Consider the following 121,896-nt stretch of genomic DNA (forward strand, 5'->3'; position numbering starts at 1 on the left):
GCTGCCAGGGGGGAGCAGCTGTTTGTAAAATCTCCCTCCAGCTGGTCTCATGTGAATCAGATACCTTCCTTAAGACAGCACCATGACTAAAATTACGTTTATTACATTTAAATTACATTTATTACATTAAATTTCATTAATTACATTTAAAATTACAATTATTTTCATACAGTGAAAATAATGGGAGTCCAGCATCTAGGAGAGCTGGAATTACAGAAGTTATTTGGCTGTTGGGGCATACAGTTTGATTTGTTTTGCAAATATGTAAGAATCTAGTGACATTTGACATACTTTATGGTGTGCTGCTGAATTCTAACTTCTGGCCAAAGCAACATGTGCATGCTCAGCAATGTAAGGGCATCCCATGAAGAAGACAACTTTAAAATAATGTCAGTGTGTGGAGAAGGGAGAGTAGTGTTAGTTCTTATCTCATTTCTGTTAGGTTGGTGAGGATCCAATTACCATGGACCAATTTTGGGATCCCTGCAATTCAAGGAAAATGTGGATAAACTAGAGAGGTGCTTACCAAGGCCTGCTAGGATGTGAAGATATGACTCAGGGTACATGAACCATGAAAAGAGGTTACTGGGTTTGTTCAATATGGGGTTTTGGAGGCTGTGCTGTGTTCTAACAGTGACAAGCTATAAAAAGAGACAAAAACAATGATTTGCAACTCAGTAGCTGCTATTTAGGCCATTAGATGTGAGGTCAGAGCAGTGCTTAAACAGCTCCCCTGAGAGATTTTAGTAGCTCTGACACTTTCAGCTCTCAGCTAGACCAAGGCACAGCTGATGTAACAGAGACATGGGCAGAGTTATGCTGTAAAATTATAAATATATTCACATGTGGAGTACTGCACTCAGCTCTTGGCTCCCCAGTGGAAGAGTGACATGGATCATCTGCAGAGCATCCATTCCCTGGATAGGATTGAACATATTGCTCAGTGTTGAAATCTACTCAGTGGGTACCAGATCCACTTCCCTAAACATGAATTTCTGTTGCAGTTTGAGATGCCACAGACTTTTCCATTTGACATCCATACCAAAGAATCATACAAAAACTTGGGTTGGAAAGATAACATTCATTCCAGAATATTTTAACTCGCTCTGCTGTTACAAACATATTTTAGAGTGTCAGGTTTTTCAGGGACTTGTCAGGTCAAGCTCTGCAAAGCTCAAAGGAGAGAGATTTCTTGACCTTTCTGTGGTGCTTCATCACTCTATCTTATCTGAATTTAATTTGTTGGAACAAGTTCCTGTTGGTTTTGTCTTTTCAGTCATGCCCAATTAAGAATTGCCCCTATCTCCTCTGTAACTCTCTTCAGGTGGTGGCAGACTGCAGCTAAAAACCTCCTCAACATTCTTTTTCCAGACTTAAAAAACTGCTCCCATCTGTCTCTCTTTGTGTGCTGTGTGCTCCCACCCTTCTGTCATTTGGTAATTCTCTGCTGGAATGTCCATTTTGTCCTTCTTCTAGTGGGAAGTGCCAGACTGGACACAGTAATGTCGATGTAGTCCTGGGTAACAAACAGAGCCCAGGATCATTTGCCATCAGGCTGATGAAGCAAGATTTTGTGTCTGTGTGTTAAATTACCTTAAAGTTCTTCCTGGCCCTCTCCTTTGAATGTTCCTTTAGGAAAGATCTGTGTTTAGGCAACTGATTGTTCTCTTAGTGCTTATATCTCCTCATGTGATGTAGAAGGGTCACAGGAAAATAACATTTAAAAATCAGGAGGCTCATTTAGCATTTAACATGGAAATTAAACTGTGCAAACTAACTCTTTTCCCCAAAAGTAAATGTTTGGTTTCTGAATCTGAGCTACTTCCCAGAGTTATATTTCAAGTTAATGAAGAAGAAACTTCTCAGTGGTGTTTCATGGTCTCCTATCACAGCTATCTAAAATGACTGGTTTTATCTGAATTACTGAAGTTCCCATCCTCATTCCTGTGAAGAAAGTCAACATAACTATTATTTGGTGCCTCAAGTTCTTGAATCCTAGTTTCATATTAAGTTGAATCATGGTCAGAACGCAATTTTGTTCTTTGATGCATACCAAAAAAATACATTCAGAGAAGACAATTATGTTTATCGCATTTTCCACTCCTTGGGAATGAAGAGTGACGTGTTCAGTTAGAAAAACCTTTTACATTCACATAGATTCATAGATTTTAGCTGAACATGCAGATTGACTCCAATAACCAATAATTGGAGAACCCCAATAACCCTTTCTGTCAAAGTAAAAATCTTATTAAGCTTTCATAGGATTCAGACACATTCAGTTGGAAGATCATCTCCCAAGCATTCATTAGTGGTCAGAGGCAGAAACTCTGGAGAGAGCTGTCCTGCTACACAAAACCTTCAGCAAAGTGTCTTTAACCTCCTGGTTCCTCAGGCAGTAAATGCATGGGTTTAGCATTGGGGTGACAATGGTGTAAATGATGGAAACCAGCTTGTTGAGATCCCTGGAGTCTGCACTCCTGGGCCGAGCGTACATGAAGAGAGTTGCTGAGAAGAAAATGATGACCACAGCCAGGTGAGAAGCACAGGTGGAGAAGGCTTTCTTCCTGTTCTGAGCCTTGGGGATGAGCAAAACAGTTCTGATTATGCAGGTGTAAGAAATGATGATGACAGAGAAGGGGATCAACAAAGTAAACAAGGCCGAGATGAAATCCACCATCTCAGCAAGGCGCCGCTGGGTGCACGAGAGGTTGAGCAGCGGGCTGATGTCACAGAAGAAGTGGTTGATGACCCCGGGCCCACAGAAGGAGAGCTGGGAAATGAAGGAGATCTTGAGAACAGCTATGAGGAAGCCAAGCAGCCAGCAGGCCGTGGCCAGCTGCAGGCAGGCCCTGTGGCCCATGGCGAGGGCGTAGTGCAGCGGGGCGCAGATGGCCACGTAGCGGTCGTAGGCCATGGCAGCCAGCAGGACACACTCAGTGCACACCAGGGCGATGAAAAAGTACAGCTGGGCCATGCAGCTCGCGAGGGAGATGTTCTTGTTCTTCACCACCAAGGTGAGCAGCAGCTTGGGAACGGTGACTGAGATGTAGCAGGCCTCAAGGAAAGCGAGGTGGCCCAGGAAAAAGTACATGGGCTTGTGGAGCTGGGGGTGGGTGATGATCAAAGTGATGATGACCATGTTCTCGGTGACAGTCAGCAAATACACGGCCAGGAAAATGACAAACAGCACAGCCTGCAGCTCTCTGGTGGTGGGGAATCCCAGGAGGATGAACTCATGGATGTGGGTATCATTTTCTTGTGCCATGATGACCTTGAAAACCTGGAATGCTGTGGTATTTACATTTTCTGAAGAATCCCTTTGCTCAGCATTTTTCTCCTGAGAAGCTGAGAAGCCTCAGAGAAAAAGGAAAACAATTATTATTTCATTTGCTTCTCCTGTGTTTTGCTCATCTGGAATGTGTTTGGAAATTGTTTACTCACAGGTGATTGCTTCATTGGATTCTGGTGTGAGTTGTTTTCACTCATTGGCCAATCAGGGCCAAGCTGTGTCGAGACTCTAAAAAGAATGATGAGTTTTCATTATTATCTTTTTAGTATTTAGTAAGTATCCTTTCTGTATAATATAATATAATATAATATAATATAATATAATATAATATAATATAATATAATATAATATAATATAATATAATATAATATAATATAATATAATATAATATAATATAATATAATATAATATAATATAATATAATATAATATAATATAATATAATATAATATAATATAATATAATATAACAGTAAATTAGCCTTCTACAAACACGGAGTCAGATTCATCATTCCTCCCTGCCACAAAAATCCCTGCAAATACAATAGAATGTATGAGGAGCAAAAAGGAAAGAAATAAGGGAACATTTTGTATTATCTTCCCCAAGCATCCTCTTCATGCCTGACTTTCAAATACACAGTTTAATTAGAGATTCCACACCAGTTATTTAATTGACATTCCTTATTATTTAACCATTCCTTATTATTTAACTTCTGATTTTTTTTTTTGGCCTACAGCAGAATTGGGGATTTGGATCCTGCCTCCAAGAAAATATTTGGGCTTCACTGATTTCTTCACAGACCTTCTCTTCACTTAAAACACAGTCAGAGGGGAAGAGACAACATTATTAAATGTGTTTGATCTCAGTTTGAGCTACCCCCCAGACAGAAGCACAGTCCTGCACTCATGCACAGCAAACTTGAGTTCTTTTAGGTCTCCCTTACTTCTGAATATTTGCAGAAGAAAATAAGTGTTTGTTCTCTCACACAGAGCACTTTAAATAAGTTTGCTAGGGTTAAGGGATATATGCATTTGAGTTTTGCTTTCAAAATTGGAAAGGACCCGTGCAGCTGAAAATTTCTCTCATTTTCAATGGATTGACTAAAATAGGCCACTTCTCCCCCCAAATAACAGTTTTTACATGGTCTTAGACTACAATAATTACAGTAGCCATCCATCATTTTTCTTTTGCATTAATTGATAGAATTAATCTTAATTTTTCACAAAATACCTGAAGTTTGATGTTTATGCCTCTTATTTTCACTTCTTAGGGAAGATTTCAAACAACATTTTTTACATAATCCTGCACATTCCTATCCAACACTCAACTGACTCTCTAGAATGATGTACAGTATTTGTTATTCACAAAATATTTTTCATATAAAAACATTAAGAGAAAAAAATCCATTAATGTTCTGAAGAAAAATAAATATGTATTTTTATGATATCATTATTTATTTGAGTTTCAAAATATTTATTTCACATTAGATTTTTCTCTTGCATATTGATAATCTGTGTAGAATCAATCTGATTACATAACTTGTATATTTCATTACAAGTACATCACTGCTTCCAGATAATAAAGTGACAGAATACTAAATACAATTTAATTTCTAAGGATGGCTTTCACATCTCCCAGCCTTCCATGAGATTAAAGTTGTGGTAAATTCTGACAGGAAAGGCAGGTAACTCATTTTCCAGTGTAGCCAGTAGAGATTCAAGCAGTACAAGGAAAAAACCTAGTTTAAGTGATTTAGCAATCAATTATGATAAACCATAATTGAAAAGTGCCTGAATCAAAAGGATCTCAAAAAGAGAAAAGAAAAATTACAGTTTCCCATTCTATTATAGGCTTTAAAAATTCCAGATCTCCTTTAAAGTACCTTAGAATATTGACTGGCACTACTTTAATTTTAAATTAAAAGAATTTAGAGTGTCAGAATTGACTGACACTACTTTTAGTTTTAAAAGGGTGATTAATTGGAGCATTTCAGGTACCTTCCTCAACTACCAGATCACTCTCGGGTGGCAGAGAAAGAGAATTTCCATGTTTCAAGAATTAAACTTTTCAGTGCTTATGTAAAAATAATGGTGAAATTTTTTTACATTCTAGTCCACTGAAAGTAGAATAAAAATGCCTTTTTTACCACATAAACATGCTCAGAAGCACTGCTATTGCATAGAAAACACAGAGACAGAGTGAGGGAAAAGTTATATTTAACTTACACTCTCAACAGAGGTCATAAGATTTTTAAAAGCACATAAAGTACAATAAGAAATTTCCATATTTGTAGTCTTTTAATCTGTTAAATCCAGCTCTGCTTTCCTTTCCAAGCAATCCCCTCTCTCTTATCTCTCACATTTTGAGAAAAATGTCCATGTTTCTCTTGAAAAATGCTCCACAGAATCACAAAATCCCAGAATCACAGAATCACAAAATCCCAAAATCCCAGAATCCCAGAATCCCAGACTGGTTTGGGTTGGAAGAATTTTAAAGCCCGCCCAGTGCCACCCCTGCCATGGCAGGGACACCTTCCCCTGCCCCAGGCTGATCCAAGCCCCGTCCAACCTGGCCTTGGGCACTTCCAGGGATCCAGGAGCAGCCAAAGCTGCTCTGGGCACCCTGTGCCAGGGCCTGCCCACCCCTCCAGGGATGAATTTATTTCCAATATCTAATCTAAACTCATTCCTTTTCAGTTTGAAGCCATTCCCCCTTGTCCTGCTCCAATTCCTGGTAAAACCTGGGAATGCCATTTCCAAGACACTCACAACTTATGTTGGAATTCTCAGAGCTCAGGTGAGATCAGATGAGAAGAAACACCTCTAACAAACCTAAAGAAAAATAAATTAAAGGCTTTTTGTCTAACAGGAGATCATATCTGTGCTTTTCTCTCTTCCATTTAGCTAAACCTTACCCCTGTGCTGTTCTGTTTCTGTCCAGTGGCTGGAAGCTGCTTTGTTGGTGGCTGCTTTGTTAAAAGCTGTGAGCACAAACAGTTCCTGCAGGCTTTTGTCACTTCAGCTGAGCAGGAGATTTCCCAGGATGCTGAAATATCTCCCAGTACATTATCCTTCAAAGCCCAAGAGACCTGGGAACAGAATTAGAGGGAATAATTTCCCCTCTTTTTTCTAAACCTCATGGAAAGTGTTGCTCTGATGGTGGTTTGTTGTTTGCTTGTTAATTTTTTTATGTGCTAACTAGTGTAGCACTATTCATTCTTTTTTTTCCTTCTCCCAAGTCACTGCTGTCAGGCATCAGAGCAGAGCTCAGGACATTTGTACCTTGCTGGTGGCTTATGATGGGGAGCTCTGACCAGTAAAATTATTTCACTTATCAGTGCCTTGGTTTCTCCATACATTAAATTGTGGAAGAGGTTTTACAGCAATTTCTGTGAGCCAGAGAGGAGTTTGATCAGAGGATCCATGTTTACCCCGGAAAGAATTTCCTACCAAGGTCATTGACAGAGACACCAAGAAAGAAAGAAGGATAAATAAGAGAAACCGGCAACTGCCTATTCCAATGAGCTCTTTGTTTGTCTCTGGTGACCAATGAGTAAAGTGCAAACTTATGAGCTTTTTAAGAATGTATAAAAAGCATGCATACTATAACAAAAAGGGCTGAAGCCTTCTGAAAATGGAATGTGTTGCTTTGTATTGTCTCCATCTCAACTATGACATAAAATAATTATTGTACTGGCCTTGAATATTACTTGAGGTTCCACAGAGACAGTAGTACCCAAGAATTAAGTAGCAATAATATTTTTAGGTGAGAAAGACACCATTCAGAGGGGAAATCCAACTCCTTGAACATGCCTCCAGCTTAGAGTGAGATACAGCCCACAGAGAAGACACCTAAACATTCAATACACACCCATATTCAACCAATAAAACCGCTTTTCATCCTCTTAATTTTGTCTGGCCTCTGCTTTTGGGTAACTCACAAAGCCTGCAGTGTTAGGGAATAACTGGCTGCTGCAGGTTTCTTGTTGTTTCCCCATTGCTCAGGTGACAGCACTCCCACAAAAGGTGAGGATTTGGGTGGAGGTTCCTGCTGGCCCCAAGCCCAGGGCTGACACACACAGAAGCATCTGGGAGCTGGTACTGGTTCAGCAGGGCTGGGAGCAGCAGAGAACAGCAGCTGCTGGGGTGTGAGCATTGGCAGAACCACAGGTGAGTGCTGGAACCCTGGAAACCCTGGAGAATTTCTGTGCTGCCAGGCTCTGACCCCCAGGAGAACACTGCATTTGACCTGAGGCCATGGAGAAGCTTCCAAAATGGAATGACAGAGCTGGGATTGTGGGTGTGGAGTTTGAATAGAAGTGTGTGATATCACAAAATGGGAAACTTAGAGTTTAAGGGTTTAGAATATGGTAATATATTCTAAAGGGTTTAGAATATAGTAATATATATATTACTAATATATAGTAATATATTTAAAGCAAGATGGAGGTTTTAGAGTGGAGGTTGGTCCTCCTTCTTTCTTCTCCTCCTTCTTTCTTCTCCTCCTTTCTTCTTCTCCTCCTTCTTTCTCCTCCTTTCTTCTTCTCTTTCTTCTTCTCCCCCTTCTCCTCCTCCCCCTTCTCCTTCACCTTCTTCTCCTTCACCTTCTCTTCCTTCCCTTTTCCTCCTCCTTTCTTCTTCTTCTCCTTCTTTCTCCTCCTTTCTTCCTCTCTTTCTTCTTCTCCTCCTTCTCCTTCACCTTCTTCTCCTCCTCCTTCACCTTCTCCCCCTTCTCTTTCTTCACCTTCTTCTCCTTCTTCTTCTCCTCCTTCCCTTTTCCTCCTTCTCCTTCTCCTCCATGGGTTTGGGTGGTTTTGTGTAATTGGATAAAAAAATCCACATTGTGCTCCACGGGTGGTTGGTTATTGGGTTAAAAGTAAAAATAATTGAGGTGTCATTTCTTCATTGGATAAGTTTTTTTCCCTAAAAGACCTTATAGAGAGAGAGATGGGGCCATTTTGTATCTCGTTGGTGAAATGCTGTAGAATTAATGGCTTGTAAGGCTGTAATAAATTAAGAAATTAGGCTGAGAAAGGGGTGACAGCAGGAGGCGATGCTGAAAGCTGGGGATGATCAATACTGACAGAATGGCCCAGAGACTTTTCAGAAGGCTGGCACAAAGGAAGATGTGGCTGAACCCCAGCTGTGAACAGCCCCAGAATGGATGGAGAAGCTGACCCAGAGAAAAGGAGTGTGACCTTCAACTCAGAAAGAAAGAGAACTGCAGCAGTGAGGGGCAGAGCAGGAAACCCGAGGAAGCAAGGTCGAAAAGGAGAGCTAGAAAAAAAAAAAAAAAAAAGAGAGAGAGGAAGAAAGAGAGAAAGACAACAGAGAAGGGGGGAGAGGAGGAAAGAAAGGAAGGAAAAGAAAAGAAAGACAAAGAGCAGAAGAGCAGGGAGGGTGCTGTCTGGGAAAAAAATAAAACCTGATTCAGAGAAAATCTGAAATGAGAATTATTGGTTTGAACAAGTAAACATGGTTTACTATACTGTTGTAAAATGAGAGCTCAGTGTGTAAAGATGTAGTATGTGTTATAAATACGTAGATGTAAAACTTTCTATCTAGCAAAACTCATTTTTCTCTGTATTATGTCCAAACATGCAGTGCAAAACAAAAGACTTACCCAGTATTTAATAACTACACTATTTTCTGCCTTTTTGTTTTTGTGTTTGGTTTTTTTTTTCCACTTTGCTGTCAATCCAGAGTACACAATCTTTTTTTTGCAGCACTAAGGAGATGGGAATGACAAAATTAAATGGCCTGGCTATTCTGGTGACAGCAGGAATCACTGGTGCAATCTGGTGGGTGTTTAACCTTGGATAATTATTCTCAACAAGCATTTCTTTCTATTGCCCAGACTGAGACAGGTTTCTTCTAACTAATGCAGATACAATGTAAGCTTTGAATTTTCACAAATTCAAAATCCCCTTTTACATTCAAGAGATGAAAATAAGCAAGGTGTGGACACTTTTAACTTTTTCTGTGAAATTCTAAAAGTCTGATTAATTACCTCTGTATATTCCTGTGAGCCCAAGTGTGTGCTTTCGTGTTTGCATCCCTCACCTCTGTGCTCCAGACCAGCACAAGGATGCTGGAACTCTGTGGAGTGGATTTAGCTGTGTTTGATTTAGCTGAATTTATTTATCATGGTTGGTTTGAGTCTCACTTGGTTGTTTAGTTTGCTGGAAGGATTTTTTAGTTGTTTCACTAGACCATTCATTCTGAAAGTAGTTTTTCTTCTTCTGAAATAAGGAACAGAAAGTATGCATGAACAACCTCTCACCTGTATTTCAAGTATTATCAAGAATAATATCAAGAAAATATAGATATATAAAATATATATTATATATATATATGTGTATATATATAATATCAAGAATATTTCAAGTATTCTTCAATCTAAAAAGTTGTTTCTTGGTGGTTGGTTTCATGCCAATATTTAAATCTCAGCACTGATTGGTGTGACTATAAACTCCCAAAAACTCACTTCATTTCAAACCAGGACAGGTGTGTATTGGTGTGTATTCAGTGCTCTGGAGCCTGAAATCAGAGCAGGTGGGGTTAATTCAGACTTGGCTGGAACAATATTGCTGAGATTTGCAAATCCTCATCCCCATACTGACCCCACAAATGTGTGCTCTGTTAGATTTGTTTTATAGTTTCAGCCACAAAGGAAGTGGAGGAGAGGTTGATTTTTGTTTTTATCATTGACTCATTGTTTTCTTATCCTGTCCAAGGTACCACTACCCTTTCTCCCCAGCCAGAACTCAGGAACACAAAGCCTCCCCTGGAGAGGATTCAGTCCTGTAAGTTCATTCTGCAAAATAAAAAAGTAATAAAAGCGGTATGGACATGCTAGAGAGTGTCACAGACATATTTTATGAAAAATCCTTTTGCTAGGATCTTTTCTCCTGAGAAGCTGAGAGGCCTCAGAAACGACATATAAAAAATAATTATCTGCTGCTGTGGAATGCAACAGGTGCATCTTTGACTGGTGTCATGTGGTTGTTTTTAATTAATGACCAATCACAGTCCAGCTGTCTCAGACTCTCTGGTCAGTCACAAGATTTTATTATCATTCCATTCCTATTTCTTTCAAGCCTTCTCATGAAATCCTTTCTTCTATTCTTTTAGTATAGTTTTAATATATCATTTTCTTTTAATATAATATATATCATAAAATAATAAATCAGCCTTCTGAAACATGGAGTCAAGATTCTCATCTCTTACCTCATCCTGGGACTTCTGCAAACACCACCACAGGAGAGAGCTTACCAAAGGATCATTCCAGGCCATGAGGACAGCACTCACCTGAAAAGACTCATTTTTAGGCACCAGATCCATGCCCTGGAAGTGCTGATTTCCACTTTGATATGAGCCATCCTGCAGGGCCCTGCAGGCTCAGAGTCCTGAGATTTCATTTGGGAAATGGGAACCCATTGATGCACCTCCCCCAAAACCATGCAGTGAAAAGGGAGTTTAATCCCATCTGATCTGGACACCTGGGAGCTGCTGGTTTTTTACCAGGACCTCATCCAGGATTCTCTGTATTCATTAAAACAATTTGGGCCCTTTGGCAGATTGTCTGCTCCCTCTGGTTTAGTGTTGTCCACAAACCTGATGAGAAGGAAGAGATTCCAGACTTGGAATCAAGAAAGAGTTTAACCTGATAGTTTACCAGACTGAAACTTTCTGGGTTTTTAATGCTTAGTTTCATTTAACTGAACCATATTTTACTATTTTACTTTTTTTTTTTGAAATTATGAATTGCACTTATGAATTACACTTATGAATTACAGTTTTTATAAATTCCACTTTTCTTATCCCCACTGCTTTTTTTACTTTGGTTTCCCCTCTTCATCACTTCTTTTAGAACACACACAGTTGTGTAGTTCTCTAGAAATGCTGCCCTAAGGAGTCCAGTATATATGACATAGAGAGAAATAAACTTTAATGCAAATAAGGCAAAACAATGCATTCTTTTTGTAATTAATTTGAAACTTAAAAGATTGCAGTATGAGACAACATTTTCATACCACCGCCCTAAAAAAAAGAAGTTTATATGGCTGGATGTCTTTCTACATGTGATTCTTTTAATTTCCCTCTACTAGCCTGTTTAATCTGTTACTTTTAGTGAGTGTTTCCACCTTACAGAACCTGTTTTTCCTGGTGGAAAATCTGGGAATCAAGACTGGTGGGTTCCCACTCAGTGACCCATCCACAGGAACCTGCACAAGCAATGAGAATGGAGAGCAGTGACCTCTGCTCTGTATTCTATGGACATAAACCTGTCAGAAAAATACAAACTTGGTGCAAAAATATAAACTTGGCCTTACTGGACCAGGATCTCACTGTGTAGAAGTAAAACTGGATTTTCCAAAGATGCACCAAAGAAAGAGACACGTTGAAAATAATTTTAAAGCTGATTAATTTGCATTCAGCTCTACTTACACCAACCTGTTAAATGTAGTTCACATTGTATATGGGCTCATATAAACAATAAAATAGTGTTTGTGGTGGAGTCTGGATGCTCACTGACATTGAACCACACAAAGATCTCTTGTGGGGCTCATCTCTCAGAAAAAGAAAATCTGAAACTTCTGTGCCACGATGCATTAATGTCTCTTTTATTTCTCCCTATACAATATCTCTAATGTTTTTTTTATTTTCATTTGCAGAAAAATAGACTTAGATGAAACATTTCTGATGCTTCCATGGTAAGTGCACTGGCTCTGGTACAATGGAATATCATTGCCATGAAATCCCATTGATCTCAGAAACACAGACTGCCACTGACAGGTCAGGACAGCTGAGAGCAGGACTGAGTGAACAGGAGAGGATGCCTGGCTAGAAAAGCAACTCTTCCAGAAATGCACAGATGAAGAACCTTTAGTTTGTTGCTTTAATTTGTTACTTTCAGAAAGGAAACCGAGAAATTATGGTGAATGTTGAAAATATTTTGGTTTAATTTTATCTTCTTCAGATTTTTGCATCCTCTATCACCACTCAGAAGCTAAAAACCAAAAAGTGTTGCCTGACACTATTTTTTGTGGTGGCAGTCACCATCATACCTGATATGTAAACGCCTGTGGAATTAACATTTTAGGTCACTGCCTATTCAGAAACCTGTGCTGCAATTGGAAACCTGTGCTGTGATTTCAAAGAGACTGGAATGATTAATTCAGTCTTACATCTGTGTTTGTTTTGATGAATTTCCTGGGCCATCTCAACCCTTGCCTTCATTCCCAACCCCTTGCAGGAGAAGGGATGTGCTGGTGCTGACACCATGGCTGGCTCCAATTGTCTGGGAAGGCACGTTCAGCAGAGACATCCTGGATGCTCAATATCTGCAGAAGAACCTGATCACTGGAGTGGTCACTTTTGCTGTTGAAAAGTACTGGTTTGTCATTTATTTCTTGTCAAATAGTTAAACCTCTCTGCCAGTACTATTGCATCTGCAAGGGATGAAGGCAGGAATGATGAATCTGACTCCATCTTCTCAGAAGGCTAATTTATTACTTTATAATGCTATATTATATATTATTATTATAATATATATTTTATTATATATGTAGTTAATATAATATATAATTATATATATAATTATTATATATTATATTAAAAATACTGTAGTATACTAAAGGATACAGAAAGGATACTCACTGAATGCTAAAAAGATAATAATGAAAACTGGTGGCTCTTTCCAGAGTCCTGACACAGTTGGGCCCCAATTGGCCAAAAAGTCAAAACAAATCACAGCAGAGTAATAGTTGCCTCCTCAAGCCAGGTCTCAGAAGCTCTTGGAGGTCTATTTCACACCCAAGATAGCTCAGCTACCTTAGAAGGCATAAAATCAGCAGGATGGCTTCTGTTGCAGTGTTAGAAACAAAAAGGTTTAATAAAAGGCAAAATAACAAAACTCTTTACAGAGAAAAACCCAGCGAGGTGCAAGAGGTTCTTGCTCCTGGTAAAACACCTCACAAAAGAGATTAATTCATTTGTTCTCTCTTTTTCTAGTAAATTGCTTGGATGAGACTTTTTGGCTCCTGTCCAATTGGCTATCCTTAAGTTTGACCTCCATCCTGAGGTGAAGTCCCCCAGGCCTATGAGATGCCTTTTCACCCAATTGAGAAGAGAAACTTCTGGGCTTATTTCCTTTTTAAGGGGACAAAAATTAGTTTTGTCACTCCATCAACAAGGAGCACATTCCTATACACCAGAATCCAATGACACAATCACCTATGGGTAAACAATCTCCAAACACATTCCAGATGAGGCACAACACAGGAGAAGCAAATGAGATAAGAGTTGTTTTCCTTTTCTCTGAGGCCTCTCAGCTTCCCAGGAGAAAAACCCTGGGCGAAGGGATTTTTTCAGAGAATGTGAATGCCACAGAGCATAAGTGAGAAACATTCCAAAGAGTGAATGTGAGCAGCTGTAAACTGGGAGAAATGTGACATGTCAGTGTCACCTTCCAAAGTAAGGCAGCTGGCTGGGACATTGCTTTGAATAGGACAAAAAAATGTATTTTTTATATATATATATTATATATATCTATATAAATATATTATATAGATTATATATAATATATAATATGTATATTTTATATTTTTATATTTTATATAATATATATAATATATATATCCTTGGAAATATAACTAGCATTTTAGCCCATTGAGATAAAAATTCGAGCTGCTGCTACATTTCTAACAACAAGCTTTCCCTCTATCCTGTACTAAAAAATAGAAAAATTCTGTGAAGTTGAGATTTTATTGGGTTTCTGTAAGAGTTTAAAGGTGAAATATTAGCTCTAGTAAAAACATTAATCATGCTGTTACATGGGGAGGTTCCTTTTTGAGTTTCTGAGCTATACTCTATCTCTATACCCTCTATTGCCACTGGCATCTTAGAGTAACACAGCAACTTCAGGTAATCAAAATTATTTAATTGATAATTTTGACCCTCTCCTATGAAAACAGGCTGAGAGGGTCGGGGTTGTTGAGCCTGGAGAAGACAAAGCTCCAGGCAGAGCTTAGAGCCCCTCCTGTACCCAAAGAGGCCCCACAGGAAAGGGGAAAGGGATTTTTTACAAGGCTGGGTAGTGACAGAATGGGGGAGAATGGCTTTAAACTGAAATAGGGCAGCTTTAGATCAGATGTTTGGAAGAAATTTCTCACTGTGAGGGTGGCGAGGCCCTGGCAAAGGGTGCCCAGAGAAGCTTTGTCTGCCCTGTTCCTGGAAGTGCCCAAATCCAGGTTGGACAGGGCTTGGAGGAGCCTGGCATAGTGGAAGGTGCCCCTGGCCATGGCAGGGGGTGGAATAAAATGGTCTTTAAGGTCCCTCCCAACACAAACCATTCCATGTTTTCCTCTTGATTCTATGATCCTCTCTAGGAATTTAAAATATCCCACTGCAGAAAGAGTGCCAGGGAGGGATGAGGGGAAGTATTTCCATTATGAGTGATATTAGAGAGCAGCACTGGGTGGAAGGCACCTGTTCTGTGAAAAGCTAAAATGTGAATTTAGTGAAAGCTAAAATGTGAATGTGCAGCAGCATGGGGAAGGTCTGAAGGGCAGCAGCTGTGTTAAATAAAGAGCACTAACATCATAAAAAGGAGCAATAGACAGAAAAAGACAAAGAAAATGCATTTGAAAAGCTGTCATTCCTCAGCAGGAGGAGCCTCTCCATTCTTTTCCTTTCCATGTCTCTTAGCTATGTCCAGTTCATAGAAGGGTTCATGAGCTCTGCCAACAAATACTTCCTTGCTGGGCACCCCGTGAACTTCTACCTGTTCACAGACTGTCCCGAGAAGATCTCCCACCTTCAGATGGCCCCTGAGAACCACCTGTTTGTCATCCCTGTCCAGGACGACCCCAGGTGGCAGGACATCTCCAGGAGCCGCATGGACATCCTCAGCTCCTACATCCAGAGCCAGTTCCAGCACGAGGTGGATTATCTGTACTCCGTGGATATCAACGTCCAGCTCCTGGCACACATCGGCGTGGAGATCATCGACGCCCTGGTGGCCACCATCAGCTCCTGGCAGGTCATCCCACAGCAGGAGGACAAAGCCTCTGAGACACACCCTGAGTCACAATCTGCCATCCCTGAGGGACAAGGGGACTTCCACTACACAGCCAGCTTCTATGGGGGCAGCGTGGCCGAGGTGTACAAGCTGACCAGAGCCTGCTCTGCAGGGCTGGTGCAGGACAGAGAAAATGGAATTGAGGGTCCCTGGCACCACGAGAGGCACCTCAACAGGTACCTCCTGCAGCACAAACCCACTCGGCTGCTGTCCCCAGAGTACTACTGGGACACAGAGCTGAGCTCCAGCAGCATCCAGGTGAAGAGGATGTGCCCTGTGCACCAGCACAGCCAGAGGCAAGCTCCTCGAATGAAGAGTGTGAGGCCTTTCTTCTTCACAGTGTAAGTCTCTGTCTGAAGTTTCCCTCATCTGCTGTTGGGAAGGATGAAAGGTTGACAAGAAAGTCTCACAGATATGTGTGCTTAGCAGAAAGATTTTGGAATGTGGGGTCTGATGAAGGAATAGGGATGGAAGCAAGTTTTGATAGAGAAGAAAAGAATTGCTGAGCCAGTCTTACTGGATAACTAAGGAGACAAAGGGTGTGTTAGTTAGAAGGGGTTTTTATGACTTAGAGCAAAGGATAAACCCACCCCAAACCAGAAGATGTTTTTACCAAGCAGAAAGAGAGCACAGGCAAACAAGTCAGCAAATGTTGCAAGTAGAAAAAAGGTCTCAGAATTTTCCACTGCAAAAAAACTGAAAAACAACTCCTAGCTTAAACTGTAATGTACTGACTTTTAGTGATTGGAGAACAGTAACATGAATATGGTAATTACAGTAGTTATGATAGGCTATAGATAAAAGTTAAGGTATAGATTGGTTCTACTGTATGGAGATGCTCAGCAAAGAAAAGTATATAATGCATTGTAACCAAAAGAAAAGTCTATAATGCATTGTAACCTAAACTAAAGGGTCTGCAGGCCTGCCTGCAGCTGGAGCTGACAGCTGTAGGCACAGCTCTGTCACCCACGACCCTGGACTGCTGTAACCTCTTGGATGGAATAAACTGCATTTTGTGTACAATAAACTGCATTTTGTGTACAATAAACTGCATTTTGTATACAATAAACTGCATTTTGTACACAATAAACTGCATTTTGGAGAGCTGCCTGGAGTCCCACATCTCTCATTTTGGCTCTTACAATCTGCTTCACGATCGTCATGAAAGGGACACAGATTGGGGACCACCAAAGAAAAAGGACCCTCGTGTGAAGTTCTGGCCTTGTTGGAGAAAGTTGCTTGCCAAGGACTTAACTAGTTACTTAGGCAGAAGTAATAAAATAATTTTAGATTAATGGAACAGGACACTGAGATGTAGGACTCAGAGAAAGTCAATTCTGGTATGAGCAAGCCCTTTTGAATCACTTCAGAAAGCACAGATGATGATGGTCCCGTGCAATCAGAGTGCTGAATTAGGTGAGGGGGTAAATTAATCTTCATTTTTGCAGCATTTCCCCTCTGTGAGGCTTAATCCTCTGCTGCTATCTGATTCCTCAGTCACTCTCTGCCACTGCTGAACAGGTTTGACCTGTGAAATCTGACCCCTTGGGAGACAGGACAGTGCAGGGCTCCCACTGCCACTTCCCAGTGCAGAACAAAGACCTGCACAGGTTCTGCAGCCCCTGGAACATCCTGGGCGCTGGAAGATCTCTCTTCTCCATGGAGCTTCCCTTCCCAATGCCTCTGGAAACTGGGGTCAGCTTTCCCAGCACCTTCACAGACAGGATGAGCTCACAATGCACAGAGAGGAGCTGAGTTGCTAACTCTGAATAAGGATTACCAAATTCTCTGCTTTAGTAGCCCTCATCTTACCAAGGTAAGAAAATTTGTCTGATCCTTGCACTGTGTAAATTCCTGCCTTGTGCTGGGGGCAAACCTAGCCAGGAAAGAGGGTTAATGGGGGTGGGTGATGGCAAAATGTACTGAAACAGCATGAATGGAGCAGACTTAGCAGAGTTCTGTACCTGGGCCAGAGCAACACTATGCAGCAGGACAGATTAGGCCAGAGGAAATGTAATTTTCTGTTATTTCCACTCATTCAAACACCTGGCTGCAAGGGATGGTATAATAGAGTCTGTGCTGAGTTGCAATTTAACTTTTAAGAGAGTATAAAGATTTGTTGTGAGATTTAGCATTACCAGCTTCCAAAATCTAGTCCCACTGGTGATAAGAAATCAGTGTGTGAAGGGTAACAAAGGGTTTAGGCTCCTGGACAAGCTGACACACATCACCATTCCTGTTGCAATGCCAAGGCCTTCAATTATCAGAGCTGCAATGGGTTCTGGATGGTTGGATTAATCCCTTTTCTGCCTCAGAGTTGGGGCAGCTGAGAGGTGTTTTAAAAACTTTTATTCCATTTTCAGTCTGGTGTGAAGGGTAAGACAATACAGATGTTATAATTCACACCATCACAATCAGAAGCCAATATTTCCTAATTACAATATATTATGTGTTTCTTGGCCTATCAGCTTTTGCCATACCATGCTGTAAATACCTTGAAGTTAATAATCTAAAATTACCCCTTGTGGGTCCTACTACAGTGCATCTTTCATAGTTCTATTTCTCCAAAGTATCTAATCTTATCTTATTTATAAAACCATCCTTTGAAACTTGTTTCTATTTCTACTTCTCTCTCAGCAATGTCTGTCCTGTTCCATGGCATTTCCAAGTCAGCATTTCTCATCTCCAGGTTTGCACACAGATGCACACTGAGCCTTCTGCCAGGCTTGGAGAATCCCTACAAATCCATTTCCCACTGTGGATGCTGTCACTCACTGCTGTGCTATTTCCTACCCCTTGTACAGGAAGAGCCACAAGGACCAGGAATGAGGATGTGTCCAGGTGACACTCAGTGGTTCTTCTTGAGAGGAAGGAACAAAGAACTGGCACAGTCTGCCAGGCCAGGCAGTGAGCTGGGATGTCCCTTGAGGTGTTATGAGATCCTCAGGATGAGGTGAGAGATGGGAATTTGACAACATGTTCTCAGAAGGCTGATCGTTATATTATATTATAGTATATTACATTACATTACATTACATTGCATTGCATTGCATTGCATTACATTATATGAAATTACATTATATTAAATTATATTGTATTATATTATATTACATTACATTACATTGCATTGCATTACATTATATGAAATTACATTATATGAAATTATATTATATGAAATTATATATTAAAACTATACTAAAGAAAGAGAAAGGATACATCAGAAGACTAAACAAGAATGATAATAAAAGCTCATGACTGACTCAGAGAGTCCGACACAGCTGGCTGTGATTGGTCATTAATTAAAAACAATTCACATGTTTGGATAAACAATCTCCAGACCACAATCCAGAGGAGCAAAACATGGAGAAGCTGAGGCTTCTCATCTTCCCAGGAGAAGAAATCCTGGCGAAGGAATTTTTCAGAAAATATCATGGTGACAGTCCCTGAGTTGCACTGAGATAATGGGGGAGAAAGAACCCCCAGAACAGAAAGTTACAACAGTGCACAAAGTCTCCATGGCTCCTTGTGGGAATCAGAAAAGCAGAAACCTCCGCAGACACTGAAGGATTTGATCTGCAGCCTTGGAAGAAGCTTAGATTGATGTAAAAATACAATACACAGACATTAAGCAGAAAAATCATGAACTTATATTTCTATAATATAAGAATGGTGAGACTATAATAAGGTGAGAATATGCCTTAAGTAAGTGAGCAACTGGATTGAGAAGATGGTGAAGGGTTATACAAAATAAAAAGGGTGTGGTTGTAAAAACCACCATTAAAAACTTCTTTATACTTGCAGAAATGTGAACTAGAAGTGGGTTTGTGGACAGGGAACAGAAAACAAGAATCATGGCCTGTTGCCTTCAGAAGTCAGGTTCACTCAAATTGGTGCATTAAATTGGTGCTGTTTCATACATAAGGTTGTAAACTGTACTTAGAGCCTTTACAAATCTGTACAAATCCATTAAAAACTTCCTTATACTTGCAGGAATGTGAACTAGAAGTGGATTTGTGGACAGGGAACAGAAAACAAGAATCATGGCCTGTTGCCTTCAGAAGTCAGGTTCACAAATCTATACAAATCCATTAAAAACTTCTTTATACTTGCAGGAATGTGAAATAGAGGTGGATTTGTAGTCAGGAACACAAGATAGGAATCATGGCCTGTTGCCTTCAGAAGTCAGGTTCATTCAAATTGGTGCATTAAATTGGTGCTGTTTCATACATAAGGTTGTACATCCTACTTAGAGCCTTTAAAAATCTGTACAAATCCATTAAAAACTTCTTTATACTTGCAGGAATGTGAAATAGAGGAGGATTTGTAGTCAGGGGACACGAGACAGGAATCAAGGCCTGTTGCCTTCAGAAGTCAGGTGCACTCCTTGGCAGACTCTGTTATGCAAGTGTCTGAAGGAAATTCAGAGTGATGCATCCACAAGAATTCCCAAGAATGAGTTTTCTCACTGAGGGAACAGGGGGCTGTGCATTTTAATTGGCACCTGGAGGAGGAGAAGGCACGTGGCTGAACCTGTCCAGGGCAGTGGAACCCTGACAGAGCAGAGCAGAGCAGCTGTGAATGCAGAAGGACTGGCTGTGGGTGGGACAAGTGCCAAGCTGATAAGGTGGAGCAGGCCAGGAAGTCAGAGATGAATCAGGATTAAATCTGAGATTACCTAAATTCTAGGATGGCAAATCACTGGCTCAGCATGGAAGTTATGGCCTCTAAATATTTATGGTCTCTAAATAGAGATTCATGCTGTGGGTCAGGTTTGACAGGAGCAGGGCGCAGCAAATCCACACTTCTAAAAAAATTGTTATGGACGTGGGTGAATAATGGGTGGAAATGGATGTACCAGAATAGGGGAGCAGTCTTTAGATTGGGCTAGTGGGGAAAATATGAGGCCAGAGCAGGTTGTGATGCAGAAGTGATTATAAATAAGGAGACAGAGCTCAGCCTTACCACACTGTTCTCCACTGCCAGTGAATTTTGCAGCTCCATCTCCAGAAATGCCTCCAGCAGTGCTTGTGACACAGTTCTGCAGCTCTGCTGAGCCGCCCCCACACAGCCTCCCCCAGCTCCTCCTCACACAGCAGCAGCTCCGGCAGCTGGCATTTCTCACCACATTCCTCCTCACAGAGAAAAGCAAGGCACAATTCTTCCCAAAAATATTATTCTGGGTTTCACATTCTCTGAACGTCAGAAAGAGGAAAAACAATTCTTATCTCATTTGCTGTGCCTGTGTTTGTGCCAAAGTAGAATGCAATATGGAGATTGTTTACCCACAGTGATGGTGTTTTGTTTCCTTGGCCTGTCAGGGCCAGGTGTGTGTGTGTGTGTGTGTCAGGACTGTCACTGACAGCCACGAGATTCTGTGCAGTGCGTGCAGAGCTGAGTGCTTGGCAGATTCAGTTTAGATGTAATGTAATATAGTGTCATATAGTATGAAATAATATAGTATTTAAAGTAATTAATATTAATTCATATTAAAGTAATTGATAGTAATATTTATTTAAAATATTAAATTTAAATATTTTTAAAATAAAAAATTAAAGCAATTTATATTAAAGTAATATAGTATTTTAAAGTAATTAATTAGCCTTCTGATAAGATGGAGTCAGATGCATCATTCCCTCCCCTCGTCGGGGGGAGGGAATATAATGTAATATAGCAATAATATAGTGCAATATAGTAATATTATGGTGTAATATAGTGTAATATAGTATAATATTGTGTAATATTGTGTAATATTGTGTAATATTGTGTAATACTGTGTAATATAGTAATAATATAGTATAATATAGTGTAATATAGTAATAATATAGTTTAATATTGTGTAATATAGTAATAGTGTAATATACTGTAATATTGTGTAATAAAGTATAGTAATATAATATAATAAATAATTAATTAGCCTTCTGATAAGATGGAGTCAGATGCATCATTCTCTCCCCTCATCGGGGGGAGGGAATATAGTGTAATATATATATAATAATTATAGTAATTATAACAGTAATAATATAGCAATAATATAATATAGAGATAATATAATATAGCTATAATATAATTAATATAATATAATATAATATAATATAATATAATATAATATAATATAATATAATATAATATAATATAATATAATATAATATAATATAATATAATATTATAGTGTAATATAATGTAATATGATAATAATATAGTGTAATATAGTAATAATGTACATTATAGTGTAATATAGTAATAGTGTAATATAGCATAGTAATATAGTATAAAATAATATATTGTAATAAAGTAATTCGTTATCCTTCTGATAAGATAGAGCCAGATGCATCATTTCTCTCCCCTCCTCAGGGGTTCCCTGCAAATTCCGTAGGCATTCCTCTCTCCAGGTGGTGCCTGCAGCACAAATCGAGCAAATCCAGGCTGCTGCTCCCATCTGCTGCCCGTAGTGTTCATTGCAAGCCTCTCTCTCCCTGCCTGGGAGCCAGCAGCAACAGCAGCAGCTTGAAACAATCTTCAGGGGTGCTCTGCACAAAGGAGAACTTAAACAGAAGTTACACTATGGATGTGATGCCTCAGGTTTCATCTTTTCTATTTTTCAGGTTCTGTGATGCCTTGGGAACAGCTGAGAATTAAATCAAGATTGCAAGAAGACCAAATCAGACAGATTTACCAGAAAAAGAAAATTAAATCAGACTTTTGCAAGCAAGAGATGTTAAAAATGCATAAGTTTATGTGATCTTTAACTCAATCACTGTAGCAAAACATTACTAGCCTCCCTAAATAGTATATAAGTGTTTGTATCCCACAATAAAATTTGATTCTGGTCACCAAATCAGTCTTCCCCATCTCTCCTCATCCCTGACAGTTTCCTTCCCCCTTCCTGGCCGGCAGGGCACTGTGAGGAGCAGGAAAGGCCTTGGCTCTGTGCAAGCACAGCCCAGCAATGAAAACCCCTAATGTTCACATGGAATTCTGGGGAGAAAATGGGAATCAGTGTATTGTTAGGAGAGGAAATATTTTCATCTACTTCTGTATGTACTGGTGATGGTGAGAAAGAGGAGGTTTGGTCTGAGTGTTTGCAGGATGTTTTGCTATCACTGTGCTGGCCATCAAGGTGAGAATATAGAGTGATAATAAAACTACAAAGAGCAAAGGGTGCAAATGAGAGATTCCAGAAAAATCCAGGAGTCTGAATTCACTCCATTTTACACTGTGAGACACAGGAGGACGTCCTGCCGTGCTTGTTCTATTACAGATACTTTTGTTTTACACCAGAGCATGTGGTTTTGAACTTCTGAGCAATAGCTTTGGTTAAAGGAACTCAGACCAGGCAGGAGTAGTACCCATGACCTGTCTCTTGCTGGGAAGGGAGTCTTGCTTCCCTTTGGCCCTTGCTCCCGGGATTTGTTCATCTCTGGGCAGAGGTAAACCAGGCCTCTGAGAAGGCAGGTGCATGTTGGCCTCATGAACACAATGCAATGTCCTGACAGCCCCTGGAGCTGTTCTGAAGTTTTTAAAAACTCCTCACTCTCTCCAGCTCTGATGTGACAAGGGTGTAGCACCAAAGGAGAGGAGTATTCCCAGTCTCATCTAGATTTGTGTTGGTGTGACCCTGCCATTCCTTCAGAAAAGGAAACATTTCTGTTTGGTAAAAAGCTAGGAGCAATTAGCTGGTGCTAACAAGGACTTCTGCAATTAGACTGACTCCTGAGATTCAGAACTTTCCTAGCTGGTGATTTGCCCTCTCCTCAATTCTCTACAGCCCAGTATCTCCCCTGGGAGGGACCCAGCTAAACACAAAGGCCTAGTTAAAACTTGGTGAAACTCTGATGCCTTGGGACGTCTGCACTCAGAGTCTTGGAGAGAAACTTCATGGAGAAGAGGGAATAGGCAGCCAGGGATGTGAGCAAGGGCACAGGGGAAGAGCTGGAGAAACTAAAAGCCAATAAACTCAAGATACTTGTAATATCAATGATGCAGACATGCTGCAGTTAGCTCCTGATGTGTTCCAATTTAAAGGCAAAATAATCTGCTCATTAACACAAGAGTAATAATTGTCCAGTTTCAGAGCAGGTTTGCTGTGAGAGCTGAGGCCTCACAGGCATTCTGAGCAGAGCTGGTGACAGAGAGCAGCTCTGGGGGGACAAATGGGCTCTCAGCAAGGTCACAGAACCACAGGAGCTCCTGAGCTGGAAGGGACCAGCCAGGACCATCCATCCCAGCTCCTGGCCCTGCACAGGACACCCCAAGGGTCACCACAGGTGTCTGACAGCATTGTCCAGGCACCTCAGGAGCTCAGGTGGACTTGGTGCTGAGCCCACTCCCCTGGGGAGGCTCTGCCCGTGCCCAGCCACCCTCTGGGTGAAAACATTTGTCTTGATATCCAACCTAAACCTGCCCTCAGCCAGCTCCAGCTGCTTCCTCAAGTCCTGTCGCTGCCATGAGGGTGAAGAGATGGACAGATGGACACCTGCCCCTCACTGCCCCTCAGGAGGATGGAGCAGACCACAACAAGGTCTGATCCCAGGGTCCTCTCCTCCAGGCCTACAGAACTCTACAATTTCAAGAATCTTTTCCACAGGAGAAGCTCACATGGCACACATGATCACAAATTCTGTCATTGTCCAGTGGAGGGTCTCAAAGATGATGAGAATCCCTCTTGTGAGGCCAGGCTGAGGTAGCTAGGGCTGGTCAGTCGCCAGAAGACTGAGAGGGGACCTTATCCCCATGTTAAATATCTGCAGGGAGGTTGTCAGTGATGAGGAGAGACAGGGAAGATTGATTTGGTGATCGGAATCTGGTTTATTGTGGGATACAAATGCTGAATCTGATTTATTGTGGGATACAAATCCTTATATGTTGCAGGGTTGTGAAGGTCCCCAGGATGAGGTGAGAGATGAGAATTGACTCCAAGTTCTCAGAAGGCTGATATATTATTATATGATATATATTATATTATAGATCATAACATATTGTCATATCATATGAAAATGACATACTAAAACTATACTAAAGAAAGAGAAAGGAGACATCAGAAGGCTAGAAAGGAATGACAATAAAATCTTGTGACTGACGAGAGAGTCCAACACAGCTGGACTGGGATTGGTCATTAATTAAAAACAAATCACATGGAACCAATCAAAGAAGCAACCTCCCAACCACATTCCAAGCCATCAGATAATTATTGTTTACATTTCTTTTCTGAGGCTTCTCAGCTTCTCAGGAGAAAAATCCTGGTGAAGGGATGTTTCAGAAAATATCACAGTGACACATATATTATTTAGGGAGGCAATAATGTTTTACTACAGCAATTGGGTTAATAATCACATAAACAAACATACATTTTAAACATCTCTTGCTTGCAGAAGTCTGATGTAATTTTCTTTTCCTGGTAAATCCACCTGATTTGATCTTCTTGCAATCTTGATTTCATTCTCAAAGTTCTGTTTGCTGTTCCCAAGGCCTCCTGCTATCAAATCCCTTGTGCTAAGCAGGTCCAAAGTCCATCATCTGTTCTGTGTCCCCCAAGATCCCAACAGGAGGTTGTGTAGCAAGGCATTCCCCCCACAAGAGCTTTTCTGTTGTTTGTCAGATAAATCAAACAAATTGTCCTGTAGAGAGGTTCTTTGGGCCCATGGTTATTGCTTGTTTTGGGGTTAATACTGGTCTGGCATCTCCCGACTGCCCAAAACCACCTTGCTGTTGGAATTCATGTTCTTAACTTTCCAATATAATTTCAGTTTTAAAGATTTAATATAAAGAATTTTATTAACAGTTACAGAGCTTTACAGTGGTTAGGTTCTTCAAATGCCTAGACTTGGTCTAAAATGTTTAAAACAATTTCTCTAAAATTAAAGAAATACCTTTGAGGCAGTGGGGCAGGAATGCAATTTTGCACACCTCTTTTTTATTTTTTCCCAATAACAATCTCAGAATTAATAACCAGTACTCATTAATTTCCTGGGCTCCATATTATAGCCTGAATTATGTCCTCTCCCAGAGAAATTTATTAAACATTTTCAGGAAATAAATGCAAACAGATGAAAACTTATTCTTCTCAGTTCTTTCAGTAAAATCAGGCTCCTGAATATTACACTTCTGTTCAAAATGTCAGATGTAAAACACAGTTTTAAAGTTTCTGAAAAATAGCAAGGAAAAGAAAGAGAAAGAAAAAGAAAAAGAAAAAGAAAAAGAAAAAGAAAAAGAAAAAGAAAAAGAAAAAGAAAAAGAAAAAGAAAAAGAAAAAAAAAAAGAAAAAGTTTATTTAGTTAAGAATTTCTTAAGTGTGTGGAAGAAGTTTCCTTCCACAATGTTAACATAGCTTCTAACACTCCCTCTTACAGCTGAAAATCTCCACTCTTCTCCCTCTTTCCTTCCAAAAGCTGAAGTGAATCTGGAAATTCATGTCACTGAACAAGAATTTAGAGTGAAAAATACCAATACAAACACCTGAAACACCCCAAATATTCAGTTTCATTTCCACACTAAATTAGTTTTTCTCCATTTTTTCTTCAGGGCTCTTTTCACCTCCTTATTCCTCAAGCTATAAATGATGGGATTCAACAAAGGAGTCAGCACAGAATAAGAGAGTGAGAGGAATTTATCCACTGCTGCACAGTAGGTGGATTTTGGCCTCAGATATGTAGAGCCTGCAGTGCCATAAAACAGAGTCACAACCAAGAGGTGTGAGGAGCAAGTGGAAAAGGCTTTCTGCCGGCTCTCAGCTGATGCCATGTGAAGAATGGTGGAAATGATATGAATGTAAGAATAAATGATCAGTAAGAAAGGGCTGAGAATAGCAAAGACAGCCACCAGAATGACCTGGAGCTCTCTTGGGAAGGTGTTGCCACAGAGCAGGTCCAGCAGGGGCTGAATCTCACAGAAGAAGTGGTCGATGGCAGAGCCACACAAGGGTGAGCTGAAGGTTATCAGGGTGTGAATTAAGCCCACAGCAGCCCCACAAATGTAACTGCCAGCAACCAGGCTCCTGCAGACCCTGCTGCTCATGATAATTGTGTAATGCAAGGGGTGGCAAACTGCAAAATAACGATCGAGGGACATGGCAGCCAAGAGGAAACATTCAGCAACCCCGAAGAAAAGGAAGGAAAACATTTGCATGGCACATCTTGTCTTGGAAATACTTACTGTTCCTACCATCAGGTTCTCCAGAATGGTTGGGATCATGACTGATAAATAGCAGATATCCAGACAGGACAGCTGAGTGAGGAAGAAATACATGGGGGTGCGAAGGGTGCTGTCAGTGTTTATTGTGAAAGCTATAGCTGTGTTAGCCACCAGGGTGAGAATATAAAGAGATAATAAAATTACAAAGAACAAAGGGTGCAAATGAGAGTTTCCAGAAAAACCCAGGAGTCTGAATTCACTCAGTCCACTGAGGTTCCCAAGGATCATCCTTCTTGGTTTTAGATGAAGCTGCAAACAGCCAGGTAAATCTGCAATCAAAATACAACTGCCTGCTTGAACAGACAAAAGGATGGCTGGAATTTATGTGAAAAGATCTTCTGAACAGATTATAAAAGTTTCTAAAGAAAATAAGGCAGCTTTATGTCTTTATTTTTATCTCTATTTTTGACAGATTCTTCTTTCCATAGCATTGCCTTCATCGCATATTCACTACTGTCTTCAAACGCTCAGCTAGCATTTTTACCCTGTTGAAAAAGAAAAAAAAATTATGGCAGATATCTTTTTATGGACTAATCAATTCAAGTCTCAAAATCATCAGTAGCAACACTTGAATATAACAAAGGTAATTTCTCTGTTACCTGTTGTGGAGTGTGGTGGAAGAAGAGAAAGGGGAAAAAAACCCCTAAATTATGAGGTCTCCAGAAAAGCTTTCAACTCTGAGCACTCTGCAGTGAAGCAGAAGAGAGGCTTTTCCACAGCTCTTTATACTGTATTTATATGTATTTATGAAGTCCACAGAGACTGGCTAGTGCTGATTGGAGCAACAAGGAATAGTTATTAGTGATTGGATAAACGTGATGCGTTTGTTTGAGTTGACTCACAGCCACTTCTAGTTTTACATAGCTTGGAAAGCATTTCTATTTAAACCCAGATATGTACAGAAATATCAAAATCTGGTTTTTCTTTGCAGTAATCACTGTTATTTTAATGAGCCAAATTAATGACAGAGTTGCCACACAGGCTTACAATACTTCTGCTTTCTCATTAAAATTTGGAGATGAAGCAAAGATGCAGTCCACATTCATCTGGGGATAAGGGACAAAATATTCACTCATTAACAATCTTAATTTTTATTGTATCCTATTAAAAGATCTTTTTTATTTAGCTGTTGTTTGGTTTATTGTGTGGTTTCTTATGCAGATCCATCAGCAACCCCACATTGTCCCTCTCACCACAATGTCCCTTTCAATACCAAAGAAATTGATTAAATGTTGAATTACTGGCTAACACTCACATTTCCAGTGTTAAGACATCTCATTCAGTCTGATCCTTTTTCCCCTGACTGTAGGACTGTCTTTGCCCACTTTTATCCTTACTCACTGACTGCAGAGTGGCATCACAGCCCTATCCTGTGAACAGCAGAAAGGGATTTTCTAGGGAAGAACCACCTCATGTGATGTGACTTCTGTATGGTGACAGCTTGAAAGTCTTGGTTTAATTAAACAGAAACATAATAAAGACAGAAATTATTATCCACAGAGGAAAATCTGTGAGAAGTCTGAAGGGCCTATCTGCAATGGTATGATGTGTTCTCCCATGGCAGGCCTTTCCTGCACCATTAATTAGAAAAGACTAAATCCAAAGTTAGACATGAGTTATGCACATGTTCTTTCGTCCTGCAAAACCTTTAAAGCCATTTTCCTGTTTCTCTTGGTAGTTTGTCTCCACATCAAATTTTCATCCCCTAATTCAGGCAAGATCAGGCCCAAGATCACGAAAGGTCAAAACATAACAGATTAAAATAGATGTGCAAGTGCTCTGTAGGTCTTTCTTTACAGTTTGTTCTGACAGGAGAACCAGAGAAAGATTGTGTTGTACCTAAACAATGAGAAGAAAATTCCTGACTCCCACAACTGCCACAGTCAATACCCACCAGACTCTTTTCCTCTGGGAACACAGATAGAAATACTTCAGATTTGTAATGTGGCTTTTCCAAAAAACATTAACCACATATTTCTCCTATTGGCAGCTGAGCTACTTTATTTTATTTCATTCTTCTGTCTCTTCTTCCAGATGTTGTTGGCACCTACACAGGTAGGACTTCTCTTTCAGGGAGACTTACAGCCTATGAAGTAAAAATGGATTATTGGAATAGAAGATCATTTCAATAGAAGATCAATTCAAGATATTTTTGTATTCTTGAATAAAAAAATTGCTACATCTGAAACATGCCTGGGACAAATGTTATTTCCTTTGGTGCAATCTACATTATTTAGCATTTTTTGCATGTTACTGTGGAGATTATGTGGGATTATCTGTGTTCACTAGGTAATTCTTCCCTGGAGTGGATACCCCACCCAGAGAATGATAGCCTGAACTCAGATATTAAACTGTGGTGTAGGGTTATTCATCAAATCTATTCTCCACGTGTGTTGGGTGTGTAGACAACTTTGTCCCATGGGACTAAAGATGGCAAAGCAAATATATTTATAGAAATAAAATGAAGTATTTATTTGAATTTATTGCAATGATTAAGCAAAATAACTTGATCAGAATTATTTGTTACATGGCATAGGTAGCCATAACTACCAGTATAGTATAGTGCATTAGTTTTGAGGGAATAGAGAAACAATTATATTAAATTTAGCAAAACAATTATTAAGTAGAGATTGATGTTACCCATGCAACAAACATGAGCAAATCTGGTTTTCTCAGCCTTGAGAAGTGACCTTAAGGGGCTTCCCTACTCAAGGGAGGGATCTTCACCCACCTTCGGGTGGTATGCTAAAAGTTCTCACCATGCAAAAGTGGGACTGCCCTTCTACAGCATAACAGGATTGGCTGCCAGTCTGGTACATTTTTAGATTTTGTTTTGTCAGGTTTAATCAGTAAAAGATGCTTTGCTGCTGAAAAAGGTGTTAAAAGTGGGACTCTTGTGACTCTCACTTCCCTGTGAAGGCCTGGACATCCCTGCTGCTCCTGCCCTCAGATCAGGGAGTATCTGTTTGGAAATGATAGGATTTTAAAAATACCTTTTCAAATTAATTGTTTTAATTAAATTTTCTAATTCCTTGTTTTAATTAACCATAACCAGTGTAATTTTCCACTCTGTCATAGCCAACATCCAGCAAGGTTTGTCATAAGCTGCTACAGTGGGAACACAGCTTGGGAAAATTCCTGAAGCTTTAAGTTTTGCTAAAACAACTGTAATCAACCTTGATATGCTTCAGTGGTCTCAGAGCTGGAAGAGGGATTTATTGCTGAAAGCTGGACACAAGGAATGCAGCATTTACGAGCCATGAGGCCATTGTGCAGAACCCCGAGATAAAGAGGGAACTAACAAAGACAATTCACTGTAATCCCATTGTCCTGCTTTCAGCTAGGGCAGAGTTCATTTCTTCTTTAATTTCTTTAGCTGTTGCAGTGCTGTGGTTTGGATTTGGAATGAGAATGGTGTTGATAACACACTGAATTTTTTGGTTTTGCTAAGTCATGTTTGTCCTGAGTCGAGGACTTCTTGTTTCATTGTGTTCTGCTCTGCCAGTGAGGAGGTTCCCAAAAGGAAACTGGGAGAGAACACAGCTGGGACAGGTGACCTGAACTGCCCAAAGGGACATCCACACCCTAGAGCATCATGCCTGGTATATAATAAACTGGGAGGAATTGCCAAGAAAGGCAGCTGATCTTGGTTTGGGAAGGGGTTTTGATTGCTCTGGCATCAGCCAGCAGTGTGTAACTGCATTGTGCATCACTTGTTTGGTCCCTTTTCATTATCATTATTAATTACTATTATTGTTGTACTTGACTTTATTTTCAAATATTAAACGGTTCTTAATTCAACACACAAGTTTTACTTCAAATCTCCTCCCCATTCCACCGTGTGGTGGGGAAGAAGAGGTGGTTGAGCAAGCAGCTGCATGGTGCTTAATTTCCATCTGGGTTTAAAACACGATACCTCTCTCTATCTGGGAAAAAGACAATAAAAAGACTGAAAATATGGACTGATTAGCATGAAAAGCATGAAGTCAATAATTAATAGAAGACAGAAAACTAATTAATGAAGAACATTATGCAATTTATAGCAAATGAACATTAATTGCTAACATGTATGAATAGTGCAAAATTTTGAAAGAGCATGTGCATGTTCAGAGGAGCACTTTAATAAGGTAATATGTGTTTTCTGATACTAAAAGTAGCATTAGAGAGCTTAATTTATCCTGATGTTTTCAGTGACAGTGTGATAGTTTGGTCAAGCTGCTCTCAGTGTTCTTCAACACTAAAAACAGGAGACACTCCTTGCTCAGTTCCTGGTGAGGTGTAAACAGCTGGAGCTGCTGTGTCCCTGCTCAGGCAGTGTCCTGCTCCCTGACAGCCCATCTCTCCAGACTGTAAAAGCCCTGTCCCACTCTTTAACAGGACACATTTTAACACTCCCCTTCTCAGAGTGTGGAGATTCCTCCCTGAGTGGGGACACCCAGCAAGGTTTCACTTTGAGACTGAGAAAAAGGGATTTGTTCAGGGCTGTTGGCAAGCGTGAGCAATGTCAACCTCTACTTAACATTTATTTTTCTACCATTAACATAATTGCTTCAATATTGCTTCCAAATACTGAGCTATATTACTAGCAAAAACTACACTGTGGATAGTTATTGCTACTAATATAGCAATTATAAAGAATTATATAAAGAATAATAAAAAATTAATTATATTAAAGAATTCTAATTAAACCCTTTTAGTCTAGCCACTAGCATCATCATCCATGTAAATAAACCATTCTCTCATGTGTGAGAAGGTGCGTAGAAAACAAGGACACCTCTGCTAAAAAACACAGTGCTAATCTTCCATTCTGCTTCAGCTACACTTTAACACCCTTCCCTTCTCAGAGTGTGGAGATTTCTCCCTTGAGTGTGGAGAGCCAGCAAGGTTTCACTTGGAGGCTGAGAGAAAGAGACTTGTTCAGGGCCTTCCCTTCATTGGGAAGGGTGAGTAATGTCAGTCTCTACTTAACATTTATTTTTCTACCTTTAATATAATTGCTTCCAACTACTGAGCTATATTAGTAGCAATAACTATCCACACAGTGGAATCAAGAATGCTAATTAAACCCTTTTAGTCTAGCCTCTAGCATCATCATCCATGTAAATAAATCATTCCCTCATGTGTGAGAAGGCGTGTAGAAAACAAGGACACCTTTGCTAAAAACCGCAGCGCTAATCTTCCATTCTGCTTCAGCCAGGGCCATAATCTGACTGCAGGACTCCCAGGGTGCTCTGAGGGCTTGTCTGACACACATCTCTGGGCCATGGAAACCCTCCTCTTCCTCGCTGGAGGCTGGTGGGTGCAGAGCACAAAGCGGCTGCGGAGATCGTAGCCCGGCTGCGGGGATCTTCTCTGCTCTCTCAGCCTGGCTCTGGATGGCTCCTGAGCAGCCCTGAGCATGGCAGCTTTCTTCAAGCCGCTGTTGTTATCCACTGGGGCTTTGTCACAACGTGGAGGACTCGTTCTGCCCCTGTTCCTCCTGCCCAGAGAGGGGTGGTGGTGTGTGCGCTGCACCGAGCGGCCGCGGCGCTCCCAGCCCCATCTCCTCTGCTCCCTCCACCTCGGTGGGGTTTGCTCTCTGAGTGTGGCAGCCTGCTTCAAGCTGGTGCTGGAGGGCTCTGGAGCTGCTCTGTGGACATGGTCATGACATGGAGGATCTGTTGTCTGCCTCCTCCTCCTCCTCCTCCTCGGTGAGGGCTCTGCGTGCAGCACAAAGCGGCTGCGGAGGTTGTAGCCGCCCCGCACGGATCTTCTCATCTCTCTGTGCCTCAGCAGGGTTTGCTCCTGAGCAGCCCTGGGGGCACCAGCCCACTGCAGGCTCCTCTTGGAAGGCCCTGAAGCTGCGCCATCCCTGGGAGAATGGCCATTGCTGGGAGGGTTTGTTCTCCTTCCCCTGCTGAGGGGTCACAGTCCGTGGTGTCCACAAAGCAGCTGCGGCCATCCCTGTCCCACAGCTGGGACCTGCTCCAGGCCTGCTCCCTGCCAGCATCCTCCTCCTCCAGCACTGTGTCCTGCAAAGAGAGCTGTGGAGAGTTCCTGCCCTCCTCTCCTGAAAGGGCCAGAGTCAGTGGGGAGCCCCCAGAAGTTCTGGAGGGGACGTTTCAAATCCTCCCAAAGGCTCTTCTGAGGGGCTGCCAAGGCCAAAGGTGCACAAATAGGATGGATCCAGGTGGGATGTTTGAGAGGAAGCAGCACTGCGGCTGTGAAGAAAGCTGCAGGGTGGGAGGAGAAAAAGCAGAAATGCTGAGATCTGTCGGAACCCAGGAAATTCCTCTGGCTGCCCTGGAGAGCTCGAGGCCCTGCCTGGGGGCTCAGAGACCTTGGCACAGAACCCAAGACGCCTGTGCCTTTGATTTAGCCCTTGGAAAAACAATTACCAACCTTTATATGAAGAATTACAAGTCAAGAAAGTTAAGTAGAATAATAGTTAGTTTGTCACGGGGTGAAAAAATTGATTTTTGAAGTCTTTAGAATGGGGGCTTGGGGTCCCAAGATGGAGGAATCTGGGCGTGCCTTGTCCTTTTTCCTTCTTCTTCCTGGCCTCCATCTTCTGCTGTGATGTTGGCATTTTTGGATTGGTTTAGAGTAGAAGCTCACTGTCTAACATAGGTGATGGGTATTGGGAAGTTATTGTAAATAATGTACAGGTAGTTTTTAGTATAAAAAGATAACACCAGAGTGCCTCTGACTGTCTTGTTGAGCAGACCTCAGCAGGTTAGGAGAAAATTTTATAGCTAAGAAACAATAAACAACCTTGAGAACGAGAATAGAAGAGTTCTGACTCCTGCTTTGACTGCCAGGCTGGGAAAAGAGATTTTCTAACACATCTCTGACCAGCAGAGATTCTGAGAGAGATCCTAGAGAAAATCCACTACTCCTCTGGTGCCCTGACCTCCACCCCAGAGTTACCTTCCTCCTGCCAGGCAAGCCCTGTGGGCCAATGGAAGCCACCTTCTTGCTGCTGCCTGCCCAGTGACTGAGGAAGGAAGGGGCATGTGGTGGTGTCAGAGAGGAAGAAGTAGCCCTTTCTCCAATCTTCAGATCAGAGCATCTGGAGAAAAAAAAAGATTGATCTCAGTTTAGGGCTGTTTTTGCAACTTCCTCTGGGGTTCAGTGATTTTCTTGGAGAGGTTTCTATGGCAGAAAGAAGACTTAACCAAGGCCACTAATGGAAATTTCAGCTAGAGTCTTCCCACCTAGTCTGCTCCTGTCCAAGCAAAACCTCTTTTTTGTACCTTCTACAGCCTCAATTTCATCAGTTCACAGACTTGTTTGGGTTGGAAGGGACCTTAAAGCTCATTTTGTTCTGTTCCATCCCCCTGTCATATAAACAATAGACCAGTTTTTTTCCAAGCCCTGTCCAACCTGGCCTTGAAACACTTCCAGGGATGAGGCACCCACAGCTGCTTTGGGCAGCCTGTTCCATTGTCTCACCACCCTTACCCTGAAGCATTTCTCCCTAATATTTAATATAAACCTGCCCTGGGTTAGCTGAAAACTGATAGCCTTCATCCTGTCCAACCCTCCCTGATAAAAGAGTCCCTCCCATCTTTCCTGGCAGGCCCCTTTAAGTTCTCTTTCTCTTCTTTACATAAATCGAGCATCAGAGAACAGACAAATATCAGGTTGACAGACATGGAGTAGCACTTTCCCAATAGCAGGTTACAACTCAAGCAAACTACAGAAGATCCTATGAATCCTGGTTATTACCTGGCATAAAAGAGCAGGTAGGCTTGTTGCCTGAGAGCTGTGTCAATGCAACGGAGCTCCACAGACTCATCATCCATCTCGTACCACAGCCCATTGCTGGCCTGGGAGAAAAAGGAAAAAAGCAAAGTGTGGTTTTGAGAGGTCCCCAGGATGAGGTGAGATGTGAGAATTTGGCTCAGTGTTCTCAGAAGGCTGATATATTATATTATATTATATTATATTATATCATATTATATTATATTATATCATATCATATCATATTATATTATATTATATTATATCATATCATATTATAATATCATATTATCATATTATATTAACTATATATATATACACTAAAACTATACTAAAGAAAGAGAAAGGAAACATCAGAAGGCTAAAACAAGAATGAATAATAAAAACTCATGACTGACTCCTCAGAGTCCAACACAGCTGGCTGTGATTGGTCATTAATTCAAATCAATTCACATAGAACCAAACATGCACCTGTTGGTAAACAATCTCCAGACCATATTCCACAGCAATCAGATAATTATTGTTTTCATTCTTTTCTGAGGCCTCTCAGCTTCCTAGGAGTAGAAATCCTGGCAAAGGGATTTTTCAGAAAATATCATGGTGAGAGGCAAGGACCTCTGCATGGTTTCTCTCCAAAAACACAGGCATAAAACTACCAAACAAAGAGTATGTCAAAACAAATCCTGTCTGTGGCATTCACGTTCTCTGGAAAAATCCCTTCACCCAGGATTTTTCTCCTGGGAAGCTGAGAAGCCTCAGAGAAAAAGGAAAACAATAATTTTCTCATTTGCTTCTCCAGTGTTTTGCTCATGTGGAATGTGTTTGGAGATTGTTTACCAACAGGTGATTGTTTCATTGGATTCTGGTGTGAGTTGTTTTGACTCAATGGCCAACTGGGGCCAAGCTGTGTCGGGACTCTGGAAAGAGTCACAAGTTTTCATTATTATCTTTTTAGCCTTCTCTAAGTATCCTTTCTGTATTCTTTAGTATAGTATATTTTTGTATTCTTTAATATAATATAGTATCTTAAAATAATAAATTAGCCTTCTGAGAACATGGAGTCAGAGTCATCATTCCTTCCTTAGTCTGGGGCAACACAAATACAATACCAGCCCAGCCCCTAAGGAGAACTTCTGCCCCAAAACCTTCGAAAATTTATCTCCCCCAGCACACATTTTCCCCACTGGGAAGGAAGGAAGTTGCTGCTCACCTTTGTGTAGCAGAAATAGTGTCCTCCATGGCAGCTGACCCCACTGTGCACCAGGACAGCATACAAGGAGTACTGGAGGGGTTCTCCATCTGCCTGGGACATGTAGGGGCGAAGGTCCAGGTACTCGGGGTACTCCACAACCTACAGGGACACCAGCAGGGCTCAGAAGTGCCCCTGACCTGTGACACAGCATAGCCTGCTACATCCAGGGGCCACAGGTGTGTAAATACATCTTTGGAGCTCATGAACAGCTGGTTTTCCGTAAAGCAACATGTAATGGTTTGGGTGGAAAGTGTTCCTGGCCAAAGCAGCTCTTGGAGAAGAGAGCTTGCCTGTCTTCCCAAGGGAATTCTTCTCTCCTATGGAGGGGGCCAGAGGTGTGTGAATTCATCTTTGGGGTTCATGAACAACTGGTTTTCCATAAAGCAACATGGTTTGGGTGGCAGGAAATTGTTGTTGGCCAAAGCAGCTCTTGGAGAAGAGCACTTGCCTGTCTTCTCTCCTATGGAGGGGTTTGACAGCTGGCTTGCAAGCAAAGCTGAATTAATAGAAAAAATAACAACTGATGATTTTTGCTTGCATTTATAGCAAGGAAGAAGACAAGGTTGTTAGCATGGAAACAGATTTAAAAAGATATATGAAAATCTTTGTAAGTTAGACTGTGCATATAAGTAGATGTGTATACGTGTTTTATTAAATTTCTGTAAAACTTTTGCCAATTATATTGATGCTCATTGCTTTGCACCAATGAATATAATAAGTTATTGTGGTATAATTAAATCTTAATTTAAGATTAACATAAATTCACACTCTATTAAGAGTATATAAGCTGGAAAGCTGCAAAATAAAAAAGTTTTTTCTGCTTAAACCCTGATCACATGTGTGTATGTCACGTCCAACCTAATGGTGACACTGTCCTCAGAAGGGAACAGGACTAACCCGACAGGAGTGGCTTGAGACAAGCTCTAGGAAATCTGCTCCAGGAAGAGAAAGCTGCCCCCCAGCTGTGCACACACCTTGCTGATCTTCCCACCGGTGAAGCAGTCAAACCTCTTCAGGCACACCGTGAGAATCTTGGGCGCACGATGGACTGTGAACCTCTTGGAGGCAGCAACATTCTTCTTACACCTTGAAACCAAGCACAGAGCCCAGTGCTGAAATGCACCCAAATCCTCCCCCAAGGTGGCCATGCCACCATGATATTTTCTGAAAAATCCTCTTTGCCCAGGATTTCTTCTCCTGGGAAGCTGAGAAGCCTCAGAGAGAAATGTAAACAATAATTATCTGACTGCTGTGGAATGTGGTCTGGAGATTGTTTACCAACAGGCAAATCTTTGATTGGTTCTATGTGAATTGTTTTTAATTAATGACCAATCACCATCAGCTGTGTTGGACTCTGAGGAGTAAGTCACGGGTTTTTATTATTTATTCTTGTTAAGCCTTCTGGTGTATCCTTTCTATTTCTTTAGTATAGTTTTAGCATAATATAATTATGATATAATATAATGTAATTACGATATAATATAATATAATATAATATAATATAATATAATAAAATAATATAATATAATATAATATAATATAATATAATATAATATAATATAATATAATATAATATAATATAATATAATATAATATAATATAATATGATATAATATAATATAATATATACAATATAATAGAATATTCAGCCTTCTAAGAACATGGAGTCAGATTCCTTATCTCTTCCCTCACCCTGGGGACCTCACAAACACCACAATGGCCAGGCAACCTCTCCTGTCTCACACAGCTTTTGCTATTCTAAGGCTATGCTCTGCCATGTTTTTAAAAAGCTGCATCTCATCTGCGAGCAGTAATGCTCCACAAGAAGATGACTTCTTCTGCTCAATGACATGCAGTGCCCTCAGACAGGATTTTGTGTTAATATGTTCTCAGTAATCATCTTACTTGTCACATTTAAAGCAGTTATCACCATCCAGGTGCTCGGGTGTCACAAATTCCTCCAGAGCTGCAGTGAGGGACGAGGCTGCCTGGAGGAATGAGAAACGAAGCATGCTGAGCCGCAGGAAATGCCCTCACCCCAAACATTTCCCAAGAAAAGCCCTGTGGCCAATGCTGGAGAGACCCACCATGAACCTGTGCAGAAGGAGGCAGGAACAGAGTGTGATGCTGAACATTTCCCCGTGTCCCAGCAGCTCCTGGAGCCATCAGGAGCTCCCTCCCTGTACCCCTGCTCAGTTTAACTAATGCCACTGTGCAGGGGCACCAGTGGTGCAAACAATGCAACCCATCAGCCTGAGAGGCAGACAGGTTGGTGGGAGGGCAAAGGGAACAAGGATGAGGATGTATCAAGGGTGCAGAGAGGATAATCCTGCTTGTCCAGCTTAAAAACAGCACCTGCTGAGTGCCACAGCCTCTCCATTCCCCTTCCCACCCAACCACCAAGATCTCCTGTCTACATTTTTAAGACAAATGTGTTGACTCTGGAAAGCTGCAGGGGCCTGGGGATGTCTTGAAGCACAGCTGCAAAGCCTCTTACTTTGATATCCAAAGGAACATCCAGGAAGGCCTCGTAGGAGTCAGAAATGGCTTCACAGCTGAAGCAGGTGACTGGAAGGAAAAATTCAAATGTTGAGCAATGTTGAGCTGAGTGACACTGCCACATTGCACCTGCCCCACCAGTCCCAGGACCCGGTGTCAGGCACAGGCAAACCAGAAGGGGCACAGGCAATGCCAAAGAGAGTAATAGTTGTGGAAACATACCTCTGGATCTCAGAAAGCCCCCAAATATTTGATAGACAATGGTAGTGGACTGAGAAGAGAGGTCCAAGCTGGAAACAAGTGTTAAGACAAAGCATTATCTCCTCCATGAGTTTTGCTTGGCCTGAAAGCCCAGGGTTCAGGTTTTCCTTTTTTGGGAGCACATCAAGCAGCCCAAAGGGCTCAGACTGTTGTGAGGGTGATTTGCTTGTGCTTACTCATTGCTTGCACTCAGACAAGCTCTCTGCATGGCATTGACAGTACAGCACAGGAAATCATGGGCATCTTCCTCCCTGCCAGGCTGAAAATGCTCTCCTATGCCTAAGAAAGAAGAAGTTTGTGGTTCTCCCATACAAGGAGGGAAGGAATCCTGCCAAAGCACCTGGCATGACTTACGTCTGAAAACCTTGAGCACAGCCAAGGGCAGGATGGCACTGACAGGGGAGTGCAGGACCTTGTTCACGTGAGCTTCCATGATGCACATCATGCAGAAACCTTGCTGGTGACCTGAAGAGGGACACAGGGAAGGTCCCGAGGTTAGCAAAATATCCACAGCAGTGGGGTACTCCCCCTCTTCCACTCCAGCGCAATGCTCCACTCCTCCCAATGTCCCAGTGATCCCAGGGCGTCACCATGATATTTTATGGAAAATCCCTTCACCAGGATTTTTTCTCCTGAGAAGCTGGGAAGCTTCAGCTTCTCCTTGTTTTGCTGCTTTGGAATGTGATTTGGAGAATTGTTTACCCAGCATGTGAATTGTTTTAATTTAATGACCAGTCATGGTCCAGCTGTGTCAGGACTCTGGTCAGTCACAGGTTTTTATTATTCATTCCTTTCTAGCTTTCTGATGTATCCTTTCTCTTTGTATGGTATAGTTTTAGAATATGATACTATAATATAATATTATCATATTATATCATAATATAATATTATACTAATATAATATTAATAATATCATATCATATCATATCATATCATATATCAGCCTTCTGAGAAATATGGAGTCAAATTCTCATCTTTCACCTCGTCCTGGGGACCACACAAACACCACACTAGGGCATTTTACAAAGAGGGATTTTATCCCAGTGATCCCAGGGCATTTTAGGAAATGTTCTTAAGAGGGCTGCTAAACTGATAGTTTTCTATGCAATAAGCCAAGAGGGTTTAACTTGCAGGAATAAAGACTTGGAGCTACAAAGAGGTGTCTTCATGAAGGGTAAGACAGCTGGGTAGGAGAAGTGGCTTCTAGGCTTGAGTGCTCAAAGAACATAAACTCATGGGGTTGACAAAGGGCTGCTGTTCTCCTGTGGAAACCCAGGGCACAGGGAATATTTCTCTGTCTGCTCTGTGGTGCCCTGACCCCCAGGGGAGCTCTGACTTTGATCCTCATTCATGGAGAAAGTTTCCCAGACTTCAAGATAGACTGGAATCCACAAAAATGTGAAAATAGATTATAGAGAGCAGTGTAGGTGTATCACTGGGTGAGAAACTGAGGTTTTGGGATTTTTAGTGTGCTGTGGATGGAAGCAAGATGGAGGGCACAGGGTGTTGTCCTGGGTTTCTTCTTCATGCTTCTTCTTCCTTCTTCTCCATGGGTTTGGCTGGCATTTTGTAATTGGGCAGAAAAGTCCACACCGGGATCAGTTATTGGGTTAAAAGGGAAAATAATCTAGGTGTCAGTTCTTAATTGGATAGTTTAGCTTTAAAAGACCTTGTAACCAGACATTGTTGGCCATTTTGTGCATTGCTGATGAAAAGCTGCCCAACTCACAGCAGTGAGACTGTTTTACTGATAAGAGATAACAAACACTTGAATGTGAACATGAACTACTGTCTCAAGTGACTTCAATCCAGAGCCAGAGAAACCCAGAGCTGGTACCGCCGCATTCTCCCTAAATATAACTCCAGGTTCTGGGGATCTTTGGGGTTTGACTGACAGATTTTCAGGGAGATGTCCCCCAAGCACTCACAGGCCCGGCTGTGCTCTCGGGACAGCAGGTAGTTGGCCAGTGGAGGGGTGTAGGTCAAGCACTGCAGCACAGAGTTGAGGAAGCAGGTGTTGCCCACGTTGAAGAGCCCAGCCCCAGCACGCTGCCTCTGCTGCCAGACCATGCAGATCTTTTCTGGTGGAAAGAGGATCCTTTTTGGAGGAGCTATTCCCTCAGCAATGACTGCGGAGAAATTCCATTTTGGAAAGAGGTGAGATGAGGAACAAAAGCATATTTAAACATTGAGCTCTCCACACAAGCAGTCAGGACAACCAGCTTGAAGCTTCAACTCAATATCAGGGGAAGCCTAGCACGGCCTTTGCAATTTACTGCTTTGGAAAATTCTGCTCCTCTGCTTACTTGCCAAGAGTCCAACGAACCCCAACTCTGATTTCTGGGCCCCAGGATACCTTCCTTTCTCATCAGAGTTGTAGATTGGATTATCAGATCAAGCTTTCCCTGATTATAACTTATTGTAACTTATTGAAAACAAGAAACTGAACACAAAAGGTAACTCAAGGATGAGATGAGGAACAAAAGCATATTTAAACATTGAGCTCTCCACAGAAGCAGTCAGGACAACCAGCTCGAATCTTCAACTCAGTATCAGTATCAGCCTAGCACTGCCTTTGAAATTTACTGCTTTGGAAAACTCTGTTCCCTTGTGTCACAGACATATTTTATGAAAAATCCTTTTGTTAGGATCTTTTCTCCTGAGAAGCTGGGAAGCTTCAGCTTCCCATGTTTTGCTGCTTTGGAATGTGATTTGGAGAATTGTTTACCCAGCATGTGAATTGTTTTTACTTGATGACCAATGACAGCCACCTGTGTCGAGGCTGCAAGCAGTCACAAGATTTTATCATTCTTTTCTATTCCTTGCAAGCCTTCTGATTAAATCCTTTCTTCTATTCTTTAGTATAGTTTTAGTATATCATTTTCTTTTAATATAATATATATCATAAAATAATAAATCAGCCTTCTGAAACACGGAGTCAAGATTCTCATCTCTTCCCTCATCCCTGGGACCCCTGTGAACACCATCACATTTGGTGGCCCTGAGTGAGGAACATTGCCACACTCCTGCTCACTTTACCAAGAGTCCAATAAACCCCAACTTCAATTTCTGGGCCCCAAGATACCTTCCCTTCTCACCCGAGTTGTAGATTGGATTATCAGGTCAAGCTTTCCCTGATTGTAACTTATAGAAAACAAGAAACTGAACACAAAAGGTAACTCAAGGATGTCAGACCTCCCTATGAGCAATGATGTTTCAAAGTCTCATAAACAGTGAAAAAGGAGAGACAAAAGGTGTTTTGTGACTAATCATAAACACCTGGGTCAGTCTGGCTGCTCTCAGGAAACATCCCAGAGCTCACTCTGGGTTGTGAGCACATCATTCTGGGATCTGACCATCAGTGACATCCATTATCTGTGGGGATTCACCAAGTTGAATACTGCCAGTGAAGCTGTTACTCACAGAAATCATTCCCTGTTGTGGCCATTGCCTCTCTCAGGAGCAGAGGGCAAAGCTCTGGATGACCAAGGACATCAGGACATGCTCCAGAATAGAGAGATCTGTATCAATCCCATCACCTGATTGCAAAGAAATTACTGTAGCTCACTAAATGTATAAAAATGTACATGTATAAATGTATAAAAACTCCAAATAAATGCAACCCATAGAAGAGCATTTGCTATCCAGAATTTCAGCGGTGCCTGTACCAGCTGCTGAACTGCGGGCTCACACCTTTGGGATCAGTGGCAGAGCCCCAGTCCACAGGAGGTTCAGAGGTCCCTCTGAGCGCTCCAGGGCATGTTCCCTTCTCTGCCACAGCATCAACAGCAGAGCTCTCTGGCTTTCCCACCTCCTCTGCAGGTGTGACCAGCTTTCAGCCACTAATTTAACTACTGCCTTTGCTGCTCTCCTTTTTCTGTCTCACTCCCTCTGCAGCAGCCAGGGTGGGCTTTGTGCCACTCTGGGCTGAGCCCAGCCCCTCAGACTGTAATCACCCACTACTTACCTATCCTAGGCTAAAGAGAATCAGCAAATAAGAGCTCTAGCCTGGCCTGTATCTGGGCAGCCTGCAAGGTATAAACCAGCCTAGACTTTTATGCCATATCTCCTTCCCCTGTGATCTATCTCAAGAGTCAAATCATAATTACCTTAGAGAGGATGAAAGTTGAGGAGGACAGTAAACAATAAATTTGTTTAAAAGGCAGGCACATGAGTAGTAGAGGAAGAAGCTGAGTTATCCTGCAGGCCAGCTCTTTCATTAGCCTGCCTTCAGGACACCCAGCATTGGGCAGGTGAGGTCACAATCACTGCAGGGGTGCCACATCTCTGCCCCTCTGTGACACAGGGATGTGTCCCCTTGAGGCCACATGGGCACAGGGACCCACCTGGCTCCTCTCAAGGTGGAAGTCACTGGGATTCCCCCGTGCTGCTGATGAAGAGGGGTTCACTGGCTGGCAGAGCTGCCGCTCTGTCGCAGACATCTTTTTATTAAAATCCTTTCCTTAGGATTTTTTCCTCCTGAAAAGCTGAGAGGCCTCAGGAACGAAATGTAAACAATGGTTATCTGCTGCTGTGGAATGCAACAGGTGCATCTGTGATTGGTCTCATGTGGTTGTTTCTAATTAATGGCCAATCACAGTCAGCTGGCTTGGACAGAGAGTCTGGAACAGCTGCCTTTGTTATTAATTCTTTTCTATTCTTAGCTAACCTTCTGATGAAATCCTTTCTTCTATTCTTTTAGTATAGTTTTAATGTAATATATATCATAAAATAATAAATCAAGCCTTCTGAAATATGGAGTCAACATTCTTGTCTCTTCCCTCATTCGAAAACCCCTGTGAACACGGTCACACCACTCCTTCCCCAAACCACAGAGCTGAATGAGCACAGGTCTGCCAGAGCTGGCACAAGCCTGGTCACAGTTCTGCCTGGCACACAGGTCACTGGGAATTTCTGTTCCACTGGGAAATCACCCAAGGCCCTCACAAGGTCATTTCCAGTTGTGGTAAATAGGTATGATTCGTGCTGACAAAATTGAAGCAGTAATCAATATGGATACAGTAATTAATATTTGGAAATAATAAAACAGTTACAAGGCGTCATGCCAAGAAAGAAAGGGAGAGGAGGGGTTCCACCCCCCCCACCCCCCCCCCTTTCCTGCAGATGTTCAAGGCAGGAAAAAGCAAGAGATAACAGTTACTAAAAATTAACAGAAAGAAGGGAAAATCTGCTTGGGTCCCAGGAAAATGCCAGTTATAAGAGATTTATTGCTTTGATGCTTAAATATAGCAATATGTTAGTTTTGGCTTACATTATACTGGCTTGCTGTGCATTGTAACCCAAGGGTGAGTTGAAGGACATAACACAGTGAATTTTATCTGCCCTCAAGGTACCCCCAGGCTGACCTGGGCCAGCACCACCAAAGGGACCCAGCAGAGCCTGAGCTGGGTGAACTTGGCTGCCAGGCCCCCAGCCAGCTGCTGCCTCCCCTGGGCAGCTTTTTACAGCTTCACATTGACTCCTTCCTCCAGGCTTGGTTAGGCTGGGTTTGAGCAGACACAGCTTTAGCCACATTCCCACTCAGGACAGCTGGAGGCAGTTTTGTTCCTGCTGCACTTGATCCACGTGGTTTTGGGCCAGGCTCTGGAGTTCTGAGCAGCAGTTGGTGTTCCTCATGCTTCAAGGTGGCTGCTATTCACCCCTGATGCCTTCAGATTTTAGCTTTTTGTATTTTTCCTCTATTTGTAGTCCTGCAGTTCTTTCCTGTATAACTCTAAACTCCACACACAGTGTGAGCTGCTGCTTTCCCATTCTGGTCAGACACAACAATTCCTCTCCAAGGACACCTCACTGCCTCAGGCCCCAAGAGATGTGAACAAAAGTGAGTTGGGGGGAGCAAACTTGGGGTAAATGACTTCATTACCTGCGGCTGTAATTGGAAGATTAACCCCCAATATGCAAATGGACCAAACTTATAAAAATATAAAAATCCATGACCCATTGTCCATTTTTGGGTGTAGAACCTGGGGGAACTTCATCTGCCCAAAATGTACCTGAAGGCTCTTCAATAAATAGAACCATTTTTTATTCCCCTAATTTTGTCTGGCCTCTGTGTTTATGTAGTCCCAAAAGGCATCACCTCCACTTGAACTGGGGTTCAAGTTGTGTCACACAAGGCTGTGAAAGTTAAGGATAGATTTTTGGAGATCAGGGCCCACCAAACACCCTCCTGCTGGGGACAGCCTGAGGCACAGGCAGGAGGGGCCAGAACCACCACAGCACCACCACAAACTCCATTTATATTTGTGTTAATTTAGCAATTAGGCTTTTCTTCTCACTTCCAACTAGGCAATAATTGTCCTTTTTCCCTGCAAGCCCCACAGCAGCCTCAGATCAGGATCCAAGATTGGCTCTCACAATTAAAAGAGAACTATTGTGTAAATATTAAAAAAGCTTTAGTGATGTATAGTTATGTTATTGTACTTTAGATGTCCTCTGTTCTCCCAAGTTTGTCATATGCTGCTATGCCTAAAAAAGAAGAAATGTGTCATTCTCTCATTAATAATGGCACTTGTGACCACTGCCTGTCCCCTGCTCATAGGGGAGCATGAAAGCTTTTAATTTAAAAACTTAAAACTAACTTTTAATTAACTTTTAACTTCGGGAACAAAGTTTGGAAAAATTACTGGAAAAATTACCGGAAAAATTACCGACAGTCTAAAGTTTTATTAAACTAAACCTTGGCATGCCTCAATGAACAAAGTCTGAAGAGAGACAGATATATTGCTGAAATGGGACACGAGGAATGCAGAATTTAAAGGTCTCAAGGACATTTTGAAGAAACCAGAAGAAAAAGAAGTACATGACAGAAAACTCAGTTGATACATTGTGATTGTGGTATCCATATGGCCAAGGATTGGGATTTTCTCCAGAGGATCCAGGTGATGGGGCATTGTGACAAAACTGCTCCCAGCCAAGGTTTATTCTGCTCCCTCTGAGCTGGGGGGAAGCTGCAGCTTTAGGGAAGGAAGATCTGCTTTCTGCCCTTCATTTCGATGCCTCATCAAAACCACTGCGGATTTAGATAAAAATCAAAGGGTAAGCACCCAGGGATGCTCCTGACAGCCTTAAAAAAAAACCAGAATTTTGATCCTGATTGCTCCCTAAAAGAGGGAGAACCTGGGTGCCCCTTTGCTCCTGTTGGGGAACCTGTGTGTCTCTCTGCTCCCTTTGGGGAACCTGGGTGTCCCTTTGCTCCTTTTGGGGAACCTGGATGTCTCCCTGCTCCCTTTGAGGAACCTGGGTGTCCCTCTGCTCCCTTTGGGGAACCTGGGTGTCCCTTTGCTCCTTTTGGGGAACCTGGATGTCTCCCTGCTCCCTTTGAGGAACCTGGGTGTCTCTCTGCTCCCTTTGAGGAACCTGGGTGTCCCTCTGCTCCCTTTGGGGAACCTGGGTGTCCCTCTGCTCCCTGGGGTGAACCCAGGTGTCCCTCTGCTCCTTTTTGGGTACCTGGGTGTCCCTCTGCTCCACTGGGGAGAGCCTTTGGAGTGACTTTCCCTTTGTGCCAGATTTTTCTCCCCATGGTGTCATTTTGCAGGCATGGGACCCCTTTTTCCTTTCATGGCCTTCAAGGTCCCTCCCAGCCCAAACCATCCTGTGGCTCTCTGAGGCTGTGGCCTTTCCCTGCCCTGTGAGGCCACCATGCCCAGAACCTGGAACCACCCAGTCTGTGACATCAGCCCCAGGGCTGCAGGTGCCAGGGGCAATGCAGCTGCTGCAGGCACTCGGCTCAGAGGCTGCCCTGGAAGAGACAAGCTTTTGTTTCTTTCAGCTGGCAGTGATGAGCCTGCTGTACCTCCTCATCCTCCTGGCTGTGTACACACCTGCACATGGCACCTGGGACAACTGCAGGTATGGCCCCAGGCTATGGGAGGGGGCTTGTCCCCCATTGTCACACCCCAAACCCCATGTGGGAGGGGGCAGAAGGAGCCAGCAGGAGGAGCAGCAGCTGCTGGGCAGGGCAGTAATCACAGAATTCACAGAATTATCAGAATCACTGGGTTGGAAGAGACCTTAAAGATCATTGAGTCCATTCCCTGACACCTCAACCAAACCCTGGCACCCAGAGCCAATCCAGCCTTGTTTAAACACCACCAGGGATGGTGCCCACCTCCCTGGCAGCACATTCCAATGCCCACTCCCTCCTCCTGTGAAGGATTTTTTCCTGATGTTCAGCCTAAACTGCCCCTGGCACAGCTGGAGGCTGTGTCCTCTTGTCCTGGTGTCACTGGTGAGCACTGCAGGGGAAATGACCTTGTGGGAATGGTGTGAGCACAGAGAACAGAACAGAATGACCAGGTTGGAAGAGACCTCCAAGATCATCGAGTCCAACCCAGCCCCAACACCTCAACCCAACCCTGGCACCCAGTGCCACATCCAGGCTTTGTTAAACACCCCCAGGGATGGTGACTCCACCACCTCCCCAGTCCCAAAATTCCCAGAATTCACAGAATGACCAGGTTGGAAGAGACCTTCAATCATCGACTCCAACCCAGCCCCAACATCTTCTCCGCTAAACCCTGGCACCCAGAGCCACATCCAGGCTTTGTTAAACACATCCAGGGATGGCACCCAGCAGAGTGTTTCCCCAGATGTGTTTCCCCAGCAGAGCTGGGGGAAATCACAGAATCACTGAGCTGGAAGAGACCTTCAAGACCATCGAGTCCAACCCATTTCCTGACACCTCAACTAAACCCTGGTACCCAGTGACACATCCAGGCTTGTTTTAAACACCTCCAGGGATGGTGATTCCACCACCTCCCTGGGCAGAACATTCCAGAAGTTGATCACTCTAATGACTTTGTGTTTCCAGAGGGACCTGTGGGCAGCGGCCCATGGCTTCTGACTTCAGCTCCATAACTGCTGACTACAGAATCATGGCTGGCACAGGTGCCCTGCCAGGGGCCTGGCCCTGGATTGTCAGCATCCAGGACCCCAGGAAAGATGGCAGCGGCCACACGTGTGGCGGGTCCCTCATCAGCCCACAGTGGGTCCTCACAGCAGCCCACTGCTTCCTCCAGGCCAGGTAAGGAGGAGCTATTGGAATAATTACCAATGTAGCTGGATGGGATGTGCCTGAGCTTGTCTGGGCCTTGCTGCTGAACCAAAGAGTGACAACTATGGTGTTTCACCCCACAGACACTTTTGGCTGGCTGGTGTGTGGTGTTTCACCCCACAGACACTTTTGGCTGGCTGGGTGTGTGGTGTTTCACCCCACAGACACTTTGGGCTGGCTGGTGTGTGGTGTTTCACCCCACAGACACTTTGGGCTGGCTGGGTGCTGCAGCTGGGCCCGTGGGGACAAGTCCAGGCCTGCAGGAGCTCTGGTGGTGCTGGGATAGAGCTTCCCCCCATAACAGGGGCTGCTCCTCAGGTTTCCCTCTGCCAGAGAAGCTTTAGGGCGATGGTGAGGGAAAGGAGTCGGTTCTGATGGAGGGTTTGGATCCAGAGCTTTATTCTGGCCCACAGGCCTCTGAATGCAGCACCAGCTCCAGCAGAACTCCCTGAGCCCGTGGCTGCTGCTCCTTTGAACCCCGGGGAGAGGGGCAGGGAAGGGGTAGGGAGCCACCAACCAGGGACAGGAGAGGTCTCAAGGGACAAAGGACACCTGGATGGCCCAATGTCCCTCCAGGGGTAGAGGGCATCCTTTGAATCTGCCAATCACTCGACGCCCTTCTGGAATGCCTTCTGCATTTCCCTGGATTATATATTTATTTATATATAATCCAGGGAAATGCAGCCAGGAAATTGGGATGAAAAGGAGGCTGAGTCCTCCAAAAATTTGAGAGATCCCAGGGGAATGCCACATGGCCTCCCCCTTTATTCGAATAAAGCCAGAAAGGACTTCTCTGTCTCCTTTTTGGACATAAACCTCCGGTGTTTGTGGATTAATTTTCCTAACACCAGAACTACCCTTTGTTATGCCAGGATTTTCATCAGGTGAGATTCCTGTGGCCTCAGCACAAATTTATTCATTCTGTTAAATGCAGGATTACAAATAGATGAATGTCACAGACATCTTTTATGAAAAATCCTTTCCTTAGGATTTTTCCTCCTGAGAAGCTGAGAGGCCTCAGGAACAAAATGTAAACAATGGTTATCTGCTGCTGTGGAATGCAACAGGTGGATCTTTGATTGGCCCATGTTGGTTGTTTCTAATTAATGGCCAATCACAGTCAGCTGGCTTGGACTGAGAGTTGGAGCCACAAACCTTTGTTATCATTCCTACGAAATGCAAGTAATTATTGACACGATTATGAAGGTTTCTTTTTGGGTAAACAGAGAGGGGGAATTGTGGAAATCCACAAAATAAGAGGGTTTTGGGAAAGCTGCAAGATGCAAGCCTCAGATACAACAGAACTGTGAGTAGAGCTAAAGCAGCAGCCATGAGATAGGTCAGCAGAAAAAATATTTAAACTGTAGAAAAGCAAGAGCAAATAGAACAATGGTCTGTGTATTAACGCTTGTCTGAATAGCTCTCTAAGCTACAGAAAGTTTATCTAGCAAGATATTAAGAAAGTTAAAGCTTAATAATGGAGCTCTGTGTGTTGTGTTTTAAAGCTTACAAGTAGGTATTGTATTCAAAATAAGCAAGCATTGTTTTAACCAAAAGTACGTGTGCTTATGGTGATTAGATAGAACTACTGTTAATATGCTTTTGCTTTGTGTGATTGGCCAAGAAGCTTATAAAGTAAATTGTAACATTAAGTTTTTGATCTGCTTTAGCTCTGCTCACAGTTCTGCTGTATCTGAAGCTTGCATCTTGCAGCTTTCCCCAAACCCTCTAATTTTGTAGATTCCCACAAAATCCTTTCTTCTATTCTTTTAGTATAGTTTTAATATAATATATATCATAAAATAATACATCAAGCCTTCTGAAAGATGGAGTCAGATCCTCATCTCTTCCCTTATCCTAAGACCCCTGCGAACACGGTCCCAGCTGAAAAACACAGAAGCTCAAACCCTAAGGCATCACCAGCACCCGGCTCTGCTCCCTCTCAGCCCTGTCTCTGCCCTGCAGGAACATCACCAAGTGGCGCGTGCTGATCGGGGCCACCCAGCTGAGCCACCTGGGCCCCGAGGCTCAGGTGCGCCACGTCAAGAGGCTGCTGGCCCACCAGGAGTACACGGCTGACTCCCAGCAGAATGACATTGCCCTGCTGGAGCTGGACGAGCCCGTGGAGTGTAGTGACTACGTGCAGCTCGCCTGCGTGCCCAACGCCTCGCTCACGGTGTCGGAGCTGAAAACCTGCTACATTGCTGGCTGGAGTCCTGACAGTGCTGAAGGTGAGTTCCCAAAAAGGGACCTGAGGGTGAGCTGGGCTGTCTTGGTTTGGGAAGACAGGAGTCTGCTAAGGAAGGCAGGAGCCTCCCCTGAAATGGAGAGTGTAAACTCTCCCCACCCCTCCAAATTGCTATAAATTTTAAATTAAGGGGCTCTCAGGCAAAAAATATGGGAGCAGGAAATAACAGTTCTTTAATAGGGAAGGAAAAAAAAAAGGATAAAATAAACAATGCAGTACACTAGAACAACACTGACAGAGTCAGAACACAACCTGACACCCTGTGGGTCAGGGTGTTGGCAGCAGTCCCATTGGAATTGTAGCTGCAGTCCTCCTGCAGTGTCAGGGGTGGTTCTGCTGGAGCAGGGGGGTCCTGTAGAGAAGGATGTATTCTTCCTCTGAAGATCCAGTGGAAGAAGAGACAGCTGCTTAATAATGGAGCTCTGTCATTGTGTTTTAAAGCTTACAAGTAAGTATTGTATTCGAAATAAGCAAGCATTGTTTTAACCAAAGGTACGTGTGCTTATAGTAATTGGATGGAACTACTGTCAATATGCTTTTGCTTTGTGTGATTGGTCAAAAACTTATAAAGTAAGTTGTAACATTAAGTTCTTGGTCTGCTGCCTGAGATGTGAGCTGCTGGCATCTTCCCATTATCATAATCATGTAATGAGACTGATGCGGAAAAACAAACCAGCTCAAGGCACGCTCCACAGCAGCCCCATCCCATTCGTGATTTGTACACAGACCCCGGCCAGCGTCAAAGGGGAATGACTTCACCCCCAGATAGGGGAGTGGAGGTGGCAGGGAGCTGCTGGGTGCTCATTCCTTGCTGTGCTCCCAGCTCAGGGTGCGAGTGATGTCCTGCAGGAAGCCAAGGTCCGGCTCCTGGATATCCGGCTGGTCAACAGCAGCCACTGGTACGCTGGGGCCATCCACACCCACAACCTGTGTGCTGGCTACCCACGGGGGGCCATGGACACCTGCCAGGTAGGACTTCACTTTTTTGATTGTGGAAAATGCGTATTTTATGATTTTCACAAATATTAAAATGAATATTGTATGTGTTATGTTAGAAAGTGATGCTGTATTAATTTTCTCAAGTAGTGTGTTAAATAGAGTTTTAGGTTATGACATAATGTTAAAATAGAAACTATGTATGTGGGATATTTTTTTAAAGAAAGGAATGAGGTACTCACACCAGATAGCAGCCACAGGACACCTGAATCTTTCAAAGAAAGAGAATTTATTGCTCCATTATCAGAAGAAACAAACTTCTTCCTGCCTTGCTCAGCCCTGAAGATGCTGTTAGGATTCAGAGGAAGAAGCTGACATTGACCAGACAGAATCCTGTGTTTGAATGGAATTTATGCATCATGTATGAGGTGTATGAATATGCAACAGGTTATTGTTTTTAAGGGTTAATCCTCTGTTAACGTGGGTCCTTTTTTGGGCTTATTTTGCCCAGAAAGGGGTACTCAGACTCTTGTTCTTATTGTCTCAATATTGTCCTAATCTCAATCATTCAAATTTTTTTACTCTAATTATATTACTATTTTTAATAACCATTTTACTACTATTAAACTTTTAAAATCTTAAAACCAAGTAATTGGCATTTTTTACCATGAGAGTAAAAGATTTTAAAATCATAGAAAATTCAGGGAGTTAGAAAGAAAGTTAGGCTTAGTAGGCCCTGGGAAAATGTTAAAGGTAGGCCCTGGGAAATGTTAGGCCTTGTGTTTGCCAGATCATGTGAAATTGCACCTGTGTAAACAGTATGTGATAAATTATATAATTGTTAGATGTGATGATTGCTTAGTAATTAGATATAATTATAATTTAATAATGAGAAACTAAATTCAAGGGTTTGAGGGGGATCACAAGAAACCCATGCTTGGATGGAATCAATGTATAGAACAATGTAATAGAACATTGTATTGTGATATTGTAACATCAATAGAACAATGTAATTTTAATAATGAATATGTAAGTTACATAAGGATAGAATATAAAACATGTTCATCCCAAACCCATGGCAGAGTCAGATTTGGGTCTGTACCCCTGACACCCAGAGCTCTCCAATAAAAGCACCTGCATAGAATCATTCTGTGATTGTGTTTCTGAACACCAACACTGGCTGCCAGCCCCTAGCAGTAAAGGTACCTGTCACCATGGGCTTTCCTGGCAAATCACTTTTCCTCTTCTGCTGGAGTTTCCTTGCCAAGTTCCCCAGGCCTGCCCCTCTGCCCAGAGAGCCCACCCAGTGTTCTCAGCAGCCCAGAGGTGCAGATTCTGGATCATCCATGCTCTGCCCATCCAGGATCACTGTGCAGATACAAGAGGGTGCCCTCACAGACACCCAGCTAAGGTTCTGGAGACTCCTGGAGTTCTGGAGACTCCAGCACCTGAGCAGAGCCTTTTTGTGCCGTGAACACAGCTGGGCAGGGGCTGCAAGAGAAAAGCAAGCCTCTAGTGCTGAGAGCATGTTGGGAAGGATGAAAGTTTGACAAGGAAAGTCTCACAGATATGGATGCTTAGCAGAAAGATTTTGGAATGTAGAGTCTGATGAGGGAACAGAGATGGAAGCAAGTTTTGATAGAGAAGAAAAGAATTGCTGAGCCAGTCTTGCTGGCTAACCAAGGACACAAAGGGTGTGTCAGTTAGAAGGGGTTTTTATGGCTTAGAGCAAAGGATAAACCCACCCCAAACAAGAAGATGTTTTTACCAAGCAAACAAGCCTGCTGATGTTGCAAGTAGAAAAAAGGTCTCAGAATTTTCCACTGCAGGAAAACTGAAAAACAACTCCTAGCTTAAACTGTAATGTACTAACTTTTAGTGATTGGAGAACAGTAACATGAATATGGTAATTACAGTAGTTATGATGGGCTATAGATAAAAGTTAAGGTATAGATTGGTTCTACTGTATGAAGATGCTCAGCAAAGAAAAGTATATAATGCATTGTAACCAAAAGAAAAGTCTATAATGCATTGTAACCTAAACTAAAGGGTCTGCAGGCCTGCCTGCAGCTGGAGCTGACAGCTGTAGGCACAGCTCTGTCACCCACGACCCTGGACTGCTGGAACCTCTTGGATGGAATAAACTGCATTTGAAGAGCCACCTCAAGTCCTGCATCTCTCATTCAGGCTCTTACAAGAGCAGCCACCCAACAGCACCTTAATCCTCTTTCCTGTGTTGCAGGGTGACAGTGGAGGGCCTCTGGTGTGCAAAGATAACCGTGCCAGCTACTTCTGGCTGGTTGGAGTGACCAGCTGGGGAAAAGGCTGTGCCAAAGCAAAACAGCCGGGAGTCTACACCTCCACTCAGTACTTCTACAACTGGATCCTGATCCAGATGGGCGTGTGCCCACCTGCAACAGACACTTCAGCACCAGAGTCACCCTGCATCTCAATGCCTCTTGAGCTGCCACAGCCAACACCAACAGAATCAGGCTGCACCACTCCCACTCCATGTCCACAGCCAACAGAATCAGGCTGCTCCACTCCCACTCCATGTCCACAGCCAGCTGAAACAGAGGCTCCAACGCCAGAGCCAACCTTCAGCTCAACCCCCTCTGAGGAGCCAGAGCAAACACCAACAGAGGCAGACTGCTCTACTACAGCCAGTACTCATCAGCCAACTGCAGCAGCCATGCCAGAGCTAGCCTTGACCTCAAATTCCTCTGAGGAGCCAATGCCAACAGAACCTCTCTTTCCCACTCCACATCCGTACGAGATACTGCAGCAATTCTTAACTCAGGTGCACCAGATGCTGCAGAGCCTCATGGGGAACAGGACAGAAGCAGCAGGATGAACAAGATCCAGTGCAGGCTGCAGTGGACCATGACCACTTCACACTGGGGCAGTGCCTGCTGATCCAAAGGCAGCCTCAGGGTCAAAGGTGTCCTCTCTCCTGCCCATCTTCCTCCTCTGCATGCACACAAATGCTGAAATTGATTTAGTTGTGGAAATAAAGTTGCCTAATAGCCACTGTTAGCACATGTTTGCAGTCCAGTCCAGTTTCCTGTGCAAGACAAGGAGTCCCAAGCCAGGCACCAGCAAAACAGAGTTGTGGTGGGAGAAGGGAACACAGGTCACAGGGGCTACAGCTCTTGAGGACAGCAGCTGGGAACACTGTTTTGTGCTGCCCATCAGGGGGATCCGTGGGTGTGGGACTTGAAACTGAGCTCTCTCATGACTCAGGAGATGTGGCATTCACATTCTCTGAAAAATCCCTTCACCCTGGATCTTTCTCCTGGGTAGCTGAGAAGCCTCAGAGAAAAGGAAAACAATTCTTATCTCATTTGCTTCTCCTCTGTTTTGCTCATGGGGAATGTGTTTGGAGATTGTTTACCCACAGGTGATTGTTTCATTGGTTTCATGTGAATTGTTTTGACTCATTGGCCAATCAGGGCCAAGCTGTGTCAAGACTCTGGAAAGAGTCAGTTTTCATTATTATCTTTTTAGCATTCAGTAAGTATCCTTTCTGTATTCTTTAGTATAGTATAGTATTTTTTAAATATAATATAGTATTATAAAGTAATAAATTAGCCTTCTGAGAACATGCAGTCAGATTAATCATTCCCACCTTCATCGGGGCATTCCCTGCAAATACAATAATTGTTTATGTTAATTAGCCTATCAGGTCCAAGCTGTGTCCTGTCAGGAGACAGTCACGAGTTTTCTTTAGGATTCTTTGTAGTATAGATGTAGTACAGTATAACATAATATAATTTAGTTTTAATAAAAAGAGCATTCAGCGTTCCAAAGCCTTGGAGTCAGATGCCAATCATTCCCAGAGTTGGGGTTGCCTGATTCATCATTCCTGCCTTCATCAGGACATGCCCAGCAAATACAACACGGAGACACTGTTGTAGAAAGACTCAAGGCTGAAGATTGGCCAGACACAGGCTGAGGAGGAGCTCCTCAGGCAGGAGCACGGATTTCTGAGCAGTGGGCAGGCAGAATTGCATTGTGCCGCCCCTCATTGTGATACATGAACTGCCCACAGCTCCCCTGCAGACACTGCTGGCACTCAGATTGACTCCACATCTGTCAAACACACAAGGAATATTTTGGCAAGGTGCCTCATGTTCCCCTGCACTGAGCATCTTTACCACTCTTTTCTCTAACCTAACCCTAATCCTTTTTTCTTAGTGCTTTTTATCACCAGGTGTCAGCAGTGGGTGTGTCATGTCAGTGTGCCTGTGTGGTTTTCTGTTTGGTTTGGGGTTTTGTGGGTTTTTTTAAATTTTTGCTGCAGAACTGCTTTTTGTCATTCTGTGGTAGTAGAGAGAGGGTTGTAATGAGCATTTCACTGCAAAGAGCAACTGCCTACAATGTGTTAATTCAACATTTTAGGTTATGTTTATTTATTCTGTATCAATCTATCCTCACCCATTCTCCTGTTGTGAAGTGCTCTGAGGTCCAATTAGTTTTTCTGTAAGTTAATTTTGCATGACAGTGTGTATAGAAATGAGGAGGTTTAGTTATTTCATAAGTGGCAGTGTAAAAAACATTGCCCCCTAAGCTGGGTAACTCATTGATAATTAGCATTGTTGCTCATTAACAATTAATTTATACTATTACTCTGCCCCACAGCAGAGGGGGAGTGTGCCCAAGGATGGGGCCTCATCTCCTGGAGCTGCTCTGCTGCCAACACACACATGCACATTCGAGTAAAGAACACTTGAGACCTGAGGTGGATGTAATTTTATTTTATACTAATTTTGGCAGTTCTGGAGAGTAGGGAGAGTCATCATCATTTAAGACTTCATGCTGTCATCTAAGTACTCCACACAAATACAGTTGATAAATGAAAACACAGATCTTAGCACATATATATTGTTGAAATTCATGTTGAGAACAGATCAACAACAACAAGCAGCACATCTTATCCCTGCATAAAACAGCATTTTCCAGTCTCACACTGTAGACAGATAAAAAGCAAGAAATACTGAGTTCTGCAAGCCAAGCTACTCCTAGCTTGGAGACATAATTTTACCATCTGAGTTTTGTCCATGTAACAAGATTAGAATTGATCCTTCTATTGGAGAGTGCTCTGGTGATGAACACCCTGGATGCTGAGCCCCTGAACACTGTTTACGAACAGCAGGGTGTGTTTATAATTACTACCAACCAGGAAAGAAAAAGCCTCTCTCACAGACAAAGGTGGATTGAGCTGAATAGCAATAAATATCAAATCTACAAAATTACTGAGAATCATATATAAATGGAGAAGGCAAATGTAACAAAATGACAATTAGCAACATCAAAGACTACCATTCATTAGTAAAACTCTGAGATGTGTAATAACTGAGCATTATTTAGCACTTTGCTTTTATTTATTTACTTACAATGTCTCCAAACTGAAATGTCATTTAGTTGCAGTATAAAACATGCCAAGAAGCTGCGCTACTGATCTCAAGTTTCCTTCACAGTGAGTGGTGATATGGCCATTAAAATTCAGCACATGATCCACCAAATCAAATGCTGAGGTCTAATTTTGGACAGGGTAAAATCCTCATGTTTAGGAGAGCTCATGTGGGCCAAATGACAGTGGTTATTGCACACTGCCTCCTCACCTGACTGACCATGGATGAGACACTGGGAGCACAGAGGGAGAGTGCCACAGTCACTGGGAAAGAAGGATGGAACAGGAAAGTCTCTTTCCAAAGAAACAGCTGGACTAGCACTGAGCAGTGTCACACATTCCTCTTGTGCTCTGCTGTTCTGCCCATCAGGAACAGTCCAGGACCTGAGCTGCACAAAACCAGGTTCCAGCTGCTCTTACACCCTTCTTGCTTCCATCTGTGACTGAGGATCTGATCCTTGCTTTGTGAAAAAGCATCTGCATACATGGAAGACAGGGTGGATTTGCAATGAGCATGCTGATAAGCATTATCAGGGCAGGAATCTCTTTGGCATGACAGGGTAACCTTACTGCCCCTCAAAGTCCTGTTATGCTACCTAGATTGGACCTGTACAGAACAATTATACAAAAAGGATCATTCATCCTGAAAGCAGCAGAGACAAGTTGTGACTTTACTGTGAAACAACTCTTCCAGGGCAGCAGTCTCAAATGCAGTTTATCAGCAACAACTTCTGTTTCTTCAGCTCTTAAAAGAAGCAATCAGAGTTCATTTTTCAAAGTTTGGCAGGGAAATTATCTTCCAATTTCACCCCTAGAGCACCCATACCTGGAAAATCCTTCTGTAACTCGAGCTTGCTGGTGGACTGAGTCAGAGCCTTGGCATTTATTTTTAAGGCTTTCAGCTGCATCCTGTGATCACCGTCTTCACCATCAGACATGGGACTTATTTCTTGAATTTCCAAGAGATCTCCAGTACTGAAATTCTTCTCTGCATTACAGGAACTCATTCTCAGGGCTCTTGGTGGAAGGCCCTCCTTCCTCGAGCTGATCTTCTGGAGTTTAGCAGGGAGCTTGTTCTTCTCTCCTGTGACATCAGCACAGTCAAGAGGACAAACCTGTTCTCTTCTGCTTTTCTTCTCAACAGGACTACTCAAGAGAGATGACTGGGACAGGTTTTCTTCTTGCTCTTTGACACTGTAAGGAGGAGTGGGGACTTCAAAGGTGGCATGAAACTGAGAATAATCGACACGGAAAAAGCCATCTTCCAGAGACATGACTGGCAGGAACCTGTGACCCCACAGCACTTCATCTTCTGTGTAGGAGGTCCTGGCTTGGCACGTCATTCCTGTGCAAATGGACAAGAGCATTCAATGTGAGCAAGCAGACTGACACATGGAACCAAAAATACATGAGGCTGACAGATAAAAGTGAATTTCAGCCAGCAAGCCAATGATTTTATAGGTTATAAAATGGGGCAGTTGATCCTAGACAATCTTCTGACAGTCATTGACTGACTAAATTTTTATGCAGACTTGCAACCAAGCCATGGCAAAATGTAAAATTAAAACAGTATTAGCTTGTGTGCTGGTTTCAGTTGGGAGAGAATTAATTTTCTTCACCATGTCGAGTATTGGAAGCAATTAGGCCATCCCAAAGATTCCCTTTTCCAGGCTGAACAATCCCAATTGAGTCCTCAAAAGGCCACAAAATCAGCTGTCATCTAGACAATACCATACCCAAATTTAAAAAAGAAACAAAACTCTTCTCATATTTGTCAATAATCACATATGCCTACAATCTCTGTGACTATCAGGTCTGTATTTGTGCTGTAAAAGTGGATTTCTTAGTCTGAATTCAAGTCAGTGCAAGCTAGGCTGTCACTGTCATATTTTCTGGAAAAATCCCTTCGCCAGGATTTCTTCTCCTGGGAAGCTGAGAAGCCTCAGAGAAGAATGAAAACAATATTATGTGATTGCTTCTCCCTGTTTTGCTGCTTTGGAATGTGGTCTGGAGATTGTTGATCCAACATGTGAATTGTTTTTTATAAATGACCAATCAAGGTCCAGCTGTGTCAGACTCTGAGGAGTCAGTCATGAGTTTTCATTATCATTCTTTGTAACCTTCTGTCTGTTTCCTTTCTCTATTCTTTAGTATAGTTTTAGTATAATATAGTATAATATAGTATAGTGTAATATAGTATAGTGTAATATAGTATAGTGTAATATAATATAATATCATATCATATAATACAATATAATATAGTATAATATAGTATAGTATAATATAATATAATATAATATAATATAATATAATATATATTATATTTTATTAATTATATATAGTATAGTATAATATCATATCATATCATATATTCTTGTAATGGATGTTCAACATGAATATCGTGTGGCAAAAGTTCCTGTTAATGAGACCAAAATCTGCAATGATATGATATGATATGATATGATATGATATTATAATTAGCCTTCTAAAAACATGGAGTCAGATTCTCAATTCCTCCTTCATCCTGGGGACCCAGAAAATACCACACTAGGCTGAAAGGAATTTTGCAGCACTGGCAACTTTTAAAGTTCAGCTTTCTTTCAGAGTGATGATCCTTAAAACAGAAGCCTCATAAGAGCATTGAGCTGTTGCACACAGAGTGGCAGGCTGTGTCCCTTGCTGGCCACTTTGGGGATTGGCAGTGCCAAGCCCTGTGGGGAAAGGGAGGTCTCTATTCCTGGTGAGAGCCACTGCAGCTCTGCAGCATATGGCAGGATATGCTGGAGCATGCAGCACTAACAGCTGCCTTGCTAAAAATATCAGCGCTGAAAACAAAGATTAAAAATCAGAGTATGCAGATTATTCCAAGTCTTACCAGTGGTCTCAACGATTCCTTCGAGGATGACAACGATTTCAAATTGCTCACTCCTCAGGGATCTTTGTGAGAGACAGAAAAAGGGGCTCTCTGAGTTAATTTCATGGCAGATGGTTAAAGGGGAAACCAAAAACAGCTGGTCAGCTCCAGTTCCAAATCCAACATCCAGCTCACACTGGTCCAGTGGCAGAAATTCCCCCTCCGGTGTCTGTCTGGACTAAAGAGAAAAAGATGATTTAGTAATCAATGTGTGAGGCAAAACATAAAATCAATGCAATAAAGTTTAAACCTGCCTCTTGCATGACATTATCAGCTACATGTGGTAGGTCTGGGGGCTTCATCATGGAGATGAAATAATTCTAAATACTGTGAGGCTGCTATGCAAGACCAAGGTTGACTTTTCTTATTATGCCAGTGAATCTCACCACCTACAAACTTTACTGTGACATATATATATGTATATATATATTTATATTTTATGTTAAAATATTATTAATATTAATAGTAATATAATTATATTATAATACATTATTAATAATATCTTGATATAATTTATATTCATTTATAATAAAATTTATTATTTTGTTATATGTTATATATTTTATATATATAATATATATTTATTTTTATATATATTTTTAAATATATATTTGTTTTTGACCAAAATGTCATGTATCACACACTACATGCCTTGTAATGGATGTTCAACATGAATACTCTGTGGTAAAAGTTCTTGTTAATGAGACTAAAATCTGAAGCTGGGCACATTTTATTCTGTTGTTTGAATTAATGTTCTCTTATTTTTGTATGTTACTAACTTTTGGTTGACACTGTGATGTATGAACTCAAAGGTAAACACCACAGTAACTGTGCAGTGCATCTGGTAAATGGCATTTTCACAAATCCCCTGAATTGATACTGATGATGCTCTCGCCCCTTGCTTGTACCACCTACTCCATATTAACATTAAGAAAGAACTTATTATCAAACAAAGTGCTCATTCTTCTTCCCATCATTTCGTGGGTCCAATAAAAATACTGATATAGTAGTTTCCCTCTACTCCACAAGGTTGCCTCCAAATTTTCCTGGTATTCAAAGTCTAACTAAAAATTACATCACTTGGCCAGGCAGCTCCTCATGTGATTGATTTGAAGGTGTCTGGTGGAAATTGCCCACCAAAATTAGCAGCTTTGCACAGCTGATAAATAAATCCTATTTCAAATTTTCCTGTTTATTTCTGATTAAAAAGCACTTAACTCTTCAAGAAGACGACTACTGATTATAAATAAATAAATATTATTGCATTTCTACTATCTATATTTATATATCTATACATATATTTCTATTATCTATATGTATCTATATTTCTATATATTTATCTAAACTATCTATATCTCTACTAATATTATTATCTAAACTATCTATATTTCTATTAATATTATTATAAGTTCTACTATCATAAATGAATAAATAGTTTTGTGTTGCATTTTGGAAACATTTTTCACTGAGAGCAAGCCAAAGGCAGCAGTTTTCCATAACTCATATCTGACTAGTGTTCTTTTAAGAAAGTTTCTGTCTTTAAAGAAAATCCCCAAGCAAACAGTTGATCTTCATATTGTCTCTCTTCTTCACATGGACCTTAAAAATGCTGATTTTATAACTGCCTGGTATTTACTGGAGATTACATACCCAGCTAGGCAGCAGCTGGAGCACAGCTCATTATTAAATACAATCCATGATTTCATCTATGTGCTACCTGCTTGTTTTGCTGCTGAGGAAGAAATATTCTTCCTGTCTAAGTAACAACGTTCTCCCCTGCACAGGAGTGATACAGGGGTCTCTTTGAGCCAGATCCTATGAGCTCTTGGAGATCTGTATCATGCCTGAGATAGCTCAGCCACCTCAAATGGCATAAAATCAGCAGGATGGCTTCTGAGGTAGTGTTGGAAACAAAAAAGTTTTAATAAAAGGCAAAATAACAAACTCCTTACAGAGAAAAACTGATCCAAGTGCAAGAGGTTCTTGCTCCTGGTAAAACACCCCACAAAAGCCATTAGTTCCTTTGTTCTCTTTCTAATGGATTGCTTAGGCAGGACCTTTTGGCCTCTGTCCAACTGGATATCCTTGAGGTGAAGTTCCCAAGGTCCTATGAAGTGTCTTTTTACCTCATTGAGGAGAGAAACTTCCAAGCTTTTACCCTTTTTTAAGGAGACAGAAGATAATTTAGTCACTCCATCAACAAAGGGCACATTCCTACACAGGAGGACAAGATTCAGTTTTTCCTTTGCTGATGAAGGCAAAGAAAGTATCAGCTGATTGCATGTGAAAGCATTTTCACAAATTATTTATGATCTGAAAGGTAAAGAGATAAAAATCTCTTTGTGAGATTTACTGTGAGATGAAAGTGATCTCACTGTGAGATAAAAGTGATCAACACTTCCATAGCAGTCATGACAGTGTGTTATATGCAAAGGTGGAATCAGCCTAGTGCAAAATCATCTTTTTCCTTGCAGAGCTAGGCTGCAGTCCAACATGGCTTTTGCTGCCTGGCTGCTGTTCTTGCAGTGGGTGCACAAATTGATTGCCCAGGTATGATCTTTGCTCCAAGGTAAAAAACCAGTATGAGCCAACATCTAAATCTCAAATTGTCCCAAATATTCATCAAATACATCTACCTAGACAAAAATGTGCCATTTTGCACAAACTGTTGCCTGACTTGAGAACTGTTTGATCTACACACCATTTTTCTTTGTGCAAGAGTCTTCAATCAATTCCATTCAATAGTAAACAAATCCAGCCAGGATGATTAGAGGTAACAGATCAGGGAGAAAGCAGAAGGTTGTGTTTGAGGTATTCAGGATCTTACATGCAGGATTGATTTATGCAGGGCATGGAGGATTTTTAAACTTGATTGTTGAATAAAAATAGGTTAACCTGAATGAAGAGAGCTTAATAGCCCCAACAGGTTCAATCTCATAGCCAGTGACCTTTGTTTTACATTTACATTTACAGCTTTACTCAAAGGATCACAAAACAAGAAGACAGAGGGCTATAAAATGTCAGGAATAAGTCAAGAAGGAACACTTGTGACTCTTTATTTTGACCATCCACATAACACAAAGACAAGGAAATTTTGCAGATTAATACATGCTGAACAAGGGAACAATTAATTAGAAATGCCCTAGCTTGCAATTTAAATGTGGTCAGAGACGGATAATCCGAAAGTTTCAAAGAATTCTTCTACAGGTTAATTGCTTCACAGCTAAGGAAAAAAATTTTAAAAAGAAAAAAAGACTCTTGTGTCTAACTTTCTGCCACTGCATCTTTGTTTCAGTTTTTATTACAAGGCAGACTTCTACTGCATCACCACTTAGTCTTAGTGTCTGAACAAATACATCAATGCTCTTTAAATCTTCACCCAATCCTTTATTAATTCTCTTTGCTTTTCTAAACCCTGTTTATGCATAAACATGCATATCTCCCTGTAGAGATTATGCAGCTTTATTTTTATTATTATTATTATTATTATTATTATTATTATTATTATTATTATTATTATTATTATTATTATCCCTATGTCAGTTCACTCATTAGAGAACTCACATAATTATGTTTTGATATCCAGGTGGACTAATTAAGTACTGGAGCAGAAAAAGTGGGACTCAAAAGATGCAGCACCATCAAGCTTAATATTGTAGAGAAACATATTTAGAAAAAATCTAGAAAATGCTGAATTGGTACATGCTCATTGCTCCTCCCCCACACTCAGACTATCAGCTTGCAAGAAGTGTTATTGTGTTTTATATTACTGGAATATAAAGTTTATGGAATAATGGAATAATATGATCTTGTTACTTGGATACCATTGTTGAAGATTTGTGTGGAGTTTTTCAGTTGTGACACTACACCTGGAGCTCCACTGGAGAGAATTCCCAGGATCACTGCTACTTTTTATTTTAGTTTAGTTGTAAATATGACCTGTGTGAGCTGAACTTGTTCAGACCAAAGCAGAGAAGGTGTGGAGGAGGGGATCTAACAAACATCCCAAAAGGGATGAGGAACATGACCAAGAAGACAGAGCCAGGCTTTTCACAGAGGCACCCGGCAGGAATGACAACAGGTATAAACTGAAATAAGGGAAGTTTGGACTGGATTGGATTGAAGGAAAACATTTTCATCATGAGGACAGTTAAGCTGTGGAAAAGCTTGCCCAGCAAGACTGTGCAGGTTTTTTTTCCAGAGGTTTCCAAACCTATATTGGAAAAAGCCCAGAGTAACCTGGTCTGATCTCCTAGCTCACCATGCTTTCAGCAGAAGGTTGGACCACAAACTTCCTGAAGTTCCTTCCAATCTAAACAATTCTGTAATATTAAGAATAGTATTTTTTTGCACTTTATGACCCACTTATCAGCTTATTGAAATCACAATATAATGGGTCTTCTTACTTATTTCCAATGCCTGTCACCTGCCATCTGCAAACTTTCTGGTACAATTCTGTTTACTTTCAGCTAATTAAAGCTTAAAGAACAGGTGCCTGCTGGTTCTAACCCAAAGCTCACAGCCTCTGTGGCTATCATGCTTCACAACTGTATTTTTAAAACTATTCTTAGCACATGTTGAAACAATTGTTATTAATGTTACTAATGAAACTAATGGTAAAACTATTGTTGAAAACAGGCTATGATGATTTTACATTCCTTCTGAATCAAAATGTCCTAGTGAAATACTGCATAGATGACCATACTATCATGTTGATCAATGACATCTGTAGTCACATCAAGAGGATGTACAAATGTGCACTGTGATGGAGTTTTATAAAATCAAAACCGATTGCCATACTCATGGCTGCTGCCTTAGGCACACTAGAAAGGTCCAGGAATCAAGGCAGAAAAATACAATTCACTGTGACATTAAAAAGTCCAGGACCTGAAACTGCACATTTTTCAGCAGCTAGCTCCAAATAGCTTTTTTCTTTTTTTCTATTTCTTGCCCCAGGATTTTGCTTTTCCCAGCTTCTGTAGCACTCTATGTAAACTAGAAAAGACTTGGATTTCTGGAAAAGTCTTTGCTGAAAAACACACAATTAGTCTTGAAACCGTTTCCCAAACTCTCCACAACTCAGTTCAAATAGAGGCACAGACTTTTGCACTATATCCCTTTGCCATGCTGCTGCAGAGCCCCTGGACCTAAAGAAAAGCCAGCCCAGTGTGGCAGCACCATTTCATTCCACTGAATGGATCAGGGCATTACCACACTGTCAGGAAATGCTGTTCAGACAAGCATAGGTTAGTGTACAAATTTAAATCCTCAGAGCTCCACTGATCTCAGCAAAACACCACATTCACTGCTGAATATATCTCCCAGCTCAAGTACAAAAATGTGATGTGGTTCTTCACATCCCTTCACTGTGGCACCAGTACAAAAGAAAATTCTGGCTACCTGATCAGGTGCAGAAGTATAGCAAGATCAGCTGCTGGCAGCACTGCAGGGAAGTACAGAGGGCAGAGCTCAAACCACAAAAAAGATTAGCTGAAGACAGCAAGCAAATTCTGGCACGTTCACCCTAATTTACACGACGCACAAAGCTCCCTGAAAGCAGCTGATGGAAATTCAAGGGTGACCTGAAGAGCCGCCAGTGGCTCCCAGAATGGTGTGTCCAGTTCAGTGACAAGGATTTACAGAAATACCACACCTTGCAATGAGGACTGAGGGGGCAGCTACTGCACATTCAACTTTAAATCTTCTCCTGTTCATAGCTGGTGTTTGTCAAAGGTTACCAAGCAACTTGAAGACAACATGATGCTCATACCAAAAAAAATAAAACGAAGAATTGCTCACTGATTCATTGTCTGGCCTACAAAACAGCTATCCTAAGACACAATGGTCATGCAGGTCTATCAAATGTCCTTCAGTTTTCTGGCCCAGTCACCTGCACACCAGCATTGTGTAGCAACAGAACTGTCAGCAGAAAGGACATCAGGCTGTATATCTGGTGTCTTATTTCAAAAGAAAATGAGTTGCCCTCTCTGTAAAAACACAATGTGACCCCACTTTTATTCCATTTGGACCTGCATTCCATTTTGAATGATAGAATTAAATACTTTCAAGGAGATTTCTGGATGATAAAGCAACAAAAACCATGGTTCAGCTGGCTTCCCAATTTCTACAAAAATTGCTCCAGTGTAACTCCTGACAGCTTGTTCCCATATATATATATATATATATATATAACACAATTTCCTTTTAAACCTTAGCAGATTCTCCATTTTAAGTGGTATTATGTAGCAAGAAAAAGTCACAGTTCAGGACAGCATTCAGCATAGAACAGATTTACCACTCATATTTACCATTCATATTTACCACAGCCCCAACACCTACTGCCTCATGCTTATTCATGAAGATTATTAAATAGGCCAGAGAGAATTACCAGATAGAACATTTATAACATTCAAATACGATATCTTGAAATTAATCTCATCACTGGGATCCAGCTTCTGACAGCTTAGGAGCTTCAGACAGAGCTCCTCACCAAGGATGAGGAGCTGACAAGTCATAGCTGCTGTGAGATGCTACATTGCTTACAATTTCAGTGCTTTTCTTCCATTCTACTCCAGTCCAATTTATCTTCTGGACCTTCGTGACTGCCAAACTCTTCTGGGTGTTTTTTTGTTTGTTTGCTTGTTTTGGGTTGTTTTTTGGTTTTCTGTGGTTTGGTTTTGGTTTGTTTTTTATAATCTCTTTTGAATCCCAGGTTTTTTTCCATTCTGAATTCTACTGGCCATTGTCAGTGATTAATAAACAGATACTGGTGACAATCAAAGGAGCATCTATACAATCCCTCTGAAATGCTGTCAGCTGGAACACTGGGATAAGGGACTGCAAGTTAAAGCTCACCAAGTTCCCCCAAGAGGAAGAGGAGGTCAAAGTTGATCTTTATCCTAGTTTAATATCACCACAAATCAATTCCTTATTCCCAGCCACCATCTGCTAAGCAGCATGCCTTAGTATCCATCCTTGGAGCTGTCCTGCATCCTGACACATCCATCCTGACTTTCTGCCAGCCTCACAATCCACTGAGAGCTCTCTGATCAGTTTTCCCCTACTCCTGCTTGGCTCTTTCACGGCTCCTGCTGGGAACAGGAAAAATCTTGCACAGTCCTTCCCACCGCCCCAGCCAAGGGACAGCACGGGGCAGGGCAGAGCTGCCAGCTGGCATCACCAGCAGCGGCTACACAGGAGAATCCCCGCGGTCCTGCCCTCTGTGCCCACCTCTGCCCGCGCCCACCGCCAGCCAGGTGCCACCCTGTGCCACCGCCTCACCTTGATGAGCTTGCAGCGGATCTGGGCAGACACCATGTGGCTGTTGCGGAGGTTGCCCACACGGAACATGAGGCAGAGCTTGGCATCGCGCTGCGAGATGACGGCGGCGCGGCTGAACATGAGGGTCTCGGCTCGCTTCTTGGGCTGCGACATCTTGATGAACATGCAGCCGATGAGGAACGCGTCCACCACGGAGCCCAGCAGCGACTGGAAGAGGAACAGCACGATGCCCTCGGGGCAGCGCTCCGTGATGTAGCGGTGCCCGTAGCCGATGGTGGCCTCGGTCTCTACGAAGAAGAGGAAGGCGGAGGGGAAGTTGTACACGTTGGCCACACACGGGCTGTACGAGTCACCGTGCGCCTGCTGCAGGTCCCCGCGCAGGTAGGCGATGCCCCACCACATCGAGGCCATCACCAGCCAGGCCACCGTGTAGGTCAGCAGGAAGATGAGCAGGTTCCAGCGCCACTTGAGGTCCACCAGCGTGGTGAAGAAGTCGGAGAGGTAGCGGCTGCTCTCGCCGCCCAGGTTGCCGTGCTGCACGTTGCAGCGCCCGTTCTTGTCCACGAAGCGCTGCCGCTCCCTGCGGGCGCTGCAGCGGGCGAGGCCCACGGCCTGGTACTCGTCCCCAAACTTCCTGCGCACGGCTGCCATGCCCTCGGCTGCCCAGGGGCTCGGCGGGCACGCCGGGGATGCGGCGGGGCGGGAGGCTGAGCGCGCCGCGCTGCCCGCGCGCTGCGGCCGCCGGCCCCCGGGGCTCGGGGAGCTCCGGGATACCCGCGGAGCCGGAGCGGGAGAGGCGCTGCCAGCGCTGCCCGATCGCCAGCGGGGCAGGGAAAGCGCCGGAGCAGCCGCGGCCGGAGAAGGGAGACAGCAACAGGACCGCGCAGCCGGCGGAGAGAGCCGGGCTGGGCTGGGGCGGGGAGAAGCGGGATGGGGCGGGGAGAGAGGGGTTGGGCTGGGCTGTGGAGAGAGGGGCTGGGCCCGGAGAGAGGGCTGGGGCTGGGGCTGGGAGAGCCGGGATGGGGAGGGGGGACTGGGCCGGGGCGGGGTGAACCGGGCCGGGCTGGGCTGGGCTGGGCTGGGGAGAGAGGGGCTGGGGCGGGGCGAACCGGGCCGGGGCGAACCGGGTCGGGCTGGGCCGTGGAGACAGTGGCTGGGAGAGCCGGGGCTCGGGGTGGGTCCCGCGCTGGAGGTGTCTGGCCGAGCCCACGTACCCAAGGTAAAAACACCCAAGTGATGCACAATACAATGACACCACCTGCCAGCTGATAGCAGACTCTGTCCCTGAACTCCTGTCAGTGCTCCTTTCAATAACTCCCACAATTTATATGTAGAGTGTGAGGTTCTGGGGTGTGGAACATCCTCTGGCAAGTCCATAACCTGCTCTGGCTATTCTCCCACTCAGCTTTTGTGTGCATCTCCTCACTGGCACAGAATGAGACACAAAAAAGTCCTTGGCTTAGGATAAGCACTGCTTAGTGACAACCAAAACCATCAGTGTGTTATCAACATTATTCTCATACTGATTCCAAAACACAGTCCTCTGCCAACTTCTAAATTAACTACTGATGTTTTCACAAATAATTTAATGGATGAAGGTATGATTGTTAACATCTTTGAAATGGGTCTTAATGTCTCTACTGACTTTGGGCAGCAGGTTTGTTACCGGCCTGGAAAGCTTGGCTCCTGAGATAGGCACGGGTCTGCACAAGACTGAACTTCGGGGTAAAATGCCAGGTTCAAGGGGGGATATGGAGTGGCTGCACCCTCCTAGTACTTCAGCAATGGGGAAAGGAACAGGGCACCGTGCTGCCAGGAGTTGGGATAAAAGGGAGGCTGAGTCCTCTGAAACCCCGAGAGAGAAAATCCCGCGGGCGTGTGCCCCAGTGAATTCTCTCCCTTTATTCGAATAAATTTAAGGACTCCTCTGTCTCCTTTTTGGACATAAACTTCCGGCGTTTTGGACACTTTCCTGACAGTCCCCAAGGGTGACTTCAACAGGAGAACTCCGGAGGCCGGCCGAGGCAGCGCTCAGGTCCGCCCGGCTCCCGGAGCTCCCCCGGGACAGCGGCCTCCGGAGCCGCCAGCTCTGGGGCGAACCCCCGGAGCGGAGCTGGCAGCCGCTAACCCTGACGGTGCTGAGCCCCCAGTTTCGCCGCGAGCCGCCGCTCCGGGGCGATCCAGGCTCCCCTCAGGCCGTGCCAGCTCGGGGGAGAGAGGGAGGCAGGGAAGGGAAGGAGGGAGGCGTGCGTAGAACGGCTCTGAGGGCGCATGAGCGAGGTGCGCAGCAGGCTGCGGGCAGCTCCGCGGCCGGCCGGGGCAGCCTCCAGCGCCGCAGGAGCCCAGCCCGGGCTGCTCCCGCAGGTAACGGCGGCACGGGGCAGCGCCGGGGCCGGGGCGCGGCGCGGGGGCCGCTGAGGCGGCGGGGGCGGCGCCATTTTGCGGCGCTTCGGGCCGGGCTCCGGTGCTGCCTTCGAGGCGCGGCCCGGTGTGAGGGAGCCCGCGGGTGTGTGCTGGGTGTGCCTGGGGGCTCGGTCCGGGTTAGGGCTCCGTGGTGGATGTGACCCCGGAGCGTGTTCGCCTCGCGGCTCGGGAAGCAGCTCAGGCAGGGTCATCTCCGGTCCGGTGCGGAGCGCAGCCTCGCTCCGTACGCGGTGGGGCTGTGAGGAGGTCTGGGCCCGCAAGTATCACCTCCGGCTCGGTGGAGCTCACATAAAGCTCTCCGGGGCGGGACAGCCCTTGCTGGCGTTGCCGGTGGGGTGTCACCGGGTCCCCACACCGCCCGGGGTTGCCTGGCTGAGCCCGGGGCGCCCAGCGCGGCTGGGCCGGGGCTGCCCCTGACCGGGGGGCTCGGAGGAAGAGTCCAGCCCGGTGGTGCCCGGCAGGGTTGTGCGGTTTTGTCTGTGCTTTGGCCAGCACCAGAGTGGTGTTTGTGTTAGAGGAGATACCCGTGAAGAGCTTCACTCAGGTTTGACAGGAGGAGAAATCCTGTGTGGCCCTCAGCTATCACGGCTTAGCATAGTGATGTGTCCTCTGACCTAATGTAAAATGTTAGACTGCAGATGCTTTCTGAAAGCAGCTGCTGCTTTGAATGATACAATCTGGGTTACAGAAGCTTTATGTTGTGTTAGGCTGTGAACCACAATAGGTTTATTCTATAAGTTAATGGGGATATGCCAGGTCATATTACGTTTCTGTGTTATCTCCTGATTTGACCCCATGGCGAGCATCAGTTGAGTTTATTTAGCCCTTCCCAAATATTAACAGCCCTTTTTCTAGGTAAGAAAGGTACTTCAGGCATTCAGTCTTGGGAGCAGCTGGGCAAGAAAAATGAATTAAGGTTTAGGTAGGTATTTTTAAAGAGGAAAAGTGCATTTGAGTCTATTGATGCTACAATGATGAGAGGACAGATTTATGGTTTTGAGACTCATCTTGCAAAATATCACATGCTGGGGCAGATTTTAATACCTCCGAGAGCCAGCCCTGGCTATGGAATTCTTTTCATTCTTTGGAGTGTTCATTCCAGGCAGTTCTGTGTAACGGGATTTTTACAGAGCATGGAAGATGCCTCTAGGGGAAGCCTCCATTTTGATTGCTATGCCTAACTCGACTAATTCTGATGCTCCTGAGTTTGCTGTCAGGTTTTTAAGATGCTGAAATGTATTTTCAGGTTCCTGTGTGGGCTTTTTTTTCACTAAGAATTTGGAAAATAACTTGGCTTTTCGTGGGGTTTGGTGCTAAATAGGTTTGACTGTAGGAAGCACACATTGTTGCAAAGATGAAGGATGCAATTACAGTTCTTTCTTAATAATTTGAGAAGATTTAAATATGTGTCAAATGAAATGCCACAGTCAAGGAACCAAAGCAGCCCATAAATTTCTTTGGCATGAAGTGTATGAGTGAAATGCTTATTTCCTCTAAGCAATAGGTAATAAGAGAGTTTAAATAAAGATGTAGTATATAAAATGCACTGGAGCACAATCCATGGATTAGAGTGAAATTTCAACACTCAGTTAATTTATTTAGAGAATTTCAGCTATGTTTTGATGCCCGGATGGATTAATTAATTGTAGTGGTAGAAAATACAGGGTGTAAAACACAGGTGACTTGAGTTCAGTATTTCACTATGCTGTAGAGAAAGTCAGGAATCCAGAAAATTCTAAATAAGGAAATGCTAATTTGCCATGCAGTACTATGGTATTTTCAGGCAGCTAGTCAAGAAAATTTGAATTGGAAGCATCAAACTTGTTTCATGCAGCCAAAATATCAGAGACTTATCTACAAATAGAAACACGAGGAGCATCCTTTTTTGTATTCAGCAAAGAGTTGGAGTATGTGTGCTGTTATGGAAGTTTATTTTAATGAAAATACTACTCCACCAATGAATTTTATAAGCATGAACAAGATTGTGAGTGCCCTGAAACACAATGTTTCATCTTGGACTGGCAATTATATGCATAGATTCAGTTTTGGGGTTTTTTTAAATTATAAAAAAAAAAAAAAAAATTGCTCTGGAGTAATTTGCTCTGAGTGACAAGTGAAATCTTCAAGAGAAATATCTAAAGCCATCTCTGAGCAGTGGAAGTAGCTTTATTTTTTATAACATCCGTAGTACCTGTGACCAAGGTTGGCAGAGTGCCAGTCCTGCCAGCTTTAGGGAGCTGTAACTGTAGCATGGTTTCCATCAGAATTCAGGGATGTGCACATCTCTTTGAGATGAGCTTTTAGGAAGTCCCAGAACATCTTGTGATGTGGCATCTTCCTGCATGCTCTGTTTCTGCATGTGATATTTCCCAGTGGTTTTAACCCTTCTTTTCTGTTTTTTCAGTTATTTAGACCTGTTAAAATTACCTATCTTGAGAGATACTCTCTTCAGCCTCAGCTTTATCCCAGATACAATACTATTATTATGTAACCTTTTTCATTTTACTTACATTTCATTACATAACCTAGTATTTTGCATTGTTACTTGCATAGCAGAATAGCTGCAGAACTCTGATCCAGGTTAAACTGAAAACTAGAAAAATTGCTATTTTTACATGCCTGACATTTTTCTTGCATGCTTGAGCTCAGGTATTATGTTTGCTCATTTCAGGACTGCCTCTGAACCACAGCCCAGAAAGAAGAAACAATCCTCTTGGTTGAAGATTTGTGTCTAAGAAAAAGAAACAATCCTCTTGGTTGAAGTTGAATATTTGTCTCTAAGAGTAACAGAACCATGCCAGTGCTTTCAGAAGACTCAGGTAACTCAACTGCATGTTTTCAGCAGAACAGGGACTGAAATCTTATCATAGGTGTGTCACACATAAAATTAATTCAAATTGGAGTAAAATGTAACAGATTTAAGAGAATTCAACTGGAGTTTTTGAACAATTACCTACAAGCAGGAAGGTGGAATGTAAAAGGTGAAAATTAATAAAGTTTGTCAGGAAACAGTTTCCTAATAACCCTAGAGCACCTGAATATATTCTGATAGACCTGAATATATATCTGATAAACCTGGATGTATATCTAATAGACCTGAATATATTCTGACAGACCTGAATATGTATTCTGATAAATCTGAATACATTCTGATAGACCTGAATATATTCTGATGTATCTGAATATATTCTGATAGACCTGAATATATTCTGACAGACTTGAATATATTCTGATAGGCTCCTGTAGGCAAAGTTGGACCTCTCAGTGTAACAGTGCCTTCTACACCTGCTAAATAAACATCAGGCCATATATATCTGCTGTTTGCTGGGTCATTTCTTAATATTTTCTGAACAGGGGTTGGTAAACTTTGTTAATATTCTTCCTTTTAACTTAAAATAAGTGACTTTGTTCAAAGCTGCTTTACTGCCTTCTCCAGTATGCTGCCCAGGGGAAAGTCACAGATATTAAATGATGCTTGGGGTTAAAGCAGGAGTGAGTTTGAGTCTCCTGGATCAAAATCCACTCTAAGGTTCATGGAGAGAATAGCCACAGGAATAGATTTGATCCCCCTCCACCTTTTTTTATTTCCTGTTTTATTTTGGTCTTGTCTTCCCAGACATGGTTCACCAGGAAAAATCTAGTGTTTATCTGGCCCTCTGTACTGCAAAATTGGGATATTGGTGATTTAAATGCTTTTTAGAGAACTAACCACAAGCTTTGATTCCACCACAATGAAATCTATACCTGTCCTTTCTTCCTCTGGTCAGGCCTGGCTTTTTATAGGTGCCTCAGAGGTAGAAGGGGCAGGAGAACACTTGTGAGCAAAGCTGCTGGGGAAGTAGAGCTGCTGAAGGAGGTCATTCAGTCATTTTGAGAGTCTGCTGTGGTACTAAAAATTCAACATTTGTGAGAGGGAAACGAAGGGCTCTAAAACAAAGCATAATAAACATGAAGTGGGAAATGTGAAAAATAATTTTTGAAATATATATCTATTGCTTTGTTAGCTTTTGCCTTAATGTGATGCTGTGTTTGCCACTTGAGAAGGGAGTGTTGCAAAATGAGTGGTGGATAAACAAAAGATAAACACGAGTCTCTCTGCAAATTTGATGATCACCAATGTGGTACCCAAATAATTGTAGTGACTGTTAAGTCTGCAGTAGAAGGTCCAGTGAAAAATCCTGTGTACAATATTTTTGTTCTGTCCTGAATCTAAATTTAGGATTGCACGAAACTTTGGCCCTTTTGACATCTCAGCTAAGACCTGATTCAAATCATAAAGAGGAAATGGGATTCCTTAGGGATGTCTTCAGTGAAAGGAGTCTCAGCTACCTGATGAAGGTAAAAGTTTATATTTATTTATGGACATTCTCCTTACAGTTTACTTTTTCTCTGTTCCCTGGATTTATCAACTGTTGATTTTACCAAACTTTTTTTTTTAAAAATTCTGTACTGACCATAGCATATGTGTGTTTAAGAACAAACATCAATAATGCTTCACAATTAGCAGATTTTGTTCAGAAATAAATTTTTCTGCTCTTCTTGCTAAAATGAAGATACAGTGCCCCATAGCTAAAAAGTAATGTGAAATGGCTTCATTTTTTTCCTTATGCTCCTAAAGTCTTTACAGATTTTATGACTGTCTGAAACTACCATGAGCAAAAAAGAAAACAAAGAGTCCCAAACAAAACAAAAATAACCCTAAGAGAGATTATTTTTCTGACACATCTCTGATAAATTATATTCCTTAAATAGAAAAACATTCCAGTGTAGGTATATTTAGAAATCTTTGTATCTCTCTGTAGAAATATCCCTGAATAATCTTTTTTCAGATTCATGAAAAGCTCCGTCATTATGAAAGACAGAGTCCAACTCCTGTTTTACACAGTGCAGCAGGATTAGTTGAAGATGTGAGTAAAAATTCTTGTCTCCTAATCTTCCTTTTATTTACACCTGCTTTTCTAACAAATCAAAGCTTTGCAATTGTGCTATATGTGAACATATTTCTCACCTTCCCCAGCTGTCTTTGTAATCTGTTGGCCATGATTAATCAAGGAAATGAGAGCTCAAAAACACCAAGTCATTAAATGTCTAGCGAAGATGGACACATTCAGGTAGAAGGAAAGGATATTATGGATGACCTTCCTAAGGGAGAGGCTGCAAAAAGCACTCAGTCCTGTGTTGGAATAGGCTATTCCAGCTGAACATTCAATCTTATATTCAGCCTTAGAACCATTACAGCCCAGGCAGCACTGCTGTTGGTTTGGGTTGGAGGGACCTTCAAAGGTGATTTCATCTAAGCACCACAGGCAGGCTCACCTTTCCCTGCTCACAGCCCTGTTCATCCTGATTTTGAACATTTCCAGTGCTGGAGCATCCCAGACTTCTCTTGGCAGCCTTGTTTCCAGCATCTCACCATGCAGATGTTCTAGCATCTCACCACCTTCCTCATAAAAAAATTCTTCCTTATATCCAATCTAAATATGGATAATCTTATTCTTCCTTATATCCTGCCTGCTGTCTTTCAATTTAAAACTGCTGCTCCATATCCTGTTCCTACAGGCCTTGGTAAAGAGCTTTTCTCTCTCTTGTAAGCCTCCTTTGTGTGCTAAATTGTCATAGTTGAGACAGAGACAACACAAAGCGACACACTACATTTTCAGAAGGCTTCAAACTGTTTTTATTATAGCATTTGCTGGCTCTTTACATGCACCTGTTTCCTACCATAGCATAGGAAGGAGCAGTGGAAGGTTTGGGAGCTGGAATATTTCCCTTTTCAAAGTCAAGAGACCCCAGTGCCCCCCTTAACATGCAGCACACCCCCTCTCCCTGTTCCCACACACAGTGTACCACCTCCACAAAAGTTTCAGCACTGCTACCTGTCAAGTCACACAAAATTTCCATTTTCAGAATAGCAGAGATGTTTTTAATAGAACTATATGACTTCTCTGCTTAGAACCCTTAACAGGGTGAGGAAATCTCTTTTGTCTCAACCCATTTTCCCTTCCTCCCCCCTCCCCTGCCTTCTCTGTCCTCCCACCCACTCAGCCCAGTGCAGAATTGCCTCCATTATTTCTCTCATCTTTCATTTAAAGTGCCTGAGAGTCCAGGGCATATTTTGGTGTCCAGTTTTTGCAGGGGAACAAGGGAAATTATGTTTCATGTTCCACACAGGTAATACTAGATGGTTGCAGAAGGTTTAAATTCTTTTATCAAATAATACAAGAATGTTGTTTCATTTATGTATTCCATATAGAATTTAAAATTTCAGAACTCACTTCTGAAATTCTGTTGATGGAATAACTCTTAAAATGTATGTTTAGGGATTATTATTCTGATTCCTAATGCTGTCTTCTGTACTGTCTAATAAAAATAGCTGAAGAAACTTTGGTTTCTTTCAGGTTTCATGCACTATGGACTGGGATCAGTTTTGATCTGTGCACACTACTTTGATGGATGATAGATGTTAGCAAACACCCAACAGAAATGTAAATACTTTGTCTTTTCTGGTGGACTCCTTTAATTTTGATGTTGTAAATTTTTATTTTAAAGGTAATAGAAGAGTTGCAGACAGCACCAGTGAATAATGAAGAAAAGGAGCTGCTTCAGCTGTTGTCAACACCACATCTCAGGGTAAAAACCACATTGGGGACCTTAAAGAAATGCCTTTGCAGAATTGTGATAAAACATTTTGTAACAGAAAAGTTATATAGAAGCCTCCTCCAAACTTCTTTTCCACTGGGATTTCCTGCACAGACTTTAGGATGTGAAGGAAATTGAAAAGAGACAGCTTTCCTGCATAATGCACCATGCTGTCTTCCATTCTTCCCTTCCTTACTGTTTTCTGAGGGACCAGAAAAGAAAAGGAGAAGAAAAGGATACCTTCTTGCTTTTCATTGTCCACTTTATTTTTTGTTGTTGCCTGGATTTATTTTAAATATTGACATACAGCAGTGTGTAGTTTACATGATGGGTAAGGTAATTGCTAAATCTTCTTTGGAGGATTTGTGGTGAGGGTAGAAAGGGGGAGGTTTAATTTTGCTGTAATACTGGAAACATGAGAATGGGAATTTTAGTATTACTCCATTACATTACTGTTTTTTATTTCCTTTATGCAGGCAATGCTTGTAGTACATGACACTGTAGCACAGAAGAACTTTGACCCAGCTCTTCCACCTCTGCCTGATAATTTTGATGATGATTTTGATGAGGAATCAGTGAAAATTGTTCGGCTAGTGAAAAATAAAGAACCCTTGGTACATATTAGATCACCCATCTCTAGTCATAAAACTTTATAGTGCAAGAGTATTATTGTGAGTAGGGAGGAGATACTTGAAGATGTCATCAAATAGCCTTCAGAAACTTGGAGTGTTCTGAAGCTTATAAAGTAACATAAAAATAATTTGGTAAATGATAAATGCACTTTCACAATTTTGCATTTAGCTTCTTTATGGGCATAGTTTATAATGCCAGGAAACACAGTGAAGAAATTGTATATGTTGAAGCAATTATGCTGATTATTTCTATTAATTTTTTTGATACTGTAGCTAGCATTCAGTGACTTCATGTGTTCACTTGCATGAAAGTCAGTGAGAGTATGTTTGATACCTGTATATAAGCATTATATTGTCAAGGTCCTAATTTTATACAAATGGAAATGGAAGAATTGATTCCCTAAGCAAAAATGGTTGTATTGGGAAAGAAATCTGCTTTCTGTGTATCACAGAAGGAAGCAGTGACTGAATTTCTGATTAAAGCTTTGTATTGCCAGCAGAGGTAGGAGGAGGAAAAACAAATCCAATTACTTGGTTTTTGTTGTTTTTACATATAAAAGTGCTGACTGTATTGTATAAAGAGTCAGAAGAGGAGGAGAAAGATTATTTGTTACAATAAGGTGTTTTGCACACTTGAATGACTTTGATGACCACAATAATCAAAGTCAGCAGAAAGGAAGGTGGGTGCACCTTCCCATAATCACTGGCATGGGCAAAACTTGATTAATGGTGGAAATCATCAAGGAGAAAGAGGAAATCCATAGAATAAATTAATTCCAGTTTAAAAGACATAATAGCATACACATTATTTCACCGGTTGCTGAATTCAGGGCAAACTTCTTACCTTTTTTTGGGTGGGGGGTATGTTTTATTTCAGGGAGCTACCATCAGAAGAGATGAACACACAGGAGCTGTGATTGTAGCAAGGATCATGAGGGGTGGTGCAGCTGATCGCAGTGGTATGATTGCAGTAGTTCATTTCTGAATTGCATTTGGAAACCTCTGAAGTTTCCTGAGCATGCTGTTGGCATTTCTGTGTTTCATCAGTAATCTGTTAATCTAATTACATATGCTTTTTATTGGGAAAAATGAAAACAGAAATGGAAGAAGTATGTTTGAGCTTTAGAAAAATGCAAAGAATGAATTTTAACTTTTAATCTAGTAGCTTGGTTTATTCAGAGTATCATGTGTTGTTTTCTGTTTGCTTTACTGAGAAATTCCTTTATGTCAATTAACAGTAGCTATATATAAGTACAACATTTCTTATTGAACTGGATAAACAAACCTAAATCTTGTAAAGCCTCTTCATGGCTTGTTAAAAAAAAAAATTAGTGTAGAATTTTTTCTTAGAGTGTGAAGTGTTGATCTGTCAGGTGACAGACATGTCATTCCTGTCTTTATATTCTGTGTGTCCCCTGACTTCATGAGATTTGGGCACACTCATGAAACTATTCCAGTTTTCTATACTTAATACTGATCCAAAGAGTGACTTTCCAGAGTACCTTGCCACAAGTTGCCTGTCTGCATGCTGCTCTCCTTTGAGACTGTGCTGCATGGAAAGAAAAGTGCCATTAGGAATAAAGGCAGGAGACTGAGGCACATTTCCATCAAAGGCTTTGGTACTAAATCCATCAGTCTGGATGAGGGAGCCAAGGAAGTACATGCTAATGATTTAGGCTGGACATCAGAGGAGTAGTGCTTTCCAGTCTCTAGACCTATTTTAATTTCCTTACCATTTTTCCAGGTCTTGTCCATGTTGGAGATGAACTAAGAGAAGTCAATGGTATTACTGTGCTTCACAAACGACCAGAAGAAATAAGTCAGATTTTGGTCTGCACTGATTTTCATTTCAAGATCTTTTCTGTTTGGTGATCTAGTAATTACAGTAGATGATGAAATTTAACCATGAGTTTAAAATATAGAGTTAAAAGATGCAATCCCTGCTTGTCTTTGCATTAAGAGTTTTTCTTCTCCCAGTGGATTAGTCTTCTCCTTTTGACTTCAGAAACTTCTGCGAACTGGATTGGTACAAGTAAGATACAAATACAAAGTTAACATGTTGCTCTGTCAAGAACTTCCCTTTAATGCTTTGTTTATGGCAAGCAAGCTGCAAATTGTAAATACACTCCTAGAAGATGATTCATAATGTGGTGTGTTGGGAAGCTGAAGAGAGTCTTGTCTGTGTGTTCAGTAGAGCTGTCAGTCTGTTCTTTAGCAGCAGATTCCTGGTGACATGAGCAATTTCTTGTTTCAAGCTTCTCTAACATGAATACCCACAAATCTTGGTAGAAAGTGGTGTAGCTCTTATGCTTCTTTATCTTTGACTTCCCTCTTGTGCTGTGGTTCCCCCTTGTCTTGGTGTGGAGTGGAGTTAGGGACACAGTAAGGAGACTGCTGTCAGTTCCATCACCTAATTTCAATTTAGTTCAAATAATCCCAAATAATGCCAATGACTGCTTTTAACCTGGGGGGCAGGGGGTGTCAAACCCACTTTGAAATAGTGTATAAAGTTTAATTTATGGGGATCTTGGGATGCTATTTATCTGTCCTGTGTCATTTCTAATTACATATGTCCCATGTGAGTTAATGCCTGAAATGTAACACTTCCTTTTTCATGGTTTATTTTTTGAAGAAAATGTACAAATGTTTGTGTTTGCTTTTTAATTTGTGCAGAACTGCAGGCTTCCCTACAACACAGTTCATCTCATGCAAACTAAGGCATCTAAGACAGATGAGATAAACCCATTCTAGATTTCTGAAGGACCCAGAAGTGCTTTTTAGTTTACTCTAAGTAATAATTGTAATTTCCTAGCAAAGATTTTTAAAGTGAAAGTAGGTGCTTATTTTGTAGATGCTTATATTTCACTCTTAACAAGTTAGCCACTATATGGAGAAAACACATCAGTATTTTTCAAAGCAGCACTTTAAAATTATTAGTCTGCAAAAATTTAAGTCAGTGTTGTACTAAAAGCCACAGAACTATGTAATGTACTCTGAACTGTAGCCCAGATATTAATTCAATTGCTAAAAGCAAACAAAGGAATTTTAATGCAGGTCTTAATATGTTTTAGCCAAGTAGTTACTGTGGATGTCTCCACTGTTGTGGAGTCTGGAACATCCTGATATTCTCTGTAATGCGGTTAAATAGTGGATTAGCTTGGCCTGTTAGAGTTTTGAGGAGACAGCTGCTAGCTCCTTAACCGGAGCTTGAATAGTCTGCACTGTATCCTTGTCCTGCTTTCAAAGTAAAAAACCATTTCTGTTTTTCTCAGGCTCAGTCTCAAGGGTCAATAACATTGAAGATAATTCCAGCCATCAAAGAAGAAGATCGTCTCAAAGACAGCAAGGTATGCAGCTGAACCACTGAGGCACATCTTTACCCCTCTGTAAATGCAGCATTCCTGCTCCAATGGGAAGTGCCACAGACTCATCATTGAGCTGCAAAGATAGCACAGTGCTTTTTTGTGCAGTACCCTTCTGTTCATGACTCTTCTCCTCTCCATCTTGGCACATGTTCTTTTATAGCATTTCTGAAATCCCGCCTGTTCTTTTTGGTACGTGTAATTAAATTGAGTGTTCTGCTGTCTCCTCTCACCGTGGCAGCTGCAGTCTGTCCATTATCTCTGGACATTTTGCCACTCACTTGAGTGAAAATGGACCTCTCTGCAAGCAGAGCTGCATTCACCATGTGACCCCATCAGCCCATTTCATCTGCCCTACCTGATCAGCAATAAGTGATTGCTCCACTGGTCCCTCACAAGGTTCCTCTGTCAGTCTCTCTGCCTCCCTGCTCTTGCTTGCTGGTCCTTGAAGCCCACAAATCCCTTTCTGAAGTGGTTCTGCTGTTGTGTTAAATTGTGTTAAGATACAAATCCAAAGTTGAACAGTAGATTTTGATGCATTAAAGGAACATTTTAAGGACAGTCTTTACAACTGGGCAACTTCTCCAAAAATCCATTTTTACTGTTTTCTCCCTCCCCTTATTTTCTTTTCAACCATTCCTTTATTGCATTTCATACTTAGTGTAGATCGTGATCACCGTTTCTTGGAACTTTGGTCTTTTGGGTCTCATGTTCCACAATTCTGGGTATATCTTGGAAAGTTAATTTATTTTTCTGCATAAGCTGCCAGGTGCCTGTATTTTTGAGTGCTTGCAAGAGAGATAAAGTGTATATATATAGCAATGTTAGCATTGGGGAAAGCCTTTTAAAGGCAGACATTTAAAATTCCAGCTAGGACAAGAAGAAATGACACGTTACCTTTCTTTTGCAGGTGTATATGAGGGCACTTTTCTGCTATAACCCCAAAGAGGACAGAGCCATTCCTTGCCAGGAGGCCGGGCTGCCCTTCAAACGCCGCCACGTGCTGGAGGTTGTGAGCCAGGATGATCCCACGTGGTGGCAAGCCAAGCGTGTTGGGGACACCAACCTCAGAGCAGGCTTGATCCCCTCAAAACAGTTCCAAGAAAGGTTTGTCAGCAAAGATTACAGGTTTTATTTTTCTTTCACATGAATACAGTTGTCACTATATTGATAAATTGATTTTATGCCTGTGGTGTTCGCAGGGGTCCCAGGATGAGGGAAGAGATGAGAATCTTGACTCCATGTTTCAGAAAGCTGATTTATTATTTTATGATCTATATAATATTAAAAGAAAATTATATACTAAAACTATACTAAAAGAATAGAAGAAAGGATTTCATCAGAAGGCTTGAAAGGAAAGGAATGGAATGATAATAAAATCTTGTGACTGACCAGAGAGTCTGAGACAGTTGGACTGTGATTGGCCATTTATTAGAAACAACCACATGAGACCAATCAAAGATGCACCTGTTGCATTCCCCAACAGCAGATAATTATTGTTTACATTTTGTTTCTAAGGTCTCTCAGCTTCTTAGGAGAAAAATCCTGTCAAAAGGATTTTTCATAAAATATGTCCATGACCATGCCAGGTTTTTTTCACAGAAAATGAAAGGCATGGTCATGCCAGGGTAAATACAGCCAAGAGGAAAGTGCTAAAAAGCTCCATCTTCTCCGATTATATCATAAACTTCCTACTTGATTTTAACACTTCAGGAAGATTTTACTTGAAACTCTGTTCTTACATTTTCACACAAGCTGGGTAACTTGGTTTCTTTACTAGTAAATAACAGAAAACTTCAAAGTGATCTGGAAAAAGGTGGATAATTTCTACTTATGCACAGCTCAATGACTGCTTTGGACGAAGGTTATCTACTTTTCTTAATGTTGCAAAAAAATATCACGTGGGCAAAAGGGAAATAGGAAAAAAGAAGATTGATAAACTATTGATTTCTATGCTCTGATATATGAAAGCATAAAATGTTTTAAAATTTTCTTTCCATTCCCTTACCAGTAACAATTTGAGACTGTCATAGTTTTAAATAAAGCCTTTTAAATAGTCGAATCAGAGACATTTTAATTTTTTTTAAGAAAAGCACTATGTCATTCTTTATTTTCCATGCTATAAATTCTCTATAATTCTGAGTTTACATATCTAAAATAGAATTATTTCCTATTCAGACGACTGACTTACAGGAGAACAACAGGCACCCTGCAGAATACCAGAACTCTGAAGAAACCTTTATGTAAGTCTGTTCTGTTCTTCCAGTGATGCTTTAATTGATACTAAGTTCTCAGTATTTTTCTGTTATTTCAATAAATAATGTGTTTGAGTGTATTTTGCCACTGATTGATATTTTAATACCATCTGCCATTGGTTGATATGCATGGACACAAGGGAGGAGAAGGATTTGGGTTTGAGCTTTATCCAGTGTTGCTAGTGCTTATTGTTTTCAAAAATAGCTGTCCCTCTCTCCCTGCTCTCAAGAACATCTGGCCTTACATATTTAGATGCCTTAAAATTTGCTCACACTTTTTCTGTGATTTGAAACTTGAAAGCTGCAAAAATAACCTAATGCGTCTTCTGGAAATTCATATATGAGTGCATGAAACGACTCTAGATTCATATGAAAATAAAGGCATGTAATGAGGAGTGCTGCTTAAGCTTTATCTCAGATGTTTTCAAGACAATTAAGCTGATAACTGGTTATAATAACTCCATTTCAGCCCAAAATTCTTTAGATAAGGGTATTGTATTGCAGTACTTTTTTTAAGATAGAAAAGCCTGCTAAGCAAATTAAACCAGAACCTTCCTTTCCATTTTCTCTAATTTTGCTCAATTATTTGTCCATCTTTTAATATCATCCCAACTCTGCCTTTCATGCTAACTTATAGATGATCAGTCTTCTGACAAAGGTAGGTGCTCTCCTAACTCACTTTCTGTCTGAATATAAACAACCAAAGTATTTTCTAAAATAAAAATAATAACATTTTCTAAAATTCCAAAGGGAACAGTAGATATATTGTTCCTAGGACATTTTCTTTGTGAATTATTATTTAAACTAATCTAATTCAGGTTGATGACTTAAGTAATGGTGACTTCCAAGTTTGCTTTTCTGATTCAAGAGAAAAGATTTGTGTTCTGAGATGTATTTGCATGTTCTGGAGGTTTCTGAGTGAGGTTCAAAGACTTGCAAGTTAAATGCAGTCTTTGGTATGTTTAAAAAATAAAGAAATATTGGGGTTTAACATTTTAGGGCACCCATGTTAATTCTAAGTGATTTGTCTTCATTGTTTTCTGTGTTATTTTCATTATGAGCAACTCTGTTGGGCTTATGCAGTTTATATGTCATGTACCAGCTGCCTTTCCAAATATCAGATATTTCCTGTTGAATTCCATAAACTCTGGGAACTGTAAATACCAAGATATAAAATTCTCTAGTTCAGTATCAAAGTCAAGGATTTTTTCAAACACAAACCACTAGTCAAGGCAAGTATTTTTTAGTATTAGCAATGATTATGTTAAAAAAGTACCTGCAAACAATGCAGGATATAAAATTTCTTTCCTTACCAATGAGCCAGACTTGTATCACACACATTATCTAAGATATTTCCTTCCTCCCTCTCACTCTTTCCCCTGTGCCCTACCCCACTTCCTTGCTTTTGAATTTACAGAAGACTGTGACTGTGAAGGATATTTCAATGGACACTACATAGGTGAGTAACCAAAACCCTTTACCTGTTCCCTAGCACCCCCACCCAAAAAAAAAAATCCAGAACCAAAATGAAAACAAAACACCCCCACCCAATAAACCCCCCAAAAAACCCAACTCCACATTAAAGAATTCAAACTGAACTATTAAATTAATTTCCCATACATTCATGAACTAAATTATCTCTGTGAAGAGGCATAATGTGACTTTGGCATAACCAATACTTGGCAGCTAAATTTTTATGAGGGGGATTTTATTATAGGTTGGGTGTTAGGTTTTGTATCCTATAGGCAATGGGATGTTAGGTTTTCTATCCCATATGCAATGGGATGTTAGGTTTCTATCCCATATGCAATGGGATGTGAGGTTTTCTATCCTATGTGTGAGGTTTTCTATCCCATAGTCAATGGGATGTGAGGTTTTCTATCCCATGTGTGAGGTTTTCTATCCCATATCCAATGAGATGTTGGATTTTCTATCCCATATCCATATTTTCCCCCTTCCCTTTATCCCTTTGCATTTTTTGGGACAGTTGCCAGTAACATTCTGCTCCTTGATCTCAGCTTTAATATCTTCAACACCTTTTCCTAATGGTAGCAGCTTTTGTTACAGATTTCTCCTAGATCTGATCATATCTGCACTGATTTGATTATAAACAAAAATTTATGGGAATAACTTCCATTTGAAGACAATAACTTGAGGCTGAACAAGTTTAAAAATCTGGGTTTTATCTTTATCTTGTGTTTTCTGCCCAGCTGGTTTACGCAGGAGCTTTAGGTTGAGTCGAAAAGAGAAGGAAAACAATGGCAATGAAGGCAAGCAGGCAGAGCAGGCAGATGGAGCAGAGTTCCTCACATATGAAGAAGTCACAAAATATCAGCAACAGCCTGGTGAACAGCAGAGGCTGGTGGTTTTGATTGGTAAGGTACCCAGTGTGTTGAAAGTTTTTCACATTTCTCCCTCTTCCCTTATCCTGCACTTCCAGAGGCTTTTCTTACATGTTTCATTTTGGGCTTTTTGTGCTTCTGATGGGTTTTTTAAAACATTTTTCTGGATTTTGTCAGAACTCTCTCTTTTATTTTCAATTACATTAAAAAAAACAAGGAAACAGAACAAGGAATCAAACTCACCAAATCCTTCTAAAAATAATGATGCAGGACTATTTTTCATTTTTCTGATTCACTTTCTGGTTTTTACTCCAGTGTCTAGGCTGTCAGAACTATTGATGAAAAGGCAGATGTTAGAATTCTCTAACAAGATTTTGCATGTAGTTTCAATTCAGCTTATCAGCCTTGTGCTAAGCCAGTTTCTCAGGATGCCCTAAAATTCAAGGGTATCTCATAGAACTGACTGCTAAGATCAGATTTCCTGATTTAGTGCCTGCCAGGTGATTGTCCAACAGTTGCTCAAAGAATTAAATTTGTTCCTGATGATCTTCAAAGCAGAATATTGCAGAGCAGGTCATGAGTTCTCTCATGAAGAGGTTTCTTCAAGCACACTCCCAAATCATATTCTTTGTGTGAAACTGAAATATTTATTTTCTGCATTATTTAATTTCACACAGAAACCTATCAGACAATTTTATTTTATTTGATTTTATTTTATTAGGTTGTTTGGGGGCCAAGTTAAGTGAGCTCAAGCAAAAAGTTGTGTCAGAGAACCCCCAGGAGTATGGGGTTGCAGTTCCACGTGAGTAAAATTTACTGATTTGTGTTTGTTACATCTGTATTCCATAAATGCTGTCTAATTAATGACTTGCCATCTGCACTAATGATCATTTCTGTTCTGACTACTGATTATATGAATATTTCTGAAGTACTTCAGTTTTTTTTTCTCATTTTAAATTCTCATGCTTCCTAATTTTTTTGTTAGTTACAGCACTCCTGGGAGCAAAGCAACTTCATTTTTGGTCATACAATATTTGAGATTGAGTCTAAAACAAAATTATAGGGTCTGATTTATATTTTGTTCATTTAAATTTGCCACTGTGCAACTTTCTTGTTTGAAGTTGGGCAAATGTGACTGGAACTAAGTAGAGAAAACATTTGCAAAGGCTGATGTGTCTCCCATGTCTTGCTTCCCTTCTCTTCTAGATACAACAAGATCAAGGAAAAGTCATGAGAGGGAGGGAGTAGAATACAATTTTGTTTCTAAGCAATCGTTTGAGACAGATGTGCAACAAAACAAGTGAGTTAATTTTTAAATACTGGTATAATTGACTATTTAAAAATATTGCTTGCTCAGTTTTACATCACATGAATACCAAAATCAGGTGACAAGTTGGACAAACTGTATTAAAAGGATTCAGCTTTTAAGTAAAAAGCTCTTTACAGAGTCTGGACTGTTAGAGCAAACTCCAGCATTTAGCTGGAAGCAATTTAAGAATAACATCAGTGGGAGGATCCTGAGTTAGAATTTAAATAGTCTGCATAATGATTGGTCAGAATTGAATCTAGTGAAAGTAACAGATTCACTTAGTTGAGCTGCTCACTGTCTGTTTAATAAGATGGGTAAAAAGTTTTATTCACAAGTCTCCTTGAAAGTAAAAAATTTTATTCACAAGTCTCCTTGAAAGTGTGTGCTAGATGGAACCTGTGGTTATACCTGACATTGTGAGCCTGAACATGTTTTCTCCAAGTTCAGATCTTTACTAGGCTCCCAAAAGATGGGAGAATTGCAGTCCATAGCCTTGCCAGCTTTGTTCTGTTTTCTGTGGAAAATATCCATTCTTCTTCCCCTGTTTGTCAGTAGTGCTGATTAACTGTTGGCGATTTCTGAAGAATTGCTACAAAGCAAGGAAGGAAACAAAAAAGTAAAAAAAATAAAATCCCTCCCCACCCACCCCTGGTTTTCTGCCTCTCTCCTCCCTCTTTGACTGTTTTGACTTCAGGAAACAGCTATCAAATGTTCTAAGTTAAATACTGTTAGTATTTTTTGTAGATGATATTTAAATGTGTATTGACTTTTTAGATTTGTGGAACACGGAGAGTACAAAGAAAATTTGTATGGCACAAGCCTGGAGGCAATCCGGTCTGTGATGGCCAAAAAGAAAGTTTGTTTGGTGGATGTGGTACCTGAAGTAAGTTCTGCAACTTCTTTTAAATAATGCAAATATCATTTCCTGCTGCCTGAGCAGAATGGGACTCTTGGGAATGCAGTGCAGTGGTTGCAGTTCGTACAGTCCAGCTGGGACATGCCTTGCAAATGAGATTAGATATTTTAAAGAAATAGAACTGTGAAAGATGATTTACATTTACAGCATGGGGTGGCAAAAGCTAGCAGGTCAAGGAACACTTACAATTTATTGTAATTAGGAAATAATTGGCTTCTGATTGTGATGGTGTGAATTGTAGCATCTGTATTGTCTCACTCTTCACATGAGACTGAAAATGGAATAAAAGCTTTCAAAACACCTCTCAGTTGCCCCATCTCTGGGTCAGAAAAGGGCTTAATCCAGCACAGCCTGGATGTCTCTTTAGTAATCCTCACTGTGAGACTTTTCCCTTGCTGTAGGACCAATGTGCATCCCTGTCCCAGCCTGCTCAGGTCCTAGAGAGAATCCTTAGAACAAAGCTGTTGTTTCCATTCTAGTTCTGATTTTAAAAATGCTGGCCATAGCACACCCACACCCCCAAGGCTCTCATTTGTAGGATCTCAAGGATGCAGTACCCATTTTTGGGTGCAGATACAGAATGCAATAACACCATGAATCACCCCAGGACAGGAGCAGTGTAAGCAGTGCCAGCTCTTAGTACCCCCATGCTGTGAGTTAATACTTGAAAATTTGATCCAGATTTTGTTACTGGGCTAGGAAAAGGCTTGTGGTACTATCTCAGATGAATTCCAAGTTTAAAATTTGCAGTGTTATGCTAAGCCAGTTTCTCAGGATGCCCTAAAATTCAAGGGTATCTCATAGAACTGACTGCTAAGATCAGATTTCCTGATTTAGTGTCTGCCAAGTGCTTGTCCAGCAGTTGTTCAAAGAATTAAATTTGTTTAATTAAATTTGCTGCTTAGGTGAAGCAAACCATAACTTGCCCATGAAGTCAGGGGTTTTTATATTTTCCTCAGTATTTTTTGCCATGTCCTTGCCCCTTGGAATCCCAGTGCTATTCAGGTCATGCTCCATGAAGTCTTGTATGGAAGGACACTGGCATGAGCCTTTGTTTGAAGAGCAAAAGTTTGCTGTGGTCAGATGTGTAGGAAACAAGACTTCACACCACAGTACCAGTGAAACCACTGAAACCAGTTTGAGTTTCATGGACATGTAGCTAAAAGAAGTCTGATAACAAAAAATCATTTGTTCACAGGCAGTAAAGCACTTGAGGACTCCTGAGTTTAAGCCTTATGTTATCTTTGTGAAGCCTCTCATTTCAGAAAAGAAAAAACATGTCTTAAAATCTCACATGTCAGAAGAAATCTCATCCCCTCTTGTGAGTATTCCAGCTTCTCATCTCTTGAAAGAAGTATTTGGGGCTAGCACTTCTGTTACTTGAAAGAACTCCTCTTCCATAACAGGAGTTAAAGTGGGGCACTAAGTAGGTCCTGCAGCCTTTCAGGTGGAACTTCAGAATGGAATTTTTGATTCTGTATCTCCTCAAGTTTTAAAGTAACACAAAGCCAAGTGCCAGTCTTCCATATGGATCTGGGTACTTCATCAAGGCTGCAGCAGGGGAAGTTGTGGTTATTAATTGTTGTGGTTTTGTTGTGGGTTTCAGGACGAGGTGAGAGATGAGAATTGACTCTAAGTTCTTAGAAGGCTGATTTATTATATTATTATATTAAAAGAAAATGCTATACTAAAACTACACTAAAGAAAGAGAAAGGAGACATCAGAAGGCTGGAAAAGAATGAATAATAAAATCTCATGACAGACTCAGAGAGTCCAACACAGCTGGCTGTGCTTGGCCATTAATTAAAAACAATTCACATGCTGGGTAAACAATTCTCTAAATCACATTCCAAAGCAGCAAAACAAGGAAAAGCTGAAGCTTCCCAGCTTCTCAGGAGAAAAGATCCTGGCAAAGGGATTTTTCATAAAATATCACAGTAACAGAAAGTTGTTGCTGAACTCAGATAAACCAGCAATCATTTTACATTTCCTATGAGCAGCCCATCAAAAGGTAATTTTTTATATCCCCAAAGTGACACCCACACCAGTGTCAGCCAGTGTTTAATGGTGTACACACAAAACACAGTGTGTGGAGGTCTTGAGAATCAAACCTGGATCAGCTGCAGCTTGGTGATGTGTAAACCAGAACAGAGTGCATAATGGCATTATTTATGGTAACCTAAACTTAAATTTATATGTTACAGAACTTAGTTCACTTGGTTTGTTTTTGTGTAAGCCCTCAAAAATATAGAACTTGGGACAATGTGTGCAGCATTTCTTTTCAGTTTTTGAGGAGTGGGTTAGGCAGCAACCCTAACTACATAAAATGAAGTATCACCATTTTCTGTCCCTCCTGCACCATATTTTCCCCCTTCCCTGAGGCCCTTTGCATTTTTTGGAACAGCTGCCTGTAGCATTCTGCTCCTTGATCTCAGTTTTAATGTCTTCAATGCCTTTTCCTAATGGTAGCAGCTTTTGTTACATGTTCTCAGAGTAATGACTCATTGTGCTTTAAAATACTATATACTTATATATTTTTAAATTATATCTATTAATATATAATAATATAATATTATATATTATATATAATACATATAATATTCTTATATGTATATTTTAATATATATATTAATATATACATACTTTGAAATACTAGAAGGACATGCTGTAAATTTCATACCAACATCTTGTTTTGATCAGCAGGATGAAGAACAGCAGGAAATTCTAAATTCAGCAGCATTTATTGAAGAGCAGTATGGCCATTTAATTGACACTGTACTGGTGAAAGAAGATCTCCAGAGTGCATGTAATGAGCTGAAAACTGTGTTAGATAAACTAAACAAGGATTCATTTTGGGTGCCAGTCAGCTGGGTTAGGTCATAGCTTGTTACCATGTTTAAAGGAAAGACTGTATAAAAATGTTCTGTAAATACATGAATTAGAAAAGGGGAGTACATTGAATTTCCTTCAAAACTGCTGGTCTTACCTAGAAGGCAATAAAGACTGTATGAGGAAATACTAAACAAAGTCACAAGCTGACACTGCCTTTCTGAGTCAAATTTTTGAATAGCAGCTGTCATTTAGAAGTTGATTCTCAGACCAAATAAGCCAGTCCAGTCTTTTACTGATCTTTAGACTGGAAATTGTGCATTTTGTTACAGTGGTGTTTCACAGAGGCTCCCACACTTCCAAAGCATTTTGTGCTGAGACACTGACAAGATGGAAGGTTTGTCCTTTGGCCACAAATTTTGTGGCTAGATTTAAAACCTCAAAATAAAGTCCCCCTTGGGAAAAAGCTCCTTCACCTGGGTGGGAAGTGTTCTTTGGAGAGAGGTTCAACAAGTTCAGCTGGGCAGCAAAACATCCTTCCCTTCCCACAGAAGCATTAATTGCAAATCCTTTAGTTAGGCACTAAACACTAGGCCAGCTGTAGGAGGGGTTTTTATGTCCATCACATTTCCCAGTATTCCAAATTGTCTTGCACAGCTCACAGGTATTGTCTGCTCATCCACAACTTATTCCCACTTTCCCTGTCACAAATGCTGAACAACCTCTGAGTGTACCTGTGTGACTGGCCAGCTCCTAAAACACAGATTTTTATAGTGTACATGAAAACAACTGCATATGGTTCTAAAACAGGACAGTTAAGAAGCTTTATTTCTGCAAAACATCTTTGCCTGTGCTACATGGTGGGACACAGCCTTGACACCAATGGAACAGCTCCAAAAAGGGCACTCAAAGGAGGAGCCACAGGTCAAAATCTTCATCCTTCCAGCATTTATGCACTAAAAGAAGGAGCTACAAGTCAAAATCATCATCCTTCCAACATTTGTGCACTAAAAGGAGGGAGCTACAAGTCAAAATCTTCATCCTTCCAACATTTGTGCACTAAAAGGAGGGAACTACAAGTCAAAATCTTCATCCCTCCAGCATTTATGATTACTTCTGTTCCAAATCTGGTAAAGGTTTCCAGAGCATCTAATTGGCCTGAAGAAGAAAACTCTTAGAGGACCTTGTATATATTTGAGACTTGAATATATTTTTGAGTGGGTCTTAGGAAGATGCAGAGATGATTCTGGAAGTAGCTGTGCTTTATCCTTGGGGGATTTAAGGGGAGAGCATTGTACAGGTGCATGGTAGCTGTAACTAGTTCCTGTTCTCACTTGCCTGCTGAGGTCTAATATTTCCTGTGTATTGTGCCCTTTAAACAAGACCTTTTGGTGTTCCTTATATCTTAACAGATAATGTTCTTCTTGTTCCATGACATTTAGCAGAACTAAAAGTTGCATATTAAAAGCACATTTCTTACATACCAGTGTCACTGAATCTACATTGTGTCAAGCCCAGAAAGTTGTGTAGAAGAATCACCCCCATCCATCCTCTCCAAATGAAAACTTTCATATATGGTCCTGCCCATGGGCATTGAGGTTCTGTTCCCACTGCTACAAAAACAAGAATTTTTCTCTGGTGACCTCAAAAAATGCTGAGGATTCTTCCACATGAGTGGCCTGTCAGCTCTGCACCCATGTGCTACCAAAAAGGATTCTTAGAGAGGCAATTCATGACAGATGTACCTTGATCCTATGAAAAACTGAGTGAAATAGTTTTTAAAATATTTCAGTAACAGCATTTCAAACGAAATCATTTTATGAAAACAATAAATGGCCAGATTGATCTCACCCTAGCTCTGTATTTCAGGTTACACACAGATTTTTAGAGTCTGCAAGACATGAACATATTTAGAAGATTCAGATTTAAGTTAAAAAGCTAAGGGTCAGAATTTATTTAAAGTAAGGTTGCTATCATAACATCTTAAAATATTTTGCATGAGTAGCAGTAAATAAAGCTGTATGTTTGCTTTATGATCTGACATAATCTAAGAGTAGGAATATGTATTAACACAAGCAAGGCACAAGTTACATCTGAAATTTTCAGTTATTTTAATGTAAGTTAGCAAAAATACAATATTGCCATTAAAAGTGTAAAAGACAAAATGGTAACTTCATATTGGGGTTGGTAACAGACTCACCCAAGTGCAAAGTCTCCCATAGGCAGCACATTTTCTGTGAAATTGAGTTTTATCAATTTCTGGTAACATTTTTATCAATTCTGATAAAAAATTCAATTTTATCTGTGGTTTCTGGAAGAGGACAAGGGTTTGCAGAGACTCAGTGACTGCAAAACCACAGCCCAAAATGATGAGTGCATCTCATCCCTGATCCTCAGTGCAAGGAGAACAGCAATCACCACATTGTCCTGCACTTTTCCTGATAATGTTAAAATACACATCCTCTTCATCACAGCCTTAAAATTAACCAGGAACTCAGCTTACTGTCTGGGGACAATGTAGCAATTTTTACTTTTTAAAACCATCCAAAATCAGGAAACTCTGTCCACTGATGAAACTCCTGCTGAGTAACTACATGAAGGTAACTTGGGTGCCTCAAAGCTTCCCATGCCATCCAAGGGAAGAGAAACTTCTCAATAATATTCCAGAATTGAATACCAATTAATTTATGCTGAGGCAGGAATTTCAGCAAAAGTCCATGCTGAATGTCATACAGCAAAAGCACAATTCTCTAAGCAGCACTATGATTTAATAGTGAAAAATCTGAGAGCTACCAAAAAACTACCTGCAGGCAGCAGTTGTGCAAAAGGGAAGGAGAAACTGTATTTTGTTAATGAAAAAAATGTATTTTGTTAATGAGTTTGTGGTTTGGATCTGCACAACTGAGGGCACAGATTGGTGCTTGGAATCCCATCCCTGCCCCTTTTTTTTTTCCTCCAGTCAGGCAGAACAGCCAGCTGTACATTTAAATAAGTGCACAGTAGGCCCCACATAACCCTTTATGCTGCTGTGCTGATGATTCCATGAGCTGGATTCCCTTTTTCCCTGTGCCCTTATCCCAAAGATCTGGAGTCTGCAGGATCTTTATGACCAGCTCCTCAAAGGCATGGTGCACTCCATCCTGTGTCTTGGCACTCGTCTCTGGAGGAAGGGGGAAAAAATATTTTATCTTATTTGCAGGGAGTATATTGCACTCAGGAAAATGTATTTTGGGACCAGAGAGAAGATGGGAGTGTTTTAATGAGTGAATCTCCTCGCCTTTCTCTTAAAGGTACACTTAAGTTGAATAGGATAAACAGAAATACATCCCAGTCTGAAGTATCACATTTTTCCACCAAAAAGAATCCCACAGTTGCCCATTTTCTCCACAATGGAGAAAAAGAAATTGTTCTCAGGTTGTGACAGCAAATCTAGAAGATAATTAGTCCATAACAAAGCTGAAAAACAAAGAATACAGAGGGAATTGCATGTCCCCTATGTGATTCAATTTCTCCTAGAAATCTTTTCAATTAACTTTCTCTTTAGAAACTCCCACCTTTGTATCTTCACATTGTACATTTTATTGTTGCTCTAAGAATATTGTCTTTTACGTAGCTGCAACAGAAACTTGGAAATGAAAGATCAGCCAAGGTCCTTGCAGACATCAGTAAGGAGGAAAATTTCAGTCTTCTGGGCTCTGAATTAAAAAATCCTGCTAGTTTCAAGAGAATATAAAATTCATGCCTGTACAGTATACGCAGTAAATCTGTTTCAGAGAAAAGTTCTTCTGGTTGAAGTCAATACAGAAGCTGAAACCTACATCCCTGCACATGAATTCCAGCAAAAGGAACCCATATTAATTAGGTATTTTAAAAAAAGGTTTAACAACCCATCAACCTGAAATACAATTGTACATTCATGCTTGGCAAAACCCAAATAAACATCTGAATGTTTAAGTTTTTGTCCCAGAGGTTCATACCTATAAAAAGCAGTGAGTGTTTCCTGGCAAGCTGGAGCCCTTCTTTTCTCTCCACTTCACGGTCAGGCTGCAGAGACAGATGAAGAACACAACTGAAATAAGCTACACTTGCCACTTTCAAAAAGTACCCAGCAAAGCAGCACTGAAATGAGAACAAAACCTCAAAAATGAGGTTTTGTTGAAAGGAAAAAATGTCTGTGATATGTATTAATCAACTGGATTTTCCCACTCTGTAGCTCACTGCCAGGCTGGCTGTGTTACTTACAGCACTCACCTCACATTTTACACCCTGTGAGGAATAAATAATCCAGAAATGGAGCCTTCCCAGCTGAGTTGCAGAGTGAATTACCTCCTGACACAACAGCTGTGTTACTTACAGCACTCACCTCACATTTACACCCTGTGAGGAATAAATAACCCAGGGAAGAATGGAAAAGGATGCATTCCCAAACTGACCTTATCAGTTTTATTGCCAACCAACATCTTCACAGTGCTGCTGGAGGTGGTGTACATCTCCAGCTCATTCAGCCACCTTCCTAGTCCTGTGAAAGTGGCTTTTCTTGTAACATCATACACTGAGAACAGAGGAAAAGGAGCTTAACAGCTGTAGAGCCTTGGACAACATTTCCTTCATTGTGACAGAACTCCATCCATCCACACTTCCTAACTACTGCCTGGAAAAAACAAAAGGTGCTAGGGAACTACAGAAAGAGGCATCAACCACGCACTCCTCCCACAGCTGGAACATACTGGGCTGTGCTCCCTCAGGATTACAGAACACAAGCACCACTGCAGGGGAAAATCAGATTTACCAACAGAAATATTCTACCTGTTGGTAGTGCTGAATTGGGCCACACAGAATATTTTAAAATAGGTATTTTGTCAGCTAATTTTATGTATAAGTACATGCACAGGCTGCTGCTAAAACATGGACTGAGTTCAAAGCTACTTTTGGGTACTGGTAACTTAATAACTGCATTTACATAAATCACCAAGGTTTAAAAATCATAGAAAGAATATTTTGTACAGCAAACTTAAGGTTAGCCTTCACAAATCCTGAAAGGAAGAACCCCTTTGTTTTCTAATTGCTGTTGTCACACAGAAAGGACTTTGTGTGCAAACCTCAAGTCTTACCATAATCACAACAATCACATCAATAGTTTCTGGGGGAAAAAAGAAGTAACAACATCATGGGGAAAAGAACACAACACAACCCCTGATTAACCTTATTACCAGAAAACCACCCATGTGATAGCTACAAAGCTAATAATTCATCCACTCAACAGCCTGCAGCGTGACATCTCTGTCTTTTTAATTTAAGCAATAAATTGAAGCAGCAATATTTCCTGCCTGTGGTTTTGCACACCCCGTGTTTGAGCCATAATTATTCCTCTGATTCTCTTGGATAACCTCCTTTTGCAAGGACATGCACATTTAGGAGAAATAAAGCCTGCAATTTCTGTAATCATGCTTTTCTTCCATTTATTTCATACCTAAAACAACCCCTTGAGCTCCTCTGTAGTAACTGGGAGTCACTGTTCTGAAACGCTCCTGTCCCGCTGTATCCTACAGAGGGAGGGGAAAAAACCCCGAACACACAACATCAAATACATTTAGAACAAAAAAAAACAAAACTATTTTAAACTAAACAAGACAAGCAAATTTAAAATTTTAAATCCTGAGCAGTAAGGAAAACATTAAATGGAAGGAAGTCCCAAACCTTGACTAAAGAAGACTTGAGAAGTGGTTTTGTTTGTCTGCAGCTCCTGCAGTACCATCACGACACTCATGAAATCTCAACATGAGGAAGACTTCAGCAAAGAGAGAGGAGGAGCAGGAAGGAAACGAGGAAACCACAAAAAGAACTATTGAAGCTTGTACACCTCTCAAAACCCAACACACCCCAATCTGTCCGGAACAAAACCTACCCATATGGCCAGCTGTACTGCACGGCCCTCCACCAGCATTTTCTTCACTTTAAAATCAATACCTGAGAGTTAGAAAGGGAGGCTCATCAGAAGAATTGCCAAATGCCCACCCTGGCAGCCCCCGCATCCGCACGATCCTGGCTCCGGGCCCCAAAAAGAAGGAGCCCGGCAAGAAAGAGCCCAGCAGCAAGAAAGAAGCCAAGCAGGAACGAGCCCAGCAAGAAGAAACCTAGCAAGAAGGAGCCCAGCAAGGAAGGAGCCCGGGCGGGCGGACCCCGGGCTCACCGACGGTGGGTGTGAGGCGCGGCTCGAAGGCGCCGTCCGTGAACCTCCGCAGGAGGCTGTGGGGACAGAGAGCGCGGCCTCAGCCCGGGGCTGTGCTCGGGGCTGCCCCGCGGGCCGCTCCAGCACCTGGACTTGCCCACGCCGCTGTCCCCGACCAGCAGCAGCTTCAGGGTGAGGCCTGCGGGCTCCATCCCGCAGCGCTCCGGGCCAGCCGCCGCCGCCGCCGCCGCTGCTGCGCTCCCCGAGCAGCCGCCCGCTGCTCCCGGCGGTGCGGCCCCGGCAGCTGCCGCGGCCCCGCCTCGGAGGCGGCGGCCGGGGGCCGGGCGGGGCTGCAGCGGGCCGGGCTGGAGCCGCAGCGCCAAGGGCTCGGCCATGGGCGATTTCCAGATCTCGGTGGAGGAGCTGAACGAGCTCCTATCTAACGGGAGCGGCTGCTACAGCCTGCCCAGCGCGCACAGCAACGAGGTGGTGCCGCGCATCCACGTGGGGAACGCGTGAGTGCGCCGGAGCGGGGGGCGCGGGGCAGGCCCGGCCCGAGCGGGCACCGGGGGCGGAGGGGCCGGGCTGGGCTGGGCTGGGCTGGGTGGGGTGTGCGGAGGGGCCGGGCCGGGCCGGGCCGGGCCGGGCCGGGCGGGCCGGGTGCGATGCCCGGCGGACGGAGGGGCCGGGCTGGGTCGGGTGCGGTGTGTGGAGGGGCCGGGGCGGGCAGAGGAGCCGGGCCGGGCCGGGTGCGGTGCCCAGCGGGCAGAGGAGCCGGGCCGGGCCGGGTGAAGTGCCCGGCGGGCAGAAGGACCGGACCAGGCCGGGTGCGGTGTGTGGAGGGGCCGGGCCGGGCCGGATGCGGTGTGTGGAGGAGCCGGGCCGGGCCGGGCCGGGTGCGGTGCTCGGCGGGCAGAGGGGCAGGGCTGGACCGGGCCGGGCCGGGTGCGGTGCCCGGCGGGCAGAAGGACCGGAGCAGGCCGGGTGCGGTGTGTGGAGGGGCCGGGCTGGGCCGGGTGCGGTGTCCGGAGGGTGGAGAACTCGGGCCGGGCCGGGTGCGGTGCCCGGCGGGCAGAGGGGCCGGGCCGGGCCGTGAGGCGCAGGGCGGTCACCGAGCAGCTCCCGGTGCTTCGAGCCGGGGCAGTCAGGCTGCAGGACGGGATCTGCTGGATATCAGCGGGGTTTATTTTTTATGCCACATCATGGTTTCAGTTATCCTGTCCTATCCTTCTTGTGAAAAACGCCAATCACTTGTTTTTAAAATTTTTTAAGTTTAATAGTAATAAAATGGTTATAAAAATAGTAATATAATTAGAGTAATAATAATTTGGGCAATTTGGATTAGGACAATATGAAACAATAGAAACAAAGTGTTGCCCGGACAGTCCAGGTACCTCTTTCTGGGCAAAATAAGCCAGAAAAAGGACCCACATTAACAGAGGCTGAACCCTTAAAAGCAACAGCCTGTTGCATATTCATACACCTCATCCATGATGGATAAATTCCATTCAAACACAGGATTCTGTCTGGTCAGTGTCAACTTCTTCCTCTGAATCTTAACGGCATCATCCTGCCCGAGCGAGGTGGGAAGAAGTTCGTTTCTCCTGATAATGGAGCAATAAATTCTTTTTCTGTGAAAATTTAGGTGTCCTGTGACTGGTATCTCAGTGCGAGTCCTTTCTTTAGAAAAAAAGTATCCTACATAGCATAGTTTCTATCTTAACATTTTGTTATAACCTAAAACTATATTTAACACACTACTTAAGAGAAATAATACAGCATCACTTTCTAACACAACACGTATAATATTCATTTGAATATTTGCGAAAAGCCAATCATAAAATACACATTTTTCACACTGCTGATTCTCCTTCCCCTTTTTGGTCCATCTCTGTGCACTTCTTCCCTGTGAAATTTGGGATTTTTTTTTGTTGTTGTTGTTTTTTAAAAACACTGGATCCCCGTTCTTATTTTAGGTTTTTACCTCTTAAAGAAGTACAAGTCAAGGTCATCATCATGATTGTCACTAACTTACTCCTAAGGCAAATCAAATTATATTTGTTACTGCCAGGACATGCACATCTAGACATGGGACTGAAACCATTCAGTAGCCAGCCTGATGTCTGACAGCCACCATCTCCTTCATACTTGTAGTAGTTACAAAATACTAGTAGTAGTTTTTTCCTGGGTAAAAAAGGAAGTCATAGCTTGCAAGCTGATTTGTGCAGTAAATAATTTAAAAATAACAGTCTGTTGCCACATTCAACCATGATTTCTGGATGGGAGTTCCTATTGATGCTGAACAGTCACATATATGCTGATCTATATAATGTTAATTAAACCATATTCTCACCCTACTAAACATAGGAACTCACCACTGAATTAACGCTTTTTGGTTTGGCCTTGCTCTGTAGGATTTTTGTGTTGAAAGCAGAATTCTCCAGACACTGAAACTTCTCCCCTGGCACAGATGATGTCCTGCCAGATGGAAAATCTGTCAGCATTTGTTTGGGTAATGAAGTCTTACAAATATTTGGTTCATTGCCATAGTTGCTTGGCACAGACAGCAGAAAATGTAGAAGCTTCAGTCATGCATAAATCTTCATCTGCTTTCACTAGAATTTAAGGGGTGTGCAATCATCAGGAAGAAAGAAATTCTCAAGATGTTCATGGCCTTGAATTACATCAAAATTGTGAGTGAATGGACTGAGAGATTCATATAGATGTAAACTGACTAATTTGGGTGTTTATTTTTTTAGATTACCTAAGTGTCCAGCCAAAAGCCCAGGATGCATTGCCATCTCACAGAAACTTGTCCAGAATGATACTGCACAAATGCTTATCTGGAGCTCAGCTTAATATTAAGACTTCTTGTATTTGCAATTTATGAGTTGAGCTGTGGGGAGTTTTTAAAAAATATTTGTTTCTATATCCAGTTAAATACATACTGAAAGCTGCTTTTAAAACCAATCTCTCTTTTCACACAGTGTGCAGGAACTGAGTTATCCTTCAGCTCAAGTTTTCTCTCACATTGTGCTGATGTTGACCAGTGGGGCTTAGATTTTACTAGGAGACCACAGAGAGTGATAAAACATGTGGGGTTTTTTATTTCCCAGGAAAGTGAGGCAAATATTGCAACTGACATAAAGAAATAATGAGACTCAGAATGAAAAGTAGTGGGATTATGGCAAAAAGGATTCAATGCTCTCCTGATATTCCTTTGTGGTTAGCTCCTCTTACTGTAGACTGCATCCCAGGGCACAAGCAGAGGTTGGTGCATGGTCACTTGTGTTACAGAAGAGTTGTTTAACTGGTTTTTAAATTATTTTATGTGGGTAACTGTTAACCTTAGAAGTTAATGTGTTATCATCTCCAGTATTTTCCTACTTTGGTCAGAATTTTATGTTCAGAAAGTTAGAATTTTATGCCACAGTAGGATCTAACAGATGCAGATTCACTTTCATGTGTGCATTCCTCAGTGTCAGCCAAGAAATCAGCATTCTCTCATGCACAAGTAGTGACCATGGCTCTGAATACTTTTGTGAATTTATAACCAGTAGCTAATTCACTTTTTGGGCATATTTGGCATCTATTAACAGAAGAATCCAAGGGTTTGGTTCTCAATACCTAAATACTGAGATAATTCACCAAATTGTAATAATTTTCTTGACACTTTTTGTCATGCAGGTTCATAGCCAAGAACATAACGAGGCTGCAGCATCTGGGGATAAGCCATGTTCTGAATGCAGCAGAGGGGAAATCATTCATGCATGTGAACACTAATGCAGAGTTCTATGAAGGCTCAGGCATCAGATACCATGGCATTAAAGCTAATGATACACAGGAATTTAACCTCAGTCGCTACTTTGAGGAGGCAGCTGATTTTATTGACAAAGCCCTTTCCCAGAAGGATGGTAAGGCAAAACTGAAATACCTTTCTACCATGTTTTCTGTGCACTGAATATGTTTCTTAGTCATTTGCTGTTTAAAATGCTTCTTTGCTCTTATCCATAGAACAACCAAGTGAAAAATTCAGATAAAGGCCCTGAATCAGGCACGAGAAGGCACAGCTTAGTCTTGTGTTTATACATGCAGGTCTCCAGTACCTGGCAAAGGGAATTCTGTAGGGGTGACTTTGAAATGAGGAACAGCTGCTGCATCTTATTATAGGTTCTTTCCGGGAAGAAATGTTTTTACTTTTCCTTAGATGTTTTTATTTTTACTCTTCTTTTCTAATAAAATATTCTTTAAAACATCAGTTAAGAACCTAAAAGTGGTTGAAGGACCTTAGAAATTACAATTTAAAGGCAGAATTGATATAAGTAATACAAGTACTGAAGAGTAGTCACATAACCTGTTACGTGGGGTTTTTTCCCAAATGTACAGTAAGAATACAGACTGTCACCTTACAGTTTTTATTATATTAAGTCATTACATTATTTTATGTGTTGATTGCCTCTATTTCCTAGGATTGCAGGACAGCTGAAGGTTATATTTGCAATGTTGTTTATTGCCACATTTCTCTGTAGTGTGTTTCCTCAGAGCAGAAATCCTAGGACACAGTGCAGTGGGACAGATGGTGTTTGTGTTGTCTAGCTATTTCAACATTCCAGTTATTTCTACACATGCTTAATTTCCTTCTTGCTTCGTGACTGGGCATTGAATAGGAGGAATGAGAACTCCCACAATTCTAGAAGTTCTTTCTCTGAAATGGGCAAAGGGGTTCTGGAGCTGTGATGTGGGTTTTGACAGATGGAAATAAATTCTTCATCCAGTTTGGTGGAGTATGAAAAATTCTAAAAATTAAATGCAGCTCTTGCAGTTAGCACTGTGACTCACTGAAACAGGCTGCAAGAGGAGAGAAGGGTTTGCTGTGCCATGACTGTACCTGCTCAGTTTAATCTCAAAAGTCTCAGAGTCAGTAAATTCAGAGTCAATCTGGATTTGCAGCAGTTCCATTTGCTGGTTCTTTCGGTCTGAGCAGTTGTTTACCACACCTACCACTGTTTTTTTAATGTGGTGAACAAAGAGGAACCTTGGAGCTGGGTGATGCTGGAGTCAGGTTTAAGATTAACTGGCCACTGCAAATTGTTAGTTTTGTTTGACATTGAAGTGTATGACCCTGGCCTGCTGTAACCTCTTGGATGGAATAAACTGCATTTTGGAGAGCCACCTGGAGTCCCACATCTGTCATTTTGGCTCTTACAGACACTTTTGGCGCCCAAAGTGGGGCTCAAACCCACATCCCTGGGATTAAGAGTCCTGTGCTCTACCGACTGTCTTGGTTTGGAAAGACAGGAGTCTGCTAAGGAAGGCAGGAGCCTCACCTGAAATGGAGAATGTGAACTCTCCCCACCCCTCTGAATTGCTATAAATTTTAAATTAAGGGGCTCTCAGGCAAAAAATATGGAAGCAGGAAATAACAAATCTTTAATAGGGAAGGAAAGTAATAAAAGGATAAAATAAACAATGCAGTCCACTAGAACAACCCTGACAGAGTCAGAACCCAACCTGACACCCTGTGGGTCAGGGTGCTGGCAGCAGTCCCATTGGAAATGTGGCTCAGCCCTCCTGCAGTGTCAGGGGTGGTTCTGCTGGAGCAGGGATCCTGTAGAGAAGGATGTATTCTTGCTCTGAAGATCCAGTGGAGGAAGAGGCAGCTGCTGTTGCTCTGGGGAATCCAGTGGAGAAGCCGTGCTGGTGTCTCAAAACCTCTGGATTATATCCGGGTAGCAATGCTTGGCTCCTCCCTCTGGGCTCGCATCTCCCAATGGGATGTTACAGTTCTTATCAGCCATGCACTGACATTCAATGGCTGTTATCAGCAGATGTCCCCTCCCGAGGGAGGAGTGATTGTGGTCTCTCAAAGAGAGAGATAAGGCAAACTGCCCGCTTGACAAAGATAATCTGCCATAGAGATGGTAATAGAAAACATCTTGCATTGCAGTCTGAACACTGACTGACACCTGTCAAACTTTCATCCTTCCCAACACCCATCACCTGTTACATTTCCTGTTGCTTTGCAGCCTAACCCTGAGCTGTGACTGTCTCCCTGCAGGCCAGGTGCTGGTGCACTGCCGGGAGGGCTACAGCCGCTCGCCCACGCTGGTCATCGCCTACCTGATGCTGCGGCGGGGCATGGACGTGCGCAGCGCTCTCTGCGCCGTGCGCCAGCAGCGCGAGATCGGCCCCAACGACGGCTTCCTCAGGCAGCTCTGCCAGCTCAACGAGCGCCTGCTGAAGGAGGGCAAGGTCAAACCCTAGAGCACAGCACCGCAGTGGTTTTGTTTTCAGTTTCTCAGAGCTTTAGAGGATGGGTTAGGCGCTTTAGAGACGCGAATTTCAACCGCCGGGCTGGAATTGCTGCTTGTCTAGTGAAAATATCCGTCTGGAACTCTGTGATGTTTTCGAGATGGGACAAAATTGTGTCACTGTTTGGAGCTGTTGCCATCAAGGGATGTTTGTAGAGGGACAACTCAGCTGTCTTCATACACATTTCAGAGCCCCTGCAGACTCCATAGCATATGTGGTTTGCATTGACATTGAATGTGATTTGTTTAAGCTTTGTCTTTAGTTGTCTCACCAGTTCAGGAACACATCATCACAGAATGATTATATGCAGGTGCTTTTATTGAAGAGCTCTGGGTGTCAGGGGCACAGACCCAAATCTGACTCCACCATGGCTTCAGGATGAACATGTTTTTACACCCTTATTATATAACTACATATTAATTATTAGACTTATATTGTTCTGTTGTATACATTGATTTCATCCAAGCTTGGATTCTTGTAATTTGACGAGCCCTTAGGGTCACTGGACTGGGACTGTCCCAGTGCCACTCCCAGTGTCCCCATTTCCCCGTTCCCAGTGCAAACTGGAGCTGGTGGTTGGGTCCCCAGTGTCCTGCATGGGTCTGGTGCCCAGGACGAGCCCTCTGGGGACACTGGACTGGGACTGTCCCACTGTCCCCAGTGCCACTCCCAATCCAAACATCCAATACATTGATTTCATCCAAGCATGGATTTCAGTCATTTTCATCAAACCCTCCAACATTGTTTCTCATTATTCTTGTTAGGATTAAACAATAATTCTATCCAATTACCAAATAATCATCACATTTTACAATTATATAATTTATCATATAACAATTATATCTTTTATCATAGTCATTAAATGATTATACAGGTGCAGTTTTGCATGATCCAGTAAAGCCTAACATTTTCCCAGGCCCAACCTTTCTTTCCAACTCCCCTGAATATCCCATGATTTTAGAAACATTTTATCCCTATACTATCAACCAGAGCACCAGCTCCCAAAAGCCCCAACACATCCCTTCACTCACTCTTAATAGGAGCACTGTAATTTCTAAAGCTTCTTTTTCATGCACACAGGTGCCTAAAGTTTGAATGTAGGAGCTTCAAGGAATGGGAAGCATATGTACAAATGCACAGATGCATTCACTTGGAAAAGAAAGTGCATGCAGTGTTTTGTGTGGATTTATGCAATACACAGTGTGAGAGTAAAGCCATTCAGAACCCATGCTTGATGCACACTGTGTTTCCAAGAATAGTTTTTTATCTTTTCTGTTACAATGGACATGAAATAGTCTGTTATTAAATGCTCTTTTATTTTTATTTCAAAATCATAGTAGAAAAAAATGTCTAGAGCAAATGCTGAGGGAAGAACTTGAACAAGGAAGAAATAATATTACTATTTAGAAGTGTTTGTGGTGGATGTATAATTTAAGTATCCTAATATAATGCCTTTCAAAGCTTGTATGGAATTACAGTGTCTTTATCTCTTCTTCACTATCACTGTTCAATAACAGAATAGAATGACCTCACGTGCAGATTCCTTCCAGCACAGGTGTGCTTACAAAGCAGTTTGCACAAGAACACTCTTGACTTCTTAGATTGCTTGCATGGTATCATGAAATAAAAAATGAGCATTGTAATGTACCACACTGTATAGGAAATATTTACATTGTATTCAAATAAATGATTACTTGATTCTGTTTACTACAGATGAAATGAGTATTGGAAGAGGGAGCTTTGTTTGCACTGTGCCTGACTTAGTGTGTAAATGTGTACCTGTGATTCACAGCACTGTATTCATGCCAATGATTTCCCACTGCAAACTGGAATTGTTGGTTAAACCATCAGAAACCAGGGTGACTGTTGCATTCTCACCTGTGCTTTAATGTAGTTCTAGAATGAAAAATCTTAAAACTGTTTTAAACAGAAACACTTTAATGGTAACACATGTGATCCCAGATGAAGTTTTGTCTACTCAGTTCAATAATCAGAAATCACAAAGGCCATGCATGCATCGTTTTACAATCAGAAATCACAAAGGCCATGCATGCATTGTTTTACATTCAGAAATCACAAAGGCCATGCATGCATTGTTTTACAATCAGAAATCACAAAGGCCATGCATGCATCGTTTTACAATCAGAAATCACAAAGGCCATGCATGCATTGTTTTTTTACTGCTGGTTTTGGGGTTGTGTGGTTGGAGGTCTGGGAGAGGCAGGGGAGGCTCTGTACAGCAAGGTAAAGTTCTTGAAGTTCAACTCCAGAGCAGATTATTCTGCTTGAGCTCCAGTCTTCCTGGTTTTCCTTCCACAGGATGGAGCTGCCACAGCAAGGAGCCTTTTCTCTGTCGTGTCCTTCAGGTGACAGTGGAGGGACACTCTGCGTGGTGTTCCCTGTCACATCTCCAGTCAGTCAGTATTCAGTGCTGGCTTTGAACCAGGATGGTTCAGAAATAATAAGTAGTAATCAATTCCACTACCTAATTACACACCTATTTGCTTCCTCCCATTGATCCATTTAATCAGGAGTAGATTAATTGCTTCTTCAAAATTCCTAGTTACTAATTTCATGTTGTGTGAAATAGGAGTAGTGGCTTTAGAAATAGGGATACTGGCCTTACCTTTTCTACAATGCTGACTTCTCATACTTCAGTTTAATCTATTAATTACCCTTTAAAAATACTTTAAACATAGATTTTTATTTTTTTCTTGTCTCACACCATGTATTCTTAACACCTATTTGCACTATAAGGAAGAAAAAGGGAAATTCACATTGCATGCACTTTATCTTTCACCTGTTACTTGGAAGTCAAAATTTCAGTCCATTAAAGAGCTAAGAAACCATTAGGCATTATACCTTTGTTGACCTTTAATAAACCAGAATGGTTTATTAAAATTGAGTCTGTTTACTTTATGGTGATGTTTCTGTCGTTGTTAGTACCAAGAAATATTGAAAACCAAAACAGGAGAATGTGTTCTTATAGTCAAGAAAATTTTTACTTCGTGGGACACTGGTCACTCTTATGGAAACTCTGGCCCATTTGTCTCAGTATAACAAAACTGATTTAGCAAGTGTTTTGTAATATGAGGGTGGAGAGGCATAAGTAAGACAATGTTATAAATTGTTTTTAAAAGTGAGACAGTGTCTCATATTTAAAATCACTGATAGGCAACTCAGCAACGAAACCATTTCTGCTTTTAGAGCAGGCTAAAAATAGTTAAAATGTCAGACCACTGCTCCATTAATGGATCATAGCTTTCCTCTGAGTCTTGCTCTCCAAGTACAGTCATGTTGCAAATTCCTCTGCCCATTTTAGCTGGCCAGGAAGGTCTTGTATGTCTCTAATCCACAGTGATATATTGTATACTAAATTTCTCTTCCTGATTGTAGAAGGAAAGATTACATAAAACATGGGAATGAGAGCTTTCTCTCCTTGTAATATGAAATTGAGGATGTATTGGAAAAAATAGAGCTTTTTATTCCTCTGAAATTGCTGAGCACCTGCCCTTTGCTGTGAGATCTTCCTTACAAGAATGCTGATTTAGGGAAGTACATTTGGAAAGAGCTGTTTGTTGCAAACAGCAACACTCTGTCTCTGATGCCAGAAGCAGAACTTTTTACCTAATTTTATTTTTTATATTAGTTCTCCTAGTTTGCTATGATGTTTTTAGCACAATCTAGTGGAATCTGTCTTAGTTTAGCACAGAAATTTCTCCTAAAATTACTTTCTGGGCGTCGCCAAAGAGTAAAACTAGAAACAGAACAAGCCTGAGAGGTGTCTTTTAAGGATTTGCTGGTGAGAATTAGTTTTAGTTATTTATTAATCTATTCTGCAAATAAATCCTGGAAATAACAAAGTGTTGGTTGTGTGTTTTAATTGTAGTTTCTGCAGGCTGATGCTGCTGGCTGGCTGACTCACCAGATGGAGCTGTAGGCTTGTTCTTCTTCCCAGGAGAGCCATCCCTGACTCCTGAACTGTGCTGGTGTGTGCATCCAGTGAATTCTTACCACTCAAAAGCCCCCAGAATGACTTAGCAGTCTCTGGTGGAGAATAACAAGAATCCATTTATTTTGGCTTCTTGCAGAAGATGTCACCACAGCATTCAAACTGTTGTATTCATTCCGTGACATTGCAGAATTCTGAGGCAGCTGGAAGTTGATTAGGAAAGGCTGCAGCATGGAAAAATAACAAACAAACAAACAAACAAGTGTTTGAGAAGCAAAGTTCATGTCAAAACAGAATTCTGATCATGTCAAAACCAGAATTCCTGGGCAGTGTGTGAAGTTTGTGCACAGAGAAGCTGGAATTGCACCTGCACAGCTTTGGGCTGGGATGCTGAGCAGAACCCTCAGGCCCAGGTGTGGGCAGGGGGAGCACCTGGAGCTGGAAGTGAGGCAATTTCAGGAGCTGCTTTAGCTGTGCCTGCATTGCAGGGTTCAATGCCAGTGCTTCAGGAGTTCAGTTGCAATGCCAGTGTTTCAGGAGAGGTGCTGGCGTTCAGAAAGCAGCAGCAATGGATTCAGGCTGAGCAGGAGATGCCAATTAACTCCTGATGGCTCTGATTCCTCCTCAAAGCAGAGCACTGCTTTGGGCTCAGTGGGGTTAACTTTCTTCCCATTTTGGGGTTGTGCTGAGCTCCGTGATGATCTTACAGAGATGTTTGTGTTACTGCTGAGCAGGGCAGACACAGCTGAGGCCTTTTCTGCTGGGGGTTGTTGGTTTCTCTGGGTCTGGATTGAAGGCACTTCAGATGATAATTCAGGCTCAGATTCAGGTGTTTGTTGTTTCTTATCAATGAAACAACCTCACAACCATGAGTTCTGCAGCCCTTCATTAGCAAGGCACAAAATGGCCAACTCTCTCTTATTACAAGGCCTTTTAAGACTAAACTATCCAATTAAGAAATAGCACCTAGATTATTTTCCCTTTTAACCCAATAACTGATCCCTCAAAGCCTGCAATGTGGACTTCTCTGTCCAATTACAAAATGCCACCCAAACCCATGGAGAAGGTAAATAAGAACAACCAGTCTCCACCCTAAAACCTCCATCTTGCTTCATATTTATTTCCAATTAAGAAATAGCACCTAGATTATTTTCCCTTTTAACCCAACAACTGATCACTCAAAGCCTGCAATGTGGGCTTTTCTGTCCAGTTACAAGATACCACCCAAACCCATGGAGAAGAAGGAAGAAGAAGGTAAAGAAGAACAACCAGTCTCCTCCCTAAAACCTCCATCTTGCTTAAGATACTATCTCAATATTTATTTCTATATTCTAAATATATTTGGAATATATTTATTTCTAATATAATCATATTTAATATATTTAATTATAATATAATACATTTATTATTATAAATAATTACCATTTATTACTAATTATTATAAATAATTACTATTTATTTCTAATATAATCAAATTCAATATATTTAATTACATATAATAAACACTCTCTCCCTGATAACTCTTTTTGTTTTTTCCTGTGCTTCATTAAAACTACAAAAATCAAATTTTGGGGGGAGGGAAGCAGCACAGAGCATGCCTGCTTTGCTGCAGGAAAGGCTGTGAGCAGGCAAGCAGCTACAGGGTGCGAAAAAATGTTTTTGTAGCTAAGGAATCTGAATGGCTGAGATTTGGGTTCATTCCTGGCACCTATTAGGCCACCCTCCTTCTTATGGACAAGAAGTTTTAAGCCACAAGCTAAATATAGCTTCTGTTTTCTTCATTCAGAAATTGTTTTGGTATTATTTCTTCATGTGGGTTATACAGATAAATATAATAGTTAATAACAGTTCATATATAAGAGTTAATACAGATTGTTGAAGTGCTTGGGAGAAGCTGCATCAAGAAGATTTTTATGTTTTATGTGACAGTTGATCACTCTAAATGAGATTCTCTCTAGTGGGCCTGCACTGACAACAATATTTTGGAAATATTACATGAAAAATTAACAGAAACTGAACTTTGGTGGATACATCCAATTCTGAAAGTATTTAAACAAGGGAATAAAGAGGCAGCAAGGACTCAGTGATTGCCAGCACTCAGCTCTGTTCTGCTTTTCTGCTACTCTCTCTGATGTCACTTTGGACAAGGCTCTCTTGGAGAGAACCCACACATGGTGCTATTCCTGTCTGACCAAAATAATACCAAAATCCTTCTTTAGTTCCTGCTCCTTCAGGACTTGGAGTCCTTCACGACTTGTTCAGTTCAGCTCCAAGCCAAAAATAGATTTACTACATGTAAGTAAGCAAAATGATGCTTAGAAGAACATGAAACAAAATGTAGAGCTCCTTGTTATGGAAAAGCGAGGGAAAAAAAAACTCCTTGTTATGGAGAGGAAAAAACCCTAATAATTTCCCTGCAGAGACTGAAAAGCAGAATTACTGAGCTACACTTTCTAGATTTACTCACTTTATACATTGAGCAAAGGGAAGAGGGAATTTGCTGAATAACAACAGCAAAATGTCAAAAGTCTGAAAAACCTTTAAAAAGACAAAGTTTCAAATATGGATGGAGGCAGAAGCAGGTTTTAATTACACCATTGTTAGAGCAAAACTGCAGAAAGGCTTGGCAGGTTGCAATTCATTGTAGTCTTGTCTATCACCTTTTGTTGCCAGGCTCAAAAATGAGGTAGATAAGAGAAGTTTTTGCATAACAGTTGTAAAATATTGTCACTAACCCACCCCCACACACCCATTTTATTTCACACTGACAAAAGCTGAGATGAATGAGTTGTCTGGCCCTTCCCACTTTGTATAGTCATTGGCTGGCTTGGTTCTAAAAGGGATTTTAAAAAGGGGAATAATGTGCCTTTGCCCAGGATCTGAGGCTGTCAGGGTGCTGAAAAGCTGATCTGTGACCATGCAGATCCCTTGGGCTGTGTGTGCTGTCTGCGTCCTGACACAAATCACACTTCACTCTGTGCAAGGCTGGCAGGTGTTTAAAAATGATGCTACAGAAATCATTCCTGAGATCACTGAAAATCCAGAAACACCAATGGAGCCGACTTTCAGCAACAACAACACCATGAACCAGGCAAAACATGGAGGAAGACACATACAACAAACTCCAGACCTCAGTGGTAAGAAAAATATCATTATTTCTGTTTGGATCATAGCAATTTGTAAAAGAAAACTTGTGATCATCTATGTTTGTTTATTAACACTTTAGGTGTGGCCCAGCTGCTTTAAGTGACAGGGATTTACATCTGCTGTTGAAGAAGTATGAATATAAACATTAGGAAGAATATATTGGAGTTTACTGATGCAAATATCAGCTCTCTGTTGAACATTGCTACTCTGCAGACAACTCCAAAACATCAAACCTGCAGAAATTAATACCTGTAGATAAAAACAAATACCTGTAGATATCACTTAACACTTCTCTGTGTTTTGTGAGGAAATGTCACAAATTGTCTTTCCCCCTTTAATATTAGGTTGGAGGAAGGGTTGACAGTGGAGACAATAATAGAAATTCGTAATATTTAGGAACATCCACACCAGCTGTGGCTAAGATCACACGAGAAGTGGCACATTGAGGTTGTGCTCAGCTAAATGAGAGAAATGTGCTGCTCACTGACAGATCTTCAGCCAGGTTCCAGCAGCCAAAAATGCTCCAAGATCCATTGTCACTTGACCAAGTGTCTAACTTTAGCAGTGATGCAAGACACCACCAGCCTTCTGAGGAGAGACAGGAGATGGAAAGCTAACCCCAAACAGAGAAAGGTAGCTTTAAAAAAGCTTTCCGCTGGAAAATAGAGCAACTTTGCTCCTCCAGACACACAGCACAAAGCACAGAGCAGCACAGGCACAGATCAAACTTAGAATTTCCACTGTTGTGCATTGCAGATCTCAGCCAGCCTCCTTTTTCTGGGGACAGCTTGAAGGCGATTGGGAATTTCTGCTGCAGCTGTCTTTAGGGTCTTTAAAACCAGAGGGTTAACAATATTTTAAAAGAAATTTTTTTAAAGTAATGCTTTTGAGAGTGTGGCCTTAAAAGTTTCTCATATTCCTAAGAGGGAGAGCACTGAGTTCCTCCCAGGCAGAGCAGGTTGGGTTTTTTGTCTCATCTCAATACCTTCATTTTCTAGCTTCCTGCTGCTCTGCCATCAGCTGGGAACCTGCCCCACTGATTTGTGCATATTTTTCAAAGTGGAAAGCACAGTAAGTTAAGAAATCAAAGACTGAAGGACACTGGGCAGTTGTTTAGGATACACAATGGTCTTGTATACTTATTTTGGCATTTTTAACATAAAGAATCAAAATGATGATCCAAAGTGGCCAGACCTGGAACATATGCACCGGACCATGAGGGATTTTGCACCTGCACACTCACAGGACATAAATGCAGATAATATCACATATAGAGCTGAGGCAAGTGCCTGGATATTTAACTGCCTGTGCAATATGGAGGTATAATGCACCTTATTCCACTCATTTATTTATTTACAGACAGACATTTTCTTAGCTGCTTAGGGAGCTTGGGAGTGTTAGACTGAAGTGTATGTGGGGTTCAGTTGCCAGTATTTTTGTCACAGCTGGCAAGGATTGCTTAATTCCATTAATGCAATCCTTCAAAATCTAAAAAAAAAAAAGAAATCTTGCTAGCTGTACTTTGACAAATATAAATCTGAGCACTGAAAATCCTGTTTCTGTATTTCATAGGAAAACCTAAAATTAAAATCTCTGTACAAATACCGTTGTGTCACTAATAATTCAGGGTCAGAATTCTTTTTTGCTGAACTAAACCTTGTACACAGTGAGCAGAATTGGCCTAACAGACACAGCCTATTCTGAGCTGACCTTTGAAGGCTTCCACCACAAACAGTGTTCCTGAATTAAATGTCTTTTTTGTCCTTTTGACTAAGAACATTAATGTAGATGAATAACTAATGTAGATTAATAACTTCTAGATGAAGTTATTTGATAAACACTTAAAAATCAAATTCTGTGTCTTCCCAACAAGTCAATTAACCAAGGGAAAGGAGCCACTTTTGGGAAAAATTATGTTCCTGCAACTGGAAAATTTCTAAATACTTAATGCTAAGAAATCTTGTCTTTTCTAATGCTTCATTTGCCTAGAGTTATCCATTGAGAAAAAGGAGAGGAAAAAATCTGTAAGGTTCCTAATAGCCAGAAGGTGCCTTTAGCTCTCTCAGGGGAGCTGTGTGGGACATGTGGAATTACCAGAGAGAACAGGAAATTTGGAATAGCTGCTGCCTGAATAGTGGGAATTCCTTAGTGCTGTTGTTACCTGGGATTTCTCTAACCTGGAACACATCACGCAAGCTAAAAAATCACTTCAGAAACACTCTTCTTTGCTGAAAAAAAAATCTGGAGTAAATAGAGTTGAAGTAAATAAAGTTAAACTAGAGCAGTGGAGGAAGGTGTTGCCCACAGTTAAATGGAGCCAGGAGAATATTGCCAAAAATTCCCAGCTGCTCCATTTCCCCCTGCACAGCGCTGACATGAAATGTACCTGGTGCATTTTATTCACCAATTTGTACTTTGTTATTCAAGGGTTTTTAAACTGGAGTAGCTGAATAGTCAGGAGCTGCATGAGTGAGCTTTTTGGGGTATTTCTCCTGCAAATCTGCTGGTCAAGTCTAGCTCAGAGAGAGATCTGCTGCAGGAGCTGCTGTGGTTTGACACTGGCCCAACACCAGGCACCCACAAAAGCCACTCACTCACCCTCCCCTGCCACAGCTGGGCAGAGGAGAGCAAAATCAACAACAACAAAATCTGTCAGATTAAAGCACTTGGTAAGAGAGTGAGAGAAACTGAGCTGGGGGTTTGGAGGTTTGAGATAAGGACCAGGAGAAAAACACTCCAAGGGCAAAACAGGCTTGGCTTAGAGGTACAAAATGACTTTATTACTAACAGATCAGAGGAGGATAGTGAGAAGTAAAATAAACTCTTAAAAACATCTTTATTACCCCAAAATGCTCCTTCCCACTGACAGCTCAGGCAGCCAGGGCATGGGGGGATTTGGGTTAGGGCTTGGGTTTGGGTTTGGGTGCTTTCTCAAAGCTGGCAGGGAAAGAGCCCAGAATGAAGGGAAGAGCAGGAATGAAGGAAAGAGCAGGATTGAAGGATTACAGGAATGAAAGAGCAGAACTGAAGGGAAGAGCAGGACTGAAAGAACAGGACTGAAAGGAAGAGCAGGATTGAAGGATTACAGGAATGAAGGAGCAGGACTGAAGGAAGGAGCAGGATTGAAGGATGACAGGAATAAAGGATTACAGGAATGAAAGAGTGGGACTGAAGGGAAGAGCAGGAATAAAGGATTACAGAAATAAAAGAGCAGGCCTGAAGGGAGGAGCAAGACTGAAAGATTACAGAACTGAAAGAACAGGAATGAAGGGAGGAGCAGGACTGAAGGAAGGGAGGAGCAGGATTAGAAGAGCTGGATTGAAGGGAAGGATTGAATCCTTCCCTTCAATCCTTCAGAAATGAAGGATTACAGGAATGAAGGAGCAGGACTGAAGGAAGGGAGGAGCAGGCATCATGAAGGATTGCAGGACTGAAGGGAAGAGCAGGACTGAAAGAGCAGGACTGAAGGATTACAGGAATGAAGGGAAGAGCAGGATTAAAGGATTACAGGAAGTGAGGAGCAGGGCTGAAGGGAGGGAAGAGCAGGAATGAAAGAATAGGACTGAAGGGAGGAGCATGACTGAAGGATTACAGGAAGGGAAGAGCAGGATTGAAAGAACAGGGCTGAAGGAAGGGAAGAGGAGGGTTGAAGGATTAGAGGAACCCACAAGCAGGACTGAAGGAAGGGAGGAGCAGGAATGAAGGAGCAGGGCTGCAGGGAGGGAGCAGAAATTAAGGATTACAGGAATGAAGGAGCAGGGCTGCAGGGAGGGAGCAGAAATTAAGGATTACAGGAATGAAGGAGCAGGGCTGCAGGGAGGGAGCAGAAATTAAGGATTACAGGAATGAAGGAGCAGGGCTGCAGGGAGGGAGCAGCAGGCAGTAACGCGTTCCCTGTTCGCAGATGCCGCCTTCAGCTGCCGGGAGGTTCGCACCACGCGGTTCCTGACGGACGGGCCGTGCCGCAGCCTGAAGCCGGTGAAGGAGCTGCTGTGCTCGGGCCAGTGCGAGCCCTCGCACCTCCTGCCCAACTCCATCGGCCGCGGCAAGTGGTGGCGGCAGAACGCGCTGGATTTCCGCTGCATCCCCGCGCACAGCCGCACCCAGCGCGTCCTCATGGCCTGTCCCCAGCAGGAGACGCGGACTTACAAATTCCGAGCGGCCACGTCCTGCAAGTGCAAGCGCTACACCCGCTACCACAACCAGTCCGAGCTCAAGGACTTCGGCAGGGACATTCCCCGGCCCCAGAAGAACAAGAAGCCGCATCTGGCCAGAGCCAGGAGCGGCAAATCCAACCAGCACGAGCTGGAAAATGCCTATTAGGAAGGAAGGAAGGAAGGAAGGAAGGAGGAAGGAAGGAGGTGGCTCTGGGTTGTTGAGTTTGTGAGGTGCCCAGGATGAGGTGAGAGATGAGAATCTGGCTCCCATGTTCTCGGAAGGCTGATTTATTATTTTATGGTATTATATTGTATTCAAAGAATGCTATACTAAAATTAAGAGAAAGGATACAGCCAGAAGGCTTAATAAGAATGATAATGAAAAAGTTGTGACTGATTCCTCAGAGTCCGACACAGCTGATGGTGATTGGTCATTAAGTAAAAACAATTCACATGAAACCAATCAAACACGCACCTGTTGGTAAACAATTCCAAAGCAGCAAAACAGGGAGAAGCAAATGAGATAATATTGGGTTTTTTTCTCTGAGGCTTCTCATCTTCCCAGGAGAAGAAATCCCGGTGAAGGGATTTTTCAGAAAATGTGACAGTGGCACTGGATGACACGGACTAGCAGCTCCAGATGTTTGCTGAACCATCAAAAGGCACTCAGAGGTCATAGCATGGTGTTCTGACTGCAGAGGGTTCCAATTCCTTCTGCTGAGCTGGGTCAAATAGGCAAAAACTGGGTCAGATTGTAGCACTTATGGGTGATAAAGAATGAGATAAAGGCAGCTGGAGGCACCTGTCACTATAGGACACGAAATAACACCACGCGGACATGCAGCTCTCTCAAGGCAAAAAGAGAATTTTTAATTTCTGGCTCCAACATTTATAGATTTCCAAAAGTGACAGTGGATTGGAGGGTGGCAGCGCCACCTCTCCAATGACACTGGACAAACCAACAGTCCGTCAAATTTCTCCTCCTCCAGAAAAGAATGCAAAACAATAAGTTATTTACAGAAAGTGTGTGAGAAAGTTTGTTGCAAGAATGTAAACATCAGAAGGTTTAGAAAAACTTAAATATAAATTTTTCAGGAGGGAAGGGCCCTTCCATGTGCATGCTGGACAAATAAATTAAAGTTTTCTCCCCCAGTCTCACGGGTTTGCCGCTGTCACTCACTTGTGTTGTCCTTCCTGCAGCTCAAAGAATTGCATCTTATCTTGCTGCCAGGACTGGGCAGTTATTTATGTCCTGTAAAACAAAAATACTGCAAGCATCCTGGATAATCAACCAGTATTGCTGGGGAGAATTAAATTCTTGAGTTCACCAGAAAACATTTAGCATTAGATTTGAAATGTAAAACCATTGTATTATTAGATTATTGAGTTCACCAGAACACATTTAGCACTGGATTTTAAATGTAAAACTATTAGATTTATTGAGTTAATCAGAAAAATCAGGGTGACAGGAGGTCCATGGCCTGGACCTCCTGTGTCCTGGAGGAGCAGGGAGGCAGAGGAGACTGAAGTTGTGGGGACAACCACACTTTGTTTTATCCCACTCATTTATGGGAAAAGAATTTTGGGATCCCTTCCCCAGACCAGGATGCAGGACAAGGCTGCAGTTAGGGAAGCACCAGGAGAGTCTCTGAAGGAGCCCTAGAAAGTTTGGGGTAGCAGGGATTTCAGGTTCTGGCGGATGAAGTCGAATTGCTGGGAAATGAACACATTGCCAGATGTCCTCATGCACCAGGTGTTGCCTCTCAAGCCAAAATGTGACATTAATGTTCTCAAAACAGAAGTACGAGTGTGACAAATCCATCTCATACTTTTCATTAAAAGATTATGGGGTCGACAAATTCAAAACTGGCAACTAGAACCATATTGATTTGGGAACAATGATTTGTTTTAGGGACAGTTCAACAAAATTCTCCTGGAATTGGAGTGGAGCAGATTTATGAACAAGATGCTCCTCTCAAACCAGATAAGCTCACTGATGTTTGTCCTGTAAGCAGCTAACATTATCCATAGTCTGACATAGAATATACTGATTATTCCTTATTTCCTAGAACATGTTTGACTTTAATATCAGCTTAGATACATCCATTTACATTTTCTGTTCTGTAGAGTTTGGATTATCTGGCCACACACTCTGTAGCAGTAAAACTGTGCAAACCAAGCTCTGGGAGTGAGGTGGTGGTTCTGCATTAAAAATGAGGCTCTGCTAAATCACGAATTCCTCTAGAAAAGTCTTTAGGACATGCAGCTTTGTTTTTTCTTTAGTTTGGCAGCAACTTTCCTTTACTTAGCTTCTCAACACTCAGACTAATGTTTGTGTTTTTACATTAAAGGATATTGTTAGAAAGTGAATCGTCAAATGCTGTATACATCCTGTAGAATTTATGCTGAAATAATATAAACTGTGGAAATTTGAAATGTTGATAGATTTTTCAGTAATTTTATGTGGGACCAGAACCTAGAGAGAAAAGGTATCATTTCAGAGAGTGAATTACGTATTTATTTTTTTTCCAGAAAAATTATTTATGCAATGTTTTAACTTGTAGAGAACGAGAAGTAATACTGCTTTAAAAACATTAGTCTGTTATTTTTAATTTTAATGTTAATAAAGTAGAAACAATGATTAATTCTAGAAAGACTCATTGATTTCCAGCTACAGCATAAAGCTGATTTCCTGCAAAGCCAGGGGTTCACAGAACAGTCAGGGTGTCCAGTTTCTGGGATTAAAATTGAGATCCTTAATTCTACCAACCTACACACCCCTAAAGAAACTCCATCCTGGAACTCTTTGCTCTGGTACAGAATGTTTCTCATGGAAAAATTCTTCCTGGGCACATGAGCAGCTCAGAATTATTTCCATATTCTCATTTCTGCTTCCCTCAGACATTCCCTGGTTCTGTGTTCACAACTGGATAAAGCCACCAAAGAAAACAACAAATCTGTGAACTGTCAATCAAGAGATCTTGGTTGAAATCTGATTGCTTCAGATTTCTTCCATTGGAAAAAAAAAGAAGGAAAACAAGTGTGGAATCCCCTTTGCAAATGCTGCCAAGCAACAATTAAACTTTTTTTACACTTTAGTATTGTAGAGCTATGCTCGTTTTCATTTAGTCTTTAAGAAACATTTTCCAATAAAATCAGAGAAAACGGAGCTTGTGCTGCACATGGCAGGCAGGTCTTTCAATGCAGATGTAAAATGAGCAGCTTTTCCAAGATAACCAGAATATAAATTGTCCTTCCTTACTATGACTTGATACATAAAGAACAATTTCAGGAGAAAATATCACTTTTAAAACTAACTTCTCCTGCCAATTTGACTAGGGGAAAAAAATAAAGCCCTGCATAAAAACCCAAAGTAAACCATAAAAAAAAAACACATAAAAACCCACAGTAAACCATTGTCACAACTGCAACAACATTTTCCAAAACTTACCTTTGCCTTCATGAATTTGAGGCTTAAATTTCAGAATTCAGTATGAGCACTGCAAGCAGTGCTGAAGTGAGAAAAGCAGTCCAGTTCTCTGGAAAGCTCTTCCAGTCTCTCAAGCATCTAAAGTCAGTGAAATATTGGTTTTTAAATATTGGATGTAATCAATGCCAGTGAGAGAGACTTGTTCCACTTCATCTCAGACCCCATCCTGGGTTTCAGGCAGTTCAGAAGCATCAGGCCTGCTTCAGGTGAACCAGGAATGTCTTTGTCCCAGATATTTCACCTAGAAGAGGTTTCTCCTACCCCAAAAAACATATTGTCCCATACAGTTCTTGTCTACCAAAAGTGCCAATGCTTCCTGCTGCCAAACTGCCACTCAGATCTTGCATTTTTCTGGCTCACCATGTAAGGATTTATTCTTTGCAAGCCATAAAAGCTTTTACAAGAATCTCAGAGGGTGAAGAATCCTTTTAGGCTGTATTTCCTCTCAAAATCCATCCTGTTTCTGGTGACTTCTCGCTGGTTTTAGCACAGGTTAAAGGTGGATGAGAGGAGCACTCTGCAGAAATTACTGATTTTCTGTAATTTTTCTCCTGAAACAGTCACCTCCAACCAGCACTTCTGCAATTTATGTTATCAGGAGAGGAACTGGAAATATTGTTTTGCAAACAGCTGGAAAAATCAAAATGTAGGATGTTTCAGAGGTGGAATGCCACATTCTCCTCCACCACCACATCCATGTGGGTTCTTTCCAGACAGAGAATTTGGGATTGTTTATTCTTTTTTTTTTTAATTTTGCAATCACCCTCTATTTTTTAACCTCTACTATTGGTGTGCATAATTTCAGAGGAGAAAGCATCCCTAACTGTGGGTTTGTAGGAAATTTGAGTTTCTCTTTTACACAAAATTACACATTTTTGGTTCCTTTCAAAGAATGGACAGTGATCTGCTGTGTGCTCCTTCTACATAAACAGATTAGATTAGATTATTAAATGAGATCATTTTTCATTGTAAATTCTTCAAATTGTAAATTGTAAATTCTTCAAATGAGAATGAATGTCTTCCTTGCCATTTTTGGCAATAAAACAGCATAATTGTGCATTGTTTAGGTGCTGCTGAGGTATCAGCAGGAACAGGTCACTGCTTTTACCCAGAAAAGAAATCAAATCACTTCTTTCAGACAGAATCCATGATTCCTCCAAATCTGCTTTGCTTTTCCACCCCATTTTTATTTCCAACAATTTGTGTAGACCGTGGCACATTCTCTACAATGCACTCACTGGCTTAAAATAGTCACTGTGCTCACTTCATTTCTTTTTCTGGCGCAAGTAGAATCCTGCTGTAATAAAATAAAAATGAAAAAATAAGAAATGAAAAAATAAAGAAAAAATTAAAAATGAAAAATGAAAAATAAACCTACCAGCAGAAGAAGGATCCTGCTGGTATCCCAAGGCCCCGGAGATTTCGCACAAGGTTCATCTTTTTAATTAGAAATTGAACAATAAAGAGCATGACTTTACCCAGTGAGGTCCAAGGCCCAGAAAACACATCCCATGTGTGTTCTGCAAGTGTGGTTGAGAAAATCAGCATTGTGAAATACACAAGGCATAAACATGTATTTTTTTTAGCCATATGACATCAACTTATAATTAACTTGTTTCACTCAAATTAGTGCAGCATATGGGCACACAGAACAACTTTTCTATAATAAACAGCCTCAAAAGCCTTCAACTATCATAAAACATACTTATATGCGGCTGGAGTTTGGATTGAACATGCTGTGAACCTGAAATTTGATAAACTGGAACTCCCCTTGACAGGCCAGTCATGGAAATCCACGTCTAAAATAACACTAAAATAACTTCTAAAAGAACTCAGCATTTCAAATCAAGGCAGCACAAATTGCAGAACTTGCAGCACACGCAGCCAATGTCATTTAGTTGCACGAAACTGCAGCTGCTCCCTCCAGTCCTAGAGCCACCAAAAGGAAAATTCAAGTTTTTTCAAGGGATTGACATTTCTCTTCCCAGAACTGTGGAAACAGTTTTTATCACTGAATTTTGGAGAGTCAAGCAGCAGAGCTCCACGGACAAGGCTCATGATGCCTTGTTGCCATTTCATTGCATTGGGAATAAGGGGCTTTGCTGTATTTTTTTATATTATTCACCAAAATGAATTTTAATCTGGGTAGAGAAGAACAAACACAGAGTGTCTCAAGACCAAAGGGAGGAAGTATTGCTGATTTTTCTGTCTCTCTTAAGCATTTCTGATGCTGCTGAACTGGTTATTTCTTTCAATCCTAAAAGTTTTCAGTGTTCTTCTATGAGAACAAGTTCTTACTGTAAAAAGAGGGTAATAAAACTAATCAGTGAAACCTGAATAGAGGTAAAACTCATCAGCCCTGTTAATTATGAAGTAAAAGTATAACAAACACAAAGAGAACATTTAAAACTCCTCACCTTTACTACATTACAGTGTACAGATAAATTGAACTCATCAAGCACATGCCCTGTTAATTATGAAGTTAATTATAAAACAAAGAGAACCTTTAAAACTCTCACCTTTACCACATTGCAGTGTACAGATAAATTGAACACTTCATGGATGAGGCAGCCACAGCTTCTCTGGACAACCTCTCCCAGTGCCTCACCACCCTCACAGTAAAGAATTTCTTCCTAAATCTGACCTTTTTCCAGTTTAAAAGCATCCCCCTGGCTCCCTGATGCAGAGGCCTGTCCATGTTTCCTCTAGACCCCATTTAGGTGTTGGAAGTCTGCTCCAAGTTCTTTTGAAGCCATAAACATCCATTTTAGCCCCCCCAGGTAAGTGTGTAAAGTGAATAATTTTATTTTTTTTTTTACCCATATTGGCTACTTAGATTACAGCTGATTCCAGTGGGCCTGTCATGCCGCTTGGGAACTCAGCTTCAGATGGAAATTGTGAATTTCCTGATGAAGAAAGAACACATTGCTCTGTTCTTGGTGTCCAGAAGGGTAATATCATCATTTTCATCTCAAGGGATAATATCATCATTTTCATCTCAAAGGGTAATACAATCATTTTCATCTCAAAGGGTAATATAATAATTTTCATCTCAAAGTAGCCCCAAGTCCTTGACTGAGTCCTGAGCCCCAAATCCTTGGGTGAGCTAAAAATCCAAAGCCATGCATCAAATTAAACTCCCACCCCAGGATGTTTGGAGCACTAACTCTAAGGCTCAGACTTTCTAGTTCATGGCTTTCCAGGCAAATTAAATATACTCTCAAACCGAGCAATGATAGGGTATTTATTTCATGGTTATCAAGCCCCTAAATTAAACAGACATCATTATCACTCCCCCAACAATTTAATGCTTGCAGCATGAGGTTATTTTAATTAAGAAAACAGCTCAGCTCTGGCTAAATAAATAAGTGATGTCATTCTTCATTCAGACCTCCAGATTCTTTGGTGTAAAAACTTCCCTTAGGAGAGGTTTTGGGACACGGTGGCTCCTCTGAGACTATTTCCATCTCTCAATTTCTCTAATCTCTTCTTCCTTCCTTCCTCCTGTCTCTTTCCTTCCCTTTCACTATAAACTGGCCAGTATTTAACTCTAATGCTTCCAGCCTGCCCAACATGCTTTTAGAATTGGGTGGTTGTTGGTTTGTTGTTTTGTTGGGGTTTTTTTATAACCAGAAATAAAGCTTAATTTAAGGTAATTACTTCCCCATTTGGAGAGTTTTGCTATTTGCAGGGCCTTATTTTTTTCCCCTAGTCAAATTAGCAGGAGAAGTTAAGTTTTAAAAGTGATAGTTTTCTCCTAAAATTGTTCTTCAGATTAAGGGTAGAGCTCAAAGCCAGAAACTTCTCACTCATGTTGAATTTCTGCATGTCTAGAAACAAAAGTGGTGCAATCAGGAAATTATTCAGGGGAGGAAGAGGACAAACAATGATATAGACTCGAGGGAAAATATGTATTTAAGCCTGATCACCAATTAGTATGGGCTTCCAAATAAATTAATCTTTAAATCAGAGGTGTCCAGAGTCCTTCCAGGAATCAAAAATGGGCCCATTGGGAAATATATTTTTCTCTGGAACTGGTTTTTTTTTCAGTAACATCTCTAATATGGTGTTGAGAGCTCACAATCAGTCATAACGATTGAACCTACAGTTGCAGTGGAATGAAGAGTGCTAATAAATGCAAATATTCAATGGAAAAGTGTTAATAAATGCAAATATTCAAATATTCTTCTGTCCACTGACAGGAGACAGTGAATAGGACATTCTGAGGGGGAAAATGGCATAATTTCAGAATCCAAGCATCACACCCTCAGACAGATCCCTTTCTTCTATTTGGAGTTCTGTCTAAGCTGTAAGGATTCTTTACTATTTTGGGGTTTTGGAACCCCAAAGGGGCCAAAGTCTCCTAGTTTTAGGGGAAAACTCTCACTTTCAAAACCAGCTTCTGCTAATTTGACTGGATGTGTGCAGCTGCTTTGGAGCACAGCTGAGCTGGCAGATTGCATGTGAGCAATAAACCCAACCCACATCCAATTTACTTTTAAGCTACACAGCCCTCAAATCTGTAATTCTGGTTTGGTCAGCAGTGCCATCAGCCTGTATTTACTGAAAAACACCACTATTATTTTGAAGTATGTGTTATGTATAGACATGCCAAAAGATCATGATTTTATTTGTGTTTCTCTGCAAAAAGTGGAAATATAAATTCGAATATATATGTAGAGTGCAGGTAGAATGACACAGGGTATTCATGCAAATGGTTTTTATGGGTGGTCTTTAGGGAAATGACAGTTATGGTAAAACTTATTTAGACCTGGCTCTTCAGGGAGACCTCACACACAAGTCTGGTGAAAGGCTGGTCCAGAAAACTTTAAAAAAAAAAAAAAAAAAAAGGGAAAAAAAAGGCAAAATGAAACAAAAAATTAAAAAATTAAAACCAAAACAAACAAAAAAAAGGCCAAACAAACCCCCAAAACCCTCCCATAAGTAAAGAAATTCATGCCCAAGTGATAACTGCAATTGATATGGGTTTCTGTGGAGCTGTACTGATTTTTGACATCTAGCTCTTAATACAGCATTTAAAGGACAATTCACCCAGATTTCATTTACGCAGTTTAAAAGAAGATCTTTTATGTATGAAAGGCCAAAAAAGCCATTCTAATCAGCCAGAATAAACATATTTAGCAGTAATAGCAGAAGGATTCTTCACATCTGCAGCTGATGGCAGTTTAAAAATAGTTAATTTTCAAAAATTTCACTCTGAATTACTGGGCAGTATACAGACATCCTTAGCTCCAAGAAGCACAGACATATAAAGGAGATATATATATACACACACATATATAGAGAGCACATATATAAAGGATATAGAGGATATATAGTATATATATAGATATATAGAGGATATAGATAGATATATATATAGATATAGAGGATATTTGTATAGGATATTGATGTGAAGGAAATAAATGGAAGTGGAACAGGAGAAATATATGGGAATTTTGTGGCAATATATTTGTTAAGGAAGAAAAGCAGTTGGAATATTGGTAAGGCAAATCAGAAAAGTTTAAATGGGTCTGAGTTGTTATTTGTTGGACTGACCAAAGCTTGGTGTTTTGTGTCCTAAATTACAATATCTGGCAATAAAAAAAAAAATTGGGGGTTGTCTTTGATCCTCAGTTAAAGCAGACTGAGAAAATCCCTTCATAATTGGTTAACAGTTCATGGGGCTGAAATTGTTCTTGTAGCACAATCTGTGGGAACAACACAGCAGAAACATTTCCTGCAGAAAGAATGCTGAAGTTTAATTACTACACACCACACAAGGGAGAATTTCAAT

At 41.6% G+C, this 121,896-nt stretch overlaps 9 protein-coding genes across 10 annotated transcripts; 5 read left to right on the forward strand and 4 right to left on the reverse strand.

Annotated features, from left to right (window-relative positions):
* Positions 1–2,305: 2,305 nt before the first annotated feature.
* LOC115913795 (olfactory receptor 6B1-like) lies at positions 2,306–3,265 on the reverse strand. The gene has a single exon (XM_030966020.1). It carries the CDS (start codon positions 3,263–3,265, stop codon positions 2,306–2,308), a length of 960 nt encoding a protein of 319 aa, XP_030821880.1.
* A 5,758-nt stretch (positions 3,266–9,023) lies between these two features.
* On the forward strand, positions 9,024–22,008 carry LOC115913797 (histo-blood group ABO system transferase 1-like). Its single transcript, XM_030966021.1, has 6 exons — positions 9,024–9,088; positions 10,025–10,093; positions 11,966–12,004; positions 12,547–12,681; positions 15,000–15,548; positions 21,975–22,008. The coding sequence occupies exons 1-6, from the start codon at positions 9,024–9,026 to the stop codon at positions 22,006–22,008; spliced, it is 891 nt and encodes a 296-aa protein (XP_030821881.1).
* Positions 22,009–25,848: 3,840 nt separating this feature from the next.
* On the reverse strand, positions 25,849–26,787 carry LOC115913798 (olfactory receptor 10C1-like). The gene has a single exon (XM_030966022.1). It carries the CDS (start codon positions 26,785–26,787, stop codon positions 25,849–25,851), a length of 939 nt encoding a protein of 312 aa, XP_030821882.1.
* Positions 26,788–46,097: 19,310 nt separating this feature from the next.
* Positions 46,098–53,410, forward strand: LOC115913799 (acrosin-like). Its single transcript, XM_030966023.1, has 6 exons — positions 46,098–46,168; positions 47,130–47,342; positions 49,338–49,603; positions 50,444–50,589; positions 52,799–53,048; positions 53,091–53,410. Exons 1-6 carry the CDS (start codon positions 46,098–46,100, stop codon positions 53,408–53,410), a joined length of 1,266 nt encoding a protein of 421 aa, XP_030821883.1.
* Positions 53,411–55,302: 1,892 nt separating this feature from the next.
* LOC115913904 (G protein-activated inward rectifier potassium channel 1-like) lies at positions 55,303–67,052 on the reverse strand. The gene is made up of 3 exons (XM_030966197.1): positions 66,165–67,052; positions 58,845–59,061; positions 55,303–57,314 (listed from the first exon to the last, which is right to left on the reverse strand). Exons 1-3 carry the CDS (start codon positions 66,813–66,815, stop codon positions 56,743–56,745), a joined length of 1,440 nt encoding a protein of 479 aa, XP_030822057.1. The 5' UTR covers positions 66,816–67,052; the 3' UTR covers positions 55,303–56,742.
* A 4,252-nt stretch (positions 67,053–71,304) lies between these two features.
* Positions 71,305–90,489, forward strand: MPP3 (membrane palmitoylated protein 3). Of its 2 annotated transcripts, none has more exons than XM_030966159.1 (18): positions 71,305–71,407; positions 72,808–72,926; positions 73,418–73,495; positions 75,138–75,218; positions 75,704–75,841; positions 76,737–76,818; positions 77,604–77,689; positions 79,132–79,206; positions 80,132–80,328; positions 81,400–81,464; positions 82,114–82,134; positions 82,894–82,935; positions 83,687–83,851; positions 84,540–84,620; positions 85,025–85,118; positions 85,902–86,010; positions 87,242–87,364; positions 88,744–90,489. In XM_030966159.1, exons 1-18 carry the CDS (start codon positions 71,383–71,385, stop codon positions 88,924–88,926), a joined length of 1,764 nt encoding a protein of 587 aa, XP_030822019.1. In that variant the 5' UTR covers positions 71,305–71,382; the 3' UTR covers positions 88,927–90,489. The 2 variants fall into 2 exon arrangements, with proteins under 2 accessions (XP_030822019.1, XP_030822020.1); XM_030966160.1 differs by having other exon boundaries at positions 88,747–89,082.
* A 331-nt stretch (positions 90,490–90,820) lies between these two features.
* Positions 90,821–95,264, reverse strand: LOC115913971 (ras-related protein Rab-18-B-like). Its single transcript, XM_030966303.1, has 7 exons — positions 95,189–95,264; positions 95,063–95,118; positions 94,778–94,839; positions 94,343–94,415; positions 93,306–93,424; positions 92,850–92,916; positions 90,821–92,032 (listed from the first exon to the last, which is right to left on the reverse strand). The coding sequence occupies exons 1-7, from the start codon at positions 95,251–95,253 to the stop codon at positions 91,857–91,859; spliced, it is 618 nt and encodes a 205-aa protein (XP_030822163.1). The 5' UTR covers positions 95,254–95,264; the 3' UTR covers positions 90,821–91,856.
* Positions 95,265–95,384: 120 nt separating this feature from the next.
* Positions 95,385–103,054, forward strand: DUSP3 (dual specificity phosphatase 3). The gene is made up of 3 exons (XM_030966311.1): positions 95,385–95,556; positions 98,729–98,955; positions 101,100–103,054. The coding sequence occupies exons 1-3, from the start codon at positions 95,435–95,437 to the stop codon at positions 101,303–101,305; spliced, it is 555 nt and encodes a 184-aa protein (XP_030822171.1). The 5' UTR covers positions 95,385–95,434; the 3' UTR covers positions 101,306–103,054.
* A 5,168-nt stretch (positions 103,055–108,222) lies between these two features.
* SOST (sclerostin) lies at positions 108,223–112,775 on the forward strand. The gene is made up of 2 exons (XM_030966301.1): positions 108,223–108,442; positions 112,357–112,775. Exons 1-2 carry the CDS (start codon positions 108,223–108,225, stop codon positions 112,773–112,775), a joined length of 639 nt encoding a protein of 212 aa, XP_030822161.1.
* The last annotated feature ends 9,121 nt before the right edge of the window (positions 112,776–121,896 follow it).

Source organism: Camarhynchus parvulus, chromosome 27 (genome assembly GCF_901933205.1).
Source record: "Camarhynchus parvulus chromosome 27, STF_HiC, whole genome shotgun sequence".
Lineage (NCBI taxonomy): Eukaryota > Metazoa > Chordata > Aves > Passeriformes > Thraupidae > Camarhynchus > Camarhynchus parvulus.

Bases quoted from the DNA above. Each gene is read 5' to 3' on its own strand.
- LOC115913795 (XM_030966020.1), bottom strand. From the start codon at position 3,265: ATGGCACAAGAAAATGATACCCACATCCATGAGTTCATCCTCCTGGGA.
- LOC115913797 (XM_030966021.1), top strand. From the start codon at position 9,024: ATGGGAATGACAAAATTAAATGGCCTGGCTATTCTGGTGACAGCAGGA. The intron at 12,005-12,546 runs GTAAGTGCACTG...AACCCCTTGCAG, and splicing joins ACATTTCTGATGCTTCCATG to GAGAAGGGATGTGCTGGTGC. The intron at 15,549-21,974 runs GTACCTCCTGCA...TCTATTTTTCAG, and splicing joins CACGAGAGGCACCTCAACAG to GTTCTGTGATGCCTTGGGAA.
- LOC115913798 (XM_030966022.1), bottom strand. From the start codon at position 26,787: ATGATCCTTGGGAACCTCAGTGGACTGAGTGAATTCAGACTCCTGGGT.
- LOC115913799 (XM_030966023.1), top strand. From the start codon at position 46,098: ATGAGCCTGCTGTACCTCCTCATCCTCCTGGCTGTGTACACACCTGCA. The intron at 50,590-52,798 runs GTAGGACTTCAC...CCTGTGTTGCAG, and splicing joins GGGCCATGGACACCTGCCAG to GGTGACAGTGGAGGGCCTCT. The intron at 53,049-53,090 runs GCTGCACCACTC...CAACAGAATCAG, and splicing joins GCCAACACCAACAGAATCAG to GCTGCTCCACTCCCACTCCA.
- LOC115913904 (XM_030966197.1), bottom strand. From the start codon at position 66,815: ATGGCAGCCGTGCGCAGGAAGTTTGGGGACGAGTACCAGGCCGTGGGC. The intron at 59,062-66,164 runs GTGAGGCGGTGG...TTTTCTCTTTAG, and splicing joins TCCGCTGCAAGCTCATCAAG to TCCAGACAGACACCGGAGGG. The intron at 57,315-58,844 runs GTAAGACTTGGA...CCATTTGCACAG, and splicing joins AGGAATCGTTGAGACCACTG to GAATGACGTGCCAAGCCAGG.
- MPP3 (XM_030966159.1), top strand. From the start codon at position 71,383: ATGCCAGTGCTTTCAGAAGACTCAG. The intron at 71,408-72,807 runs GTAACTCAACTG...ATCTAAATTTAG, and splicing joins AGTGCTTTCAGAAGACTCAG to GATTGCACGAAACTTTGGCC. The intron at 79,207-80,131 runs GTATGCAGCTGA...TTTCTTTTGCAG, and splicing joins ATCGTCTCAAAGACAGCAAG to GTGTATATGAGGGCACTTTT.
- LOC115913971 (XM_030966303.1), bottom strand. From the start codon at position 95,253: ATGGAGCCCGCAGGCCTCACCCTGAAGCTGCTGCTGGTCGGGGACAGC. The intron at 92,917-93,305 runs GTCAGTTTGGGA...CTGTCTCTGCAG, and splicing joins TTGGCAATAAAACTGATAAG to CCTGACCGTGAAGTGGAGAG. The intron at 92,033-92,849 runs GTATGAACCTCT...CCCTTCCTCCAG, and splicing joins ACACTCACTGCTTTTTATAG to AGACGAGTGCCAAGACACAG.
- DUSP3 (XM_030966311.1), top strand. From the start codon at position 95,435: ATGGGCGATTTCCAGATCTCGGTGGAGGAGCTGAACGAGCTCCTATCT. The intron at 95,557-98,728 runs GTGAGTGCGCCG...TTTGTCATGCAG, and splicing joins CGCATCCACGTGGGGAACGC to GTTCATAGCCAAGAACATAA. The intron at 98,956-101,099 runs GTAAGGCAAAAC...GTCTCCCTGCAG, and splicing joins AGCCCTTTCCCAGAAGGATG to GCCAGGTGCTGGTGCACTGC.
- SOST (XM_030966301.1), top strand. From the start codon at position 108,223: ATGCAGATCCCTTGGGCTGTGTGTGCTGTCTGCGTCCTGACACAAATC. The intron at 108,443-112,356 runs GTAAGAAAAATA...CCCTGTTCGCAG, and splicing joins ACAAACTCCAGACCTCAGTG to ATGCCGCCTTCAGCTGCCGG.